This window comes from Lissotriton vulgaris, unplaced genomic scaffold (assembly GCF_964263255.1).
Source record: "Lissotriton vulgaris unplaced genomic scaffold, aLisVul1.2 SCAFFOLD_2108, whole genome shotgun sequence".
NCBI classification, from domain to species: Eukaryota; Metazoa; Chordata; class Amphibia; order Caudata; family Salamandridae; genus Lissotriton; species Lissotriton vulgaris.
In genome coordinates this window covers 24079-168257 of record NW_028241102.1, presented here as the reverse complement: position 1 = coordinate 168257, position 144179 = coordinate 24079, and the positions used below count along the sequence as shown (strand labels likewise).

General features: G+C 43.8%; 1 protein-coding gene across 1 annotated transcript; it reads right to left on the bottom strand.

Annotated features, from left to right (window-relative positions):
- Positions 1–39420: 39420 nt before the first annotated feature.
- On the bottom strand, positions 39421–139874 carry LOC147672110 (uncharacterized; the record flags this gene model as incomplete). Its single annotated transcript, XM_086948029.1, has 3 exons — positions 39421–43121; positions 44742–44886; positions 139596–139874. Coding segments are annotated over 2 exons (419 nt in total), but the record flags the coding sequence as incomplete, so codon positions are not given.
- Positions 139875–144179: the final 4305 nt, after the last annotated feature.

Genomic DNA, 144179 nt, shown 5'->3' with positions numbered 1-144179 from the left:
CTGGATCCCAGGACCGAGCATTCTGCCAACCACCAGCATTATTCTGGCTGGGATGAGATCAGATGGAGAGCCGCTCTTAATTTGGCTTAGTAGGTTTTCTACCTCTATTAAAGAAATTGGAGGGAACACGGTAAGAACCGCAGAATTAGCTTCTTCCACCACCTGAGGCAGTGCTGTGGGCCAACTTATAGATAAATTAGATTCGGTAATTTTCTCATAGATCCTATCTATCTTATTTGTGAAGAAATGGGAAATTTCGTCACATAGCTGCTGTGATGATAGGTCATTGCTCTCGCAAGCTACTGGTTTAATAAAGGTCTGCGGAATTTGATATAAGACCTTAGGAGCATTACCGGCTACCGAAAGTTGGGAAGCAATGTAATTCTTGCGAGCAACTCTGATAGCTTTATGGTAAACAGTTAGGGACCTCCCCTAGCAGTTCTTATCAGCATCTGAGTGGGAAGATCTCCACACCTTTTCAAACTTCCTAGAGGCTTGTTTTAGGGACCGTAGATGCTCAGAAAACCATACTTCCTGTTTATGTGCCGGACGTGGTTTGTACAATTTCATAGGAGCTGTGGTATCTACCGCTGTACAAATTGCATGTTTATATTTGGTTAGAGCCACCTCAATGCCCTCCCCAGGGGATATGGGGGGTTCTACAAACCTCTCCTTAAAAACCTCATGGGTTATTTTATACCATTGTCTCCGCCTGATGGGCAGTAGCGAAGGTTGAGGGGGTAGTTTACAAAGATTAGATGTGTAAAATTCCAAAATAAAATGGTCTGTCCAATTTACTTGCCTGGGTGGAAGGCAGTTGATTGTGGGAGAATTAGACAAAATTAGGTGTAAGGTATGTCCTGCCTGATGCGTAGGACCGATGTTAACCTGTCTTAGACCTAATAATGAGAGATCAGTCAATAGAGACTGAGCCTCCACACAGTCCTGCCGCTCGCTGTGAACATTAAAATCCCCAAGGAGTATAAAGTCGCTATCTGAGTTAACGTACGGGGCCAGCGCCTCCACTAGAGAAATAGAGAAATTTACATAAGAACCAGGGGGGCAGTAAACTAAAGCTCCTCTTCGGCTGACCTTGGCGGAAATATTAATTTTAAAGATCAGCAGATCTAGATCCGGGGTACAGCATTGATCTAAAATGGAGACCGCTATGCTGCTCCTGTATACTATAGCTATACCACCACCTGTCTTGATGGGGCGGTCTGCTCTAACTATTTTATAGCCATCAGGAATCCCTAAGGTGATGGCCGGGACCAAATGGGGTTTCAGCCATGTTTCTGTTAAGAAACATAAGTCAAGTTGTGATGAAGAAATGAGGTCCCAAACCTCTATATAATGCTTAGGCAATGATCTGATATTGCAAAGCAAGTTCTTGCATCCTAATTGCGTGTTCGGGCCCCCCCCACCCCCTTGCAAATGCTTGATGATTTAAAGCATGCTCATTGTGTTGTGCCTGAAAATGACAATTACGATAGGAAAACGGGCACTCCAGGAGAGAATCTACCTCCCTTAAACAACCCGACTGAAGAGTAATAGGCAAACCCAAGAGTACTTTGCATACATCGTGCGGAGTGAGAATTCGCCTCCCCTCCTGTGGATTTGAGAGAAAGACGTAACTAGTCTGGACATATTTTCAGGTATTTCTCTGTAGGGTTTGTTATTTACAAGGGCCCTAGTGGGAGAGTTACATTTCAAAATAATTCTCCCAATACTTGTTTCCATCTAGATTGGGTGTATTCCCTTCTTGCTTTTAACTATTTGCATAAGGAAGTGAACTTTTGGTAAAAAGAGCTTGTGTGCCATTTCAAAAAACGAGAGGGATTTTCTTTCTTCTAATAAGGTAAATGCCTAAGCAACATTAAGTAATGTAATATTAACACCTTAGCTGCGGCGCAAATATCCCTCCCCAGTGCTGCGCTGTCCATTGGAACTAGTGCTGAATGGACGTCCAATGGTCGTGCGCAGCACTGGGGAGGTAGCGCTCGTGACGACCGTTGGCCGTCGGCAGCGCTTAAGAGGTTAAGCTACTATGTATGATATTGAGATCCTTACTGTGCTCTATCTTTTGCGTATCTCTTACAGCAATTTATGGTGGGGATTTTAGTCTGCGTCTTTTTAGTACACCTGAGTCTGGGAGCACTTACATCTGGAGGTAAATCTGCCCCTTGCTGCTGAATAAATGAGTGAATAGAGTTCTGCTGAGACTGGAAATAGATCCAGTGGTTTGCTCGCGCTATCATTGGGGTATTTTGTCTCAATGTTTGGGAATTTGTTTGCGGAGTTTTATGTAGCCCGCATTCTTGAACTAAACCCTTATTGGGGAGTCATTGTACCTTGAGAGATCATGCTCCTTGGTGCCATACATATGAATGAATGAAGTATGAGTGCAACCAGTGACAGGTCCTAGAATATGTTTTTTGGTCTAATAGTGGGAGTGATTGAGAGGTACAAGAGGGTGTGTACTGTTTGAGGATGTTGCTGTGGGCTTTTTAATCAAATCAGTTCAAAAAGGTTTTTCTATATGTAAATATATGTTTTGTTCTATTTTAAATTTATTTATAATTATTGATACGAGGTTGGAAGCATTTTACTTTCCTGAAGAAGGTGGGGGAAATATTATTTTGGACCCACCAAAACACGTTAATGCTTTGTGTTGGAATACATCACAGATCCATGACAAATGCAACACTTGATGATTGATATCTAATAGTGTCACGCCTGCCAGTCTCTCGGAGAACGCACGATACAAATGAGACCAATCCAAGATAGCCTCACTTCATTACGCATGCGCGAGGAGACCGAGCAGGAGTCAAAGCCCGACCTGCCCGAGACTCAGCGCTTCGCGCTATAGTTCCTCGCTGTCCTTACAGCGCGTCAGTTTCGCCTCGCCCCTTTTTTGTTTCTTTGATTCTGATCTCCAGTCGCGGCTGTTTGTTCCGGAGCCGTGCTATCTGCCTTGTTTCCTGATTCACTAGAGCATAGCGTTTTGCTCGCTGTACAGAAGCTCTAATTTTTGTTGTCCGTTTCACGCCATACCAGTTTAGTGGCGTGTACTCGGTCTTCCGAGACTATCCCTGATTATCCCTTTGTTCGTGCAGGCTGCTCTCTCTCGCTGTTCCCTAAAGGCTTACCTGACCCGGGCTGCTGCTTAGTTTGTTTTTTGGCTGGATTTGTTTCCCGTCGGACGGCTGGCTGAGAGGAGGCGTGGGTGTAGATGCTCACTGGGGCATTTTGGGAGTTGTGGTCCACTGAACAATCCCTCCTTGTTATCCTTGCCCCGTTTGCCTTTAATTTTTCTGTTCTCTGGACTCCTTTGGATGCTGGCATTCGTCACAGTGCATGGGGCTCAAAGACCTGGTAAAGCGCTTGTAGCGCCCTATATTTTTACATAGTGTTCCCCGTTGAATGCAGCTAATATTCTTGTCTGTCTGTACTGTATTTTCAGTTGAGCTACTTCTGGAATATAATCCTTTCCATATTCATCACACAGCTCAAGCGATAGCCAATACAGGGTAAGACACCATTGATCTAGATTACAATTTCCTTAGATACTTCCGTTCCCAGGGGTAATCTTTCTTATTTACACCAGACTTTCAGTGGCTCTCCAGACACATTGAATACGTCTCTGATTCCAGAAACACTCCCCTTGATACCCTATGCACAGCCAGGTAAAGGTTGTTTAGGTATTGAAATTAATTGAATGTGTTTCGACTGTTGCTATATTACTTTAACCATTCCTTGCAGGGCCTACTTCCATGCAGAGGGAGAAGCGTCCAAGAAGTCCAGTGTCTCTTCCCCTACTTTCCTTGTTTTGTTCCCTCCTTTCCCTCCATATCACCCTCGCGTTCTAGTGTTTGATAGACGCAGGAGGTGTAGGGGGGAAGGGCTGGGCTATTCCTGGCACTCCTGCGGAAACTGCTCACGAATATTTACAAATAGGAATTTTGCTGTTTCAGTTGTGTGCATTTAAATTTTATTTATCTGATTGTCTGATTATCGTGATGTCTTCTTGATTTGAAATCATTTTTCCTGCTGCTTTTTTGTCCCACTTTTAGTTGTGTTTTTAACCTGTATTGATCATTGTGATCATTTGTTTTTTAAATCTGAATGATATATTTGAACATCAAATTTGTCTTTCAAATTCTGTGATTTGGTATTATATGTATAGTTGTTTTTAATAAATTGTAAGAATTAGTAATAATTGTTGCTATATATTTTTGTACTGATTTGATTCTTTAGTTCATGTAACATGCTTCCTTGGGTTGGTCCACCCTGGCTGAATGAGAATTATTGATGGTGTGTGTGATATACAGTGTTGGTGGCTATATACTTGCTCCCAAGGGAATCGCTTTCTGACTTTGGACTACATGCCCCAGAGCCTGTAAATTAAATGGTACTAGTGGGCCAGCAGCACTCATTGTGTTACCCACTGTAGTAGCCCTTTAAAACATGTGTCAGGCCTACCATTGCAGCTTGTAGTGCAGTTTTAAACTTCCAATTTGACCTCGCAAAATAAACCTCTGGCCAAGCCTAACCGTCCTTTTTATTTAATGCATATAAGTCACCCCTAGATAGCCCCTAAACATCCCACAGGGTAGGGTGCATTATATTCAAAAAGTAGGACCTGCATTTTCAAGTTTACTCCATCACACAAAAACAATTCTCTGAGGTGTTTTCCTCTTTAGGAGTGTGCTCCATTATGCAGCACACATAGAAAGAGAAAATAACAAGAAGATATTTCTAATTGTTACACCTCCCCTGGGAAGGCGTAGCATTCTGACACATTCCTAGGCCTTCCAGTGTTGGTAAATCTGGAAATGCTTCATAATTCATGGGTGGATGCGTGGGAACACCAACACTCACCCATGGAACGCCTCCCTCGGGCAGAGCAATGCAAGGCAGCAACTTGCACGGCTTGCAATACTCCAGATTTACCAAGCCACGCAGGGCCACTCATGGTGGCCTCGTGTGGGTTGGTAAATCTCAATATAAACTTTACGTTGCCTTATGCCCCTCTCTATTGCACAAGGGTGACATAAAACCCTTGATAAATATGCCCAACTGTGTGCTATTGATCTAAACATTCATACTGCCTGTCTCAGAGGCCATGTTTGGGGATCACTAGCCTATCAGACTACTGTTTGTGGTTTTCCCCTGTCGATTTATGGATCTGGAGGCGTCCCACAGAAACAACATTGAATACCTCCACGACTGCAGAATGACTTAGGGACCCCCACCTCCTAATAGGCAAGCTGCCCTACAAATTGTCAGCTAGACAAGAGGTACACCTTTCACCAACAGAAAAGCATGAACAACACATTAATCACATCTCTGATAGCCTGGTAGGGAACAGGCAGAGTTAGGTACATGTCAGATTCACATGTGAAAGATCAGTAGGGCTCGGGCAGTATCAAGCGCTTATCAGGTGCACCTCGGACAAGCCGGTAAAACTGAGGAAATGTCAAGCACATGGCAAGTACACCTCAGGCAGGCACCGAGGACTAGAGTAAAATTAGTTGCATGCCAGGAGTATCTTGAATGGGTGAGTAGGGCTGGGGAAGAGCTGATCACTGCATGTTAGGTGTGCTGTGCACATCGGAAATCTCCTGTGGTCCCTAAAGCCCTGTCTCTACTGTCATGTCTTAACGAGCATTGAGGTGTAATATACTTTGATTTATTTTGCAACAGATGATCAACGTAAATCTGGTACTTTTTTAATCGAAAAGAGTCAGCAATTGTTGATAACACCCTTTGGAGTTCGATTATCCTCAATTGGACGATAATAGTGCCCCACTGTTGTACACCTTATTAATGATTTGAACTCTAACATGCCACATGCGAACATGTATAACTTGGTACCAACACTCCACTGCTGAATTATTTATTTCATACAGAAAACATTAATAAAACATTTTTAGAAAAAGAACAGACGATCAACATACAGGCACCCATGCACTCAGTCAGCCAGGCACTCATGCCCACCTCTGTAAGTACAAAGGAAGCTTGCATTGCTATTGCAGATGTGGAGCATGTTCTATGTGTGCTTGTGTGGGAAATCTGTGCTGCTGCTGCATATACTATGGCTGCTTCGTTTTTGGGAAGGAAACCTTCATTGCTGATGTCCATGTGATACCTGAATTTTGTATGTTTGGAGGGTGAATGCACAGCTACTCCCTTTGCTGCACCTGTTCTTTGTGTGCACAGCCGCCCTCCACCTCCCTGCCCCCTACTCTCTTCTACCCCTTGCATCGGGGTTCTCCACTGGTCCTGCCCTCCGCACACACTTTTCCACAGTGCGCCCCCACCTTTTTAATACCACGAATGTACGTTTTTATTTAGTATCAACACATATAGAAACCCCTCTAACACAAAGAACAGGTGCGGAATGGACAGCAGCAGGGTTTGCTTTCTCACATGCAAATGACAAGCACACCATGTGTGGTAGCAGTGCAAGGTTTACTGTGTGGAGGAAAAAAGCATCGACTTCTTCAATGTACTAACATTAGCAAACATTTATCAATGCTTACCTCAATATCCTCTTGAAATTAACAAATGTATTTTTTCACATAGAATGGAACATGAATATTTTTTTAAAACATAATTATTAATGTAAACATTGCAATACTAATATAACGTATTTTCTGTTTACTCAAAATTGATGTAGATGTGCTACTTTTTCTGTAGATTTAAGGACATGTGACCTCCTACTTTAACAGTGTAAGCTTGCATGCTACCTTCTTCATCGTGCCTTTTAATGTAATTCTTCTTTAACAAACTATAAATCAAACCTATTGGCTTTATCAATGTTTGTATATAAGACGAGCACTCCTGTGGTTCTAACAGCTTCTGACAAGAAATCAGGTGCCAAGTAACATCAAAATACAAACAGCCACATGCATCAAGCGATTTTGGAGTCGCAAACGGTGTGAATCGGAAAATTCGGCCATTTGAGATTCCAAAATCACTTTTTTGGATGCATTAAATAATTTTTTAGAAATCGCAATTTTTTGTGATTTCTAAAAATGCGATTGCATTTAAGGAATCGCATTTTTGCAAATCCTTAAATTCAATGCATGAATGTTTAAAAAAATGCAAATTCGTAAATAGGGGGAGCAAATTAACACGAGGTTGAACCTCGTGTTAATTTGCGAAATCTTTCAAAAATGCTCAAAAAAGCATTTTTGAAAGTGTCATGTTACACACACACATGTCCTTTGGACATGTGTGTGCGAAACTTGCACTTAAAAAAACATTCCAAGGGTGCAGGGGAGGTCCTTTGGACCCCCCTCAGCACCCTTGAAATGCATTAACATATTGCGATTCGCAAAATGAAAATCGCAAAATGTTAATGCCTTCCCATTGATTCCTATGGGCCTTTTGGCCCATAGGAATCAATGGGAAGGTTTTCCTTAATTGCAATTCGCAAAATGTGAATCGCAATTAAGGAAAATTAAGAAATCGCAAAAATATTTGCGAATTATTCATGCATTGCCGTTTGCGATTTCAAAATTGCGATTCCTTAATTTTCGCAATTTAGGAATCGCAAACGGGTGCAATGATGCATGTGGCCGAAAGGCTGCTTGTCAACAAAGGTTGTACTATGGTACAATGAAAAAATGCTTGCTTCGTTCACTCGGTGTCTGCATTTCGGGGCAGGTATTATGCCCAATGTTTAATTTGTAAAATAATAATTGCTGCTGCTCAACTTTTTTCTTAGAACCCTGCTGCCAGTAATGATTAAAGGCAGGATTGTCAAATGCCAAGGCTGTGAAGCCTTGATTCCACCTCATGCATCTTCTTCCATCACCTTTATTACACACTTGCAGATTGTTTTCATTCCTGCTTTCTCCACTTGTCATTGTGGGCTCCGCTATTCTCTTTCTTCTTCTTTTGTGCTTTTCTCTCTCTTTCTTCGTGTAAAAATCTGCTGTGGAAAAGTAAGTGATGGTCTACAAAAATTAGTGCATTATCTCACCACTTTCAAAGATCAGCACCCATCAATGGTCACCTCCTAACCTTAATATCTGAATAGTAACATTTCTGACAGTTCCAGCTTCTGTCCTTTCTTACTTTGCCTTCCTCTAGTCATCCATATCAATGCCCCCCAGACATTGTTCTCTCTCCCCACTCTCTTAGCCCTCTTCTAAGTTCACCCACTAACCTTCAGTCCCTCACATCAGATGTCACATAGACTTGGACAAGCGTAATTTAGGCTGCACCTTCTTGATATCATGTACATGCATTTACATGTATATCATATATTCAACTTGTGTTTAGTGTCATAACCTGTGTGTTCCACTATAATAAAAATGGCACTAAATCGTAATTTCTTAGGATGTTGAGAAATCATGTGTAACTGTACTAAGTTGATTGATAATCTATGTACTGCATTTAATGAACGCACTTTCACCGTAATAATAATTGTTTGATTGCGAAGGATTAATAATACCATATTGTGCTTCCATTTTGAGTCTTGATTTAACTTGGCCTGAACCTGTGTCTTAGCTGAGTATTTCACACTTTAAGTTTGCTACTATGCTGTTTCTCTTTCCTCTGCAGGTGTGTTATCGGGTTCCTTGTTAGCTAGAGAAAAGTTTTATAGTCATTTATTAGACTGATAATGAGTCCTAGGAAGAGAACGCTGGAGGAAGAAGTGAAGGGGAGACAGTGAAGGAGCCTCCAGTACCGGAAGTACTAGGAAGATTCAACACTTGAGGACAAGGAGATGGACACCTAATTGTGTGAGAATTGGAATTTGGGGAGTTTACAAGTTATCGTCAGATGCTGCCATGGGATTGACCTTGGAATGTAGGAGTGAGATATATGTGTTCAGGAACCTTCGATTGTGCTTGTAATTAGTGTTCCATAGTTAGGGAGTTCAAACCCTACCTTGAATCAGAAGAGAGCAGATCTTTCTGTTGTTTTTTTTTCTTTGAGTGGAAAGCTTTAGTCTAGACACTCTTTTGTTTCCTCTGGCGCCTTCTTCCCTTCCTCTTTAGAGTTCCCTAAATCACTTTTATCTTTAATTAATACAGTGTGGGTTTCTTTATGGAACACATTATTTAGCTAGTTTGACTGCCTGCAGTGTGCCCTGCTTGCCGCTTTGTTAAAATTTCATTTGTAACGCGCCTGCTTGCCGCTTTGTTAAAATTTCATTTGTAACGCGCATTTGTCATTGTTTAAAGCATTTTCATTGTACCAGCGCATTTCGCCCCAAGCGCTCCGCTCCGCTGACCCCTCCGCTGCCATTTTAGCTGTTGTTGTCCTCCTTCGTGACCCGCCCCGCCTCCCAGCTGAGACGTCCTCGCCCCTCCCCCTTCACTATCCATATATGACAAATGTTCCCGCGCGCAGCGTCCACGCGCAGCGACCGCGCCCAATCCGCGCCGAAGGTGCGCCAAAGGTAAGCCCGTCTACGCCCGTCCGCGCCTGGACCGCGCCCAGCGCCAGACCCCCTGGCCCCCGTCCCTCCCAGCCCTCCCGCATTACCTACGATGCCGCCACCCTCCTAGCCCTTAACCCCGGCCGCGCTCCCAACTGCGTCCAAGCCGCCCCTGGACAAACGCATGGACCTTTCTCCTGCTTCTCCTGCAAATTCAGCGGCACCCTCAACATCTCCGCTACGACCACACCACAGATTCCCGGCCCCAACAACCTACAATGCATCCTTCTCAACACCCGATCAGTCCACAGGCACGCCATTGACCTATGGAACCTACTAGACACCATTTCGCCGGACATCGCCTTCCTTACGGAAACATGGATGAATGCTTCCTCCGCACCAGACATCACCATTGCCATCCCTGAAGACTATAAGATCACTCGCAAAGACCGTACCAGCCACACAGGAGGAGGAATCGATATCGTCCATAAGAAATCAATCCGCATCTCAACCAGCTCTGACGCCAACCTCGCCAACTCCGAACACCTTCACTTCCAGATCCACATCGACCCCAAGACCACACTCAGAGGCACCCTCCTCTACAGACCACCAGGACCCCGCGCAAAATTCAGTGAAGACATCACGGACTTCATCACCCCACACGCGCTCCCCTCCAAAGACTACATCCTTCTGGGAGACCTCAACTTTCACCTCGAAAAGATCAACGACCGCAACACCGCCATCCTCGTGGACAACCTCGCCAACCTCGGACTTAAACAACTAGTCACTTCCCCCACCCACATCGCAGGTCACACACTCGACCCCATCTTCACATCCAGCAACCATGTCTCCTTCAGCCACACCACTGACCTCCTCTGGACTGACCTCAGCTGCGTTCACTTCACCTACAACAAACCAAAACCCAGCATCCACCTCCAACCTACCCTGCAAAGAAACTGGAACAAAATCACCACGAACCAAATCTCCGCATCGCTCCTTCAAAACACCCCAGCCCTCTCTTCTAACGCTAACGAAGCCGCCACCAACCTCACCCTATGGTTATCCAACACCGCTGACACCTTAGCACCACTGAAAAAACGTCAAAACAAACCTGGCAGCAAGAAGGCCTCATGGTTCAACGATGATCTCAAGAAGTCCAAGAAACTCTGCCGCTCCCTTGAAAAGGCCTGGAAAAAAGACCCAACTACCAGCACCAAGGACGCCTTCAAAAACGCCACCCGCATTCACCACCAACTAATCCGAAAAGCCAAGAAAACAGCATTCAAGGATCGACTTGACAACAACGCTCACAACAGCAAGGAACTTTTCAACATCGTCAAGGAATTTTCCAATCCCTCGGCCAACTCCAACGACATCACCCCCTCTCAAACCCTCTGCGACTCCCTAGCCTCATTTTTCCACAACAAGATTGCAGACATCCACAACAGCTTTGACAACCAACCCGGGAACCAACCCACCCTACCATTTGCTGATCATCTTCCCCCCGTGAACACCCTTAACGACTGGAACCCTATCTCCACTGAGGACACCATCCGCCTGATGAATTCCATCCACTCAGGATCCCCCACAGACCCATGTCCTCACCACATCTTCAACAAAGCAGACTCCGTCATAGCACCGCACCTCTGAGACGTCATCAACTGCTCATTCAACTCCGCCACCTTCCCGGAAGACTGGAAACACGCTGAACTCACCGCCCTTCTGAAAAAACCCACAGCGGACCCCACCGAACTCAAAAATTACCGCCCCATCTCGCTTCTTCCATTCCCGGCCAAAGTCATCGAGAAAGCTGTCAACAACCAGCTCGCCGCCTTCCTCGAAGCCAACAAATCCCTCGACCCCTCACAATCTGGCTTCCGAGCAAAACACAGCACTGAGACCGCCCTCATCGCAGCAACAGACGACATTCGAACTCTACTGGACAATGGAGACACAGTCGCCATCATTCTCCTTGACCTCTCTGCAGCATTCGACACAGTCTGCCACAAAACCCTTTTACAACGCCTCAATAACATCGGAATCCAAGGAAAAGCACTTGAATGGATCACCTCGTTCCTCACCGGAAGAACCCAGAGAGTCCGCCTTCCACCATTCAAGTCCGAGGCCTCTGAAGTCATCTGCGGCGTACCACAAGGATCCTCACTCAGCCCCACCCTCTTCAACGTATACATGAGCCCCCTCGCGGCCATCGCACGCCAACACAACCTCAACATCATCTCTTACGCGGATGACACTCAACTGATCCTTTCTCTCACCAATGACCCCAGCACCGCCAAAACTAACCTACACGAAGGAATGAAAGAAGTTGCCGAATGGATGAAACAAAGCCGTCTGAAACTGAACTCAGACAAAACAGAAGTCCTCATCTTAGGTACATCCCCCTCTGCATGGGACGACTCCTGGTGGCCGGAAGCCCTCGGAAAAGCACCCATCCCGACAGACCACGCACGGAACCTAGGCGTCATCCTGGATTCTTCACTCTCAATGAACAGACAAGTCAGCGCCGTATCCTCTTCCTGCTTCAACATTCTTCGCATGCTCAGAAAAACATTTCGCTGGATCCCCTCCGACACAAGGAAAACAGTCACCCACGCTCTGGTCACAAGCCGACTGGACTACGGAAACACCCTCTACGCAGGCACTACCGCAAAACTCCAGAAGAAACTCCAACGAATCCAAAACGCCTCAGCCAGACTCATATTAGACATCCCACGCAACGAACACATCTCTGGTCACCTTAAAGACCTCCACTGGCTACCCGTCAATAAGAGGATCACTTTCCGACTGCTTACCCACGCACACAAATCACTCTACGACATCGGTCCAGAATGCCTCAACTCACGACTGTCATTCTACACCCCCTCCCGCCAACTACGTTCTTCCAGCCAAGCCCTCGCCACTGTACCTCGCATCAACAAGACCACCATGGGAGGCAGATCCTTTTCATACCTGGCTGCTAAAACATGGAACTCACTCCCCGCTTACCTTCGCCTTACCCAGAACCACCTAGCATTCAGAAAGCAACTCAAAACGTGGATATTTGACAAGTAATCCTCCTCCCCTTCCTAAGCGCCTTGAAACCTTCTGGGTATGTAGTGCGCTATACAAATTATATGACTTGACTTGACTTGACTTGACTTCTTTACATATTGTTTGTTACTATTTTAAATTTCATAATACTTATATTTAGAGTACTTGAGCACCTAAATATTCTGGCTGTATTAATTAGGTCTGGGTGGTAAACTCTGCTCCGCAGGTGGAGGTCGCTTGAAGCACATAGTTTGGCAAAAACAGAGCGGAGTTAATCGGAGCGCTAACCGCTAGCATTAATTCTTTGTGGATTCAGGCGGCAGCTCTGGTCTGTCGAGACCACCTGTTATGTCTTTATGGCTAGTGTCGCACCTGTGTGTCTTCTGCATTGTTGTAGACAAGTTAGCTATTTGTGGCTATTGCCTGTAATTACTTCATTGGCCACATTGACCTCCTCTTTGTCAATAAAATGGGCTATATCTTCTCACAGAGCTAGTCCTAGTCTGTTGATATTGGCAAATTCACTTTTCCTCTGCCTATATTGCCTCTGTCTTCTCTGTCATCTTGTCCAGCAAGGTCTTCCTTTTTCATATCTGTCAATATCAGCTGCTATGTCATCTTTGCTCATACCACTAAATATTACATGCTTGGTACTTTACATGTATCTCACCCATTTCTTTCTTGTGGATGACACCAGTTAATTCTTCTGTTTATATTATCCTTGTAGGTCTGTTCTTTCTCTCGTCGGTGTGCTCTCAGTCGATATTATCAAAATATGTGCCCTCTGTTGGTTTGAGATATGTTCTCTCTCCGTATTATCCAGTTGTGGGATATCTTCGGTATATCAAGCTATTTTCAGTTTATGAGTATTATCCATACAAGCGCTTGCTGTCAGTATTATCGATATATGTGCTCTCTATCGGTATTTCCCACTTAGTGCTCTTTGCTGATAATATCATCCTTCTATGTCTTCTCTGTCAATATAACCAGCTACATCTTGTCTGTCAATATAACTAGTTATATCTTCTGTGCATCTATCATCCTGACCGGTTTGTCGTTACACTCCTCTTTGTTCTATCAGGATATGTGCTCGCTGTGATGTCCAGTTCAGTGCCATCGATCAGTATAATTAGATAGGTTCTCTCTGTTGGTAAAGGCAGGTTTTCTACTTTCCATCACCAGAGATTCCGTCTACGTTTCACCTGCATTACTACATAATCTGCTGACACATTGGGAGATTTAAACATATGCAAGAATGAAGCCAGTGTCTGGGTTCAGGGACCTGTCTTGTGTGTGGGCTATCTACCAGCAGTGTGTAGGTGTAGCCGTTCAGAAAGAAAAGAATTTTTCTTTCTTGTTATCCCCTCACTCACCGGAGTTTCCTCACGGTGACATGCTTCATCATCGGGGTCATCCCAGTTCTCTACGAAAAGGGGCGTGCTGCGACTCTCGAGCTACGAAGGAGCACTGTGAAGTGAAGGACTATGTGTGGTGAGAGTAAGTGGAGTGGATGTGTGTGTGAGTGTTAAAAATACCGTGCTAGTGGGCCTCAATGTTTTATTCTGCTCCTAGACCGGTATGTTAAAAGTGGGGTTTGTACTGTGGACCAACCTGTGATGTGGGTTGGTTCAGTATCTGGTCAACATGTTTCACGCTACCCCTAGCGTTTCGTCAGGACCATACAGGGACCAGGCCTGTATAATACCACTCCTAAAAAACCTAGATTTAGGATTCAAATATTCAATTAGTGCGAAAAAATATATTTACAGTGATTGACGCTGTTCCAACTTGGTACACGCGTTGTTTTTGTTCATTGGTGAACCTGTAAAGGATATGAACAGAACAATGTTAGAAATTACTTTGCCCCTTTCTCAGCCGAGATCGGGGTCTTCTAGTCCTTCAGGACGTGCAATTGTCCATGCACGTTCGTTCATGCACGTGGTTTATATGGTGTGAGTTTTTCCATACAAAGACGTGCATGCTTAGGAATCTGCTGTCTGTCGGCGATTGACTTTTTCCATACAAAGACGTGCATGCTTAGGCCATACAAAGACGTGCATGCTTAGGAAGAGGCCAAACGACTCAGAGAGCGAAGAACAAAACCGGCTAGCAGGTACAATGGGCAGAGCCCGTGGAAGTTTCAAAACGCCACACACGGAGCAAGGGGCCACCAGAACCGTCAACGAGCAACCCCCAGATCTAGTAGTAAACCTATCAACTCTAGCATTGACGGAAATCCAGAAACAAGTACTAAATAAAGGACTAGGTTTCATACCAACACCTACTACGGACAAGTTCAGATTGTGTGCGGAGCTGAAAGAGTTTCTGAGAAAATTAAAATTACAGGTCTTTTTCAAAGACAACGAACAAACACAAACCTCGAGGTCGGACACTGGCCTGAAGAGGAAATGAAACGGCTACACCTACACACTGCTGGTAGATAGCCCACACACAAGACAGGTCCCTGAACCCAGACACTGGCTTCATTCTTGCATTTGTACCTTGGAGGACGACCTGGTCTTTAGTTAACCTCCTTTTCCCTCTACTCTGGTACGAGATTTAAACATACGCATTCCTCCCTTTCTCACAGCTTCGGGATCAACGTTCTAATCCAGCCGGCTGGCCAGCTGTTATATGGCAGACGGTCAGCTGTGTAGGTTATGCACCAACTGGATAGTTGTGTGTGTACCCCGCGGCCCTAGACGAGTCTTTGGTTCTATTCCCTTGGTGATGATAAGATCTGCACTCAAGGGCCACAAGACAATTGACCTTTCCAAAAGTGCTATGTAAACGCCAGTGATGTTATCAGTGAGCATTTGTGAAATCAATAAACTTAAGACAGAGCAGGCCACCCCTTCTTGAGGAACGTAAAGTAAGTTTTATTTATAATGCTCCCTCACTGAAGAGCATCTTGGTGCTGAACACATATTTATTATTGTCCAACTCAATGATCCTCAGTTTATCTCCCTCTGAAAGACTATGTAGACGCAGCAGGATTTGAACCCGGGACCATGCTGTCATCATCATAGAACCCCACCGTAGGTGCATTACACCACTGAGGTACGAGACCCATACACGGAAGTACTTAGAGGGGGACGGGAGAAAACATAGACAGTCTCTTAATATTATAATAAAGAAAAGATAACTTGTTCTTTAAACAGAACCTCGTGCCACATTTCTGCCACTTCTAAGATGTAGTTAAATGGGTTACTGGGTAATTCTTTACCAGCTCCCGCAACTTCAAGGGGCAAGATTGCGTAGGCTGGGGTAACTCATAGTGTTTAGGTACCCGTCGCACAAGTCTGTGGGTAATCTGTCAGAAGAATATTCCAATCCCATAAAAAAAGTGGAGGGGTTGGTGCAGCTACTGCAAACATCCTATCAAATAGATGCTTGAGCTACCCTTTGGAGACTCAGCTGCTCTTCCTTCGGAGGCTGACGAAATGTGGAGCACTGAATCTGATAATGAAAATTCCTGAGATGCGTGCAGCCTGAAGAGCCGTACCTGGCAGACTTCATAGAGCAGCTTGTAGCTCCCCTTGCACTACTGCAAGATGCACATGCGGCAGCCCATCTTCAGATGGTGTGCACGGGGCACCGGGTATGCATCTCAGCTTTCTGGCACAAGCCCCCTGGGTGCCACAGCGAGCCTGCGCAGTCCACCGCGTGTGTGTCCTCAGTGTCTCCCAGGTACCTCTTCCTCATGGATATAGATGCATTACTGCCTCCTTCATACCGCCAGGTATTTCTTCATCACTAAGGCATGTCCTGTTAGTGGATAGAGGCATGGGAGGCCAAAAACACGTTCTCTCATCCTTGATACAGCCAGGTATAGCTTCGCCACTACCATCGTCCAGGTATGCCTTCCTCATGGAGATAGGCAAGTTAGCTCTTCCTTGATCACGTCATGTATTTCTTCATCACTAAGACACATCCTGTTAGTAGATACAGACATGAGAGGGTATGAACACTTTATCTCACCCAGGTAGGCATTTGTCGCTAACATCGCCAGGTACGTCTTCCTCATGGATACAGACCACCTGGCGCCTTTCTAACATTGCTTGTTACGCCTTCATCTTCAAGCTTCCTTAGGTACGTCCTCTCCATGACATGGACACATTAGCAAGGCATGATTAGGGTTGGCAGAGCAATACTCCTCTGTAGCTTTGTGCTTGTTGTCTATGCATACAAGAAACCATACTGACATAAACCATTTTTCAAAGAAAGACATCCTGGAGAATGCACAGATGGGTGACTGTCATTGTCCCAAATAATGTAATTGTACAACCCACTAGGAAACGCAGTAATACTTGTAGTGCAGTGGACAAAAACAACTGAAATAAAGAAATACATGACTAACTAGAACTACAGATGTCTACTATTCACAGCTTGCCACGAATTTCAGGTTTAGTTACTGTGATGGCACAGAACTACAAAAGATTTGAGAGTAGGTGTAGTTTAAACAGAGCTTTTACTTTCTTACCTACTGCATGAATAAATATGTCACATTCAATTATTTTCTCTTTTCTTTGACAACTTGTACTTTTAACATCAACAGAAAAGAATATGTGACGAGCAGAATTGTTTTGCTTAGTAAGCAGCATTATTTGCAGCTGCTGCAGGTAAGAGCGGTGGGGTGGGGTGCCAGGTGGGGGTGGGGGGTATTTCGAGAGGCGACTGCAAGGGAAATTGAATTATGTATTTTAATTTTCCCTGGTGGTTGTCACTCAAAAGCCCCCTCCCCCCCACACACACACCCGGCCCCACCGCTATTACCCGCAGCGGCCGCAGCTTATTATTTGTGTGCCTCTTCCTCTTTGTTGTGTTTGCATTCTTAATATTCCTTCTTCTTCCTGTGTTCATGTGCTAGTTGTGCTTCTGGAATATGGAATGTTATGTATGTCATATTTCTGTGCATCATTTGTAAAGGACAGTTGTTCCTGGATGCAGAGATTACTGGATGATTATAATTGAGCTCTTTGTGTATTAAAGATTACTTAATACCTATTCCTGGATTTATCCTTCATTTCACTGGCGACGAGATTCGAAGAGCGGAACCCACGTGAGCAACTTGGATTGATTTTAATTTCACTTGGATTACAATATTTTAACTTAAAGAAAATTTTCACATTTCTAAAGATGAAGAATTTTGAAGAAATCCAGTAAGAAGAGGCTTTATTTTGAGTTCTCCACTTCGATTAATGGATTATTATGTGAGTGCTGGCAGTGTTTCTTGAACTTATTTCAATTTATTTTGATTTACTACGATTACTTTGGCAAACATCCAAGTTTAAAAGGAGTAATAAGATTGTGGTCCCATCTGTTTAAACTCGATTATTTGAAAACTTTTAATTGAATTTAAATTGGAGTTTATAAAAATCGACATCGTTGGGAACTGCATTATTTATTTATAACGCGCACCAGCACGCACCATCGATTTTAAAAGTAATTACCTCGTGCTTAATTTGGAATCAACTCTCGAGCCGACTTTGGAACTTTTAAGTGATCCGATCTGGAATTCGTCTTTCAGCCGATTTTGGAACCTTGGTGTGATCCGATCCGAGGAATCGTCTTCTTCAGAGACGCAATGCGTTATGGGTACGCTTGCGTGTGACGTCATACGTTGCACGTAATTGGTGGCCATATTGGTATAACTGAAGTCAACTTTCAGGACTTTGTTGACACCTTCATCATTGCGCATCTGTTTACCTTCAACAGTCTGTGTGGAAAATACATTGGTGATTCACACACCATTGCGCATCTGTTTACCTTCAACAATTCGTGTGGAAACTACATCGGTGATTCGCACACCTTTTCTTCATTCCTCATTAGTCATCTATGCGATACCGGCATCGGTGATTCGCACACCAAACCTTATTCCTGTATCATTTTTTTTTCCTTCTTTTCTTTCATTATATCACTATAGTGGACACAATTGTAATCCGAGGAGGTATTCATCCAGATATTGATCTGCATTCTGTTTTCCTTTAAAGGGGAATTTCGTTGTTTGCTAATATTATTTGCTGAATAATTTATTTGTATTTATTGTACTTTATTAAGATATTATTATTTTTATTTTTATTTTTTTAAATGACTCAACCTAATTATAACATCAGTGCTCCCCAAACATTTTGGATTTCTTGTACAGAACCTCCCCTTAAGTGGTTAGAATGGAAACCTTATTTCTGTAATTACATTGATGCTCTAGAAGAAGAAGGAAAAATGTCTCATGCTCAAAAGAAAAGACTTCTTTTACATTCTCTAGGTCCTGTTGGTTTAAAGGTTTATGAAACTATGACTAAACCTAGTTTTCCGGGGGATTTAAATGTTTATGCTTTGGCATTGCTTCATTTAGACACTTACTTTGCTCCTAAAGTTTGTATGGAGTAACTAGATACAAATTTTTTTCAAGGAAACAGACAAAGATGAAAATATTGATCGTTATTTGGCAGACCTTAAAAGACTATCTCTAGATTGTAAATTTGGTGTATTTAAGGGGGAACTTATTTGAGACCAAATTGTTATGCACTCTTACAACTCTTCCATACAAGATAGATTATTGATTAATGGAGATTCTCCATTAGATGATATTCTTGCGATTGCACGTAAAGCAGAAATGTCTGGTAGATGTGCTAATGTCATCAAACAGGATAATGGTCCTGTTAATAATGAAGAAGTTGGGAAAGGGAATTCAGTGGATAAAAAGAAATTTAATTATAATTCTAAGGCTGGTAGCAGTAAACCTTTTTTCAACAAAAATCCACAAAATTCATCGAATTTTAAACTTAAGTGTTACAGATGCAATGGTTTGGAGCATTTAGCAGACTTTAGGGGGTGTCCGGGTTTGAAAGCAAAATGTTCTAATTGTGGATTAAAGGGTCATTTGACTAAAGCGTGTAACAGGAAAAAAGGCAAAGTTAAGTTTGTGAATGACATGGAGGAGGATGAGGACCATGGAAATGAGAGTGAATTGGGTGATAATTTGGTCATGAATTTACATGATAAGTTGGTATTGAAAATTTGTGACGGAGATGTTATTAACAAGCCAATTTGTTTGATGGATATTGGTGGGGTGGATGTCAAAATTTATGCTGATTCTGGCTCACCTTATACAATTATCAATGAGGAGATGTGGGAATCTTGTTTTGCCCAACGTGTAGGTGGAAACTTACTGCCATCAGACATTCGTCCATAAGGTTACATGGGGGAACCTATTGCTATTCTTGGTTTCCGTTGGTTTGTTTTTAAATTCAAGGGAAGAGAGTGCAGAGGAAAGTTGTATATAGCTAAAAAGGGACCACCAGTTTTGGGGTGGTTCGACCAAAAGCAATTACATATCATTCTTGATCCGAATAGCCGTGAACAAGTCTTGGTGGTGGATGAAAGTACTTCTATCACTAAAGATATTTTGCATAAGTTTCCTAAAGTTTTTAGTAAAACATTAGGGAATCTGATTGGATTTGAGCACAAAATTGTAATTAATGAGGATGCGTCTCCAAAAATACATAAATGTAGGAATATTCCCATTTTAGTGAGGGATGAAGTGAGTAAAGAACTTGAAAAGTTGGTCTCTACTAATATTATTGAGCCAATTGAAGCGAGTGAATGGGTTTCTCCGATTGTCGTGGCAAGACGGAGCAATGGAAAAATAAGATTGTGTGTAGATTTAAGGTATTTGAATAACAACATTGTGGTGGACAAGTTTCCACTTCCAAAAATTAATGAAATGGTGTCTAGTTTAGGTAATGCACGGTGGTTCTCGACGATAGACCTATCGTCGGCGTATCACCAAATTTCCTTGTGTCCTGAGTCAATGAAATACACATCCTTTGTAACACCTTTTGGTTGCTTTTGTTATAAATGAATGCCTTTTGGCTTAGCTTCGGCAGCCGCTGTTTTTCAGCGATTAGTGTATCAACTTTTTAAGGGAGAAAAAGGAGTCAGATTTTTCCAAGATGACATCCTCGTTTTTGGTGATGATGAGGAGGAACATCGGTCAAGATTGGAAAGGGTCCTGAGTATTTTAGAAAGCAAGGGTCTTACTATTGAGCATTCGAAGTGCAAGTTTGCACAGAAGAGTGTAACGTACCTTGGTCATATTATTGATGAAGAAGGCGTTAGACCTAAACCATCCTTAGTTTCTTCTATCAGCATTTTAAATCTTTTGTTTGGGGAAAAATGTGTTTGGTACGCAGTGATCACAAACCCTTAGTGAAAGTTTTACCAATGGAGGGTGTGGTCAATGCATCAGCAAGATTAGCAAGGATTTCAATGAGATTACAACATTTTATTTACAAGATCTGTTATGTTCCAGGAAAAACCAATGTGGTTGCAGATTTTTGGTCAAGGATACCAGTCATGTTGGAAGAATGTGATGATAATGAATGGAATGAGTTACAAATTGCTTTTGTACACGATGAGGGTCTTTCTGCTTTCAGTAGAGAGGAATGGAGTAATGAGAATACCACAGACCTTGTTTTACAAAAGGTCATTTCTTTTACTGTTAATGGTTGGCCCAATAAAAAGGATTTATTGGAAGACACTATTAGGCCTTTTTGGGAGGTTAGGTCTGAACTTTCTGTGGCACATGATACACTTTTAAGAGGTGAAAGGATAATTCCTCCTATAGCATTACGTGAGGGTATGATAGAACTTTGTCATGAGGGCCATCCAGGAATTGTGAGGTCCAAGTCCTTGGTTAAAAATGTATTTTGATGGCCTGGTTGTGATTCTCAAACAGAGAAAGTGGTGAAGAATTGTGTTATTTGTGCATCTTCGGATAAGACTTTACGTACTTTTCGTCCTCCGATGTTAGAAAGTTCTTTTCCTGACAATCCTTGGGAATGCACAGCAGTTGACATAATGGGTCCTATTCAGGAACATGATGGATCGCATCGGTACCTAATTGTTATTAAGGACCTTTTCTCTAAATGGCCTGTTGTGAAAATTGTTGAGAAGGCAGATAGAGAGGCTGTTCTTTCTTTTCTTGATGAGACTTTTGTTGCTGAAGGAATTCCTTCTTGTATCCTCACTGATAATGGTGTTCAGTTTTTATCTTTAAGGGCGAAAGCGTATTTTAAGAAATTGGGAATTAATCACAGAACGACATCACTTTATAATCCTAGTGGTAATGGTGTAGTTGAAAGGTTTAATAGAGTTTTGAAGAATACCATTCAGTTATCTTTAAGCAACAATTTAGATTGGCCTACACAAGTTGGTAAGGTTGTTTGGAATTACCGTATTACTTGTAATGATTCCACTGGTGTTTCCCCTTTTGTTTTGATGAAAGGTAGGAATCCTCGTTCTAAGTCTATTCCTGCATGGTTATTTTCCAGTGATGTGGAGCCAAGGTCTAGAGAGTTGGTCAAAGCTCGCATGGAGCAGGTGCATGAGAAAAGTAAAAGATATCATGATATGAGACATGGTTCTAAGGAAGTTCAGATTGAAGTTGGAGATTGGATTCGTGTTAAGAAACCCTTTAAGGTACAAAATGGTAATTCCCAGTTTTCACAGCCTTTTCAGGTTGTTGAGGTTCTGAGGAACTCTGTGAAGCTTAGTAATGGGAAGGTATGGAATCTTAATAGGATTGCGAAATGTAAACCTAGCAGTTCTAATACAGTTTGGAAACCAGAGGATTTGGATGTGGATAGTTCTTCTAAGGAGGAAGAGTTTCAAATTAAATTTAAGGAAGTTAATTGTCCTTCTAGTGATAGTGAAGTGGAAGATGTTGTTCCTTTAACTTGTGGAGAGGTTGTTCCATCTGGTGATATTTCAGAAGAGTCTAATATTGTTCCACGTGAAGAGGTATCTGATTCTGAAAAGAATAACTCTTCTTGTGTCATCATTCCTCAGGGAAGAGGGTGGTGCCTTCTTGGCTCAAAGATTACGCTATCAATAATAGTTAATCAATAATAGTTATTTAGACTTTTAGACTTTGTTTTCCAGTTTTGTTTTTTCTTTTTCATTTCTTTTTCCTTTTTTGTGTTTTTAGGAAGAGGGGGATGTGTTGTGTTTGCATTCTTAATATTCCTTCTTCTTCCTGTGTTCATGTGCTAGTTGTGCTTCTGGAATATGGAATGTATGTATGTCATATTTCTGTGCATCATTTGTAAAGGACAGTTGTTCCTGGATGCAGAGCTTACAGGATGATTATAATTGAGCTCTTCGTGTATTAAAGATTACTTAATACCTATTCCTGGATTTATCCTTCATTTCACTCCTTCCCACCTAAGTAGTGACTAGTCAATAATGAATATGGATAAAACATTTGGCCTGAAATAAGTTATCTCTTTCACGGTTTTGTACTCACAGTTTCTTTAGTGTTCCACAAGACTGTTTATACTGTCTTGCTAACCCCAGGAAAACCCAGAAACACAATACATTGAAGAAATAAAGACTTGCTGTGAAATACACAGTAGGTCATTGCCCTAGAAAAGTGATTTACTCATAATTCAGTTGGAAAACTGGTAGTTCTTTGCTGCATACTCAGGGCCTGATGAAATACAACTACAATCTTGGGGTGGGAGAAGCCAAAACCTTTGCCATGAAATTATGCAAATTGAGGACGGCTGCATGTTAGCGTCTTCATTGCTGTTGGTGATACTCATGAACTGTATCTTTCAGAGGTACTTTTTGCAGTAGGCACTTTTTATCCTGGTTTAAATGCTGATGAACTGCAAAACAGAGTGGTATGTCGTTCCTACTGTGTGGTACAGGTAGATGTGTATGAAGAGAGCACTGATGTGCTCACTTAAAGCAGGAGAAAGATATCCCCCTTTCGGAAAGAGACCCTGGTTCTGCTCCTCATCGAGTCGGTGCTGCAATACCCGACCGGCCTCATGATGGGGACTTTTAGAGGAGATCTGTTATCCTGGCTGTTAGGTGCAGTGTTCTTAATTTTGGAAACACTGGTGAATCATTAGTCCATGGTCGATCAGAAGGAACCCTAGAGGTGGTGGATCATAGGGTAGAGAATGGATTGTTGTTCGAACAGCAGTTTCCTAGTAGCCCCAGGGCTCTGGAGGCGTCCACTTGAATGCGCCAGTGTTGAGTGGGGGTAGTAAAGTAATGTCAAATCTCATCCAATCCAATGGCACGCCGAACCGCTTCATGAGAGTGCAAAATCCCAGTAACGCCTGCTCACATTCAGTGTCACCGGCTGCCCCCAAGAACAAAAAATTATCTAGGTAGTGCATAACCTGGGTATAGCCTGTAGCTTTGGTGAACGCCCATTGCAGAAAACAACTGAATTTCTCAAAATAAGCACAAGAGATGGAGCAACCCATTGGCATACATCTATCCATGTAGTAGCATCCTTGGAACGCAAAACTTAACAGACGCTGATCCCGTGGGTGTACCGGGAGCAACCGGAACGCTGACTCGATATCTGACTTCGCCATCAGCGCTCCGGGCCCCAGGCGATTCAACATGGCGATGGCCTCATCGAAGGATGCGTACCGCACCGAACAAACTCCTGGGTCAATCGCATCGTTCACCGAAAGACCCCTAGGAGCCGACAAGTTATGAATCAACCGAAACTCACCTGGGTCCTTCTTGGGGACTACTCCCAACGGGGAACAAATGAAATTAGTGACTGGCGGGTGCCTATATGGGCCAGCGACCCGGCCACGGGCAACCTCCTTTGCAATCTTTCTTTCCACCACCGCCGGATTCTGCTGAACCGACAGTTGGTTTTTACACAGTGATTCCCCCCGAAAATCCCCCGCCGGGATGTGGAAACCATACGAGAAGCCGTCCCGCAACACCCCAGCGGAGACATGATCAGGGTATTCGTTTAGCCAGGGGATCATTGCCATGATATCTACGGGGGTAGGTAGTGGTACCACATGGTCGACCTTAGACCTGCTTGTCCCCTCCTCTACCCCCTGCATCACCATTCTTGGCTCTGCACAAACTCTCAGGGTGTGAGGAATGTCCGCACCCTGCACACTCATGCCTGAACTTACACGTCCCTTGTGGCCTCTTGCACTTGCCTCTGTTAAAGTTCCAGCAGACCCCTTTTCTACCCCCGTTCCCACCACCCCTCGGTTGGTGGTCACCAGCGGGGCCTGCTCGAAAGGGCGCCGCCGATTGATGGCGGGAGGGCACCGGCCCACTCCCGCCCAGCGAAGACGACTTCGTCGCGCCCGGCAGGAGCTGCTTCTGCCAAGAGATGGAGTCGAGACAATCCCACGTCAGAGATGAATTGTGCTCCTTGGCCTTATGAAACTTACTATCATAACCCATCCATTCATCGCCCTCATACATTTCATAGAAATCCATTATACGTGCCTCATAGCAGGCCAATTCGGTCAAAACCTCGGGCTTACGTTCCCCAACAATTGCAGTAAACATCGCAAAGGCCTTGGCCCAATTAGAGATCGTCTCCTCAACCCTGAATCCCGCCAGTTTTGCTCGCCACACACTCGGGTGCCACAAATCCTTCTGAGTTTTAACATACTCCATCTCGTGATGGTCAGTCAGGAGAGAAAACATATTCACGTACTTATCAGCCCAAATCAATTCTTTCGTGGCCAGCGGAATATGTTGGACCACCTTTTCCCTTCTTGAGGGTAAAGACCCCTCCCTTGCCATTGGCAATGGCTGCTTACCCGACTCCATAGCTGATCCCGCTGTTTTTCCAACGCCAACGATTCAGAAAAGGGGGTGGTGATGAACAGAGTGTCTGAATTAAGCAGACCACTCTTACCCAGTCCAAAGATCAGGGCTTGATCCATCACCGTTATTTATCTCACTACACCATCCCAGCTCAGAACCTGGCTATATGCAAATCAGTCTGTCCCTGGCCCAGTGCATCATGGGAACAGGGCAGACTAAACTACCAAGCCAATTCTTTACCAGAAAGGAGACAAGCTACCGGGGACCGGTTTCTGGCATTTCAGCCGTCTTCGGCCCGGCTTGCTTCAATCCTGATGGTGCAGTGAGAAAGGGAGTCATGTCTGAGTATACCCTGCCACACCTATAGTGGCCAAAAACGATTCAGAAAAGGGGGTGGTGATGAACAGAGTGTCTGAATTAAGCAGACCACTCTTACCCAGTCCAAAGATCAGGGCTTGATCCATCACCGTTATTTATCTCACTACACCATTCCAGCTCAGAACCTGGCTATATGCAAATCAGTCTGTCCCTGGCCCAGTGCATCATGGGAACAGGGCAGACTAAACTACCAAGCCAATTCTTTACCAGAAAGGAGACAAGCTACCGGGGACCGGTTTCTGGCATTTCAGCCGTCTTCGGCCCGGCTTGCTTGAATCCTGATGGTGCAGTGAGAAAGGGACTCATGTCTGAGTATACCCTGCCACACCTATAGTGGCCAAAAACGATTCAGAAAAGGGGGGTGGTGATGAACAGAGTGTCTGAATTAAGCAGACCACTCTTACCCAGTCCAAAGATCAGGGCTTGATCCATCACCGTTATTTATCTCACTACACCATCCCAGCTCAGAACCTGGCTATATGCAAATCAGTCTGTCCCTGGCCCAGTGCATCATGGGAACAGGGCAGACTAAACTACCAAGCCAATTCTTTACCAGAAAGGAGACAAGCTACCGGGGACCGGTTTCTGGCATTTCAGTCGTCTTCGGCCCGGCTTGCTTGAATCCTGATGGTGCAGTGAGAAAGGGACTCATGTCTGAGTATACCCTGCCACACCTATAGTGGCCAAAAACGATTCAGAAAAGGGGGTGGTGATGAACAGAGTGTCTGAATTAAGCAGACCACTCTTACCCAGTCCAAAGATCAGGGCTTGATCCATCACCGTTATTTATCTCACTACACCATCCCAGCTCAGAACCTGGCTATATGCAAATCAGTCTGTCCCTGGCCCAGTGCATCATGGGAACAGGGCAGACTAAACTACCAAGCCAATTCTTTACCAGAAAGGAGACAAGCTACCGGGGACCGGTTTCTGGCATTTTAGCCGTCTTCGGCCCGGCTTGCTTGAATCCTGATGGTGCAGTGAGAAAGGGACTCATGTCTGAGTATACCCTGCCACACCTATAGTGGCCAAAAACGATTCAGAAAAGGGGGTGGTGATGAACAGAGTGTCTGAATTAAGCAGACCACTCTTACCCAGTCCAAAGATCAGGGCTTGATCCATCACCGTTATTTATCTCACTACACCATCCCAGCTCAGAACCTGGCTATATGCAAATCAGTCTGTCCCTGGCCCAGTGCATCATGGGAACAGGGCAGACTAAACTACCAAGCCAATTCTTTACCAGAAAGGAGACAAGCTACAGGGGACCGGTTTCTGGCATTTCAGCCGTCTTCGGCCCGGCTTGCTTCAATCCTGATGGTGCAGTGAGAAAGGGACTCATGTCTGAGTATACCCTGCCACACCTATAGTGGCCAAAACCGATTCAGAAAAGGGGGTGGTGATGAACAGAGTGTCTGAATTAAGCAGACCACTCTTACCCAGTCCAAAGATCAGGGCTTGATCCATCACCGTTATTTATCTCACTACACCATCCCAGCTCAGAACCTGGCTATATGCAAATCAGTCTGTCCCTGGCCCAGTGCATCATGGGAACAGGGCAGACTAAACTACCAAGCCAATTCTTTACCAGAAAGGAGACAAGCTACCGGGGACCGGTTTCTGGCATTTCAGCCGTCTTCGGCCCGGCTTGCTTGAATCCTGATGGTGCAGTGAGAAAGGGACTCATGTCTGAGTATACCCTGCCACACCTATAATGGCCAAAAAAGATTCAGAAAAGGGGGTGGTGATGAACAGAGTGTCTGAATTAAGCAGACCACTCTTACCCAGTCCAAAGTTCAGGGCTTGATCCATCACCGTTATTTATCTCACTACACCATCCCAGCTCAGAACCTGGCTATATGCAAATCAGTCTGTCCCTGGCCCAGTGCATCATGGGAACAGGGCAGACTAAACTACCAAGCCAATTCTTTACCAGAAAGGAGACAAGCTACCGGGGACCGGTTTCTGGCATTTCAGCCGTCTTCGGCCCGGCTTGCTTCAATCCTGATGGTGCAGTGAGAAAGGGACTCATGTCTGAGTATACCCTGCCACACCTATAGTGGCCAAAAACGATTCAGAAAAGGGGGTGGTGATGAACAGAGTGTCTGAATTAAGCAGACCACTCTTACCCAGTCCAAAGATCAGGGCTTGATCCATCACCGTTATTTAACTCACTACACCATCCCAGCTTAGAACCTGGCTATATGCAAATCAGTCTGTCCCTGGCCCAGTGCATCATGGGAACAGGGCAGACTAAACTACCAAGCCAATTCTTTACCAGAAAGGAGACAAGCTACCGGGGACCGGTTTCTGGCATTTCAGCCGTCTTCGGCCCGGCTTGCTTGAATCCTGATGGTGCAGTGAGAAAGGGACTCATGTCTGAGTATACCCTGCCACACCTATAGTGGCCAAAAACGATTCAGAAAAGGGGGTGGTGATGAACAGAGTGTCTGAATTAAGCAGACCACTCTTACCCAGTCCAAAGATCAGGGCTTAATCCATCACCGTTATTTATCTCACTACACCATCCCAGCTCAGAACCTGGCTATATGCAAATCAGTCTGTCCCTGGCCCAGTGCATCATGGGAACAGGGCAGACTAAACTACCAAGCCAATTCTTTACCAGAAAGGAGACAAGCTACCGGGGACCGGTTTCTGGCATTTCAGCCGTCTTCGGCCCGGCTTGCTTGAATCCTGATGGTGCAGTGAGAAAGGGACTCATGTCTGAGTATACCCTGCCACACCTATAGTGGCCAAAAACGATTCAGAAAAGGGGGTGGTGATGAACAGAGTGTCTGAATTAAGCAGACCACTCTTACCCAGTCCAAAGATCAGGGCTTGATCCATCACCGTTATTTATCTCACTACACCATCCCAGCTCAGAACCTGGCTATATGCAAATCAGTCTGCCCCTGGCCCAGTGCATCATGGGAACAGGGCAGACTAAACTACCAAACCAATTCTTCACCAGAAAGGAGACAAGCTACCGGGGACCGGTTTCTGGCATTTCAGCCGTCTTCGGCCTGGCTTGCTTGAATCCTGATGGTGCAGTGAGAAAGGGACTCATGTCTGAGTATACCCTGCCACACCTATACTGGCCAAAAACGATTCAGAAAAGGGGGTGGTGATGAATAGAGTGTCTGAATTAAGCAGACCACTCTTACCCAGTCCAAAGATCAGGGCTTGATCCATCACCGTTATTTATCTCACTACACCATCCCAGCTCAGAACCTGGCTATATGCAAATCAGTCTGTCCCTGGCCCAGTGCATCATGGGAACAGGGCAGACTAAACTACCAAGCCTAATTTGCATATAGCCAAGTTCTGAGCTGGGATGGTGCAGTGAGCTAAAAACGGTGATGGATCAAGCCCTGATCTTTGGACTGGGTAAGAGTGGTCTGCTTAATTCAGACACTCTGTTCATCACCACCCTCTTTTCTGAATCATTTTTGTCCACCATAAGCGTGGAAGGGTATACTCAGATGTGAGTCCCTAGCTCATTGCACCATCAGGATTCAAGCAAGCCGGGCCGAAGACGGCTGAAATGCCAGAAACCGGTCCCCGGTAGCTTGTTTCCTTCCCAGTATAAGAATTGGCTTGGTAGTTTGGTCTGCCCTGTTCCCATGATGCACTGGGCCAGGGTCAGACTAATTTGCATATAGCCAAGTTCTGAGCTGGGATGGTGCAGTGAGCTAAAAAACGGTGATGGGTCAAGCCCTGATCTTTGGACTGGGTAAGAGTGGTCTGCTTAATTCAGACACTTTGTTCATCACCACCCCCTTTTCTGAATCGTTTTTCCAACGAAAGCTGCTGATCCTTCCGAGGGAACCTGTGGGGGGACAAGAGGGAGATTCGCCTTCGCGGCATCTCGCGATTGCCGCAACTGCTTTATTACCAACTTGGCCTCTTCGGCCGTGTCTACTGGTGCCGTAGCACCCCCTGTATTTTTGCCGAGCCAAGCGGCCAACTGGGCGGCCAGCTCCGGAGGCATATCCTCCTCGTTGGTGGGCGTAACTACAACCGGAATCGGTTGGCCCGCGTCCGGGATCGGTACCGGGGCCTCAACTGGACTAACCGGGCTTGCCGGGGGTGACTCGGGAACTGGGACCTCCCCCCCTGCCGCCCTATTCCTGGCCCTTTTACCTCTCCCCGCGGGGACGACTCCCGGCAATGCTGGTCCTATGACTTTCTTCGGTCTGCCCGTATTGTTCATTGCCGCCATCTACTTTTTCATGCTCGCCATATCTTTTATCAGCATGAGAAGCATCTGGTCAGTCCCTGACTTTTTTCCGGCCTTCTTGCCAGGCATCGTTGTTGGATGTTCGACCCTTGCTGCTCAACGCGGTCCTGGATCCGATGGTTCGGAGTCGCTGAAAGAGAAACACAAAAATCACAAGTTCTCAAAATTGCTCCTTGTTCCGTCGAGGGCTCACGTGCAACGAGAGGGTGCAGCTTCCAAGCACAGGACCAAGAGGATGCTTCTTCGGATTGCTGCTCCTTTGATTCCTCTTCGGGAGGGCGTGTACCCTCCTCCGGTACGCCTACAGGGCGTGGCCAATGGTGTAGGTGTCTAGGACGACCCTTCTTGGGCGGGACAAGGCGCGCCCCGGCTACGCCGCTTCGGGCATACCAGCCGAGACACGCCCCCCGCCCAAAATGGCTTCCCGGGGGGATCCGGGCCCCCTACCATACGTTCGGGGGGACCGAGTGGTCGCCCCTTTCCAAATGTGTTGTGAGATGTTCACCAGGTTCTGACAGTCAACAGTGTTGAAGGATGTAAAACAATCCTATAAAACCCAGAAGCAGGCATGATTATGGTTAGTGAAGATAGGAGCATTGCCCATGGCCTGGGTACTGCCTGTCTCTATGTTACATTGTAGTTTGAACACAAATTATAGTCATGCAGGAGAGAATTAATCTTGTTTTGTTTCTATATATACTTTTGGACTGCTTTCTAGATTAACTTTCAGTGGTAGAGAAGGTGTGTGATGGCCAGCATTTGGTAAAGTCGTCAGTATGAATGGGATAGTTCGTTCCAGAGCATTACTTGTGTGAGGCAAGGTTGAGAATATATTCAGGAGGAGATGAGAAGAGAGGGCTTCTACAGCGAGGGATTTCACAAAGGTGGTTGGAAGGATATTGTGCCCTGGTTGGTGGTATTAAAGGGACTTAGGTTGTAGGTTGAATTATCAGCTTACATTACATATAGGGCAGAGTGTCTCTGTTTGCACTGTGACACACCTTTAAATGGGTGTGGCGGTGCAGACTGAGACAGGGTGTCCTATTACAGTAAATGTGTTGCCCTCAGCACAGCCACAAACATGTGTCTGTTCTGGGAGCACCACAATAGTGAAAGCTGTACAGGCGTATTTACTCTAGTTTGTGTAGGTGAATTGATTTGGTGCCTTTATCTCAAAATGATGCCCAAAATGCGTTCAAAATGGAATACTCAATCCACATTACAAGTATTCTGTCTTTGTTGTACATCATATTCATTCTCCATTTTATCGCTGTAATGACTTTGTTTATTAAAAGGTTCAATTACAGTTCCACGGATGCCAGTCAGTAGGCGTCATGAAAAGGCCTATAATGGATGCATGACGTTTCCGAGGACTCTTTCACTAAAATGTACACGAGCTTACTTTTTCACCACACTAAAATCAACTGAAAGGGCCGAAATCATTGGGACAAACATGCAACAACCAGCAATGTATGTAATTTTGAAAAGACCTCTGTAAGGATAGTTTAAAATAAGCCATCATGGCAATTCGAGTTCAAAGACAGTTAAACAGTCAATTACATCCAACGAATTGCTTCCCAAACATAAATACAGGCACCCACAAAAACGTTTTCCATAAATTATTTGAAATCTGTTTATTCTGCAGACAAACAAAGCATTTTCAGAAAGGAAATATTTCATAACGCAGACTTGGATCCACTTTTTCCATGCGTGTATTCTACATATCACCACCCCCATAGTATACATGCAATAGCATATCCTTGGATGAAACGCAAAAAACGTGGCAGGAGCTCAAGCTAAGTGCAGCTGATGTAAACACTTTCATACGAGGCATGACAGGCTAATCAACACCCTCATGGAGGAAGTTGAATGTGTGGAAGGCGACAGGGGGCTTACGTCGGTCAATTAAATTCTTAATATTGGAGTTTACAATTTGTAATTAATATTCCAAGTTACAGCATAATACCAACAAACGAAATACACATTATTTGCTTCCTAGCTGGATTTAGGAAGACTATCTAGAAGAGCTTTCCTATAATCAATCCTGATTAGAACTAGAGCCTGAACTACTAGTTTTTTGCATTGAAAGTTTATTTTTGCTTATCCTCTTTAAAAGATTTTGAATAGAGATGGAGAGCTGATTGAAATAAGAAAATATTTAATTCCCCCAAAAGCCCCAGCATATAATCATGCATTTTGTGCCTGCACGTGTATGCCTTCAAACATAAACATAAATGGCATGTTTGCTAGCTCGCCATAATAAGCAAACATACTATTGAAAGAGAGGAAAGAGAGAAAGGACAAAAAAGAGATGAAGAGGGAAATAATAAAGAAATTAATATAAGTATAAAAGTAAAAGAGACATTACCACATATTTTATTTAGGTTAGGACTGAGGTGCACTGAGGGAGTTATGTGCAGCCCCATCAGGAGGCTCTCTATTGGATCAAGACAAGGTGCAACTGCAGACTGCATAAGCACGGAGAGCTCTGTGCAGGCTCAACATTAGAATAGCGGACAGTATTCTGGATCATGAGGCAGTATGTTGAGTTAAAACTTAGGTGTGAAAACTTGGGGTGCTTAAAATCTCGAAATTTCAATGTTTGGAGCTTAAGAATTGATATTTTCCTTAGGACAATTTAGGCCTTGTCGTCCATCTTTGTAACGAGTGTACTTTTACACCGCATGCCCCTTTGAATGCGCCATGGTGTTCCCGTGCAAGGTTGTCAATAAGGGCAGCTGAGTTGGGATCGTCCAGTCTTCAAGATGGAAATAGAGGTCTCCTAGGAGGAGGAAAGCGCTGGTGTAGAGGACTAGACGGGCGATGAAGTCTGTGATGTTGCTTCCAAGTTGCCATTAAGCAGGTTCCAGGAAGGGGGAGGAGATAAAGGTGGTGGTGGGCAGGGCTGAGGAGGAGTACGACTGCAGTGAAGTCGGGGTGCAGAGAGGGCCGGAGAGGGATGCAGAGAAGCTGGAGAAATGGTATAAGTCAGAAAAGGATAGCAAGAAATGGCACAAATAGGCAAGAAAAGGGAGAAATGGCACAGACAAGTTGCAGAGACAGTGAGAAAAGAGTGAGAGAAATGGCACTAAGAAGCAAAAAGAGCAAGAGAAATGGCACAGATATGTCACAGAAATGGCACAAAGAGGTAAAAAGAGCAAGAGAAATGGCACCGAAAAGTCACACAGAGAGTGAGAAAAGAGTTAGAGAAATGACACAAAGAGGCAAAAAGAGCAAGAAATGTGGCTGTAAGAGTGAAAGGTAAGGGCACAAAGAGTGAGTAAGAAGGCACAAAGAGCGTCTAAAAAAGCACAGAAAGTCAAACTAAGAGTGAGAGAAAAGGCAGAAAGAGTGTGAAAAGTGTCACAAAAGTCACTAGGAGAGAGTGAACACTGTGAGCAAGAGGGAGAGTGGTAAGGCAGGTGCCTTGGAGGCACTGGAGACAGGTCAGCAAGGGCTTTGACCAGTTTGAGGACTGGTCATAGGTAAGTCCAGGGGGGGCTGGGCATTTTTACCTGCTTAATATACTGCAACCCTTTTTTTAGGTTGAGCGAGGCATGCTGTATTCAGGTAGGACTTGAAATTTCGCTCACTCCCCGCTCATATTTTTCATTGGCTTGTGTCATTGTCCACTGTAAAATGTGACTGTTCATTGGTCAATGGGCTTAGTAGTCCATCCTTTAAACAGCCTTGTCTCATTTTGTAACCTCTCATGGTGACACGCCCTGTTACGTGTGTTGTTACTCTGTAGGCTTTCATTACAGCCTCCGAGCTCTATTTTCTCAAATAGCTTTGTCCTGCCTGCTTTCGTATGCAGGACACGCTCTCTCTTAATGCATTTTTTTCCATTTTTATACAACGGGCACCAAACGCATTTGCAATGGAATAGGTCTTGCATTTGCGAGAGTTTAGCTATTGGCATTGCAAATGACAATGTCTTTTATTTATCTGTTTTAAAAACAACACAAATAAAAGGCATTTTCATTTACAATGAAAATAGTTCAAACTCTCGTAAATGTGAGACCTATTGCATTGCAAATGCTTCTTTTAAATCTACATTTACCTTATCCACAAAAGCATTATATTTTCATGGAAAAGGTATTTCGTCATTTTGAGTTTTCTCTAAAACGAAGTTTCAGCAGCCTGTTTTCATTAGACTGACTTTCTTCATTTTAGAAGCTAGTCAAAATTATGGATTATCATGTAACACATAAAAAAGATCTTTATCTCAACCAAAACTATATTTATTACACATCAAATAAACCAAACAATTAATAAAGAAGACATTCGATGATAAATGCATATTCTAGAAATATACATCCAGAAGGATGTACAGATTAAGAAATTGCTATGAAACAATGCTATTTGTACAAGGCCCTCTACAAAGGTCCCGAAAACGTTGTGGTGCAATACCAACTGTAGCAGGCACAACAGAAATGCTGATAAGCTAACATATGTATAATCAATGTGGGTACTTGTTACTTAGTGAAAAGAGCTAAAGTGGATAGAAGAAGTAAATGGTTGGAATCTATGGTTCTGGGGGGGGGGGGGGGGGGGGGGGGGGGAGCCTTCCTTATTTGAAAGTGTTGCCCTGACACACCCATATGGGTGTCATGCTTCATCATTGGACCTTTTGCTCCTCGTGGGGTCAATGCCCCACGGGCCCTACTAGAAGGCTCTTTGTCGGTGTTTTCTTTTTGTATCAACTGTGATGGTGTATGCGGTTGTGCAGAGCTCAATATTAGGGATGGAGAGTGTGATCTACAATTACCTCAAGGAAATTAGTGCGCTCTGAGTTAGGAAGTGCCACTACTCAGTGAGTGTTACATACTGAACTGTCAAAGTTTCACTATTCAGGTCGACATGTTTCACGGTCTGTCAGTCTAATACATGTTTCTTAGTATTTTTTCAGGACCAAAAAATGTGTTCCTCTACCCTAGTTCAGGGTGGGTGTTACGAGTATCGTTTTATGTAATCCCTGGTTATGACGCATTAGATCCTTAGTATCTATATTATGCTCACCCCAATAGTTATCCATAAATCAACCTAGCAGAAAGGAAAAAAGAAGTGCAGAGAAAAAGAAACTTGAAACATCCAAACAATGTTTGTTTCTAAAATGAGTTCTTGTGGACAACACACATAATGCAAGCCTGATTTCTGCATATTGTCATATCATGCAGTGCCATGCTGTGTTCCCGCAGCCCCACGTTGGCTCTTCTGTTGGTTTGTGCCACCTGTGCCTAGATCACTCATTATTTCATTGTGTGAATGAAAAACATTCATAAAAATGACTACACATATAGAGCCACAAAACAAACATTGTCCTTGTTACAGAATAGAAACGTTGTTCCTATTCTTATTTAGATTTAGTATTGATATTTCTTACCCCTACTTATAGACCATAATGTGCCGTAGGACAAGGCAGGGGACTGCGAGATTATTGCAGTTGCTGCAAAACAAAAATGAGGAGTAGAGGTGCTAAATGCATCAGTTCACCTGCAAAGTACTCGCTCTCCTCTAGGCGGCAACTACCATACTTACAGTTTCATGCACGGTCCTGTAGATGAAGTGCTTGTAGAGTGGGATGCGGTTAAATACAGTGTGCCGTCATTGGTGTAACAAGTCTCACCTGTGCCATGACCCGGAAGTGGGTCCAACATCAGAACGTAGTGCCAGTATGTGTATGACCCCAGTCGTCGGGGCAAAGTGTGGCAGCCATTTTGGAATGGTTTACAATTTATTATGTCTACACCAGTCGCAGTAGTGATGGGACCTCAGTGTAGATTATGTGTGTAGTAAACAAATAGGTAATAGCGTGAAATCTGCTCTCTTTGGATCACGGTGTTGCATGATGATAGTAATCTTCCCATTGAGGTGTTTAGCATAATAGCCAAGCGGGTACAGCGGAATCAACTATCATGAGATTTTATTGTACAACCTGGTATAATGTGAAATAGAAATATAGTGGGTATGTACTCACAAAAAGGGTATGTACTCAAATAAAAACAGGCGACACTTGTTAAATATGTGGTGTATCATATGGTGGATCAGAGATACCCCTGGTCCTCCTTATCATTCATAAGTTACTCCTTGATTTCTCGAATCTGGGGGCAAAATATCCAAGGTGCTCAGATGTGTCATACCTAGAGAGATCATCCCTAGTACTGTCACCGGGACGACCCGCCAGTAGTATTCCTGAATCTCATGTAGGGAATGGGTGCACTTTTAAGGCATTAACATAGAAATGTTCTATGTATTTTCTTTTTGAACATTACATTCATGCCAGGGGGTTTCATCATTCAATTCATGCATGTGACTTTTCAGACGGAACACCCATCATTGTTCTCTTGTGAATAGCGACCACTGATCCCTGTGGTCATTGGCTTCTAATATCATCCATCTAATGTCATCTGGGGTGTGGTAGGTGTTTACAAAATGTGTTGACATTTTAGTTGTGATGCGTTTGCAGCGGATGTTGCTGCGATTTTGGTGTTTATGGGTCTGGTGGTCATGCCTGTATAGCGTAGATCACATGGATATGTTATAAGGTAAATACAATTTCTTGTGTTAAAATTGTTATGTCCTGTTTGTACCTATGGACCCATTTCTCCTAATGTTGATTTCTTTACTCATTTTGGGGATTTTGCATATTGCTCAGTTTTGCATGGATAGTGCCCTCCTATTGGAGGCATTCCCCAGAGGGTCAGTTGGTTGGTTTTCTTCATCTTAAGTGGACCTGTATTGACCAAGAGATCTCATAGACTTTGTGTTCATTTGAATGTGAACCTAGGGTCTGGAATGTTAAGGATTCCGCTCTTAAGAATCGATCACTGTCTTTTTATGATCTTCTGAATCTTGTTGGGTGAAGGTGTAAAGGTCATTACAAAGGTAAGTGGATTGTCTGTCTCCTTTTTTCTGGCCTTCTTGTAAGCTCGTTTGACTATTTTCTTTGGGTAATAACAGGTGGTCAGGTTAGTGCAAAGTTCTTTAGTTGGGGCATCGCATTCGCAAAGGTGTCACAGTTGAGTCTCAAGCGAAGAAATTGGCAATTGGAGGTTGTCCCTAAGTGCCTTGGGATGATGGTTAATGTAGAGTAGGAGACTGTTGCGGTCTGTAGCTTTTAAAAAAATGGTGGTTGGCAGTCCATCCTCACTTTGAGATATAAGTAGATCTTCAACATGGTACTAGTGAAATAAAAGTGTGGATTGAGACTGTTGATTCATGTACATAATGTTTTGCATGTCTCCAACTTGCCATGCCACGAGATCAGTATATTATCAATAAATTGTTTCCACATTCTGATGTTAGCACGGTAGGGGTTGCTCTCTCCAGTTATGTGTTTGTTTTCATAATCTGCCATATAAACGCAGGCTAGGCTCAGCGCAAAGGAGCTGCCCATAAAATACCCTGGACCTATTGGTATATTTGATCCTAGAATTCAAAGACATTTTCTTTCAAAGCTTTGGTGGCGCATTCTACAATGAAGTTGATTGGTGTTGCTAACTTCCAATGTTGTTCAGCCAGTAACTAGGTTTCCATCAACTCAATTGTTGCATCTAGAGGGATATTTGTATGAAGTGGCTCCACGTCTAATGTCACCAACAGGTCGATTTCTTGTTGACACTCCAGATTTTGGAGCAGATTAAGGACATCAGTAGTGTCTTTCAGATATGAGGCTGTTTTGGCAACCAAAGGTCTTCAAAAATTGTTGCAGAATTTGCTGATTGGTTCAAATACAGAGTTGTTGCCTGAGACGATGGGACGTCCTGGAGGTGATGTGGTCCCTTTATGTATCTTTGGCAGAATGTTAAAGTATGATATTTGGGATGTAGAGTTAATAAGAAACTCATACTTATGCCTGGTAATCCATCCCTCTATAGTTGCTTCAGTCACCAATTTGTTGATTTTGGGTGAGTCTGGTAGTTGGATCATTGGTAGGTGGGCAATAATATTACTCATTCGATAATTGTCCTAGACATTTCTCATCATATGAGGAAGTTGACATCAATACTATCGCTCCTCCCTTATCCGCTGGTTTAATGATGATGCTTGGGTCTTCTGTAAGACTTTGGACGGTGTTCCTTTCTTTTAGGGATAGGTTGTTGAATCCAGTGGGATGTTTTAGGGCCCCTACTTCCTTGAGGACAGCTTTTTCAAAGGTGATCACTTCACTAGGTACCATCGCCACAGTAGGTGTGAATCTAGATGGTTTGCTTAGTCCTGAGTACTCAGGATCGGTATGGGATTTGTCTTCGAAAAATGCTCGGAGGTGGATTTTTCTGAAGAATTGGGGTAGCTCTCCATGGAGGCGAAAGTTGTCCAAATGAGGGGTTGCGACAAAATCTAAACCTTTTTTCAGCGTTTCCTCCTCTTCTGTGGTTAATATCCTTTCTGATAGATTGACAACTAGTTTCATAATGTTATTGTTGTGTGACTATTCAACTGCATCTGTGATTTTTGTTGTTGCCACTGGACCATCTTGTTGTCTCTCCTTCCTCTGCCTCTTCCTCCACCCCATCCTCTTTTGAAAAAAGGAGGCTGAGGTAGGGGTTGTTGGTGCATCGGAATATGTGGTTGCATCAGATACATCTGAGGGGTACTGAAGGTTGGCCAGGAATGGGGTCATCTGTTGATGTCCATGTAAAGGTGCCATAGGGTAGCTGATTAGCGGCTTTCGATTCCTTTCCCGTCGGTTACGGATGGTCCCCCAGCTATCATCACTTGAGGTAATACTAAATGAGTAGTCATGGATTCTTCTTCTGAAGATGTGTCTGTTCCCGTGGCCTGATAGTCTTCCTTGGTGTATGGGTAGACTCTTTCTCTGTCTAATTTTTTAAAATATCTTTCTGTAGTTTCGAAATTCTTTGTTGAGCGAGATATTTTTTATGTACGTTCATCTCCCCATTTACGTCCGCCAGTCTTGAGTTAAGTGATGCGATGCTTATTCCTGTTTTAAGCGCATTCTCCACTGTGGTGATCTTAATTAGTAATGCATCTGATAGTCATTTGGCTGTACTAATTATTAGATCCTACCAGTCTCTGGTACATTTCCATGCAAATTTCGACAATTCTCGCCTGAAGGTGATATCTTCAAGGAAGATGCTTGGTGTTATGCTGACAAGGAGACCATTTGGAGAATGTTGGCCCTTAAATATTCCGTCATAATTGAGGCATGTAGAGCTATCTTAACCAGTTGCTTTTTCAATTTAGTGATTGTGTTTGAGTCATCTGTCTGACTACCTGTGGGTGTGAGGCCTTCAGCCCCTAGTAGGGATGGTGTTCTCAAAATTTCTGCAACTAGTTTGTCATTGTAGCTTAATCCCTGGTGATCTATCATGATGGTGGGTTATCGGTGCCTGTATATGTGTGGGAGGTAGTCGTCTAATTTGTGTAGTCACTTGTAAAGAGTTGAAATATTAAGAAAGTTACTATAATTTTCCCTCGGCTGGTCCGCTGTACTTAAGTCATTAATCACAGAGGGGAGGGCGACTGAGAGAAAGATAAAGGTTCAGTACCTGTGCTCCTAAATTAGAATAAAATAATATGTATAATCAATGTGGGTACTTGTTCCCCCAGTGAAAAGAGTTTGAACGGAGAGAAGAAGTAAATGGTTGGAATCTATGGTTCTGGGGGGAATCTTCCTTATTTGGAAGTGTTGCTCGCACACACCCATGTGGGTATAATCTAACATAACCATTAGCATTCCTTAGAAACACTCCTGGAAGAGTGAAGGTAGCATTTAAAATGTAGTATAATCCGGTTTATTCAAAATAACCCAAGCCATAAAAACAATGCAATATTCAAGTACACAACAAAATTAATTGTCTAAATTATGCAATCGTAAAAAACATAATACTTTATAAAAGTTGCAACATATATTGATATTCCAGTTTCAGTATCTGATACTTGTTTTTCAGGGGTACAAGAAAATTGTGCTAGAAACTTAGTGAAGAGACTATTCAAAGTAAACTGAACTGCAGACATCGAGTGATTGAGAAAATCAACAACCTATAAACGATTTGTTAGAAAAATATTGACAAATTATTTGCTATCAGGTAAATTCAAATTGATTAAAAACCAAACCAATAGTACCTTCGACAAGTTGCATGCACGCAGCAAATATCACACCAACTAGTACATTGAGATAGCCCCTCATATAAAAAATGCTGGCATGATGTATAGCCTGCTGCCTGAAAGTATGTTCTCTCCATCACCTATTAAGATAAAGGTTGGTGCTGTTACCTTAACAGCAGGGATATTGAGGGCAATTTCCCTGCAATAGAAGTCATCCAGTGGATTAAGACAATATGAGAACAAACTGCAGCTAGCACAGTACCTTGCATGTTTTAAAGAGTTAACAAGCTGGATAGTAGAGTGTGGACCAGAATGCATCTCACCTAACTAGTGATATTGGCAATTTGAATCTAAATGTTGGTGGTCCAGAACTGGTGTGAAGCAGACTGCTTCCACATTGTGATTGATGATTGCCGTTCATCTACGTTTGTTTACGAGTTGTTACACTAGCAGTGATAATTAATTGGTTATTGATACATTTGTAGAATGCTTTTCACAAGGGCAATGCCTGTCATTTGGACAGTGCAGTCTACACACATAAAAACTTTAAATTTGAGGCAAAATTTCCCATTTAAAATTTGAGATAAATGTATTGATACAAGGGTCTTAATGGGTTAGTGAAGTTGTGATGGCATTTTACATTCATTGGCTTTGGCTCTCAGGCATTCCTGTCACTTCTGAGCAGTCTTTGCATTGCCTATTATTTTTCTCACGTGAGAGGGGTTGGGAGAGAGAATTAGATCTACAGCGACAGGTGTAATGTCCCATTAATTGACTGATTGGTCATTTGGAAAGGGTGAAATTCATGTTCGCATTCAGTACTAAAATACCAATTTGGTTGCCATGCTCAGTGGTGTAGCTGGGGAGGGGCAGCGGTGAGGGCAAGGTAAGTTTTCTTTTTTCTCTTTTATTTTATTCTACCCCATCTGTCACCTAACCCCCCTGCCGCTCATTGTCATCTGTCGCCTCCACCCCCCCCCCTCCTCTTACCTGCACCAGCCGTCACTGGGCGACAAACTCAGGGATCGCTCCAGGTGACAAAATCTCTCGCCACATCACTACCCATGCTGCTTGAAGATCCAGGACTGCAACACTCATGGATATGCAGTGTAGGAATATATCCTATCCAGTGAAGGATTCACCCGAAATATTGAAAGCATTTCTAATCAACTAGATCAAAAAATCAGTTAAACAGTAATATCTTTCCTCCTTACTCAAGAGTATTCTATCATCCAAAATGTGAAGTTCCGAACATCAATGGGTACCCTTGGTCTTACATTAATCTATTGTGCATGCAGGAACTTAAAAGCAGTACTTAATTTGTAATATATTAATTGACATACCAAATGTTATGCTCAGAAGCTGTGGAGGATGCTATAATAGGTCGGGGTGCCGAATTCCAAGGCTGTGTAGTCTTGATTCCACCTCATCATGGCTCTTTCATCCACTGCCAAACACTCCCTGTCCCTTTATCTCACTCTTTCAGGTTCTTTTTTCCCCATGCACTCTTTCGTTTTTTTTGTTTCCTTCTTTCTCTCCCTCATTCTTTCCCTGTTTATATTTCTCTTTTTCTTGATCTAAGTAAAAGCCTGACGAGGAAAAATAAGTGTCGGGTCTAACAAATGAGTGCTATCGGTCCCTCCCACCTATAACACCGGCTCAAATAAAGTACTGCTCAGAAGTGGTCTGAGATGTCTTCAGCAGATAGACCAGGTTGTCGCTTATGCAGGAATGCACAACAGGAACATGCGCTGTGTGAAGTGCCTATAAGCTGGCAGCATTTGTTTACATGACAGACTGAGAAGAAGGTATTGCCACACAGAAGGTTTGAAATAGGTCTATTTATAGTGGTATCAAAAAGGAGGAATATAATTACATGTGGTGAAACTGTCCTAGCTAGCAGAAAATCGGCCACAAAGCATTTAACACCGTCAGCTGGCTGGGCATTGGCCTGGTTAAGTTAATGGCAGTTCGCCACAAGAGGGACCCGAAAATGATATGCAGCAAAGCTGTTTCTTCTTTCATATGTACCAGCATTCATTCACACAGGGTCAACACGGACTAGCATTTACCACCTACACTACTTGTTCTGATGAATATCAGAAATAATAAGCAAGTAATCAGCTTCACCGTACCCACAAACACAGGATTTAGGAAACATACAAAGCAGAATTGCTCCATTAAAAAAGTTATTCAAGAAAATACTAAATATGCACAGCCCTAGAATCCATATGATTTTTCGCTTACTTTAAAATCCATACAGTATATTATAGGTAAGAGGCTTGTAAATACATACAATAAATTTGTTGTAATATTGTGTAGTACACCCAGGAACTTAAATTAATGTCTAGTAGAAAGTAAATATTGAAGAAATCTAACTGACACTTTGGTTTCGATAACGGGTCTGATACATTTGGATAATCTCAAATATTTGTGTATTGTACCCATGTTTCGCCAATATAATGTGAGTACAAACACATGAATTTTGTCTGGAAGTGTTGCTTGATGTCTAATGATATTTATTGACTTATTTATCTGTTTCTTTATTTAGCTGAATCTTAATGAGGGATTGGGGAAATTTAATTTTACCTGCAAAGCTTCATGAAGCTTGTGAACTACATTAACTTTTACCTATGAATGAAAATTCACTCACATATTTATTGTGGAAGGATTTTCATACAAAATATTTCTACAAGAGATTTATTCTGCTTCTACATTTTGTAGCAAACCATATTTGGAGGATTTTCCTTCACGCAGATTGTTGTAAAGTTCACAGTCTCCACATTGGTTGAGAAGATAGCAAAGCTTTGAAAAAAAGTCACAAAGTTTGTCGAGTAAAAACGTTGAATCTTCTGGCTCAACAGAGTATGAACAAATTGTTAATAGGTACAGGTTTCCTATGGAGAAAAACAGAATTCAAGGAAATTATAGAATACTCTTAGGAAAGAGGGGCATCTTAGATCTTTTTTATGATAAATCTCAACCTGCATCGATTTTTAATTCAAGCAATAGTTATAAACTCCATTCTCTAGACAGACATTGGAGGATTTTCAGTACCATTATCCTATGTAAACATGTTTAGAACATGTGTTTCGTTTGTAAGGGAAAACCACTTGCAGTATGGAAGATACCATTTCAAAAGTTCATGGATTGCATTCATTTGGAATTAAAAGATTGGACATAGAGAGCTGAAAGTTTTACGTAGGTCTACCACATTTCTTTAAATGTTGACTGTCATCAAACTTTGAATGATCATAACAAGTGTGGTCTTCAACAATAGTTTGTTGGAAAAGGCGCAGGAAAGAGAGTGGAGCAAATGCAAGACTGAAGCTCATGTGGTTCTTCAAATCCATGGCTGACCTATTTAACGAAAAAAACATGTTATGAGTAATTTAAAGAATGTATAAATTGTTAACAGGCTGTTTGGCATTTCATGCAGCGTGTTACAGTTTAAGATAGTGTTAAACCAATCGAAAGGCTACCTTGATATAATCACTTAAATAAACTAAGCAATTCTAACATTTAGTTCTTTTATGCACAAGAAGGCCAAGTGTTAGATCTCCTGTCTGATTTACAGAATGGGCTATCAAAGGAGGCACCGAGGCTTAAATCCACTAGAGGAAGGAGGTGGGATACCTACCATATGGGTATAGTAGTAGCAGCCCACTGCCACCTAGCTCACTAAGGCCGGGAATCTTTGGCACTTTCAAATATGCTTTGAGAACGTGAATTCACCCAGATCTATGCCTTAAAACATATATGTTTACTATAAAAATGATGATGCTTATGTGTGCTTTCACATATGCCCTTGTGCTTTATTACTCATTTGCTATGGCATTTATATATCAGCTTCAACACTATCAAAATCTTAGGATTTCTGCACATCTACAAGCATTTTAAATGTACTGCAGTCCTGTAATTCTATGTTATACAATTGCCCATTTGCTGTACTGTGTTAGTAAAGCTTAGCCTCGTGATGAGGTTGGCACAACAAAGCCAGGATTCTAGAAAGTTATTGTGTGAGCTCCTTTTAGTACTTCTTGTATCAGTGTGCAAAGGCCTTCTGACATTCCTTCCCACAAAAAGAGATTGGCGACATCTCTTTAGTTGCTATCTTTAAGTTTCTATTTTATCATGTGTTCTTGCCACTTTTCTCTTGCATTGACAGAAACATTATAAAACTGTGTAGAAAGTGTAGAGATGTTAGTATTACATGCTCCGAATGATCAAGGGTGAAGCTCTGGTCTGTTAAAACAGCAATGTCTTTATATACTTTTTGATTGCCTTCTAGCATTTTTCATTAACTACATTACACTTTGTAGGCTATCCCAAGTATTCTGTTTTCCATTACAACTTATTGCGTATATATGACAGGGGAGAGAAAGTACTGAGGCTCCTAGTCCTAATGGGGGACCGCAGATGTTTTACCATCAGCTTTATGGCAAGAGGACAAACAGATTCACTACCACATTCCACGTCAACCCAACTTTAAATGATTGCATCCTGTAGTCTTACAGAGGAGGTACTAGTTGGAAGCAACCCTAGTTGGAAATGGGGAATGTTCCTCCTCCCTCTACATTTCGAGAAAGGCACCCACTCTGGATGGCTGATTGGGGGTGGGGGTATTTTCTACCAGCAACTTTAGAGTAAGGGACAAATATGTGGGGCCTGGCTCAAATGGAAAGCCACCAACCATGCCTCAACAAAGATTCATTATGTGGATGGGCACACAAGAAAGTTGGCCCTTTTTATTGAAAGTTTTGTTTGCTTATTAGTTATTTGACATAATGGATAATTACCCTGCACCTATCTTCTGTTGTCCCTCTACATGTGTAATCAAATAATGCATCTATTGTCAGTCCAAGCGTCATACTTATATAGTGCCATCGTGGCTTTTCCAAAGCCAGGGGTTTTTACCTGATATGCATTATGTTATAGATTTCCAAGTCAAACAGGATGAAGTGCAGGGAAGAAGTTTACCATAATTATGCCTTTGTTTCAAGGAGCTTGTCCTCGGCACTCCATGACTCGGGTCTCAGGGAGATATCAGAGAAGGAGCTCAGCTTGGCAATATCTGCTTGAAGGGCATCCGCTGACCACTTTCCTTCATTTCCTTCCCTATCAGCTGAAATTTAAAAAAAACAGACACGTTCATTCAGATGCAACTGAAATAGGTGAAAGCAACAGAAAGTGTTATACATCAATGCCTAGATGAAGAATCTATCCAAAGCATCATAGAGCGCTCGTAGGGTATCTTGGTGGGGAAATGAACTTTGAAGACACCGTTATGGCACATGTGCCAACAGTTTAGTCATATGAACAAAGAAAGATTTTTTTCAAAACTTTTGTTCGATTAATAATGTTGAGTAAGTAAAAGAGGATGTGACGTTATGGCCAGAGCTGGCAACTTTGGAGAAGGAGAACCAAATTCCAGTCTCACGTTTGCTCAAAATCCTGTAATTCTGGGCAAATAGTTCACCATCCCCATGCCTAATAAAATGACTGCAACCTGTGTAATTGGTGCTCATGTAAAGTGCTCCAAAACATTCGGGTCAAGTTCACACTACATAAAACTGAAAAAAATGAACCTGCAATCTGGAAAGCGCTTCCCGATCTAAAATCGGTGTTTGCTCCATAATGGCAATAACCATCTGTAGTGAAATGGGTTCTGCCCATTTAAACCAGCAGGATTTTTGCTTTTTGGAATACCCGTTTTTGAACTTTTTACTGTCAGTGAGCCTCACAACTGGTGTCTCACCCACAGTATTCACATGGTAAACAGACTGTGCACGTTTACCGCCAGCGACCGCTTTTTAAGATAAGGCTGCTGAGCGGCAGCAAGGGGCACTACGCTGATTACATTTGGGCATGTGTGCACATTTGTGAGGGCTGCGTGTATGAGACTACCATTGTGCACAGCCCAGTAACTGTGCACAGGTAGCCTGGAGCAGAGGGGACTCTGCAGGCTTAGATATTGGTGGAAAAGACAGTGGAAGTGATGCCAGCTAGGGACAGAGCTGAGGCTCCCACTGGAAATGTGAACAGTGGCTTCTTGATTGCACCATTTTGTATTGTCCCAGTATGCTGTGCAGGAAGGTTGGACTAGGGGTGGAGAGGTGATGTGGCACCCCAGGATTGTCTAGGGGTGCCTGGTTTCTATAATTTTCCACCCCAATTTCAAACCTCACGCACAAGGGAGAGAGGTTGTTGTTGGAGTTGGACACTGTGACTGGATGATGGCAACACCATGGAAGTACAAACCTCCTGATACCCTAATGAGCTAAGCACTCTGCCTAGAGTGGATCCCAGGACCAACGGGTCTCTCAAGGACCAGGGAAGCTGGTCCCTTACACCCCCTAAAGACCAGTTGGAGGAGGAACTGGACTTCTTGACCCAAACAAGAGGAGGGGAGCACCAGAGGAAAAGAAAAAGAAGAAAGGCTGGGGCAGGGAGCCAGTGGAACCAGCTCCCTGCACAGTGTGCTATCAAAAAGGCTAGGAAGCCTGTGGAACGGGCTGTATGTGTCTAGGGCTCACCACCAGGGGGAAATGAGGCCAAGAAGGGGGAGGGAACACCCATGATGGGCCAGTGCCAAGGGGTTGGCATGAGCTACAATACTAATTAATGAGCTCGGGAGGGAGCATGCATGGGCCACCCCCCACCCCAGATGATTCCAGCCCCTGAGCCGGTTCATGTACTGGGGGATACAGGACCCATTCTCTGGGACCCCGCTGAGACAGAAGACAGGGGGGTTTCATTGCACCCCCCTGAGAAGTGCTCGGGATCCTATTTCCAAGCCCTGATGTAGCAAGAGGGGGGGGCACAGTTGCACCTCCCCAACAAAGAGGAAATGGACCCACAACCCAATCTACAGGCACCCGGCATGGGATCTAACAGGAGAAGCACTGCCGCGCTATCCTCAACGGTGGTGGGCTTGCCCCTGCTCCCCGTGCCTGTGACTGCGGAGTACAGGATTGCCACCATACAAAGAAAACGCTGCCTTCATAGAGCTGGCATGGGAGAAGCAACCTGCTGGCTCCCGCACCCGCAGTAAAGACGGCCGGCCGGGCATGAGCTGACAAGACAGCTGGGATTGGGTTCCCCGAGCTACCCCCAGTGTAAAGGCAAGTTAAGGTGCCCAGACAGGACTGGGAACCCCCAAACAAATAAAAAAAAACAACACAAAGAAGTAGCGGGTGCAAATGCCCGCGCAAGAAAAACAGAGCAGAGGCCGCAGCTGCTCATTGTGTGGTCATGCTACCGCGAGGGAGTGTCCCATAATGACCTGCGGGCTGAAAAAGCCCAAAGTTGATTGGTTTTATGGCTGCAGATTTTGTGGCCTAAAGTGGTTAAAGAATGACACAGGCATGTCATGTTGTTTCATAATATTTTATTCCCAAATATTGTTGATAGTAATTTTTTCATGAATGGTACAATGCTTTATCACTAATAATAATTGCAGATGAAACATGGCTATCAATGTCAGTGAGCGCAGGAACTTTTTTTTAACATGTGAATCTGGTCTTTAAGGGCCATATTTACAAGCCCCTGTCACCACCCCGATGTCACTTTCAGTGACGATGTGATGACGATAGGGACCTTGGCTTATTTTCAAGGCAGTGTTAAGCTACTAAACGTTGCTTAACACTCTGCCTTGTAAATAAGACACCCTTTCAGCGTGAAAGGGGAGGGCAATGGTGTTGCGATGGGCGTTCCACCGCAACACCCATTGATTTTTACAGTGGCTCCTATTTACAAGGGCAGTGTAAATAGGAGGCAGCGCCAAAATTAAGACCAGGGACAACCTGGTCTTAAACAGTCCAAAGGAGGAGAAATGCTTTATTTCACCTCGTTTTTGCTGTTTCCATGTGTGCTGCCTTGTGCAGCACTCATGAAAACAGCAAATTGCCTATGATTCTTTATGTGCAGGATGGTCCCACTTCCTGCATGTATAAAATGATTTTTAAAAAAATGTGTTTTGCAACTTCTCAGTGTGCTGCATTAAGAAGCACACATAGAAGTTACAAAAAGGCATTTCAAGATTGTTTATGTGAAGGATTGAGGGCCTTCCTGCACATAAACAATCTTCCCCTCAACACAGGCACCCTTGCACTATGGTGCAAGGGTGCCAGCGTTGGCAGCTAAAGTTAGCATCAGTGCAGGGAAAAATGCAGGGCTGCACAATATTTTAGTAAATATGGTGCAGCCCTGCATTTCTAAAATGACGAAGCGTGTCATTAGCCTTCTTGGCTTAACAACACGCTTCGCTACTTTATTGTAAATATGCCCCTTAGTGTGGTAACATTGATAAAGCAAATAGGCCTGCTTGATTTAACGTGACACCCCGTTTATGGTTATGTGCTGTATTGTATGGGAGGGGATGCTGTGATTTATAGGATCATGACCCTTTAAGGGTCAAATGCAATGTTCGCCAAGGCATTTCCACCAGTTTTATGCATATTTGTAAATAACTGCATAGAATTAGGTAGTGTGTGTGTAATAAATGTTCTTTTCCTTCTCTAAAGTAAAAGCACAGACTGGGCAAACATTTATTGAGTGTTATTATTACACATCAGTGCATGGTGATTACTGGTCCACACCACCTCCCCTAAGTAGGCATTGGACTGCTCTGCTTCGCTACCCTAAGGTAGTCAAGTTCTACGATGGGGTGCTTGATTCCCAGCGAGAGGGTAATTGTGGACCTATTACTTGTGCAGGCCTCACATCCTGCACAACTAATAGCCTGGTTTCCTTATATCATCAGTCGAACATTTGTTGAAATTAATCGACTTTCACAGGCAATTTTCCACCCCGGTATGCTCTGAGAGTCACTCCAATTAAGAGCAATAGTACATGCCTATTCTTAGGAAGATGTGGAATGGAATCTCCTACACAATCGTGTGGATGTAGGGAACGGGATTCTGCATAGAAAAAAATCTTTCCCTGTGGAGAAACAAAAAAAAGGTTTTAACATGTGCATGCACTTCAGAGTATCAACTCCGCATACAGACGTGCACAATCAATGAATAAGCATGTGGATACTTCTGGGTGGGTCTGCAACTGTCACAGATTCTTAGTAGTGTGCCTGGAACTCTTTCTGTATTCCAAAAAAGATAGGAACGACACTCTGAATATTAGTATAAACATACAGAAGAAAGGGGTAGAAGTCCTAAGGGCAGCTCACAATCTAGCATATACAAGTTGGCGACTGGTTTGAGAGCTGCCCTTCATTTTGCGGTGCAACTGATATGCTGATCAGTCAAATTAAAAAATGAACAGCAGCAGGAGTTGGCAAAATTTCCTGTATAAAAAATATTCATAATGCACATGGGATTTTGCAACCCCTGTGAATGACTATGAATACAAGAATACAGGCTTTCAAGGGAAAACAGACAGACCTCCATCCCTGTGTTCATATTCTCTGTCCCTAATTTCTTTTTTTAACAGCTAGTGTCCCTTAAAGAGGCATGTTGTTCCAGGCAGGAAAGATTTCAGGTGCAGTGGTGTTGGAGCAATGTTCAGAGTGGAGGTGCTGCTGTCAATGGTATCTCAGTGAAGCCATAGGGGTTGTGAAAAGTCAAAGGGTTTCATGAAGTGAAGCAAATGACTTGCATCCATTTGGCCGAATAATTGTGGGTGAACCGTGTGCGTGTCCAGTGGTATATTTTGAGCACATTGCACTAAATAATTTAATAATGCATGGCGTACTAGGGTACTGCTTAATATATAAAGCACATTTTCCATTGAAATTGCCATTAAATGTGCATTCACCATGCAGCTTTACTGCTAAACCCAAGTTTTGCACAAACAAAAACATGCAGAAATAGTGTCGGTGCATTCTTATCATTTCTGCATTGCACAAGTAAAGTGTATTGGTTTGTTTTGATCTGATTAAAATCTTTGTTTCCATCACACCTCAGAATTACAAAATAAAGTTCCTCATTTGAAGGTTCCTCTTTCTTCTGATACATTTTGAAATAGTTGTAAAGTTCATTTACAAGTATTTACATTTTGTTGTGTGTCAGAAAATATTTAACATCCTGCAACCTTTCCTTTCATACTTCTTGTACCACAAAAGAGTTTGGTGTATGTAGGTCTAAATTTTAGTGTTTTACTCTAAAAAGCTATTTTGAATTGGATCCAACGCATCTCTTGGTCCGCACGCGAGTGAGCAGAAAGTAGATAGTGACCGCCTACTAGAAATATAAAATGGAGGCGAGAGAATGAACTATTAGTCGACAATTCACCCTGTGTGAATAAGGGCCAGGAGTGGGAAAATAAATCTGTGTGTTAAGGATATTAAACTCTGTCTTTAACCACTACACAAAGTAAAAATAGCTTTCAATGTAGGCTTCAGGGGTTGGTAATAATTTTAGAACGTTTGTAGATGGTGATCAGCATCAGGAAATCACAAAAGTAATTGAGCATTAAACTAACTTGCAGTAAAAAAGAAGTGGTAGCCTAGAGCAGCCCATCCACGGCATGGTGAATAGGCCCAGGCTTGCGCGAGTGAAGGAAACAATGAAGCTCACTCGAGCGAAGAGTGGTGACCAGGAAGTACTGTGATGAGAACTACCAGTGTTAGAAAAGGTTCTTTATCTGAGCTACATGGATCAATTTTTGCTCTGGGAGTTACATCAAACGATTTATGGCACTAATTTGTTATGTATTTATACTGGACAGATGAAAAAGCGGTTACTTGAGATATGTAATGGAGCTATTAAGCCATAAACTGTTTTATAAAAAGAACCTGTGGCACAACAATGATGAAACTTCTGTAGCACAACACAACATACAATGACATTACCTAACCTTACCGAACTAACATTCCAGGATATAGTGTACAGTATCATAAACTAACATAACATAACACATAACATAACATAACATGCAAACAGCATAATAAGTCAAGTAAAACCTGGACTGAGAATCCGGATTTTCCAGCACCTAGCCCTTGTCTTGTTCCTAAATTACTACCTTCATGAGAGAATAAAAAAACCTCACATCTGTTTCTTAAACCTGCTGAAGATAGTATCACGAGACGCTTCCAACCTGACCACCTGACCGTTGTCACTGTCTGCACCCCAAATCATGTCCTTTATTCTCACTGTTAGATCCTCGTTCAGAGAGCCAGGGGGCAAGCAGGAGGAACTGGGCCCAACCATGGGAGTTGAGGCCTTTAACTCCTGCTGTATTGGGGCCTGATCTACTATGGGGTCTGAGTAACTGGGCCAAGTATTCCAATGCCTCAGGGGAGATAGATACAGGTGGTCAAACACGAGTTCACAACTTGAAATATGCTCAATAGCAGCAATAAATGATTGCCCAATCAAACGCTTTCTGTTATGACAAAAATAGTATTTATATATGATCACAAAGTGAAACATGGCATACACATGTCCCCTAAGCAGTCCACTCAGTCCACTTCCATTTCACTAGTGGTAATGGTTATTCCCATTCCACTATAGGTGACATTCAGGTTAGAACCCACTAGCAGTCTGAGCCTCAGGAGTCCCACTCCAACGCTGTTAGAACAGTGAAACGTGTTCCAGTGTCGAAGCACTATCGGGCCCTTCACTCAATCTTACCAGCACTAGCAAGGATTGTCTGACCATAGTCTTGGAGACTATCTCTCGTAGGCATGGCGGCTGCATCATCTGCCACTGGTGAGTTGTATTCATGTACGCCTGCAGAGAACGCGGCTGGTCATGTTCGGCGCTCCTTCGATGCAACTGTAAGTTTCCTTTGGTGTTCCCCAAAGGTGGGATGGAGATTTCAGCTTCTTCTGTTTCTGGTCCATAGTCGGGCTCTAGCCTACGCAATCACTGCAGCAGCCTCTCCTTGTGATGATTGCTTTAAACAGGCTATGATCCTTGTCTCTTTCCAGTGGCCGCTATCTGGCATACAGGGTCACAATTCCTGCTCCTCACTCGGGCAACAGCCCGATCGGCACCACAGCAGGTTCCTCTTCATGGCAGCCCCCTCTGGCATAAGGGGGCACTGACTTACACAGCCCATCAGGCGATGGCCCAATGTGCAAGGCAAACTTCACGGCAGGCTGTTCTGGCATATGAGGTTGCCAAGTTACACTCCAAACATGGGCTTGGCTGGGATGATGATCATAGTTATCATTACAGTAGCCCACACAGGAATACATGATCACGACATGAAAATTAACATGGGCAATGACCCGATCGGTGGGGCGTAGGTTTCCTCACTACAGGGATCCACTTACCAGGATCCCCAAATGGACTTCGCTCCCTCTAGCTATCTGCCCTTCCTCACAGGGAACACAGATCTTAGCAAGCAGGCAGGTAGTGGTTCTCCAGCCTCCAGGGAAGGTGGTCTTGGATGTCCCTGTGTGATGTACGCTCACACAGATGGGAGACAGGCAGGCCTTAGCCTCCAGCCCTGGCCACAGGCAGACATCTTGCAGAACTGCCCCTCCACGCATAGTCGACCCAGTATCCAGCTACTTGACAGTTGACAATTTTGGGGGCCTTAAACTTCACTTTTTATAGTCCATTTCCAGACAACAGATGTGATTTCAGGTCTGAGTCTTTGAAGTTTCTGTTGGGTGTCAGATTCCTTTCGAAGAACCGTCTGTTTCCCTGACCATGCTTCCAGAAAACAATCTGTTACTGCTAGAGCAACTCCAAATCTGATATCCCCACAACATAGGTGATGGGAGTGACTAGAGGTTCTCAGCTGGCTGTCAGCCACTGTGATAGGTGCATCAGAAGGTTACCCCAGGGCCTCTGCCCTTCTCTTTATGATTCTCATGTCATCCCCATCTCCTTCCTGTGATGCGACCAGGAGCCTTTCAGTGACATCTCTCCGAATCACAGAGCACCCTTCGAAGCGTGCAGGAGAGCCTGGCTCTCCTTTCTCCAGTGTGTGCCACACCCAGCCCATAGGAATGCAGCAATCTGCAAATCCTCTACATCTTCATACTGCTCCAGTCAGCCCTGTATCTCCCAAAATGGAACCCAGAATCTTCAGGGTATTAGACCATTCACAGGCACACATACGCCCAGCACATGCATGCAACACATATGCACTGCACAGTGCTACGTACTACCTTGATGTCAGCCAAGGGTGAGTTATGCACACAGCAGTGGAACTTTACGTGAGTGAGCATATTTGCCTCACTCCAGTGACACAGGTAAAAAGGCCTATTCACTTCTAATGATCACTTCAGCGTATGCTGCCACCACCAGGCTCATGTTGATTAACTTCTGACAAAGACTGTAGCCTTTAACCACTATGAAGGTAGGGCTTTGGTCACCCCTTCCAGTCCAAAATGTCTAATGTGAGGCCTATGTCATGGAGCACACACATGATCCATGTTCAGCCTTGACAAGAAAAATCAACACTAGGGACCCAGACATTGCAGTTGAGGCACTAAAGGCAGGGCTACACATGTGTTGCCATGCCAGGGACTTTTTCCGTCCCAACGTTCACTTTAGCTTCTGTTATACTTAGCCTCCCTGAGAAGCCCTTATCACATGTGAGAGGTTGTGCTATACAAGCATTATTCATTATAAGAAAGGTCTCACTTTGCTGGATATACAAAAGATGTTTTAATATAAATAACCAAGAAAAGCTGGGAAAAATGTGTAGTTGGCGAGACTCAACAAAAGAAGACGCTAACACTGACGCTTTTAGGTTTAAAGTAGGTACACCCTTTAGAAAAAATAATTTTATTATTGGCCATAATGCAACGCATTAATGGCCTTCTATTAATGAAGTCTCCAAGGGGCTATTGAACCAATAGCCTTGTTATTGTAAACGAAAATAGCGAGGTACTGACACAATGCATGCAATTCTACTTCAATTTTTTCCATCCTAATTATCCCAGGCCAGCGACCGGCAAATTCTGCATTGATTTTTGCACTGACCAACAGGTGCAAAAGTATAATTGTCTTTGTGTTGAATTTACACACTGGGATGAGATACTGAAATTCTAAAAGTATACATTTGGTATTTTGGTACCCTTCTTTCTAGTCTACTAAATCTCAGATGTGGTAGGGGAAGTGATTCGCCTGTTAAGTCCGCTCCACATTCAAATGTCTTTTTTGGTGCTCCTATGTGGAAGAACGCTATGGTGGTCCATTGACGACCAGTCCTCACTCTACTTCGAGATAACTTGTATCACTCCCCCCCCCCCCTCCCCGACCCACAACAATCTTTAAAAACAGTCCATTAAATTAAAACTGCGCCTTATACTTAATTCAGTTAATTAGTCGTGTGTGGGTTTTATACTGGAGAAACAGAGACGAGTAGCTTTTGGTAATTTCACCTAAAAACAATGGCAGTCATCTGCTGGTCGACATGTTATTGTCCGATGACGCACGTCTTGGAAAGGTGTGCGTGTTGAGGGAAGCCTGGAGAGGGCAGATATCTGAGGCTGTCGGAATGATCGACAGCTTGACTCGCATCTGTGGAAATATTTGCCTTCATAACAAAAACAATGGAAAGGCCTCTTGGCGAACACGGACGTGAACAGAAGCGCTCGTCATCAAGGCTTCCAATGCCCTTACTGGGTTTCAGTCACGAAAGAGAATCACGCACAGTCAATGAAACACTCGGGTCTCTTTTTCTCTTTCATATGAATCAGATAAGCAGTCACTTACGCAGTTCAGCCTCTCAGTTTCGAATGCTAAATACAAAATATTTACAGAATAGGTAAAATAATACAGCTCTTTCTGTCACAACACGCACCACTAAAACTGCTGCTGGTCACGCGCAACACCTGTTGGCGTGCGGTCTGTGTTTACCTCATGCACACAGAAATGGAACACTCTTTCAAAGATTTTGCAATTAGGTAACACTGAATGAGAACCCTTTCGATGCTCATGACGGAACGGTTCCGTCATGAGCATCGGTCGAGCTGTGTTCATGACGGAAACGTTCCGTCATGACCAAGCCCGTTTTCATTAGGGCCCAGCACCGGTGGTATATCGGGGCCGCACGGATGAAGGTGTGGGCATCTCCTCTTAACTGACTTATACACTACGGGCCTGATGTATGAAAGAGTTGGGTTCACCCATTCAGTGTCAATAGGGAAAGCGTTTGCACCTTAGGGGCATATTTACAAGGGCTTTATCTCTGCTTTTTTGGCTTACAAAGCCAAAAAAGTGGAGATAAAACCAGCGTCCTATTTACAAGAGGGTGCTAACATGCATAATCGCATGTTAGCACCCTTTTCCCCAACGCCTCCCTTTGCATCTCCATTGAGATGCAAAGTGGGCGTTACTGGGCGTACCCCAGATGGACTACCTTGCAAATATCGCTGATGTTTACATTGCGATATTTACAAGGCATCCCACATGATTTTAGCACACATTAGATTTTGGCGAAAATGGCAGTTTTCGCCAAAATCTAACGTCTGCTAAAATCCTGATTTAGCAATCCCTAAAATAGGGGTGGATTATGCTGATATGACCCCCATGGGTCGTATCAGCAAGGTTATCGCCCTTTTGCAGAGAACATTGCTGGAAAACCAGAGATGTTCCCTGCAAAAGGGCGATGACCTCGCTATCTCTGGAATTTTTATCGCCCTGGAGTAACGCGTTATTAATTACACGCTACCAGGGCGATAAATACCAGAGATAGCCTGCACGGCCAGCGATAATTATCGCTGGCTGTTGTTAATATGCCCCTTAGTTCTTAATACAAACACAGCATGGCATTGGATGTGACTAGCAATAAACTCTTGAAATGCATGCAAAACTAAGCGTTGCGTTAATGACAGACCCCACTAAAGAGTATTGCATAGTTTTCCGGCAAGTTACATTCACAGAGTTACAGTGTCTATTTGTAAAACAGATACTAAGTGCATTAGATGCTGTAACAGATACTAAGTGCATTAGATGCTGTAACAAAGTCTCGCTGTTGTAACAGTGGGTAGCTGCTACTAGAGGCAGACAGGTTGATATCACAGTGCGTACTTAATGTAGCAATATTTGTTTTGCTGTAGCAGCGGCTTATTAATGTAAATGAAGGTAGGTGATGTGACAGCAGCTGGTGAGTGTAACAGTGTCTCGCTGTCTGAGCATTATTTCTATAACAGTGTTGAGGTGCTGCTACCGCTAATTGCTGTAATGCTGTCAACTTGTTAATGTAACAGTGTCTATATACTGTTGCAGTGGTAGTTTGTGGGAGAAGGGAGAGTTATTTATATGATAGTGGCTGGTTAGCATGACGTTTCAAATTGCTCAAATCTTAGGTACCTGGTGTCACAGTGGGCAGCTGCTGTGACTGTGTAGGGTCAAACGTCCCTGGTGCAGCTATCCTGCTGCACATTATGTCCTTCTGACAGACCTGTTATGTTTTTTGTACAATAGACTTGTGCCGTGCTTTGGGTATTACTCATCTGCCTTTTGCTGCATTCTGCTGAGGTATAGAGATGCACTTATATAGGTACTCCTTTTATCAAGCCCTTTATCACCACACTGGGCTGTGACGCAAATAATGTTTGGTGGCTGCTCATTAATAGCTGTGGGGTACAAGCACTTTTCCTGCACCCCATTTGTGAGAGCATCTATGGGCTCCTCCTATGTAAATCCATGTAGTCTGTCCTGTATGGACCGTGTGATGTCCCCTGATTGCACGTGGTCTGTGGAGAAGTGCTTAGCTATGTAAGGGTTTAGGTTACCCTTTGGTTGAGTGCGTCCATACATATAAGTAGCGCCCAAGGCTGTGAAGGGCTTGATATAGTTTATTGGTAGTCAGAGCTGCTGACTCCCCTCCGCCCTGTTTGACCCCGGGACTGCTCTTTCTTCTCCTGGCTCCCCTCTCAGAAACAACTGTAAAGGCAAGTACATGTGCCTGAGTTAAAATCACACAAACATAAAAGGAGCAGGAATGATCCATAGTATTTCCCTAGACCAAGCAAATTCCAGCCGATGAGACTGTGGCCTGAGAGATGTGTGGATGGTTAACAATCATGAAATTAACAACCAGTCACCACCTACAGTGGAATGAAATATAACCCCAGTATTATCTGGTATACTGACACCCACATTTTCGCCTTCACTCTACTTAACCAAGTATAATTTCCTATTAAATCACTTGCTGAAAATAAATCCATCACCTTTAATTGGGATTCACTTTTTCAGAAGGTATTTGTAGAAGTTGTTATAAAAAAAACATCTAAATTGCTTCTCTAGTTTCCCAATGGAACCCATTGACAGTTCCATTTGTGATAGCCATTTTGATTCCATGCAGTCTAGCCTTTACATCAGCGTGAGGACGCAACGGGTGAGAGTCTTTATTTCAACTTAACATGCCGACAGACGAGACGCCGACAACATGTGGTCTTCGGCGGCTCCCTAATAGGTAACCGGGCAGAGTGGAAGTCTTGACAAGGTAAACGCGGCGTATGCTGCCCTCATCTCCCACGGAAACATACTACAGAAAAGAACCTACAGAAGCTCTGTCTGGCAAATGCGTGACCTATTTTTAAGAATAACCTACCTTAAAATGCAATGCAAATGTGGCGGCAGCCTCACAGTACGTTTCCTCCCAGAGAGTGGGACTACAGACTTCACTCTCCACCAGAGGAACCATGAAGCAATAGTAGAAACTCATTAATGTATGTGGTGTTCCTTATACCATCTGTAATGTTTTTGTGTGTCTACTGAACAGATATGTTCCGATCATTTTGGAGATGTTTTCAATGGTAATACACTAGATGTGCCAATAGTAATTACACTATTTTAGATATAAGTCACGTTTTCTTCAGTCTGACGGTGCTCACTAAATATAACATTAGGCAGTCACAATAGTAGTGATTTCCCTAGGTCATGAAGAATAGCTAATAGGGGTATGGGAAGAAACATGTCGACCTTTTAGGAGGTAGGAACATTATCCCTTCTTTCCTAAAAGATCCCCCATTCTTTTAACCATACCGACTAGGGGTCAGAATAAGGAACAAAACCTACTAGCCAGGTATTTTTTAAAAGACTTCACTATCCACCCCCCCCCCCACTCCTCCCTCCAAATCTATCTCCTCTTTTGTCATTGTATAGTCACTCAAAGTGCTCCTGCGCAATCTGTAGGTCGCAGCTCGCCCCGTTTCTGCAGCGCAATGGGATGGACCCAATGATGCAGCATTCCACCAAGGGGTACCCTGGTGGGTGAGGGTTTTACAAAAAACTTTATGTTTTTTCCTACGGTAGAGTTAGACTTTTCAGAATTGCTGGGTACTTGTTTTGTGTTATAAGACAAGGTTCTCGACATCCTTGGTTTTCTGGAAATGATTTTTGATCAAATCGAGGAAGCATATGTTAAAGGTACAGAGGTGAATATTCACCTTCTAAGAAAATTGTGCCAATGGGCAATATGTTTTTTGGGTAATGCGAATGCAGGGCACTTAGCTGAGAGGAGAAAAAGCATCCTCATTTGCATTAATCCTAAACTGGCAGATTATTGTGTGAAAGAGTTTGGTGATGAGGCGAAGGGCCTTTTATTTGGAGACGGTATGATGAAGAACACCGCTAATAAAGTTCAAACCTTTACAAGCCTTGACAAGGCCCAGCACTCCATGAAGAGGGTGTTCTCCAGGAACAGTTTTTATGGACGGGCTAGGAGGATGGGGTCACCTCCCACCTGAGGGTTTTTTAAGGCCCATTATCCAGGAAACCAAGGCACTGAATATCAAGGGAGGACCTAGTAAAGGAAACCCTCTGGTTTCTATCCTTAGAGAGGAAGGAGTAGTAGACCTAGAGCATAAAGGGCCAAATTTTGGTTGTACCCAATAAAAGGTTGGGGGAAGACTGGAGTTGTTCGTAGAACAATGGGAACGAATAACGGACGATGCATCGGTCATTTCAACAGTACAAGAGTATTTGATATATTTGAATACAGAAACGTATCAAGAGATAGAACCAAGAGAGTTGAGTTTCCAGAAAGATTCAGGGGAAATTGTAATACAAGAAGTGCTTTAGATGTTAACAAAAAATGCAATAGTGGAAATAGAAGAAGACAGGATGGTTATATCAGTACCCTTTTTCTAGTGGAAAAAAGGACACATGATGAAGATCCATGATAAATTTGAGCGGGTTAAACCAATTTGTGACATACAGACATTTCAAGATGGAGGGTATCCATCTGTTAAGGGACATGTTATTGGAAAGAGAATGGGTGGTAAAATTACATCTTAAAGACACATACTTCACAGTTCCAATTGAAATTGAAATTAAAATATTTATAAAGCGCATGACTACCGAGCGGTTTCTTGGCGCTAAATTCATGTGGAGAGTCAGCAACTGCTACGTTGGAAACGATGATGTATTCAACCCAGATCTGTGTCTAGGGGTGAGTTTCTGAAAAGTTTCAGTGCTCCGTTCATCATCTCCTTGTGTTTGCTTTGTTCGCCTTAAGTTGGCAGGGTATGCCCAGACAAGGGCCCCATGCTCACTTTGCCACTGGATTCAAGCAAGCCTGGCTTATGAGGGGTGTTATGCCGAATCCAGTCCCAGGATGCTTGTTTCTGGTCCAGGGAAGAAGAGGCTTGGCAGTTTGGGCTGGGCTGTTTGCATGAGGGACAGAACCAAGACTGATTTGTAAATGACTGGATCTGAACTGGGGTAGCGAAGTGAGCTAAAGAACGATGATGAATTCAACCCAGATCTGTGACTGGGGGTGAGTGGCGGAAACGTATCAGCGCTCTGTCCATCATCTCCTTGTGTTTTCAATATTAGGCTTTAGGGCATTAGTAGGAAATACCACACGAGGGTGGGGAAGAGAGTGTGGATTTGAGTGTGAGAGTGTTTTTATTCTGTAAAGACACTCAAATATGAGTGTACCTAGATTGTGATAATGCATTTGCATGCTGATTTTGTTTCTGCACTTAAATATGTGTATTGCATTTCACTGACTGAAATTATTTGTCGGTGGTAGTTCATTTTCTTGTGAATGTGATAACAATAGTGCTAGATGTATGGTAGTACTAATGTATAATATTCTACTATGGATGTGTTTGTGGGCTTTGGGTTGTGGATGTACCTTAGTGTTGTTGTTTCTTGGACCCTATTATGTTTTTGAGAACTTCACTTGTCCTGTGTATGGACCTCTTTATTCATCTCTTTGTTTGCTTGACAGAGTGGGATATATTTCCTAATATTTTGCAGCAGGTGTGTTTCACAAATTGCCGCAAAATGCTTACTTGCTGGAAAGTGGTCCGAAAGTAACACTGCTTTACATTACTTAGCGTCAAGGGTCGTTTCATGGGTGGCCCATTGGTTTTCCCATGCAAAATCCCATGGTATTTGATGCAAAACCCTAACTACTAAGAAAAAGTAGACAGGGTTTTGCATCAAGAAATAATGCAGTTTTGACATGGTGTTATCGAGGAGAAATGCTTTTATTTCTCAAATCTTTTCAGACTTTCCATGCATCCTACACTGTACAGCACACATAAAAAGTGAGAAAACTTTAAACGTTAGTATAAGCATTGTATTTTGCACTAGAAGGGTATCCTTTCAGTGCAAAACCTATGCTAGACAACACACACACACACACACACTTGCTGCCTGATTATGCCCTAGTGCTGGGGAGAGAGTAGGAAAGTGTCATATCTCTGGACATATAACACTTTTTCTGCTCTCTCCATCTCACGTAACGCTGTACAGCAACTTTGGTTGCTGTACTGCGTTGCTATACATTATAGTAAATATACTCCAGTGTGCTTTTCTTCCTCTGAAAGCATATGGAAACGTTTATTTTTATGATTTCTTTATGGTTTCTGACAGTGTTACCCAGCTTCACTCAATCTATCAACTGTCTGTCTTCTACAAGATTAAGATCAGCATTCTACAGCGTAGTCCTGGTGTGATGCTGGTCTCCTCAAGGCAACAATGCATGACATATCTGATGATCAAAGCCCTGTGGGTTCCATGCATCACAAATATAATGATCCCACAACAAATATTGCCGATGGTAGTAAATATACCCCAAGGAACAAGGGAAGTCAATCTGGATCTCCCCTTACCATGAGAGCAGCAAAGATGGATTGCCCTAGGCTGTTCTAGCACCCCTTGGAAGGCTCAGTTTCCAGGAGGTATCATCCAAAATCAGTGTGCATATGTAGTGTCAACATACAGAAACAAAGATGTCACTGAAAAAGAATGCTAAAATATTTTAAAATTGTCGGACCTATACTATCTATATAAACAAACTCACTTGCACATTCACACATTTTTACATTTATATACATATTTTACAAGAAGGATGAATTCTTTATCAGATGAGTAAAATAATAAACCTTTTTGAGTATTACTGCCTCTGAGATTTGGTGCTTATTGGGTCAGCCATTTTTAGATACTGGATAACTATTGCCCTAAGAAAAATGGCGAACGAGTTGGGTGCTCATGGGTGCAAAAATCTTCACTAAATTGTTACACTCAAAAAGATACTTCAAAAGAATGGTTTTGAGCGGTTATAAGCTAGGTTAAACTTTAAGTTCTGTTACAGCCCTAAGAGCTTCTGCACGTTTTGTTTCTCATCAAGAATACACGATTGCAAATCCATAATTTTCATTGGTTTCAATTTCGCTTACATAATCAGAAATGCGAAGCCTCTTTGCAGTCTCAAAATTAAATCACTGTAAAAGTTGATTGTTTTAAAAATTCAAATTTTACAAAACGATGTACCAAAAGATACAGCACTTTACAATTTTTAGCTGCAAGCACAACAAAGCTTTTGTGATTTGCAGGTAGAAGAGGCCAGAAAGTTCAAAGGTATTGTGGCCACAACCCATGAACTGTTAAACTTTTTAAAATTTTCTGCAAACGTTGGTTCAGTATTAAAACAATTAGACTAGTTGATTTTCAGAGTCACATTTAAGTTCGGGACACAGTTACTTAAGCAGGGGAGGTCAAGTACTAAGGCAAAGGCATTTAAGTGGAGGAGTGGAGGAGGAACACATCATGAATTGCAAACAGGCATAGCAATGGTGTGCTTGTGAACAGAGGTGGTGTGAAGGGTGGCAGGGGAAGATGGACTAATTAAGGGTGGATGTGGTAGAGTCCATTGAAGGATTAATGGGTAAGACCTTCTCTTTCGCTCTGCTTCTGCAGCACTGCTTTATGTTATGTTATGTTATGTTAAAAGTTTTCTAGAGCGCACAGCTGCCCCAGCAAAGGGGCGTCCAGGCGCTATCAGATCTACAAGCACAGCAATCCAAAGAGGTAAAAACGCAGAGACCCTGTCCATAGCCTATGCAGAAGAAAAAAGAAAGGCTTTAATGGCTTTTCGGAAAGCAAGCAGGTCCTCTAAGCCCCGTATATGTATCGTCAGAGAATTCAAAAGCTTGGCGGCCAAAAGACGAAACGAACACTCCCCAGCCCGGCAGCGTTTGAACCGTGGACAGACGCCATGTGCTGTCCCAGGGAACGCAGCTGTCGATGAGGGACGTACGGACTTAAAAGATCACACAGGAGAGATGGGCTGCTGGATTTTAAGATCTTAAAAGATAAGCAAAGAGCTTTAAACTGGATCCGTTTGTCAATCGGAAGCCAATGCAGCCCTTGAATTGTAGCCCCAACCGGGCAGTGGCTGGGGAGACCTATCAGAGTTCTGGCTGCAGAGTTTTGAACTTGTTTTAGTCGCCGTAACTCTGCTTCATTGGCCCCTAAAAGCAGAGAGCTGGCGTAATCTAAGCAAGACAGTATAGTCGACTGCACAATAAACTGTCAAACTGCCGGATCTAAAAATTTCAGTAGGGGTTTAAGACCCCTTAACAATCCTATGCAGGTAGCAGCAACTTTATTAGTATGGGTCTGGAAGCTGAGCTTGGAATCCATCCAGACCCCAAGGTTCTTTACTACTGACTTAGGCAAGGGCATAGGACCGAGGGGCGCTGGCCACCAATGTTCATTCCAGAGGGCAGCATTCTTTCCTACCAGCAGAATCTCTGTTTTGCTCGGGTTAATTTGAAAGCAATTATCTGTCATCCCTTGAGCCACTGCTGTCCTCCCGTCTCTGAATCTGGTAGCTGCCACTGATGGTCCTTCAGCTAAGGTGATAACAAGCTGGGTATCGTCTGCGTAAGACACCATTTTAAGGTCCAATCTTTTAGCGACAACAGCCAGAGGCTGTACATACAAGTTAAACAGTGAAGGGCTCAGTGCTTAGCCCTGTGGGACCCCCTGTCCAATATAATGGGATTGAGAGAGGAACGGAGGGTCCGACACACGGAAGGATCTCTCTGTCAGAAATGACTTGAACCATTCTAAAGCGGTACGGGTGACCCCTGCTGCCTCCAAATGATGGAGAAGGATGCCATGTGACACCGTGTTAAAGGCAGCGCTGAGGTCCAGCATAATCAGCGCTGCACTTTGACCGGCATCCAGGACAGTCCGTAGATGTTCTATGGTGGCCAGCAGGGCCATTTCCGTGCTATGGCCTGGCCTAAAAACGTTCTGTGACGGGTCCAGAATGTTATGGGAACTCAGGAATTGGGATAGAGTGTTGTTAACATGGGCTTCAGCAATCTTAGCCAGCCAAGGAAGAAGGGAAAATGGTCTAAAATTCTCGGGTTTTGAGGGGTCTAGCGCGGGCTTCTTAATAATAGGAGACACCCAGGCCTCTTTCCAGGCATCTGGAACAATAGCCATGGAAAAGGACAGGTTCAGTATTTGACATAGCGGCTGCCGAAGAAGCGAAAGGGATTCAATAAATTATGCAATATCCAATACCTATTTTATACTTATACCTCACTGTAAATGCTGTTTGCGCAGTAAAAGGGGATGCGTTTTATGACGCTTTTTCCGTATACTACAATTAAAAAAAGTCAGAAACAGGCAATAAGACAGTCCTCAGTATGGCGTTCTACGAGTTTGCTGTGTCTGAAAAACACAAAACCAAATCTTTTTTGTCTAGTGGAGCTACCTTCCAGAAAATAATGATACTTGGTCTAGAGCAGCAGTAAAAAAAGACTCATTACACCATGTTAATGTCTTCATTAATGGACAGAGTAAGTGTAGCTGACAGGTGCCCGGCCCTTGTTACCCACAAGGGGCAGGGCAGTGCCCTGAAGACTGCTAGGGCCTAACAGCCACCAATGAAATCTCAGGTGGGGAATGATATGGGTTTTCATACTGACGGTAAACGTGAGAGCTCAAGACTACCTTGGGGAAAAAAGGTTCAGCCTAAACCGCCTGGGCCCTGAGACTGGACAAATAGAAAAGTAATTTCACAAGAAAAATAGGATCATATCGTGGATCTCGTGAAAGGCCACTCTTGGCAATAAGCCCCCAGAAGTACGACTGGCAAGAGTATGCAAACTAGCAGGTTTGTAGTGCTGATCACAATATGCACTTTACAAGATGTGTCTCCTGTTGTCCATATCCATTCGTTTCTGTGCCTTCCTCCTAGTTCAAAAAGAGCAAGGAGGAAGGAGGATGGTGCCACAGTGAAGGAATTGATTTTTTTTCAAAGGGTGTCTGCTTCAGTAGTCATTGCTGTTGCAAATGGTTGCTCTTCAGTGTTTCTAGAACATGTGGGTTGATTGACACATCCTTGATGCAAGCCCCTCAAATGCATTCTCGACAACGACGACGCAGGACTTCACATTCAAGCGCCGCAGGCTCCATCAGAACCTCCGCTGTGTGATGCATTTTCAACACCAGACTTTGCACCACAAACCCTCATCAATGACATCCTCGACGATGGCACAGGACTCCGAATCATAGCCCTGTAGTTTCCTCTGAACTGCTGCTGCACTGCGCATCCTCTACGCGGGATCTTTCAATGCTCCGCAAACAAGGATTTAAGGTACTTTGTTCAGTTGGCCTAACTGGGTCCCTGTATATGGCCCGTGCTCCGTCGGCCTGAACTTGTGACTTTGTCCCGGTCCTCTGTGACCAGATAACCCCAATTGGCACTTTGTGGTTCTAGGTACTATGTTCACTTAAAAAAGTGCCGATCTCTGGTTCTACTGATTGGATATTTGTTGTTTTGGTCTCAAGTAATTTACTAAATCTTACTCAATTTTTCTAAATTGGTTTGGGATTTTGCTTGTGTAGCGTTCTCACTTTATTACTGTTTGTAATGCTGCATAAATACTTTACACATTGCCTCTAAGATTAGCCTGACTGCTTTTGTGCCAAGCTACCAGAGGGTTAAGCACAAGTTAATATGGGGTTTGCTTGGGTTTCACCCTGACAGAGATTGTGTTTACTGTTTGAGTAGGGTTTCACCTAAGCATGAGCGGATTTTGCGGATTGGCAATCCGCGAATTTTGCGGATTTGCGGATTCGCAATCCGCAAAATCCGCGAATTCCCGCGAATTTGCGGATTTTTTTTTTTTTGTGTTCGCCCGTGTTTCTGCCAGTTCGCGAGGGTTTTTACAATTTCGCAATTTGCGAACTTACCTGTCGGGTCGCAAGTTTTGCGAACTTGTTGTTTCTACGTGTCCAGCCTGTTTGGGACACTCTTCTTCATCACTGCCACTCTCTGTCACCACTGCCACTCTCTGACTACTCATGCCACCCTCTGGCCCACCCATGCCACCCTCTGTTTCATCACTACACCCTCTGGTTGTCCAGTGTACATTATTTTCGGCAAAGCAAAGCACACCTTCCCTGCCTCAAGTGACCTGAATTAATTTGGGGCTGATTAATGTGTCACAGAATATTTTTTTAGCTGGCACCTGCTTCCTTAGTGCGCCCTGATTAGTGATCTTTTGCACTTGCTAAGTGCTTTCATTGTTGCAAAATTAGTTACAACACCTACCCTGCCCCAACTGACAATAATGAATTAGGGGCTGATTAATGGATTTTAACTTCCAGCCTGGCTCCTGCTTGTCTCCCTTAGCTGTAATTCAGGACCTTTGTGGCATATGTGTAACTATTCTGAGGTTCAGAGCAGGGTCACATAATAGTTTCAACTGGCAACTGAACTCTGGAGGGGCCCCTCAGGAAGCCCTACAGGAAATGGCTACTAATGATGTGCCTGAACTTTTGAACCTGGTAAGTAGTTACTTTCAGTTTTGCCAAGATCGTATTTCTGCAATTTCGCACTTATTCGCGGGGCGCGAACTCACGCTAACAGTGCGAGCAGTGCGAGCAAAATCCGCTGCTCGCGGATTTGCGGATTTTGCGGGAAATTCGCAAATCTCGCGGATTGCGGATTTCCCGAAAATCCGCAAAATCCGCGAGCGGAACGGATTTTCCGCCCACGCCTAGTTTCACCTCCCTCAACCAGTAGCCCAATTTCCAACATTTGTGTTTAGCGGAGAGACTAGGACTTGTGTTTGTGCAGTGCAATACATTGCCCTAAAATCCCAGCTAAATATTTAGAGGCTATTTCGAGTTTCTTTTAAATTCTCCTTGATATGATTAGATCATTTAGTTTGTCCTACCCTCATTCTACCTGACTGTCTGTGCCTGTAGCCACACCTGCAAGGATGGGGTTTGAGCTCACCAACATGGATGTCTACAATGTGGCTGAATTCAAGGAGTTCTTTAGGGAGACGGGGCATCCAATCAAGAGGAATACCAGTAAAGTGGAACTTCAGAAGGTTCTGAGGGCCTGGGCAGAGGCTCACCAAGTACTGGCAACAGTGGGTGGCAGGGTGATGAGGATAATGAAATGGAAGGGCAAGGAGAGGACCTGGGTATAGGTCCTGAAATGCAGCACACAGGGGTGGTTGATGTATTGCCTCCAGAAGTGAAGATCCCTCCCAGAGCAGAGAGCAGTGTGTCCTCCCAAGGTCTGTCCTGTAAGTAGCTGGATGACAAGAAGGCTGATAGGAAGTTTAGGCTGCAAATGGCCAAGCTTAAGAAGGAGGAAAAGCACCTGGCCATAGAAGTGGAAAAGGAGAAGTATGAGGCTGAGAGAGCCTTGAAAAGGGAAAAGGTTGAGGATGAGGAAGCCTTGGAGGAAAATAGACTATTAATGGAGGAGAGAAGAATGGCCCATGAACTGAGTCTCAGAGAGCTGGACATCAGAGTTAAACAAGTGAAGTCCGGCAATAAAGTTGGCAGCATACCTGTAATGCCCTCTAGAGACAAGAGGGTCCACATCCCAAAGGATCTGGTGCCTAAATTTGTTGTGGGAGATGACATTGACAAGTAGTTTGAAGTCTATGAGTTTGCTCTGGAGTTGAATAGGGTTCCTGAGGAAGATTGGGGCCCAGTCTCTGTAGGCTCATACCTAGGGAGGTGAGGCCTGTCCTGCTGGCCCTAGAAAAGTCTGACAGGATGAGGTATCCCTTCATGAAGGACACCCTTGTCAGGAATTATGGACGCACCTTAGAGAAGTACAGGCAGAAGTGTTGGGATAGTCACAAGCTTCTCCATCAGTATTGGGTGGACTGTGTGGTTTCCTTTTGCAAGACACAGGATTGTTGGGTGAAGGACAGTGTAGCGACAGATTACCATGGGCTGTACAATTCGATGGCAAGAGAGCACATGTTCAGTCCTTGTTTTGTAGAGCTGCACTGACACCTGATTGATAGTAAGCTCACTGATCCCAGGGAGCTTGCTAAGAAGTTGGACCTCTTGCTCAGCACCAGGGTGCATAAGAAGGCATCTGCCATGATCTCTCCTAGCTGGGAGACTGGTTCAGAGGGTGAGCTGGTGATTACCGAGGGTAGAAGTCGTCACTTCCACCAGATGAAGGTGAATGGGATCCCTGTCTGCTTTGAGGAACCCAGGGCTAGCCAAACTGGGGTAGTGGAAAGGTTGGTTTCCTCAGAGCAGTGCACCAGTCAGATGTTAAGGGTAACACAGGCCCAGGGGCAGGAATTCTAAGCCCAATCTATGGGTGTGTGGAGGTGGCCCAGAGGAGGGACATAGCTAGTTCCCAAGTGCCTAAAGACTGCATTCTGGGAAATGAGTTGTCCCCGTGTCAGGAGAGCTTGGAGGGACAGTTCCGTTTTCTGAGGGTATCACTCCTAAGCGGAGGATACAGGAGCCCAGATGGAGGGGAAGAATGAGGAAGGATTGACCTCTGTTACCTGTTCAGCCTCGGGGTACAGACCCTGGGCTGGAAAACCAGTCTCAGGATACCCCCCCCCCCTGAACTGGTGGGAAGGAGAGTGGGAAAAGAGTGCCTAACACCAGGGGCTGTGGCCCCCACTCTGAGAAAACTCAGAAGTAAGAGAACACTGGATGCCTGGGGCCTGGCTCTTGAAAGTAACAGGTATTAGTGGTCTCTATTGGTTGCTGTCCTTATGGGCAGAGTTTTCCTTGGGTTGGGAACAGACATCTGATCCAAGGGTCGGAAATGGCTAAATTACTTTGTTGGCGTTGATGGTACTGTCTGCCTACTGAGATGCATCTGTGAGCAAGTTACGGTTAGGTGCTGCATACAGGGTATCCACAAGTGAGGAAAAAGGCTCCTCATGGGTCAGTTGAGTGACTCAGGAGAGTGTAGACAGAGATATCCAACTAAGTTCAGAAGGGCATAGAACTGCCAAGTGCCAATGCATAAAAGGGCCTTCGTCCACGTCCTATCACCTAAGCAAGGAAGACCATTAAGGCATTGATTAGTCTACCCTGGCTTTTGGCTGGAGGGGGTCATGTTGGGCTTGACCTGTTTTGCAGGGTCATCCCCAAACTTTTTGTCTTCACCCTCCCTTTAGGACTCTGCACACTTTATCACTGCTAACCAGTGCTAAGGTGCCTGCGCTCCCTCCTTTAAGAATGGAAAATTTGGCTTACACCCACATGGCACATTCAGTTTACTTATAAATCTCTAGTACATTGGTACTGCATAAACCCACAGCCTGAAAATTAAATACTACTGGTGGGCCTTCAGCACTTATTGTTCCAACCACTTAAGTAGACTTTTAAACATGACTCAGACAGGTCATGGAGTTTGGTTCTTGCAGTTTGAAACTCAGATTTCGAACTTGCAAAATAAAGTTTCCTTTGGAATACATATAAGTCACCCCTAGGGTAGGCCTAAAACAACCCATAAAACAGGGTGCAGGGTAATTAAAAAGTTGGGCATGTATTTTTAACCTTTACATGTCCTGGTAGTAACACATCTTATTTTTTTTTCTGCTGCTGCAAGACCTGCCTTTCCCAAAGGCTAACACTGGGCTAACTTATTACATTTAATAAGTGATAACTTTCAATTGGGAGCGGGTAGGCAGTCACATTTGGGGTCTAAAGAATTGTAATCTAAAACCCTCTATATTGGTAAAGTCTGATTTTTAGACACAATTCAGAAAATTCCACTTTTAGAAAGTTGAAGGGGACAATGGGCAACGCAATATACCTTTGGAGGCTTGAGTAACACAAACTTAATATCAAGTAAATGTGCCTACAAGGGATTTAAAAATAAATGTTTTTAAATACTTCTCAAAAAAGTAATTACTTGAAGCCCTATTCAGTGGCTTGTAACTCAATTTCAAAATTGATTATTTGTTTGTACAGAGAATCTGTTACAGAACATGTGCACAACAAAAATGAACTAGACAAAACGGGTGTATACTTTCAAATTATAGATTTATGTAAAAAATGTTGTTTGAAAGGGTACAGAATCCAATTCACATATAGAAAAAAGCAACTGAGATAGACATTCTTCGCTTTAGCTTATTTGACTCATGAGCACTTTTAGTGTAACCCATTCCAGACATTAAAAAACAGGTAAATCATCATTGATTATACAATGAACAATTCCTGAGTTGATGGTTACAATGAAAATGGGTTAAATTGTTGATATTTAGGTCTTTGCTGTGAAACCATCTTCAGGACAAATTATTCTTATGTGGACTGAAGACCCTCGCGAACTGGGAGCTTAATTATATATTCAAGAAAATGAAGCAATTTAATGCAGGAATGGAGTATTAATTGTACTCCAACGATTAAATGGAAAGTGGTGGTGACAGTCTTGTTGCAAGCGCACACTTCAAGTCTAAAACGTCTGCTATTTGTAAATCCAGCAACGGATAATGTTACATATGAGCAGCTCATATATTATTCAAGAGCTGCTGTGGTCCACCTGGCTTCAAATACTCTACAAGTTCACATTCTTGAATATATATTTTCCACAGGGCTACCTTTTCACAGCCTTTAAATATGGGCCCACAAGTGCACATGTGTCACTTGCAATATATTCAGAGCCATTTACCGTAGCTGCAGTTGCGTCCGGCATTACTCGCGGGTGAGGGGGTGGGCGTGAGGGGTCACGGGTGGGTGGCTACGTGGGCGGTGTCGCAGGTTTGGGTCACGCGTAAATAAAAAAATTAAAAATTTAAATTAAACTTACCTTCCTTTCCACCGGGTCCCATGTCTTCTCGGCTCATGCTCCTGCTCTCCTGCCTCCAACAGGAGAAGGAAGCTGGCAGCCAGGCTCCCTCCGGACCCTCCTCAAAGCCAATCACAATGCTGCAAGCAGCTTTGTGATTGGAAGGGAAGCCGCCGAGCCAGAGGCTAATAGGGTGGCCATGTTCTCCATGTAGGCTGCTATGCAGCCTGCATGCAGAAAGGGCAAAGTGCGCATGACTGGTTTGGGCACCCCGATAGGGTTTACCAAACAGTCTTTATGCACTCAGGAGTGTTTAAACCACTTCTCCCCTGCCCTGCTCAAAGAGCAGAGCAGTCCCGCCTAACCGCCCTCCCGCAATGCACAAAGGAAACAAAAAATGGTAATAACTTTTAGTTATTACCATTTTATGTTTTGGCTTTCTCGCACTGCGAGAAAGCTGTGGGGTGACGCTCCTCTGCACTAGTGGAGGAGCCGCCCCTGCCTAGCTGTACACAGATAATGACCTGCTGAAGAGGGTTGCATGTTAAAACCATTTAAACACAGTGGGTGAGATTCCAGTAGGGAGACTTGCTCACAGCAAAAGACCAAAACACAAGCTATCAAAAAGATAGAAACACTAGGAGTTTTCACGGGCTAGAACCCAATTTCATCCAGGACTGAACCCTGTAAAGCAGGAGATCACAAACAGATGAGGCAGATTACCTTAACCTGGAATTACAGAATATCTTGTGAAGAATAATTAAGCAAGCAAAATGCTTGAAGATATTTACAATTCATTTTTGGTGTCGGGAATTACCTTTTTTTAACAATCATACAACCTATTCATCAAGCTGATTTGCGCTCGCAAAGGGCCAGATTCTGAGAATCTGCCCCTTTGCGAGTGCGATTTTTGGATTTGGGATTCATCATCCCAAATGCAAAAATCGCTAATAGCGTTTTCGCAAATTTGCGACGAATTACATTTAAGGAATCTCAATTTGAGATTCCTTAAATGCAATTCATCATCCATTTTAAAATTGCAATTTCGCAATTTCGGCCCGCTATTTACCGCGAGGTCAAACCTCGTGGTAAATAGCGAAAACTTCGAAAAATGCTTTTAAAAGCATTTTTCTAAGTTGCATGTTGCACACACACATGTCCTTTGGACATGTGTGTGCGCAACACCTGTTCAAATGTTCTTTTAAGGGGTGCTACAGGGTGTCCTTTGGACACCACTGGCACCCTTTAAATCGCTATCTTATTTGCGATTAGCTAATTGCTAATCGCAAATAAGGAATGCTCCCCATTCATCCCGATGGGCCTTTTGGCCCATAGGAATGAATGGGGAGTTATTCCTTATTTGCGATTAGCAATTTGCTAATCGCAAATAAGGAATATGTAGGAATCGCATTTTTTTTTGCGATTCCTACATGAATCCCGTTTTGCGAGCCTGTAATAGCGATTCCTTATGAATCGCTATTAAAGACTCGCAAAACGGGTCTTTCATGAATCAGGCTGATAGTGGTGCACACTCGCTGATGTTACAAAGTGACGTTTTTAATCACTCACTTGTTAAATTTCTTTATTTTTACTTTTTACATTCCTCAGTTGCCCAAGAGTCTCAGTGCCTCTTCCTGTTGATAAATATCAAAAAGCATGTGCTTCAATGTGCTGAAACTTTTTCTGAAAGGGCAAGGTCTGTGCTCTGTCCCTGTATATATTTCTGAAGTTTCTACAAGGCATTCAACTGTTATGTTGAATGTTAAAGGCTGTAGCCGAAGCCAGCACCCTTAATTGAACTGCTCTAGACTAGAATGAACTCAGGTTCCTAGAGCACCATACACATGCATGCATTCATGCCATAGGGTTCAGCCTCTTACTACCTCATTCTCATCTTACAAACTAGTCCGCTTCAGGTAGGGGCGTAACGCAAAATATTGGGGACCATTAAAATTGTTCAGTAACAGGTATATCACTAACTATTAAAATAATTTGAATGATAGTGGAATGCTGTCATGCTGGAGCCCTTCGTTTTAATTGCACCGGCATTTTGATCTGCTGCCATTGTCTTGGCCCTTGGTTTTAATGACATCAGAGTTTGAACTTGCTCCTAAAGTCTAGAGAGCCTGAATTTTAATGGCAGTGGTATATGGCCTGACATTAAAAATAAAACCTCGGTTTTAATGGCAGTGGCAGTCTTTCACGCACACAGTAGACCTTCAGTTTTCAAGACAGTATGGTTCTGGCATGCTGTGAACGTAAGAGCGCTCATTGATGAAAGATCGGTTTTAACATATAGAAAGTGTATTAGAACATTGGAATGTTGAGTGCCAAATCGTAGACAATGGAGTGCTCCGGCCTTCTAATGGCTGGTAGAAGCCCAGAGCATCACCATTCCAAAGCTTCTTTACAGCTGCTACTGTGAACAAAGGCCTCACGGAATCCGAGGGCATTTCACCCCCTTGGGCTCCTTGCGACCTTTAACACTGAAGCAGGCCTTTAATGGCCGGTAGAGTACACTTCCGTGGGTTCTAAGGCTATGTGAGACCCTCAATTTTAATGACAGTGGACTGTTACCTGCATCAAAGAGGTTTTGGGCAGGGCCTGCTCCCTACTGTTTAGTTGCTTATTTTTTTTAAAGTGAGCTTCTGCCTTGAGCCTATTGTTGTTGACCATTTGTTTTAATAACAGCAAAGTCTGTCCAACCTCCACTATCTGGAGTATTCAAGTTTAATGTAACAGGAGTTATGGTCTGCACCCAGTGTCTGGATGCATTAGTGAAAATTACTGGAATCTTGGACGGAGGACAGTGCCTCATTTTTAGGGATGGGGTTCCCATCTGAGTCACTTCCAAAATCTAAAACTCCAGCAAGCAACTACAGAGTTGAGGCAAGGGAGAAGTGTCACTGTCTGCACCACAAGGGCTGCAGGGATATATTAAACCAAGTGGAAGAATAAGGAACCATGAGGCCCTAACATGTTGCAACAGATTGCCTGAGACAACAAAATAAGTGCATACATTGGTGATTATTTTTAATCAGCAAATTATAACTACTGAAGCAGTTACAGTACCCAGAAAAGCTTGGAAACATCCAGGAGCATTTACAATGCAGAAGTGGGGTGAAACTATGGCTATTTCCAAGATAATTACACCATCTAATCACCCTGATATAGAACCTTATAGAATAATCATTCTTTCAAGATTTACAGTCCGCACATGTGGAACAGCCCACCCAGCACACTCACTTCATGTTGACAAACATTTTAACATCTTTGTATGTCCAAGTTACGAAGGGCTTCTCTGTGTATAGCCTGGGTAATTTAGAGTAGTGTGAACTCATATATAACCCTCCCAGCTCTCATTAATACTAATACTGTAATATTAGGCTGTCGTGCAGCTGTTTGTAGATCAAACATGCATCCCTTTTACTGTTTGGGTGTCTTACAGCCCCATAAGACAAAATTGTTACAGGTCTTGTCTGTCGTCCAGTACTGAACCAGCCCACAGCAGCAAATGAACCTCATTTGAGCTGACATGGAATAATGTAAGAGACCGCTTGGCCACCAAAGAACTCTGATTTAGTGACCCACCTAAGGTCTCAAATAACTATGACCACTTCTTGACATCTCAGAAAGGTATTCATTATTTAAGGGATGATTGTAACAAACTCCCTCCCAGCAGATCTCATGACCATCTCTTCTTCCAACCTATGCCTGCTCAGGATTACAAACATACACAAAAATCTCAGAATGGCCAACTCTGTTCAGTAACCATCATGGTGGACGGTGATCAGAAGAGATAACATAAAGGGACCTGGGGAGCTGTCCAAAGCTGCCAGTTTACCAAAACCAAAACCAATAAACTTTACACCTATCTCTAATACTTCTTAGCCGCTTCACTGCGGCAGGAATTCCCCCGCGGTGCTGAAGAATTCCACGCGTGCACGGTTCGGACGGCCCCTGGCCATCCTCTGCACACGCCCACCGTGATATCAGAAGGCAGGGGCCGTCTGACGCACGGAAGAGGCTAAACTAGGACTGTGTCCCTTAACATCATACCAGAGCACTGGTGGTCATCATGTGGGTTGGAAACACTTCCCACACAGGATCAAAACAAGACTTCATACTTCCAACCACGCACCCTAAATGGTGTAGTGTGCCACCCAAATATAGGCAAGCATTTCAGCGCTCCACATAGAAGTAGTAAGCACTATATGATACAATACACTCACAAAAAGAAAAAGAAACACGACTAGATGATGAACAGGCATCTCCAGAATATATACAGTGCTTGATAAAGACAACTGTACGTTAGAGAAGGGGAAATGTCAAAGTGAAGACAGGCGGCAGAAAAGTAAGGTGAAAACATTACCATGGTTGCAATCACATGAGGGAGAGCCCCACTACATTCCTTGGCCCCAGCTTTACAAAAAACTATGTCAACCCAAGAGGTGCCTGCTCAGCCTTGCTACTCAGGGTTCCGAAAACCATTTCACTCTACACAAGACAAAATGAATGTTAGATTTGTAAAAAAAAAAAAAAAATACAAAGTTATCAAAATGCTGCCCGCCGGAATTATGTAGCCTCCGCCAGTGACCCGGAGTCTAGATTCGAGCCAGTGCTCTCCGGTTCATGTGAATCATTCTCTGATCTTTTGAAACGTCACTGAGCCGTGAGGCCCCCATGTCTCGCCTCCTGCCCCCCACGTCACTCAGGACTCATCTCAACACGTCCGAGGTATTTTACCTTCGCTGAACTGGCACTGTACGTCGTTTGTCTTTTATCTGTTAATATACCAACATATCCTCTACGTAAAGGGAAGCCGACAAAAGCTTTCTTCGTGTAAGATAAGAAAAGGACATCCGGGGAAGATAAGATACATTGCTACCTGTATCCTAGGGAGCATGGTTGGGCAGCCGAGCTCGCACGCGGAATTTCCTATCGAGGTGTTTTTGAAACACACACGATGCGCGCGGCATGCCTGGCATACCAGTGGCAACAGAAGACAAAACAATTTTCTCTTCTTTCAACGCGCTGGGGAAATATGCCCTAATTTCCATCAAAAATGACAAACACTCAACTTTCCAAAAGAAAAAGGTTGCGAGATCAGGTTCTGGACTAGGACACGCAACCAGGCTCAATAAAAGAAGCTTGCTTGAGGGCTACAGTAAAGCATGTCCGAGCTGGGCTCACTTTCGATCCGAAGTAAATTAATATGATGTTCATCAAGGAAGTAAGATTTTAAAAACAATGGGGCATATTACCAACAGTTAGCGATATTTATCGCTAACTGAGCTTAGCATTAGTTTTTTTAACGCCGCGATTTCCCCAATATTATTGCTGAGATAACGTCCTATTACCAACGTTTTTCTCAAAAGCGATAATATTGCAGGCGTTAGCGTGAATATCGCTGGAAAACCAGCGGTGTTCACGCATTAGCGTGCAAATTGCTGTTAGCCATGTTATCCACCTCCCATTGGATAACATGGCTAAGAACTGGTATTTGTAGGCGTTAGCGTTTGGCGAATATTTCCATCGCTTCGCCTTTCCTGGTAATAGTCGAAAGCGATGTTAGCGACTGCTGTCAGTCGCTAACGGGTTGGATACGCCCACTTTGCATGTCATTAGCGATAAATATCGCTGACATGCAAAGCGGGCCCCAAACCGCTTGCTATCGCCTACAAGTTGTCGCTAACTGGTGTTAGCGACAGCTTGGTAATAGGGCGATGGAATTATCATCGCTTAGCAGCCGAAAACGGCCGCTAAAGCGGTGATAATTCAATATCGCCACCCTTGGTAATATGCCCCACTGTTTGTAAATACAATCTATCCACAAGAGGCCATGACCTCTGTCATCAAACAATAACAATGCAAATGCTCATGTTCTCGTGTTTTAGTGCCTCTGACAGATTACCATTGCTCATGCAGCCTGATTTAGAGTTGGCTAGTAAAGGAAAATCTGGAGTAAGTGTTAAATCTGAAGGATAGTGTACTGGTGGTCATCCAACATACTACCAGTAGGATGAAGAAAATAACAATGGCGTATTCTACTCCAGACTGAGGGCCTGGTTACGCTTTTGGTGATGTGGGAGTGGGCAGTCACACCAGCTCCCCGCTCCCACACTGCCACAGTCATCCGCTCACCGTCCACCAGATTAAAATTTCCTTCAGGTCTGACTGGCTGTGCTTTAGTAGTCCCATGGCAGTGCCTTGCTAAGGGTCATATGTGAGCGTTAGCAAGGTAGTGCCATGGCAGCGCCAAAGCCCGTTCCTGCATGGCATGGACTGGGGTAGTCCATGCCATGCAGGAACTGGAGTGTATGCACACAGGGGGGCACAATATGTGCCACCCTGCATGCACCCCATGGCTCTGAGGCCCCTGTATGGCCCCCTTAGTTTCTTCTCCACCACAGTTTTCATTGTGGTGAAGAAATTCAGAATATGCTTGGAGGTGCCGCAGTGGCACTGCCAGCATATTGCTGGCCCAGACCGCTTGGCCACTGCCGAGGTATCACAGATCCCCACCGTTTGCGGTAGTCCTCTGGTGGTGAGAATGCCCCACTCACAATGCAACTGTCAAACCGCTAATGCGGCGGTTCCCTCCATGACACACTGAGTTTGTCTGTTTGACCGGCGAACTGGTAATCAGCCCCTTGGTACCAGTGGCATAGCTAGGCCTTTTGCTGCCCGTGGCTGTTCCAGCCTTTGCCACCCAACGGCAGCTGCAAGAGCAGGGGGAGTGCTGGCAATTCTTTCCAGACATCGCCGCCCTGCATGGCCGTAGGTAAGAGCGGGCCAAAAATGTGGGCTGGCCGTGCAAAACTCTCCCCCCCCCCCCTCTTAATACACCACTGCTTGGTACTTCCTCAAACATTCAGAACACTTTTCATTTAAAGTCTAATCTACATCAAGTTGAATATATTTCAGGGAGAATTATGTGGATTGCTAATTTGACCCTGAGGAGAGCATTTTATATGCTGTGTAGAGGGAGGTGTGCAAAGTTAGAAGGTCTGCCAACTTGCAACTTTGTTTTTTTATTTTTATGTTTGAAAACTTTCAAAGTATATAAAAAAGAGCCGCAATTAGCATCATTGCGTTCAGCAGTGTACTGGCCTGTCGGGCACTCTGGCACTGCTAAAGGCTCTTGCTTGAAAGGACCGTTGTGTAGGCCGTCTTTTGGGGGTCAAGAAGGCGTGACAGGACCAAAAACAAGCGTTGGAAAAATCAATAGATCTCGCTTGCAATAGGAGAGCTATTGGTTTTGTCATTGTTTAACCTTGTTGTACAGTAGTGCAGCTGCCAAGCAGCATAGCTTAATAAAAGCATTGACAAAGCCAATAGGTCTCATCTAGAAGAGCTATTGGCTTTGTCAACGTTTTTATCCATGTTACCAGTTCGCCGGTCAAACAGGAAAACTCACGGTGGCAACATAGACAGAGGATGTGGAAAAAAGCACTCTGCTTATGCAAGGTCCTGTGCCAAGCACGGAATCTGCTTCTTAAAGAACCCTTCAGAAAGAAAGGCATTAGGACCAGGAGACAAGCGGTGATAGCATGCTTTAAACCAGGAAATACACAATTACATTGTAGATTGGTCAAATTCCTTATGCTGGCTGAACAAAAAATGCCCAAGATAGTGGAAGTTGAACATGGCCTGGGCCGCACAATGCTAAAAAGCATATGTTCCCAACTAGACCACAATAAGAACGCACTGCCAAAAGAAAAGGGTTAACCCTCACAACAAGCTGAGATTACGTGACCAAAACAATCATGCTGACCTGCAAAGAAACCAATGGATGTACTAATTCGTAATTCCGAGCAGCAAGACACTCAGAGTCCCTCATAATGCCTACAACCAACTCGGACTTTAGACTGGAAAAGTTGTTCCCAATATGGGGTTTTAAATTTTGTTTTAACTAGATACACACACTGATGAATTTGTTAATTTATTTTGGTCTGAATCTGAATCTGAATCACTAAGACATGGTTTGCTGCATCATAGCAATTTTTCTTTTGTTTATTGCAGGGTAGGACAGGAGGCAACAAGGAGGGAGAGGGGCAGAGGGGAGAGCAACAACATGGATACAGGTGGGGTGGGAGGGAAAGCAACAACAAAGACAGCTGGTAAGGTAGGAAGAAGTTAGAGGGAGAGCAACAACATGGACAGTGGGTAGGGTTGGAGTGGTGGGAGGGAGAGAAACAACATGGAAAGCAGGAGGGGCAAGCAACAAGAAGGACAGTGGGGGTCAAGTAATAATTATGGTGCAGCAACATGGAGGATGGTCGGGTGGGAACCTGAAGCAACTCCGGGGCACAATTAGACAAGGGAGAAGGCTGGAAAAGGCACACACTCTAGTTGAGTGCTTAGATAAAAAGAAAAAAGTAGTGCCCACTTGAGGAAGCAGTGGGACATGTAGTTGCCCTGTGATCCATAAGAACAATAAACTCAAGGAGCAGAAATGAATGCCAAACATGCCAACGTATGAAAAGCATGTATATGAGAGTGTCAATGAAGCAAACCAATGGTAAGCAATGGGCAGCCTCTAAGCCCCATGTAAATTAACAACATTTCTTGCAAGCGACAGTGAATATGCTTTCTCAGTCTAGACAAAAAACAGCTCATCTGGCAGTAGCAGAGTTCCCGACAACTTAATCTAACACTGCCTGTGTGTTAGTTGGATACTTTCCTGCTGCAATTCAGGCTCACAAGTGGCAAACCCAATGGAGCAGTTAGTCCAGCAAGAGGGAGTCAAAAGTGAGCTGCTGTCAAATGGTGACTTGACCCATACAGCTGCTCAGGACTAAGGGTAGCCTTGAGTTGTGCAAAACACACAAGATGATGGATGGAATGTTGCACATTGGTAAAACATAAACCCCCAGTCACAGATCTGGGTTTAATCCATCGCTATTTTGCTCACCACGCCACCCCAGTTCAGACATGGCTATATACCCATCAGTCTTAACCCTGCGCCTCATCGGAACAGTCCAGTCCGAACTGCCAAGCCATGTCTTCCCTGGACCGGAATCAAGCATCTTAGGACCGGTTTCTGGCTATCAGCCATCATCGGCCAGGATAGCTTGGCTCCAGTGGCGTAGTGAGCACGGGACCCAGGTCTGGGCATACCCTTCCCACATAGGGCAAACAGCAAGACACACAAGATGATGAACTGAATGTTGCACATTGGCAAAACATTCACCTCCAGTCACAGATCTGGGTTTAATCCATTGTTATTTTGCTCACCATGCCACCCCAGTTCAGACATGGCCATATGCAAATCAGTCTTGACCCTGTGCCTCATGGAACAGTCCAGCCCGTACTACTAAGCCATGTCTTCCCTGGGTCAGAATCAAGCATCCTAGGACCGGTTTCTGGCTATCAGCCGTCATCAGCCAGTATAGCTTGACTCCAGTGGCGTAGTGAGCACGGGACCCAAGTCTGGGCATACCCTTCCCACATAGAGGGAACAGCAAAACACACAAGATGATGGACTGAATGTTGCACATTGGCAAAACATTCACCCCCAGTCACAGATCTGGGTTTAATCCATCGTTATTTGGCTCACCACTCCACCCCACTTCAGACAAGGACATATGCAAATCAGTCTTGACCCTGTGCCTCATGGGAACAGTCCAGCCCGAACTGCCAAGCCATATCTTCCCTGGACTGGAATCAAGCAACCTAGGATCGGTTTCTGGCTATCAGCCATCATCAGCCAGGATAGCTTGACTCCAGTGGTGTAGTGAGCACGGACCAACGTCTGGGCATACCCTTCTCACATAGGGCAAACTGCAAAACACACAAGATGATGGATGGAATAATGCACATTGGCAAAAAAGTACCCCAGTCACAGATCTGGGTTTAATCCATCGTTATTTTCTCACCACGCCACCCCAGTTCAGACATGGCTATATGCCAATCAGTCTTAACCCTGTGCCTCATCGGAACAGTCCAGTCCGAACTGCCAAGCCATGTCTTCGCTGGACCGGAATCAAGCATCTTAGGACCGGTTTCTGGCTATCAGCCGTCATCGGCCAGGATAGCTTGGCTCCAGTGGCGTAGTGAGCACGGGACCCAGGTCTGGGCATACCCTTCCCCATAGGGCAAACAGCAAAACACACAAGAAGATGAACGGAATGTTGCACATTGGCAAAACATTCACCTCCAGTCACAGATCTGGGTTTAATCCATTGTTATTTTGCTCACCATGCCACCCCAGTTCAGACATGTCCATATGCAAATCAGTCTTGACCCTGTGCCTCATGGACCAGTCCAGCCCGTACTACTAAGCCATGTCTTCCCTGGGTCAGAATCAAGCATCCTAGGACCGGTTTCTGGCTATCAGCCGTCATCAGCCAGTATAGCTTGACTAAGTGGCGTAGTGAGCACGGGACCCAAGTCTGGGCATACCCTTCCCACATAGAGGGAACAGCAAAACACACAAGATGATGGACTGAATGTTGCACATTGGAAAAACATTCACCCCCAGTCACAGATCTGGGTTTAATCTATCGTTATTTGGCTCACCACGCCACCCCAGTTCAGACAAGGACATTTGCAAATCAGTCTTGACCCTGTGCCTCATGGGAACAGTCCAGCCCGAACTGCCAAGCCATGTCTTCCCTGGACTGGAATCAAGCAACCTAGGACCGGTTTCTGGCTATCAGCCATCATCAGCCAGGATAGCTTGACTCCAGTGGTGTAGTGAGCACGGACCAACATCTGGGCATACACTTCTCACATAGGGCGAACAGCAAAACACACAAGATGATGGACGGAATAATGCACATTGGCAAAAAATGTACCCCAGTCACAGATATGGGTTTAATCCATCGTTATTTTGCTCACCACGCCACCCCAGTTCAGACATGGCTATATGCCAATCAGTCTTAACCCTGTGCCTCATCGGAACATTCCAGTCCGAACTGCCAAGCCATGTCTTCGCTGGACCGGAATCAAGCATCTTAGGACCTGTTTCTGGCTATCAGCCGTCATCGGCCAGGATAGCTTGGCTCCAGTGGCGTAGTGAGCACGGGACCCAGGTCTGGGCATACCCTTCCCACATAGGGCAAACAGCAAAACACACAAGATGATGAACGGAATGTTGCACATTGGCAAAGCATTCACCTCCAGTCACAGATCTGGGTTTAATCCATTGTTATTTTGCTCACCATGCCACCCCAGTTCAGACATGGCCATATGCAAATCAGTCTTGACCCTGTGCCTCATGGAACAGTCCAGCCCATACTACTAAGCCATGTCTTCCCTGAGTCAGAATCAAGCATCCTAGGACCGGTTTCTGGCTATCAGCCGTCATCAGCCAGTATAGCTTGACTCCAGTGGCGTAGTGAGCACGGGACCCAAGTCTGGGCATACCCTTCCCACATAGAGGGAACAGCAAAACACACAAGATGATGGACTGAATGTTGCACATTGGCAAAACATTCACTCCCAGTCACAGATCTGGGTTTAATCCATCGTTATTTTTCTCACCACGCCGCCCCAGTTCAGACATGGCCATATGCAAATCAGTCTGGACCCTGTGCCTCATGGGAACAGTCCAGCCTGAATTGCAAAGCCATGTCTGTCCTGGACCGGAATCAAGCTTCCTATGACTTGTTTCTGGCTATTAGCCATCATCAGCCAGGATAGCTTGACACCAGTGGCGTAGTTGAGCACGGGACCCACGTCTTGGCATACCCTTCCCACTTAACGCGAACAGCAAAACACACAAGATGATGGACGGAATGTTGCAGATAGGCAAAACATTCACCCCAGTCACAGATCTGGGTTTAATTCATCGTTATTTTGCTCACCACGCAGCCCCAGTTCAGACATGGCCATATGCAAATCGGTTTTGACCCTGTCCCTGACCCTATGGACCCGAAACCCTCGATGTCCCTAATAGAGGTAGAAAAGCTAGAAATAGGAGCCTTACTAAGTTCACCCTGATCATACTGTCCGTTTGTAACCTGAAAACAGCTCAAAGTATCTTCCTTCGTGTTCTTGCAACATTAGAACATGCACTAGACAACCTGCCAACTCTTCCCATTTCCTGGATGACAGTCAATATGGGAATATAGTCGAAATGGTGACACAAACTAACTATAGACTTTCATAGTGCTGTAATGGTGATTTTTATTTGACTTGCAAAGACAGAATAGTACATTAGACATCGCGACCACATATTAAATACCATCCCTGTACAACTGACAGGCCTCAGTGACATACTGATGGCAGATGCAGAACTGTACAAATGCCAACAACATAACATATACACTTGTTGATGCAGCAGAGTAGTGATACGCCAGGCTAAGCTACTGATAAAACCCAACAGTTCATGGATGTTCTGGCCCTCGAAGGTCCTGGTTCTCCTAAGATGGAATAATATTACCTTTCTTGTTTGCTTTTCTTAAGTTTTGAAATACAATTGAACAGTTTATAGGGAGGTGGAGCTTTCCACTGGCAAGTTTGAGGTCCCATGTTGGCAGGTCTGATTGACATGGTACCACCTCGTATCTTAATGAGGTTGTAGAAACTTATTCTCACTTCACCAAGTCTTGGTGGAGGTGCTTTCTCGTTTTGCTGTAGTTCACCCGTATCTAGGAATCTGAACAATAACTAGGTCATGGATTAGGTGCCTGGTTTCCTCTCTCGGAACTGTAGAGTCAGTAAGCATTTGTTATTTTAATTTAAGGGAAGGGACTGGTAAACAGGAGAGGGGTTCACAGACCTTTCTTATAAAGTAGAGATTGTCCGTAACTGGTTGCAATAGGTACTAAAATTAGGGAGAGGCACATTATCATTAATTTTCAGCTATACTTGGGTATACTATTGCAGTAATCACCATTCTAACTCTAGAACAGCCCACTTAATGTCTAGAGGGCTAGGGCCGCTCCTCATTGGAGATTGGATCTTGAACCAAAAATTCTGGCTACATTTTTTTCTAAAAAGAGACCTGTATGTTTGCGTCACAATGATGCGATCAAGAGAGGAGATTACTTGTCAGGAAGGGATGCTGTTAGTCCCCCTAAAGAATGGGGATGAACAAGGAATGAATGATGCGCTCCCCAATTTTAATTCGGTCAAGTAAGTTTCCAAAAAGCCTGAAAGTGCCAGGAAACCCATATTAATTAATACCAGATATTTTAGTTCTCCCACTTAAGAGACATTATCACCCATTCGCTAGTAGTCTAAATGGAGAACTGAACTAAGAGTTAAGTGTGGGCACAGATTATGCACCTGTCATCCACTGTTACACCCACTCCAGTGATGCCATGGAACCCTATGGTGTGTGGCAGACTATCATGAAGGTGCACACAAGTTGAAACTGGCTCTGGGGTTATGGAGAGGCCCCAGGAAGACTAGTTTACACCACACGAATGACACTCAACAGTGGGCACTGTTTTAGGGAAGACCTCGACTTCAATTGCAGGAGAATGTTGGTCTGGTGGGGTGCAATGGTTTGGGAGAAGAGAACAGATGATCACCTATACATTATATTAAGCAGGAAGAAGACAGTGATGACATGAAAATGAAAAGGCAGGATCTGCTTTAGTTGGAGGGAGGCTGTGCAATACAATATTGGAGTTGGGGTTGGAAGAGTGTGATACTTTGTTTAACCCCTCCACAGTGGCCGGAATTCTGCGCCTGTGCGGCACATTCCGATCGCGGGTGTGGTCATGACGGCTCCCGGCCGTCATCCGCTCACGCCCACCGTAACTGATGATGACCGGGAGCCGCCATCAGCATCGAAGGGGTTAAATGTGTTTTTTCCGTTGCAATCCCAAGCTGACTAGGATGGGGTTACCTAGTGTTGTGGCGGATGGCAGCCGGGCGATTTCTCTTTCCTCAAGCTGCTCACGCGAAACAGTTCCCGGCTCACACTCTGTGTGGCTCGCTACATCAGCTTGATTGGATACGTAAGAACGGTTTGGGAAACAGCTGACGGAGTGAGGTGTCGGACAGCAGCTGGGGCAGAATATGAGTTAACTACTCTCCTCAGGGCTGTTTTCCCACCCATAAAAGCAATGTTTAGAGTTACCTACTTCCTGGGAAACTTGTCTGAGCAATTTTTTGCAGAGTATAGGACTCGAACCCACAAGTACGTATGTGTTTTCAATGTGAATCTACCCGTCATGAAAGTAACTTCAGGTTGTGTCCAGCAGTTACAAAAAAAATGCAGCTAGTGTGGTTCAATGGGACACTTTACAAAAGTATGCATGAAAAGAAGTCTTCCAGTAAATGAAATAGTTGACTATACAGAAGAGGATGCATTGCAAACAAGCTTGTCAGTGCTGGTGCTAAATATTACTTCTACACAATGATGCCTGTGAAAATCCCACTGCTGACATAGGAATTGGGAATACATCAGTTAGATTGTTAATGGATTCAGGAGCTAGAGTAACTATTACCACTTATGATATGTTTGAACGTCTATTGAAAGATGAGCCATTATAAGATAATGATAGCAAAACAGAATATTTTCAAGGATCGGCACTTGATCTTATTGGTTATGTGTCCACGATTTGTTTTCATAATGTGTGTTTCCCTGCTAAAATCTATGTAACCTTCAAAAGAAAGAATATTTTAGGTTGAGTACATCAAGAAATGCTAGATACTGCACTTTTGTCAGGCAAAGTAGAAAAGTAATGTCATTTTCTGAAGTCTCTCATGAAATATTACAGAAGCATGCCAATAGTAATGTTAATTCCAGGCATTTTACTAAAATTGATATTCATTTCTGTGCACAACTTCAACAGCTGCTTAAAAAATATGATTTTCTGTTTGAAAATAAACTAGCTGTACTAACACTTTTTGAATTGAATATTAAACTTAATGAAAATGTCACACCTGTTAGGCATAAGTTAAGGAGTGTTCCTTCAAGTGTTAGAAGTGAACTACTCAAGGGTTTAAAAGATTTGCAAGAGCAAGGTGTTATCGAACCAGTGGATAGTTCACCTTGGCTTTCACCCATTATCATTGCTAAAAAAAAGCAAAAAAGAGTTGCACATTTGTATTGCTCTTAGATCTTTAAATAAGAACATTTGGGTGGATGCACACACATTACCCAGGAATGAAGAGTTGATGGTAAAACTTGATGGTGTGAAAATATTCTCAAAGTTAGATTTAAAGTCTGCTTACCATCAGATTGCCTTAGCTGAGTCTTCTAAACACCTTACTGCTTAGTCACTCCAGATGGTGTCTTTAAATTCTGAAGGATGCCATTTGATTTGGCATCTGCTGCCTCAGTCTTTCAAATGGTTATAGAAATTTTAGGGGAAATTGAAGGTGCTCTTGTATTTAAAAATGTATTAGTAGCAAGAGCGAATCATTCAAGATGAACATATACACAATCTGAATGCAGAGTTTGAAAAAATCCAAGTCAATGGCTTGTGGTTAAGACAAGACAAATGTAGTTTTGCACAAGATCAGCTAGAGTATTTAGGGTAAATTATCAGTACAAATGGAATCAGTCCTAAACCAGGTTTAGTTAAAGCAATTGAAGATGCTCCTGAACCTGCTAACAGAGAGCAAGTTAGGTCCTTTATTGGACTATGTGAATTGTATGCCAAATTCATTCCAAATTTTGCATCGGTTTCTGGATCAATTACTAGACTTCTTAAAAAGAGGGTGGATTTTACATGGGAAGATGAACAAAAGGAGTCTTTTACTCAAATAAAGAATGATTTATTGCAAGTCCCTCTACTAAAACTCTATGTACCAGGTCTCCCTATAAGTGTAACTACTGATGCCAGTGACAGAGGTTTGGGAGCTGTTATTACGCAAAGATTCAAGAATGTAGATAGCAATGTGGCATTTACATCCAGAGTGTTTAAAGATATTGAAAAATCCTATTCTGTAATGAAGAAGGAAATGCTGGCTTGTACTTGGGCAATACAGAAGTTCAGAAATCTGTTATGGGGAACACATTTTTAACTTAGAATGGATCATAAACTTGCTACAAAGTTGTTATAATATGATTTTTCAATGGTTTATGTTCATGGTTTTTCTAACAAAATTACAGATTTATTTTCTCGGTTTCCCATTATTGAAGATAATGCAGAATGCGACGACAAATGGAACAGTGCATAGTAGCTTCAGTAGACTTTGAGACTCAATCATGTATTTCCAAATGTGATTGGCGTACTGCGTTCCCATTGGATTCTGTTATGTGTAGAGTATCGAAATTCATAACTGATTATTGACCAAAAGAAAGGAACCTTACAGGAGAATTGCGTTTATATATCACTTACGCCCCCCTGACGAGGCGTTGAAGCGTTTTTTCTGCAAGTAGCACGCTACTCCAGAACCCATAAAAGGATTAGTGGTGAATTAATATAGAGCGGAGGTTCCTTTGTTGAATGTGTCTGGTGATTTTATTCCTGATGAAGACTGGTCCTGTTCCATGTATCACTTTGTGAGTGATACAAAGCAGATTGAACGTGGATCTTCTGTCAACCGGTAATCAGGACTTTAAAGGCAGGGGAGATGTGGTCTCACGGTTTTATACAAAAGAGTAGTCTGGCAACCGAGTTCTGAATCAATTGTAGTCATCCATGGTCATTAAATGTGATCCATGGCAGAGGCTATTGGCGTAATCGAGTTTGGACAAAAAAAGGGAGATGGTAGCCTGGACCTTGTGTGGAAATCCCAAATGAGGGAAGATTCGTTGTAGAATGTTGTATAGTAACAAAGCTTGATCTTGCTAGTTTGTCCACTTGGGCATTCATCGATAGCTTGGAGTCCATGGTCATTTCGAGATTTCTTACTTCCTTCGATATTTTAGGCAGGGTTCCCAGATCATCAGGCCACATGGTGAGTGGGTCATAATGTTTCCAATTGTCCCACGTGAGAATTTCCATTTTGGAAGCATTCAATTTGAGATGGCCCATGTTATCCATTGATCCACAGCTCTGAGACAGCTGAAAATTGGTGAGTTTCCAATATCTTTCAGGAATTGCAATTGAAGGAGTGTGTGTGTGCCATCTGCATAGTTATAGCACGTTAGGTGAAATTGATTGATCAGTGCCTTTAATGACTTCATGTCGATGTTTAATAGCATGGGCGAGATAATAGAGCTTGAGGGACCCCTGCTTTTGTGAAGTACGGTTTGGACGAGAAAGGTGGGGTATGGATAAAATTAGTTCTGTTGCATAGGTAGGACGCAATCCAGTCTAGAGCAGTCCCCTCTATGCCGGCTTCGTGGTTGTCATTGTATCAGAGTGTCATGGTCAACCATGTCAAAGGCAGCTGAGAGGTCCAAGAGAAGTAGCGCAGCAACCCCGTTGCAGGTCATCTTAGAAGGCAAAGAGGGCAGACTCTGTGCCTCTTCCTGGGCGGAATCCAGTTTGGAAGACTGAAAGTATGGCATTCTCTACAATTAATAATGACATGTGGGCAAAATCTGCTCTTTCTATCAGTTTGTCCAGGAAAGGTCCATTTGAAATCGGTCTGTAGTTGGCAAGGGTCAGCTTGACTAAGTTTTGTTTTCTTCATTAATAGGCGTATGTATGACTTTTTGAGTTCTGGAAATATTCTAGTAGTTAAAGAGTTGTTGATGATGTTCCTTACTGGAGTGGCAGCAGATGTTGTTAGAAGAATTGTCTTGAAAGTTTGCAGAGGACACGGGTCAGAAGGGCAGCTGGCAGGCCTGCTTTCTTTGACCAGATCCATAAATTCATTGTGTGAAATATGTTGTAAGGAACGGACAGGCTGGGTTAGATAATTCTTGGATTATGACTTTGTAAAAGGGTTAGTGCTGATGCTTTGTCTCTGTGTTAAGTATGAGCCCAACGTGTCTGCTTTGTCCGCGTAATGATTTGCCAGTTTGTCAGTGAACTCTTGCATAACGAGATGAGCTGCTTCTAGGCAATTTGGTTTAAGAAATTCATTGAGAATTTTATAGAATTCTTTTTTTTGCATATTTAGCATTTTGAATTTTGTCTGAATAGTATTTTTTCTTCACTTTCTTGATAGCCGAATTGTACAGTCTGTTAATTTCCTGTAGGCGAAGTTTGTCTTGGTTGGCATTTGTTTTGAGCCAGGCACGTTGCAGCTTTCTAATTTGTTGGTTTATCTCTTTTATCTCAGTATTTAACCAAGGAGCTTGTTTTCTTTTGTTCTGTGGTGTGGTTTTTAGTGGTATCAGGATATCAACAGCTTCCTATAGCCACTCGTATAGTTTTTGAACAGAATTTATTGTTTCTAGATCTCTACTGGATGTTAGAGTTCCAAATTGAGGGGCATATTATCAAGAACAGGCAATAAAGTTATTGCCGCTTTATCGGCAGGAAACTGCCGCTAAAGCAGCGTAATGGGCCTGATAATATGTCCTTGTGAATTCTCATAGCAGCCCAGGTTAACACCAGAACCTGGGCTGCTATGGGAATTCACAAGGAGAAACATTGCTTCTTATAATTGTTAAAGGTGTAAAGCAAGGGACAATGAGGTGGTTAAATGTAAACAGATACAAATGTGTTCAAGATACAATTGATTGAATAGAGTTCAATGTTATGACTATCAAGTTGGTGACACTATTAGAATCAAAATTCACAGATTCATTTGGAACAGTCATTTAACATTTAGCAATCCCAAAAGGATAATTGCAGTTTCCAAATCTACTGTTTGTGTAGAAGGGGAAAAATGGTGGAACAAGTCCTCAGTTGCTCCTGTGATTTTCCGTAAACAAAGAGAATGAGGCAAAGAAAGATACTTTGAAAGGCGTTGTTAACTCAATTTATATATACAGTACAATGTATACAATTCCTAATACCAACTATTCCTAAATAGGAAGTCTTAAAGAAGCATTCTTTATCTGTGTAACAAATGAGCTGCCCAATACACAAATCTACATTTTAGAACAAAATTTCCCTTTTTTACCGCCTGCCAGGAATTCAGAAGAGGTTGATGTCAGGCATAAGCCCATTTACTTGTGGGGACAATTGTGCAGTTTTTCGTATCACCAAATCCCACTCGGGGGTGGGGAGGGGTGGGTGGATGGGTGTCCAAATGCTCGGTTAGCCTTAGAAATTTCTGAATGCTCACAAAAAAGTATGCCTGTAGACATTCACAAACTCGTCTTATTCCATTATCCCACACTGGAAATGGTTGGATTATTTCTTTGGCCAAAGGTTGACGTAAAGTTTCTTTCCAGAGGGGGAAGGGAAATGGATCACAATCAGATCTGCTGGGGGTGTAGGGAAAGGGATGTATTAGCAGATGCGATTCTGTTACCCCTGCACATAGTTTTCCACTATGTAGAACTCCATATAGGGAGAACAAGACTATGCATCGAAGGTCATGTGTGCTTCCCAAGAGTAAGCCTGGAAGCCTGTGCCTAGCAAAGCTTTTCCATGTGAATTCTGTGAATACCATAAAGTTTGAAAAATGCTGGCAGACGGAGGCGGTAATCTGCACCCATAGTTTTCCAGCTTTATTAGTGAAGAGACCCCTAACATTATATTTTTCACTGATCCTTTGCTTTAATTAGTAGAGACTACCATCTTTGTACTTTGCATACTCGCTATGTTAATGTCTTTGAAAAATCATAATATGTTATACATCTATCTATCCATTCTATCCATTTATATTCATTTAAAATTTCAGTCTGCTCATTTAATCATCATGACTTTCCTTACATATATCAGCCAAAATAGGTCAATTATATTATGTTTACAGAGTGTCTAGGACTGGTCAGAAAAAAAAAAACTGAATTGTTTATTCTATCTCCTCTATGGAAAGTCTGAACAGCCAATATTACTTTGGCACCACCGTCTAGGCTTTTGTCATATCCAGTGAGTACCTGGCCGGAGAAACAAAATGTTAACCTACAATTACGTTTCAGAGGTAGATATACATATGGTTTCATGTGCCAGGAGGAGCTATACATTTCACAACAGATCGTATACATTATATTCTAGTGAGATAAGCAAACTCAGTATACCTGCACTACACCCCGTTTCTGTGTCCTTTTAAATATCCCTCTTTGTGATTTAGAAACCCATATCTAGGCCTTGCTATCAACACAAAAAATGAGCAAGTAGTCTACTTTGATCCAAGTGACCTGCCCTGAGCTTCCCCCTTAACCAATAATAACAGGTTGCTATTTGGCACCTATAGCAAGTTATACAAAACATCAATGCCCCCAGTAGCTGAGACCCCAGTTTGATGGCAATTTCACCTCAGTTCTGAGAACTTCAATATGATTGGCCTTACATAACATAATATCTCCCTTCAGACAAGATTACTTCTTAATCATAAATCACCATGTCCTTTGGGAGCAACACAGCAGGTGAACATCTGTTTTGTATTGGGAGCTTCTACCAGAGCTGGGGCTGAAATCTCTTCTTATTTGCCATTATGTTGCTTAAAATCATTCATGAAAGATTTTGCCAAGATAATGATAGCCTTCAGAAATGGAAGCTAGGATAATTTTCAACAGAAACTACCACTCAATATTTCTATTTGGTTGTTACCCCTGCTTCATTCATACCAATATCAATTCTATACTTGTTTCTTCTCAAGTGTCGTAATAAAGTTTTTACAAAGAATGTGTTTCTATCTGATTTATATAGTTTGCTTATAATCTCGTTGAGCCACGTAGGCTCACTCTGGAAGATTATTTTACTCCAAAGGATCTTTCTTTCGACCCTGACAAATGAAGAGGAGAGGTTGATCAATGTGTGATGCACTGGCTGTGGCAAATTACATGTGCATTGTTACCACTGCAGTTTTAAATCCATTTGATGTATTAAGATAATTCTTGCTCTTTCAGTCCAATCCAGCAACAGTTCCCAGTTGCAGGATATATCAGAATTGCAGGAGAACATGGCGGACAGCTAGCGGCTGCCCACGCATACATCTTGAGGCAGGGAGGTTATCGGAGTCAACGAGAGGGAGGAGGAAGTAGAGCAAATGAAACGAATGGGTTTCGGGATCAGAATGACCCAGCTTCGGTAAACTTTATACGAATTTAGGACCTTTTTCTGGCAAAGCAGATACCTGTACTGTGTTTTGGCCGCTGTTTGGACGAGTGGTTCTTAGAGCGGAGTGAAGGTGTTGGGTGTGACAGGAGGACGCCACGGCTGATGGGCGGTTCCGCGCCGCCCCGGGTCCTGGAGAATTCTGGGTTCTGGAGGCGGGCAGTGCAGGAGACAAGAAGAATTTGTGACTTAACCTCTAGGATCACTGGGAGAGGCTGGAGTCACAGCATACTGTGCAGAGCGGAATTTCACAGAGCGGAATATCCAGCAGACCTGCTCGAGCAACCAGTGCAAAGGGTGAGTGTTGGTTTTGAACAGGCTAAATCTAGACCCAAGACCAAGGAGAGTGGAACAACAGAGGTCTGTCTACCGGCTGCAGTTGCCATCAAAAAGGTGAAAAGTGCTCTTCTGGCAGGCTGCTTCCCAGGTAGGGATGAGACAGGAGTGTGGTCAACGAGGGGGAAGGGATAGAAGGCTCAGAAGCCTAACAGATGCATGCTCAGGAGTGCAGGGGTTTTTGAAAGGGGAGAGAGAAACTACCCCTTCAGAAAAGGAGATGGAGATACCTCTAACAAAAGCGAAAGAATCTAACCTAAAAAAAGATACTCTTGTGGCGCTCCAGGGAGAAGCTGGGAATACACCCCAAAAAAAGAGGTACTAACATTATCTCGGTCTCCCCATACAAAAAGAGAGAGCGAGGGGCCCTACTTCCCAAACCTAGGAGCTTAAAGGTCACCCCCCTCTCTTAGATCTTATTTTAAGTTACAGGAAAAGGGCCAGAGATAAGCCAACCAGCAGCTATTGTCCATACCTCCCTTTTAGGCTCCTCAAGACCCATGTCGGCACCTGGAGTGACTCACACCATAGATAAAGAAGTCAGATATGAAATGATGTTGTAAGACCAGAATGGGGGGGAAGGGTGACAGAGATAGCTCAAATCAATGTGAACCCAAATAGACACCAAAGTCTAGCCGGAGATGACATGAACGAACAGGAACTAAGCTTTGTAGGGGAAAAGATTGGGTTGCACTGACGGAGCCATCTGAAGTAAGTTGTACTTGAGTTTATATGCCCCACATGAAAGAGAAAGGTCAATTAGGAGTAACAGCGCAATCTCCCTCTACATTTGAGTTCCCTGGAACAATTAATGAAATTACTCGCAGAGGAACTTAGAAGCGGGCTTGCTACTTCCCAAAGAAATCAGGAGGAGATCCAGGATGTTTCAGAAGGAAAAGCAGAAAAATTGGAATCCCTATCTCACAGAACGTAGGCATTAGAATCATCAGTTGTGGAATTACAGGAAGGCGCAACAAAGGATAGGAACAATCTGTCTGTTTTAAAGGTTAAACTCAAGGAGAGCCAAGATAAATTGGAAGTTCTCAATAATACCTTAAGGCGTAAAAATATCAGAATTCTAAACATGCCTGAAGGAAGTGAGAGGGGGATATAAAAACATTCAAAGCCAACCTGCTGAAATCTAGTGGATTTGGGAAGGGCCTGTCGAGATCCTACTGCAGGATATCCAAAGGATACATAGGGATCCTTTTAAGAAAGATACAGGCAAGACAAAGCCACACAGAATTTCAGTGAATTTTCTTACATTTTCCATCAAAGACAAACTTTTGAATACAACTCTAAAAGCAGGAGCTTTATCTGGAGAGGGATTGTCCTTCAACATCAGATCATATGTCTCCTTGACCTTGAACAGGCCGTTGGAGCTTGGGAAAAGAATGGACAACTTCAGGAGGAACGGAGGAACTGTTCAATTGAAGTTTCCGGCCACTCTGTAAGTGATGATTAATAATGAGATGTAAAACCTGAAGGACCCTGAAGGAGCTAATGCACTGCTGGAGAAACTCAAGATGAACTAAGACACTGTAAGATTTTGTAAATAAGGCTTAGGGGTGCGTTTATATTTCTTTCCCCCCTGGTTTAGAATTCAGGTTTCTTAGTTACATATAGAAGTGAGTCATTTCTGCCACGAATCCCACAATGCTGGTCGTTACTTTTTTTTCTTTTTTTCTCTTTTTTCTTTTTTATCTCGTTCCTTTTCTCTTTTGCATCTCTTTCTTTTTCTCCCTTAGTTTTTCTTCTAGATAAGTGATATTATTTAAACCTCCCTCCATGACAGGACTAAAATGGCTTGACTAGCTAAGAAAAAAGGGGGTAGGGTTCTCCAGCGAAGGGGGGAGGGGGGGGCGAAGGGAACACGGGGTGAGGAGCATCAATAGAAAACGCAAAACAAATGTCCCATTGCTAAATATGATATAAAAGGTAGGAAGTTTTATATAGGCCAAAGGATAAAATACAAAACGTAACAGTAATATACAGATCCTGTCCTGGAATATAAACAGATTACGGGTCGAAAGTAGGAGATGGAAAGTTTTCCAATACTTGAAGGATGCCCCAGCCCAAATAATAATCTTATAAGAGTCGCACCTGCCCAAGCGAAATGCTTAGAGATATGTAAAAATCTGAGGTGGGTTGGGCGGCTGGTCTGTAGTGAACAAAACAGCCACACGAAGGGAGTTATCATATTGACAAAAAAGCAAACAGAAATAACAATTGTGGAGTGGAAAGTGGATAAGAAGGGGAGGTGGGTCATTGTGGTCCTGAAAATATTTGATATGCGTCATTTATTGGTAAGGAATTATGGCCCAAATATCGATGATATAGAGCCCCTACAATCTTTGGCTTCAGAACTCTTTCAGTTCCAATTTTCTATCATATGGTATGACGATTTTAATGTAATAATGGATTACCGTCAGGACAGATCTAACAAAAGTCGATCAAGATTCATCCCAAAATGCAATCTTACATTAAATCTTTGAAGAGACAGCTTGGACAGTGCGGCGTTTGGCGAGATAGGCATAAGGATGAGCAGCAGTTTACTTTCCATAATCAAAAATATAAACATTGCTCAACATTTACTATTTTTTGATAGACAAATCCTTAAGAGTGGATGCTAGAAGTGTTAGACATCTTCCCGCTCATTGGTCTGATTATGCAGCAGTTGTACTAGAGATAAAGGTGGGAATGGGAAGACGAGATAGAAGATGGACACTAGATCGATCTCTATCGAATGATCAGGCTATAATAGATAAGTTAAAGGAAAAGACAATTGAGGTTTTTAAAATGAATAATACATCGGCACCCAAAGATGTCATATGGGATACATTTAAGGCATTTATAAGATCGATTATGATCAGTATCTCAGCTCAAAAGAGGAAGGAATATAGGATAAGATCACAGATTTGGAGCAAAAGAAAATGGCACTTGAGCTGAGGTGTAGAGAATTACTAGTGGATGAAGATCTTATTGAGAAGGGGCAGGAGGAAATTTCCGAGCATAAACATGCTCTTTTTGCCACACTAGATGGTAGGGTTTGTGCACGCTGGGAAGCCAGTAAACAAGCACATTTTGAATATGGCAAGAGTGCCAGGAAACGCCTGGCCTGGAAAATGAAAACGGATACAATAAAAAAATGGCCTAGATGAGATAATATGTAGGGAACAATGTGAAGGAGAGACAGGAGATCAAGCAAGCTTTTGTGGAATTTTATGGGAAGTTATACACAGAGGGCCTGCGTACCTCAGAGGTTCAGGTTAACAGGTGGCTTGAGAGTCACATAGTGAAAAAACTTTCAAGGGACGGAAAGGAATCTCTAGAAGAAGATATAAAACAGAATGAGCTCTCTCTGTAGTGATAAAAAAGGGAGAAAGAATAAAGCAGATGGTCCATATGGGCTTCCAAATGAATGGTATTTAAAGCTAAGCAATACCATTGGTCCAATATTGATTGAACGTTTTGCATGTATTTGGGCGAATGGAGCTCCTTTACAAAAATCTTGGGAGGAAGCAGTAGTTACTATAATTTTAAAACAGGGAAGGACCCAAAAACCTGCTAGGCTAATATAACTATTGGTCTAGAAGCCTAGCAGGTTTTTGGGTCCCCCTCTCTTGAATTGCGATTATAAATGTTATGTAGGTATCCTCGCCAATAGATTGAGTAAGGTGATTGGGAGTTTAATAGTAGAAGATCAGAAGGGGTACATGAAAGGAAGATATATGCATCAACGAAGTCACAAGCTTATAGGCGGCATCGATTTGGCCGTGGAGAAATATTTATCCCTTGCTGTTGTTACTCTTGACGCTACTAAAGCCTTTGACAGGGTGAACTGGCAATTCCAGTATACTAAGCTGAACCATTATAATATGGGTGACAAATTTTGCAGGGCCTTACGGGCAATATATAACGCCCGAGGCAAAGGTTTTGGTAAATGGGAACCTAATTTCAAGTTTTAAAATAACTAGGGGGAACATTTGGGTTGTCCCCTTTCTCCGCTCCCATTCAATCTATAATGAACCTTTTGTTGAAAAAATAAGGATGGAACAACAAATCACTTCCTTTTAGTTTGTCACTTAGTGTAAAAAAATCTCTTTGTACTTGGATGACGTAATGGTCTATACACAAAATCTAGCGCCATCCCTGGAGAGTATAGATCGATTGGTGGTGGAGTTTTGGGAGGTTGCAGGGTATGAGGCAAACTCATCCAAAACAGCGGTAATGGTATGGAACATGGAGAAGAAGTACAATCTGATTAAAGACAAAATAAAATATGTAGGATTAAAAGTGGGCCATTCACTAGGAAAATTAGAGCATTCACATTTTAAGAAAACAATGGCAGAAATTAATAGGTGGATACTAGGTGGCTGGTCACATCTACCGCTAACAATCTTTGGGAGAAGTAACATAGTTAAAATGTCAATTCTCCCCAAATTCCCTTTTTCATTTAATATGATACCCTTACATTTTAAGAATGAATGGTTTCAACAACTTCATAGTAGGGTAGATTCCTTTTGTGAACAGGTAAGGGAATTAAAATTGAAGGAGGAAGCTATGGAAAAAGTATGACAAAGGCAGTATTGTGCTACCAGACTTCCAATTATATGCCTGGGCTTGCCAGTTACATTTTGTTAGATTTCTCCTTTCAGACAAAGGTGGGGCAGGTAGTGCAAAGCTTTGGGAGACCCTGCTTAATAAGGTGGGAAATGGTGGGCCTACATTTATGTTTAAGTTTGGACACCAGAAATATTTTAAAAAGATCAACTTAAAGGTGTTGCAGGTGGCAGCACAATTATGGGCACAGAAAAGACGCATAACAAAGTTGCCATATTACAGCAAGTATGCCCCAACCTGGGACTCTACGGGCTCTCCAGGATTTCTGGAAGATAGGTTGGCAGTAAGAAGCTGGAATCACCGAGTGGGGCAAGAACTTTCAAGAGGAGCAATATTGTTCCTGGGACCTATTTCAACAAATCACTGAGATGATGGTTTCCAAGTTAAAAAAAAATACAAACACAGAACTGGGCCCAGTCAGTGGGAGAGTATAAAGGTGGAACTAATGATCTGGAAAAACACCTAATTAAAAACAAGCAACCAAAGAAGGTGGTGGCAACTTGGTATGAGCTGATCATGGACATTCAAGATGAAGGGGATAGTATACCAACTCAGCTTTGTGGTGGAGTAATTCCGCCTATAAACGCTGAACATCTGTGGCAAGTATCTTTTGAGTTACTATATAAATTAGTTAAACCGGCTTATCTAAAGCAAAATCATTTATTTACTCTTCATAGAGCTGTGTGGATGCTGAGAATGCCAGTGAAACTGAAGGGAACAAAGGATATGTATTGTAAGAAGTGCTGGCTCATGTTTGTCAGCTGCCCCTCCATTTGGTCCTTTTGGAGTGAGGTATGTAAGTTTGTGACAGATCTCCTACACATACAAACGGAGGTAAGCTTTGAAACAATTATCTTTAGGTTGCCGCCAGAGACAGGAGATAAATTGGATCTTGGCAATAAGCTGACCTTTCATCTAATAATATTGGAAAGGAGGCTGATTGCAAACATTGGATTTACGCGACATTTCCATATAAGGAAGAATTGTTAGTTTCAGTTCTCAATGTATATGAGACAGAGATAAATAGAACAGCATCCAAAAAGGTGTCTCAGCTATGGTCCCCTGCGAAATGCTGGCTGGAAAGCGCTGGTAATTCTACTGGAGTCCGATGATTGCAGCCACATAGGGCATTGGTGTGGCAGTCAATAAACCCCTTGCTTTGACCTGTATGCTGTTATTTCCGTCTCTACCTATCTGGGGAGGAGAGGGCTACTTGAATAAACAGTTAGTCTCAGAGGTCTCAGTAGGAACAAAAAAGGCATATGACGACAAAAAAATATCAGAACTTCAGAAGAACTCTACCACAGTTAATATTTTCAAGGATGCATTCCCAAACCATTTTTATGTTTTGGGATGAAGTAAGAGCCAATAAAGGTTTTATGGATTTCACACTTTTTAATATCCCAGAAAACAACTTGATTTAACCTTCTGTCACCCATATGTGGAGAACTCTCACAGAAGTACAGTAACATAGATACAGTTCTACATCTATTGACCTATTTGTTTGTACCCGGTTTTGGGTTGAAAAGTGGCATAATGGTTGAAAAAAGATGGACTTGCATGTAGCTCGAGCGATTGCCATAAGCTGAGATTAATTCAAGCATTCCTTCCTGCAGTATATGAAGGTAGTGCAATGGGTGAACCCATTTGTTGATCCTTTGCCCACTGTTCTTCGGGACTCAAGCTCCTCCTGAATGTCAAGGGTTAAATTGTCTGAAACCTATCTGGAGATGCTTGTGTTCCCGTCTGGGGAGCAAGCCTGCAAGCTTGAGCTGACTGTTTCAGTGAATGACAACCGATGATGAGAAAGGGGCTATAAATCGGTAACATCTGCCAATTGCCCCGAGGGTTGTTCGCCCATGAGGTGTCATACTTTTTCGCCACACATTTTTTGCATTTTTTCACTTATATATCAAGTGTGGGTGGATGTACTGTTTCAGTGGAGCAGACATCAGTTTATTCGTAATGGATTTGTCGAGTTGAATTCCGTCCGGAATCTCCCCTTTTACATGCAAACAATGGTTTGATTTGGACGGTATAGACATAGATATAGCATACCCGGCTACATATTGAGGGGATGTAAAACTGGATTCAGATATTGTACTGTTCCAGGCTATAGAAGTTTTACATTTATTAGAGGAGTGCTAGCCAACGTCCAGGGTAGAGGGGTTTCTTGATATTGATGTCTATTGAAGCAAGGCCAAGACTGTTTGCATATGATGGTTTTTGCCTAGATTGGCATCCTGGGTGAAACACAATAGACTGAGATGTGGCCATAAGCGATCCCCAGTAGCTGAGATGAATTCAAGCATTTTTATGTCACCTTGCTGCTTGAAGTGTTAATATATCACAGAAGTTAATAATTTCCACAAGACCTATGTACTGATACATTTCTGCAGGAGAGGCCTTGGTGCCATAATGCACAAGGGAACCATTTGAATCAGTACAGCAGAGAGGTTGGCTATATATTTCTCCTAAATTTCACTGGCGGCTGCTCCCGGGAAGCAGCAGTGGGGCGGGTTTTGGAATAGGGGGTTAAAAAAATAATTCACTTACCTACCAGACAGCAGGCTGGTCGGCCACCGCCCCTCCTCTGTCCTCTTCCTGGCTTCTTCTGTACAAACAGGAAGCAGGAAGCACCCGGGCTCCCAATAGCCTATTCCAATACTGCAATGCAGCGTTGTGATGGGTCTGATCACTGTAGTTTGGCGCTCATCCAGGGAATGGGGGCCTGGACATGTTCTACACCAAGGCTGTAATCCAGCCTGGGAAGAGAACATGCATGTCTGTGTGGCCGGCCCTTGAGGGCCGGCCAATCAGTCATTGCGCACTCACAGTGTGTCCACCACTTCTCTCCCCTGCTCTGAGAGCACAGCAGATTCACCGTGACACTACAAGAGGCCGCAGCAGGAACAAATAAAATTATAATAATGTCAAGTTATCATTTTATTTTTCCTTTTTTACATTGAGAAAAGAAGTGGGGCGACACTCCTCTGTCTTAAAGGGGGCACTGCCACAGCCATATTTCTTCAGTGTATAATGTTGCCTAAAGTTGTTTTTTGTCCCTTCTTCCCATCCCTGAGTTGGATATTATCAAAAAGCATCCTTTTCAGATACATAATGCTTGTAGAACTGAGTACATCATATTACTTTTCTCAGTCTTAACTTCCTGGAGTTAGTTCAAAGATTACAGGTCATTTTCCTTTTCAGATGGGCTTTAGCATCCAGCCAGATTGGGAATTTTCTCCATGGAAATGGCTCTTCAGTATTGATCCCCTACAACAGTCATCCTAGGACGAGGCTATCATATTCCCCCCTGATATATTAGTTTATATTAAAGTGCCCCATTTACCAAGCAACTTCTCACATTTGACCTTTTTCTCAAATTGTGCGAACATCTGAGAAGATCAACTAAAAGGAAAGCGTGCTTTCGAAATTATATTGCTAATGCCCATGCTTGCATCATCTTATAAATATATGGATTGCATAATTAAGGCTTAAGGGGTAATTTCGCTATTCACACACATTTGAATGGAAATGTACAGTACTAATAAACATATAGTGGATCACAGGTTGACGAGAACCCATTGCCTACTTGGCAATTTTCCTAGTAAAGGCTTTGTAATTATTTTCTTTCAGTTCCTGACTAATTATTTTCCTCTCCTGTCATCCAAATATCAATCAGCAGTGGAACTGGAATATTCCTTTTGGCAGCATAATATGCCAAATTAGCTACATGCCTTTGAGTTTTGCTACATGCTCTTGAAATCGTTCCTGATCACACAGCATCACTTTATTATAGTTCTACAACCAATCACTTAGGGCCTGATTTAGATTTTTGCGGATGAGTTACTCCGTCACAACGGTAATGGATATCCCGTCCAACAAGATCTATATCAAGCCCCTAATTACATAACCTATGCCAAAATATGATAGGTAAACACAGTAACAAGAAGGAAAATATAAACTACTTGGAAATTTGAGGAATTCAAGCAAGTACATACTTCAAGAAAGATCAGGGTTCCCCTAAGTGTCTTTCAAAATCTGTTGAATTCCAAAACTGTACCCATTTTACAGTTTTATTGAGCATCTTGCCATAGCCGTAACGAATGGTACGTTAGTTAAAACCCCTGTAGATAAAATCTCTAGTTTAGATATTTTTATATGATTGTCTAACATACAAATGTTATGACATACAAATGTTAATATAGATCTCTCTAAATCATTGTTCTCAAAATCCTCACAATACTGTCCATGCCCCTGGTCATTTGCCTACACTTGATAACCTTTAAATGAGAGATGCTTACCTGGTTAAAATATTATTTTCATGTTCCCTAAAATTATTCTTCCCTTTCTTTTTTTCTTTTTATAAATCTTGTCATTAAACAACAAAAAGACGACATTTCCATTCACAATTTGATGAGATAAGTCATGTTACAAGGTTATAATCACACTTGGCACTGTCATACAATATAGCATACAAAACAGGGTTGTAGCAATCTCTATGGCATCACAGGATCTTCCAGAGGGAGTACAACTGGGGGCACACATATATTATCAAGGTAGCTATTCCATTTGCTCCGTATGTCGAACCACTTTTTGGGACATCCCCTAGAAACATACACAGTTTTTTAGAGTAGCATACACCAATCCATGTCTACTTTCCACTCTTCAACTTTGGGCGATGTCCCAGCTACCCACAGTCTTGCCAGACTCCTTTTAGCGACCATCAATCCCAACGTGACCCATATTTGGTCTTTCCTGCCTAAATCTTTGGGCTCCCATACATTTAAAAGGCATCTCTTAGCCTTGATCCCCACCACAAGTCCAAGAATCTCACCTAGACAGGCGTGTATCCCCTTCCAATATTTCTGTATATATACACACAAGATATGCATAAACGTGCCCTCCTGACCACATTGCCTTCTGCACATGCCCTCATCCGCCCTTCCCATTCTGACGAGCTGAGACCCCGTGACATAGACTCTATAGAGGATTTTCAATTGAACCATACGTAGCCTGGAGGAGATTGCAACCTCCCACGGGGAGACCACTGCCTCTTGCCATTCCTCGTCATCAAGTTCCAACCCATCGTTCCCCCAGTGCTCCTGGATCACTTTGAGAGGGTCCGGCGCATTATTGATCAACTACTTATATGTCAAGGCCACTGCTTTCATTTGTAGACACCCATTGAGAAACCTGTCTTCCAGCAGAGCGGCATCAGGGGGATATTCCCTTCTGCAAGTGTGACGTTAGTGAATGTCTCACCTGTAAATACCTGAAGTTTTCTGTGCTGGTCAGTTTATATTCTTGCTGCAAAGCGGCGTAGGTGATCATTTCTCCCTTTTGACATAAGTGTCCTATTTTCATGATCCCTGTCAGGTCCCACTTATCAAACACCTTAGAACCTCTCAGAGTGCCTAACGGTTCCAAGTCCCAACAAAGGAGAAGCCATCATGAGCTTTTGTTCCCACCCTAGGCTTCTATTTACTGTGGGCCAGACATGAACTGAATTCCCGTTTGGTCCCATTAATGAAAATCTCTTGGGCCTAGAGTAGAGGGCCATATTATAGTTACCCCCCCCCCCGGCAATACACATTTATCCATTCTGTAACCTGGGTCATCCCACTGACGGTACATACATTGATTTATAGCTGCTAAGTGGGCTGCCCAGTAATACTTCCTAATGTCTGGTAGCCCTATCCTTCCGTCATACCAACTTAAAAATAGTTTGGGAAGGGCTATGCGGGGACGACCATCCCAAAGCAGCTTCCTCCGGAGACTTTCCACCTCTTTAAAATACTTCGGCAGGACCAGACCTGGGAAGTTCTGGAGTGCATATAGAAAACGCGGCAGAGACCTCCTTTTGAATAGCGCCACCCTACCCAATAAGGAGAGCGGTAGGGTCTTCCAATTGGCCACATCTTGCTTTAATCTCTGCAGCGGGAGGATAGGTTTAGATCGTAGCTAGTTTTAGGATCTGAGGTGATAAATATTCCCAAATATTAGAAGCCCTCTTTCGCTTCCTGCATGGGACACATTCTAGGCAGTGGAGGTGGCTCACCACAAAGGACATACATCAGGGATTTGCTCCAGTTGATCGTGTACCCAGAGTACCTCCCAAAGGTGGTGAATATATCCAGTACTCTGTAGAGTAATGGCTGGGGGATGCGAGAGAAAGTAGGATGTAGTCCACATACAGAGAAATGCGATCTTCCAACGTGTCAGCCCACTTCAGTCCCCGGATTACTGGATCCCCATGAATCCACGCCACCAGTGGCTCCAGGGCAAGAGCAAAGAGGAGGGGAGACAGCGGACACCCCTGTTGTGTCCCTCGGCTTAGTTCGAATACCCCTGATTTCTTATTATTAACGACCACTTGTGCCAAGGTCTCTGCACACAAAAGGTGTACCCAGCTGATAAAATTGGGCCCAAATCCCATCTTGGCCGAGACTGCAAACAAATATGGCCACTCTACTGTATCGAAGGCCATCGCGGCATCAAGCGAAACCACGATCGCAGCTTCCTGAATTGTGTCTCGGCGCCTCAACACACCATGCAGTCTCCTTAGGTTTAAAGCTGTATTACGGTGGGGCATAAAGCCGGACTGGTTGGGGTGTACTAGTTTGCCTATTACCTGGACCAGACGTTTGGCTATTATTTTTGAGAGTATTTTAGGCTCAGCATTTAATACTGAGATGGGTCTGTAAGAACAGCATGCACCTCTGGGCTTGCCAGTCTTATGTATGGTGACCAGTGGGGCAACCCATTGATCCAGAGGGGGCAGCCACATATCTCGGCTTTCTTCAAATATGGCTTGCATGTAGGAGGTGAGTAAATCCGACTTCAACTTGTAGAGCTCAATAGGCAGGCTGTTAGGGCCCAGAGCCTTACCAGATTGGAGGCTTCTAATCGCTTGGGCAACCTCGTCGTTTGTAAATCGCTGTCTAGCAGGTCTCTGTCATCAATATCTAGGGAGGGCAGTTTTATGTCTCTGATCAGAGCTTGCCAGTCCTCTTCTGTAAAGAAAGTGCTTGCTCTATATATGGAGCGATAGTGATCCGCAAACTCATTAGCGATCTCTTGCGGGTCCGTTATAACTTCCCCTGATTCCTTCAGCAGTTCCGGAACCAGTCTGCTCGCCTGTTCTTTTTTATCCAGCCATGCCAGTAGCTTTCCAGCTCAGTTGCTACAGATTTATATTCTGTTTGTTTAAGTTTCAGGGCATGAAGTCTGTTGTGCGTCAATGGTTCCCCACCATCTTCTTCCATGAGGAGGATTTCATCTTCCAAGCGAGTTAGTTCCTTTGACTTTTCTTTCCACACCCTGCTATTAGCAGGAGTGCCTGGTCACGCACTATGGTTTTGAAGGCTTCCCATAGGGTTTGGGATGAGCTCACTGATTCCTTATTCTCTAGAAAGTAGTTTCCTATAGCTGTTACTACCTTGTCTTTAACCACTGGATTTCTGAAGTACCACAGGTTAATAGTCGCCCCCCGTCCCACTCTCTTCTCATCAATGACCACTTCTGCCCACAATGAGAAGTGGACAGATATACCCCGGGCGAGGTGTCTGATTTCCCTAATGTTCCCCGCTTGGGGTGCTGAAGTAAGAAGGTAGTCTATATGGGATAAGCTATTGTGAGCCCAGGAATGGAAAGTGTGTTGGATGTGTTCTGGTTGGAACATTCTCCTCGCATCCACAAGGTCGATGGTTTCAAGGAAGTCTGGGAGCCAACTCTGCCAGGGGCTGATGGTACGGGGGACAGCGGTCCAGAGAGCCTACACCACTACTTCAACCAGATAGCTGTCTGGGAAAGACAACATAATTTTACCCGGGTCACTGAAGGATTGGCACTGTAGCCCCGGCGGGATGTACACTGATACTAGCGTGAGTGTCTTACCCTCCCATTGTCTGCAAAATTGCTGCATATCTACCCATCCCATCAGTTCATGTGTGTTGTATTGACATCGGAAAGGAATTTCTGATCAGGATACCCACTCCCCTGGTACCTGTGATAAAGCCAGCATGGGCCACCAGCTGGTAGCCCCATCTGCTCATGGCCTTGCAGGAGTTACCTACCAGGTGTGTCTCTTGGAGAAGCACCACCTCCGGAGCATGGCGCTTGATATACTGCAGTACAATACTATGCTTAACTTTGTCCCCGAGCCCGTTTACATTCCAGCTTAAGAGCTTAAAGGTCTTTTCCAAGTGCGTCCCCATGTGTAGGTTCAGAGATTGCGTGTCCCATCTCTCTTTTAGCAGTGTCCAATGTCGCTTTCTCTAACAGAAAACAATGTAACCCTTTTCCACCCCAACAACCCTGCTCCCTTGCACTCTGGGCCTAGAACTGCCCATGTTTCAACTATGCAGAGTGCCTGTCGCCCAAACTTAGAACTAAAAGTAGAATATAATAGGGGGTGTAAGCTCACCACCCCAACTACCTCCTTATGGTCATAAAAGCAATGTGCCCTGCTAGAGGGGCCCACCCAACACCAAAAACGATATATAGGACTATCAATCAATGCTGTCAATCCACTGTCTGGCACATAAGTTCAGCTACTGCATCAGTTCGTAGGCACTATCGGGTGAGGCGCCAAAAGCAGCCCCCAGCATTACACTCTCATCAGACTGAGCCACTAGATGAACCTGCCCGGTCTGCCACTCAGCGGGCCGTATGGTCTCTTGCGGCTCTCCAAACTTCAAGCCAGTCCACAGCTGCCTCAGTGGCATCAAAGAACCAGACTCTGCCATCTCCTATGATGCGGAGTTGGGCCGGAAATAACATGGCATACTTAAGTCCTTTGTCTCTAAGTCTCTTCTGCACCTCAAAAAGGATCGTTGTTGTCTCTGTACATTAAAGGTGATGCCTGGAAAAAAGGAGATTTCCAGATTCTCGTACTTCAAGGGGGGGCCCATACGCGAAGTCTGCAATATGACATCTCTGTTCCTGAAATTTAAAGTCTCGCCAACATAGGGCGGAGAGGCAAAGATTTTGGACAACCTCTTAGGCTGAAGATGCTTAAATATGAGTTCCTCCACGAATCAATCAATCAATCAATCAAAGCATTTATATAGCGCACTACTCACCCAGAGGGTCTCAAGGCGCTAGGGGGGGGGGTCCGCTACTGCTCGAACAGCCATGTCTTGAGCTGCTTCCTGAAGGCGAGGTGGTCCTGGGTCAGGCGGAGGTGGGTTGGGAGGGAGTTCCATGTCTTGGCGGCGAGGTAGGAGAAGGACCGACCCCCTGTTGTGGCTCTTCGGATTCGGGGGACGGCGGCGTGGGCGGTCGATCGAAGCTGACGTTTGGGAGCGTAGAAGTTGAGGCGGCTGTTGAGGTATCCTGGTCCTTGGTTGTGTAGGGCTTTGTGAGCGTGGGTGAAGTGCGGAAGGTGATTCTCTTGTTGACCGGGAGCCAGTGCAGGTCTCTCAGGTGTTCGGAGATGTGGCTGCGACGGGGGATGTCAAGGATGAGTCTTGCTGAGGCGTTCTGGATCCGCTGAAGTCTCTTCTGGAGTTTGGCGGTGGTTCCTGCGTAGAGGGAGTTGCCGTAGTCCAGACGGCTGGTGACGAGGGCCTGGGTGACCGTTTTCCTGGTCTCGGTGGGGATCCACCGGAAGATCTTGCGTAGCATGCGCAGGATGTTGAAGCACGACGAGGAGACGGCGTTGACTTGTCTGGTCATGGAGAGGGAGGAGTCCAAGATGAAGCTTAGGTTGCGTGCGTGGTCTGTTGGTTTGGGTGCGCTGCCTAGGGCGGGGGGCCACCAGGAGTCGTCCCAGGCGGAGGGTGAGGATCCCAGGATGAGGACTTCGGTCTTGTCCGAGTTCAGTTTCAGGCGGCTGTTCTTCATCAATTCGGCTACCTCTTTCATCCCTTCGTGGAGGTTGGCTCTGGCGGTGGCGGGGTCGTTGGTGAGGGAGAGGATCAGCTGGGTGTCGTCGGCGTAGGAGATGATGTTGAGGTTGTGCTGGCGTGCGATGTCTGCGAGGGGGCTCATGTAGACGTTGAAGAGGGTTGGACTGAGCGAGGAGCCTTGAGGAATGCCGCAGATGACTTCGGTGGCTTCAGATCTGAACGGGGGAGGCGAACTCTCTGTGTCCTTCCGGCGAGGAAGGAGATGATCCACTCCAGTGCCTTCTCCTGGATTCCGACGTTGCGGAGTCGCTGCACTAGTGTGCGGTGGCAGACCGTGTCGAAGGCCGCGGAGAGGTCTAGGAGGATGAGGGCTGCTGTTTCTCCGTTGTCAAGCAGGGCTCGGATGTCATCGGTGGCTGCGATCAGGGCGGTCTTGGTGCTGTGGTTGGCCCGGAAGCCAGACTGCGAGAGGTCTAGGGATCCGTTCGTCTCGAGGAAGGCGGCCAGCTGCTTGTTGACGGCCTTCTCGATGACTTTTGCAGGGAACGGGAGCAGCGAGATGGGGCGGTAGTTCTGAGGTCGGTGGGGTCAGCTGATGGCTTCTTTAGTAGAGCGCTGAGTTCGGCGTGCTTCCAGCTCTCCGGGAAGGTAGCGGTGTCGAAGGAGGTGTTGATGATGTCCCGCAGGTAGGGTGCGATGACAGCATCGGCCTTGTTGAAGACGTGGTGAGGGCATGGGTCGGTCGGAGATCCGGAGTGGATGGAGTTCATTGTGCGGACGGTGTCTTCGGTGCTGATCTGGGTCCAGGCGCGGAGGGTGGTGGTGGGGGGGCGCTGGTTCGGACGTGGCGAGCGTCGGTTGAGTGCTGAAGCTGTTGTGCATGTCCGCGATCTTGTTGTGGAAGTAGGAGGCGAGGGAGTTGCAGAGGTCTTGCGAGGGGTGATGTCGTTGTTTCCGGCGTTGGGGTTGGAGAGCTCTTTAACGATGTTGAAGAGTTCCTTGCTGTTGTGTGCGTTGTTGTCCAGTCGTTCCTTGAATGCAGTTTTCTTGGTTGCGTGGATGAGTTGGTGGTGTTTTCGGTGGCGAGCTTGAGGGCTGTCATGTTGTCCGGTGTTGGGTCTCTGCGCCAGGTTCTCTCGAGGGCTCGGCAGTTCTTCTTGGAGCTCTTGAGTTCTTCGGTGAACCATGGGGCTTTCTTGCTGCCGGGTCTGCTAGGCGGGGTCCTCAGGGGGGGCGAGGTCATCGGCGCAGTAGCTGATCCACTTCGTGAGGTTGGTGGACGCTTGGCTGGGGTTTGTTGTGCTGGTGGGTGGGTTCTTGCTCAGGGAAGTCGCGAGCTGGTCGGCTAAGTCAGCGGCAGGGCCCTCCGCCCTCTCTTGCAGACCTATAATCCTCACTTTATTTCTTCTGGTGCGTCCTTCATAGTCGTCCAACTTATCTTCTGCAAATTTATGAAAGGCCCGCAGGTCTTTGATATCTTGCTGCATTTGCGTCACATCTCCCATGAGGCTAGCAGTGACGATTTCCATCTGTTTCACTTTCTCTCCTGTTTAAGTTAGGTCAGCTCGGATCAGCATCACATCAGACATGATGGTGTCCATCCTCTGTTCAAGGTAGGAGCGTACACCTGAGCAGGCATCCATGACCTCTTTCAACGTCGGGTCCAGAAACTCCCCTTCAGATCCAATCATCTGTTATCCCTTGTCGCTGGGCTCGGGGTCAGCCTGCTTTGGCAGCGCATAGTTGTCTAATTTAGTCTGTTGCTTCCCTTTTGCACCCTTGGCAATCAACATTTTTGCACTGCCGCCACTAGGATCCGGCCTCATGTAGACTCCAGGTCTCCCACTCCTCAGCAGTAACCACCTCCACCCGCAACATCCAGCCATGCCTTGCAGTCCACTTGTGCAGTTTTTCTATCACCAGTACCGGCAGGGGGACCTTCACGCACCAAGTCGCTGCAGGTACTTGTTGCCGGTTGGTGGGGACTAATGCGTACTCTTTTCCTTCTCCACCACAACAACAGCAGGTATAGTATAGACTCTGTGTTCGTCAATTCAACTGGGCCACTTAGCCAGTCTTAGGCCTCCTCAGCATTTGAGAAGGCTTGGTCAGCTTTCTCCCTCAGGCAGTGCCCCAACTCGCCAGGGCCGGATCAAGTGCACAACAGCACCGACATCCATGCTGCCATCTCTATGCCGCTCAGCGCCTAGCAACATGCAGTGTCTCACCTTCCCAGCGGCTTGTCGGTCAGAACACTAATGCCCAGGATATCACAGGACGGGGAACTCCAGCAGGTGTTCCAGGCGGCACACCTCACTACAGCCCCCTCCGCAGGCTTAGATCACGCGATCACAGTGGGAGCACCCTCCCATTCAATCGCGGGTGATCGGGCCACGAGCACTTGTGTCAGGATTTTGGGACCCGGACTCCTCTTCTTCTGCCATGGTTCCGACAGCTGGTACACCTGAAGCCTCGCGCTCACGAGTGGTCGGACCAAACAAAGCGCCACGCCCAGCTCTCCAATGCTGCAGCTCCCGGCCTCCGGTCTCGCGAAAGCCACAGCTTACCCGTGGCTGTACAAGGTTGTTTTTTGGTGCTCCAGCCTCAGTGATGGTTCAGGTAGCCCCTCCACTGCATGGGTGACGGATTATTATGCAGATTTATAGAAGGCGGTCGGGTGAGTTACAGAGCTAGCTTAGTTGGTGGCCCATTGCATTCTGCGGCTATGCCACGCCCCCATTCTTCCCTTTCTTTAAAGCATTTTAATCTAGCAGCTCTCTGACAGTATACAAATTATTCTTTATATTTTGTTATGTCTATAGCATATTTTATTATTGAAGGCTGCTCCTCCAGGTTTTGAATAACGTCATATAGCCTACTTTTGATGTTTTCAGTATATACTGTAATCATATCACAAGTATGGGAAGATGTTAATTGTATCCTCATCACCTCAGTGCCATTTGACATGAAGAAGGATCCACATATGAGGTAAATTCAAAATCCTGACACTTTATTACCCGACACTGAGGAAATAGGTGTGGGACCAGAAGTACCCAACTCCAATGAAATAATGGTTCAATGTGTACAGTTAAAAACAAGGAACATGCACAGTGTCATGGTGTCATATTAGAGCTCTAATTTGGCCGCCCGACTACTCCTTTTTGTGTCTTTTTTATTTTCAGGATTTGCATTTAGTTTAACCTTCCTATTCTTATTGTTAGACATTGCATTGTGTTTTTTTGTGATAATGGGTTTGGGGATCAACTTTTTCATGAGTGATTTATAATATGTAAAATGTTGTACCATATAAGGAATCACTTTAGTACATTCCAGAAATAGAAAACATAAATGCACATCTTTTGTACGCATCTTAAGTATGTTTCTCCTAACAATTAGACTTCAGATAATCTAAATAATGTACATTTAATTTAAGATGACTGAAAGCTTTTTGTTATACACCGGTATTCTGTATGAATCTCCATTTGTAGTTCAAATCCCAGTTTAGATGTCTTTTGCCAAACATTTGATAGACATGGACATGAAGCTGCTTTTATGTTATTGATACTTTGATCTCTTTTGCATTGGTAGTAAGGACAATCTTGAATATGTGATATTTTCTGTAAGATGCTGTTGAAACCTGTATTTAGGATAATTTTTAAGTTTATAAAACGGTAGAATTTTTTTGCGAAGCACCCCCTCCTTTCACTCTCAGAAAGGTTTCCCTGTTGAGGTTATTCCTAACTTGTCAATTAAAAGTAGAATAGTCTTGCCCCAATATTGACAAAAGACACATTTTACAATTATTGTAATAACCACTACCTGCTCTGAAAATACATTGACACCGCTATTCACAAAGGGAAAGGGGTCTATTGGGGTCCCATCCCATTTGAGAATGGCCTACCACCAACTTGGAATTGGTGGTAATCTGCGCATGTTTTGCGACTGCATTCCCAGCCGCAAAACATTCATACACACCAGTGCAACTCGCTATTAGGAAGGGACGCCCTTTACACACTGCTTCCTAATAGCGGCTCTCAAACCCTATTTTGCCAGTTGGTGATAGGTTACTGACTCGCAAAATAAGGTTAGTAAATAGGGATATGCATTGTACCGGTCACAACCAGCTCAATAGAATTCATAAAGGCTGTGGTTGCATCACGCAGTGATGAGAAAGTTCTGGGAAAGTCTTGTCACTTTTATTGCAGTAGCTCTTCTACAATGCAAAATTGTATGCACAGTACAATTCTACTTGGCGAAAAAGTGCAACTGTGTAATAGCATTTTCCTTTTTTCCTTCACAGAGAAGTGCTTTTGCCAAGCAGAGAAACCACTTCCCATACATCCCAATGAAGTTTGTGAATGTTCCTTTCCAGCTCCATCCTGGAATGGGATTTACTCCAATCCTTGACTGGTTTAAATCTATGATCATCCCAAGGTAAGAAAGGGTCAGAGAATAGTCTGCGAATGCTCACTTACAGAAGTGTTTGTAGGTGTTCATACACTTAAGAAGTGAAGCGCATCCTGATCTGCCCATTGCAAAACCCATCCACGTGTTTAATGCCTGCACATTGGCATGCATTTTTCAATGGATCCTAGGTGCTGCAGGAACTGGCTGATAGACTTTGATTTTGTAATATATGGTATTTTCACGCGTACTTGTGCATTAATAGAATGACATGCACATTTTGAACAAGTCATACAAATCAAAAAAAAGAAACAGTTGATTGAGACACTGAAGATGTCACAGCTTCTAGTATACTGCATAAAGAATTTGCAACATCTCAATCAGTTGTATATTGGGTATTTATTTATCTGATTTATTACGTAGTGACAACAAAGGCAACATCTCAATCTAACTGTATTTATGTTATACGTATATGCTTTAAGTCACAAGACTATATTCACAACAGCCTCTCCGATGTTTATATCCATGGATTGTCCGTGTAGCGGCAGGTGGTTACATACACTTCTATAAGCGTGAAGATTCAGATAGTGCTATACCCGAAAAATTGAATTTCCTTGTCAACCAGCACGCTAGTCTATAAAGTTAACAGCCAGTCTAGCCTTAAAAAAACGATCAGCGCGTACCTTTCATACGTCACACGCAAACAAACGCATGCGCATGAAATTCCTTCACTATTAACATCCCGGAAATGCCAGCAGCGCGAACCCGCGGCAGCTTCTAAGAAACGCGAGCGAGGCCAGTGCAGGTAACAAAACAGAGAGCTAACTTAGGAACGTATGGAAATTTAAGAACGAAAACCCGCTAAGGGTTGTACAGAAGCAATAACGGTTAATATAAAGGGGGTCTTGGTTAACTACATTGCATAACTGCCAGGAGCGTATAACTTGATCGTAAAGGGCTCATAAGTTGTATGAAGCACATTTTTTTATAATGGTATTTTTACAGCATAGTGTATAAAAACATAAGCGTGTTTTGTAATGATCAGTTCATTGTGGAAAGCATAGTTTTCAATAACGAAATGTGTTATCATTGTCATGTTTTGACCACTTAACATGGGACATAGTGAGTTGATTGAGAACATAGCCGGGTCACAGTATGAAGTGTTGAAAACATTTAAATAAGACTGATAATTATGCATTGATAAATGTATGCTCAGAATGTAATGTTTGTTATTTGTAGATGGGTCCCTGATGAAGGTGGTTCCCCACCGAAATGCATTGGATACATATTATTTTCCATGGATGAAATTTGAATAACATTGATATGAACAAGTAGAGACTTATAAATTCAATGAAATAAAATTGAATGTTAACAATCAACGGAATGACATTATATAATTTATGAAAGAGCTGAATTTCTTGGTCAGCCAAACACCAGTGCCCAAGGGGACAGTTACACTTGTGTGTGTAACTGCTACTTACCAATCATTGACTACGCTCCAGGCGGGAAGCGATACCTTGGAGCACGGTTAAGACTCAATATTTGGATAAGTTTAAGAGGCAGTGCACAACCATAAACTAAAGTTCTGGGAAAGTCATGTCACTTTTATTGCAGTAGCTCTTCTACAATGCAAAATTGTATGCTCAGTACAATTCTACTTGGCGAAAAAGTGCAACTGTGTAATAGCATTTTCCTTTTTTTTTTCCTTCACAGAGAAGTGCTTTTGCCAAGCAGAGAAACCACTTCCAATACATCCCAATGAAGTTTGTGAATGTTCCTTTCCAGCTCCATCCTGGATTGGGATTTACTCCAGTCCTTGACTGGTTTAAATCTATGATCATCCTAAGGCAAGAAAGGGTCAGAGAATAGTCTGAGAATGCTCACTTACAGAAGTGTTTGTAGGTGTTCATACACTTAAGAAGTGAAGCGCATCCTGATCTGCCCATTGCAAAACCCATCCACGTGTTTAATGCCTGCACATTGGCATGCATTTTTCAATGGATCCTAGGTGCTGCAGGAACTGGCTGATAGACTTTGATTTTGTAATATATGGTATTTTCACGCTTACTTGTGCATTAATAGAATGGCATGCACATTTTGAACAAGTCATACAAATCAAAAAAAAGAAACAGTTGATTGAGACACTGAAGATGTCACAGCTTCTAGTATACTGCATAAAGAATTTGCAACGTCTCAATCAGCTGTATATTGGGTATTTATTTATCTGATTTATTACGTAGTGACAACAAAGGCAACATCTCAATCTAACTGTATAGTTAAATATTAATTTATCGGATTTGTTACTTAGTGCCAAAAACGAGATGATGGGTTTTCAAATTGGATATGAAAAACAATTAAAACAGGCATTTTTATGTGGGTGCAGGAAAAGAGATTTCTCCACCTGGAAAAAAATCAGGTACAGATGAAAACAACGAAAGTTATATCTTAAGCCTAACTGTAAAGCAGAAAATAAGCCAGTTTAATCTTAGACATAAGCAGAAAACTGTTTGTAGGTTTATATATAAAGATTTTGTGATGTTGTACTAAAACCTTGAGTGTGTGGCTGTAAATCATAAAGTTAGGCATTTTCTCTGAACCATTCCAGAAACCAATAGATTACATCTACTGCTCTGTAATATTTAATTACCTACCACCACTGGCTCAGTATGTTCTGGAGGTAACCTATATCTGAAAGGGGTTCTTCTTTGCAATATGTGGTGTACAAGTTAGCAATGTAATGTCAGTTATAAAGATACCACAGGAGTTCAGGGTGACAGAAATGCTAATGGCACGTAGTTCTGCCTTTCTTGATTTACACTACATGTTATAAATATTAGAAATACACCTTTAGATCAGTTGTAGCATTGGAGCCTGCTAAGGTGCTATGTGAATGTGCTTCAGTTTTGCCCCTGTTTAGCTTAACAAAACACACCATTGAGCCTAACCAGATGCTTATATGGTCTTGACTGACGTAAAGGTCAATTTCAATGTTTGAGATATTTGATTTTGAGAGATTCTTCCAGGAATAGCCAGGACTACATGGAAGGAATCCCTTCTCCATATTTTAACTGCCTCCCAAAAGGTATACAACCTTTAACACGCATCTTTTAGCACGCACTACCATTACCACGCATCTGTTACAACGCATACACGCATAGCGCTTTGAGGTGATCTGACTTAGGGAATGGCTAGTGAATAGGTTAATTTACTATCCAATAACCTTCCCTAGTGTCCACGGGGACTGGTGTTGGAATAGTAAATTAAACTATTCACTATCCAGCACCCAAAGCACTATGCATTGTAAAGGTATCGCGTTGTAAAAAATGCGTGGTAATGGTATGCGTGGTAAAAGTGTGCGTGCTAACATCATACATCCCTCCCAAAACAGCCATATGAACTGCTATAGTCTCAGAGTTCTTCGACTCCGCTACCTAAACTTTGGTTCATCTTCTGATTAAAACATTAATTCTGCCTTTCAATACTGCTAAAGATAATATTCACCTTAATAGTAATTTATTCCTTTACTCGATGGGCATTGTTCATGTTGAAGAGTAGCATTTGAGAGATGATGGGATGAATACATTTAAAGAGATCTCTTCTTTTTAGGTCTCGCCTAGACGAAGCAAAAGAGAAGCTTTTGCGTCTAGGGCGAGACAGCTTATGTTGTCACTTTTGGGGGAATGTGGGCAGAGGAGATTTCACCTCGGGACCGCGCACGTCGCCGTGCCTTTCATTCCCATTCGCAAACAAAGCCACACTCACGCATGCGCACATACACAGGCACACACACACACTGCATACACACACGCACCCCACCTTAAACAGACACACACATACAGACACGCACGCATACACACGCCGCTGCCCCCTACCCCCCCACAGACACACACCCCCGCCCCATGCATCGGGAGATCTGCCATACCTTCAGGGGACGAGATCCATGGTGCGCGCCACGCCTCCCTCGCTGCCTGGAACGTGTGCGCGTGCTCCCCAGCCTGTCGCGAGCACGCTTCCTTCTGATTTACCGTGGGCCGGGCGCTTGCTTCATAGTGAGTTTCGCTTTCAAGGGGCAGGCGTCAACGCGTCTGGCAGTTGTTGATGTGGAGTGCCGGGCGTTCCGACACCCCTGTAACACTGACGAAGCCCCCGGGCTCCCTAACGCTGCGCCTCCTGTACAGTTAGAGCTGCGCGCGCTCTGCACCCAGCGGGAGCTCGCCCAGCCTTCAGCAGTTCTTGCAGTCATGCGCCCTCTAGTGGCCCGGTGTGGTAGAAGAGCTCGCGCGAGGCTGACGTCAGCGGCGCGGCCGCCTGAGCTTGGAGGCTGCTGGAGCGTGAGACGGGCGCGCGGGCAAAGAGTTGCTGGCGGAGCAAGGAGTTGTGCGGGGGGGGCACGCGGGCAGCCGGAAGGGAGCAGGAGCATCGGGCGGACGCGCGGCTGGAACAACGGGGTGCAGGGGCACCTCCCGCCGCCGCCAGTCCGGCAGCAGCCATGGCGCGGGCGCTCGCTGCCATCCTCGGGACTTTGCTTGTGACTTGTGACTGCGGTGCGGGAAGGCGAGACTTACACAGGTAAGGAGAGCTGCGGATGGGACAGATCTGGGTGCTGGGGGGCGGGCAGCCCCCTTGTTGTGATTTTGGTTGATGCTCTGTTGCAGCAGAGAACCGGTGACATGGGACGTCGTCTACCCCTGTACTGCCAACAGTGCCCCTGCAGTGCTAACTGTGCCTCTGCAAAGCTAAGGGGTGCACGGGCACAGGATGCATCTGTAGTTTAAGGGTGAAAGTGTTCATGTAGAGGCCCGTGGCGTGGGTGAGCCCCTCCCTATCAGTGCATGCAACAGTGTGCGGACTTGGCAAACTCCTCACCTGTGACTCGAGAGCTCTCTGGCAGCAGGCGCCCTGGCACGGCACATGGTATCAGCAGAAACTTCAGGGTGGCGGCCAAGGCTGCCCCTTTCCTCGCCCGAAACTGCCCCCTGGTCTGTCTCAGGATTTCTATGCTTCCATTCCTGTGCCCTTTCAGCTTTTGTTGCAACTCCTGATGCTACCCTCTTCCTATACCATGAGGGTGCCCTCGCCACCATGCTGTATCACTCCCGTTGTATGTGCCCTCATGCCCAATGTGGCTGCCCTCCTTCTCTCTCTGTCGGCTCGCCGCAGTTGCCCTGTCCTGTGCATCTGACCTCAGGTCTGTCTCCTGTGGGCATATCTGCGGTGTCTTTACCCGAGATCTGTCCTTTCAGTTGTCCTATTCTCTGCTTCTCTTCATAGCTTAGGATCTGTGTATTTTTGCGGTCAGGGGGTGGGGGCACCAAAGTCTGCATGGTTCGCACGGGGTGCACCCCATGCAGCGGCTCCCGCTCGGAGCTGATGTGCACTTTAAATGGGCAGGTACAGTTGGATACAGAGTTTCTGCATTTTACTTATTAAGGGGAGCACCTGCCCTTCTCAGCAGAGATGCAGGGGAATATTACCGTCACTTCGCAGTATCCCGCGGGTATTCTGGGACAGTGAGTACCTAAACTTCTGTATTTCCATTTCAAATACTGGAACAGGAGCACACCCAAACCTAATGTCAAATCTGCTCCAAGCCCACTGACAGTCACTCCTTCTCGGGCAGTCTCCAGGGAATCTTGGCAAAGCTCGCCCGCGCCCTCCGCACCTCCTGTGAACTTCCTGTGCCGGTCGCTGAGCAGACACTGCCTGATAAACATACTTCCCATGGCGGGTCGACTGGGTGGGACAGGCCTTATGCCAGTCTCCTCAGCGGGGGATCGTCAGTAAACATTAAAGAAGAACGGGGGGTATTTCCCATTTCCTAGTTCCACCGCTTTCTTATCAACGTGAGGGCTGGGAGCACTTACGCTGAAGTCTGACGAGCCTTGCTAAAATTAAGTCAAGTTCACACTAAACTCTACGCCTAGCCGCAAATTGACCCCAAACTCTACTCAGCTCGGGTTCCGTTGCTGAATAGCATCCTAGCAGGGGCGTCTGTCAGTCATGATGGTTCTCCCCTTGAATAACCATAGTAGCCATAAATGTGGTTCCTTACTACCTTGTTACTTTAAACCTTCTCATGTAGCACTCCTCGCTCCAATGTAGAGTGCTCTGACGCCTCTGGTAGTGCAGGCGCTATATAAAATCGCATACATAAATCTGTAATATTGACTAGTGCGTGTTCTTGGAATTGTCCCAGTTGACTTGCTATGACTAATAAAGTACATTTGAATTGCATTTTGCTGAGGCCCTGTAATCTACCCTCCCCCCGGAGTGTTCTTTGGGGCTCGTTCAAAGCACACACTTGAAGCGAGCACCAGGCACACACACCACCAGCCGTCAGTGCACGCTTCCACCAGGCACACACACCACCAGCCGTCAGTGCACGCTTCCACCAAGCACACACACCACCAGCTGGCATTGCACACTTCCACCGGGCACACACACCACCAGGCATCAGTGCACGCATCAATTGTTAACGCATCCCCAATTTACTATTGTAGCAATCGCAGTATGGTGCACTTTACTTCTAAACATGTCAGTGCACACTTTTCCGCCAGGCACACACACCACCAGCCTTCAGTGCATGCTTCCAGACGCACACACCACCAGCCGTCAGTGCACGCTTTCACCAGGGATACACACCATTGGACGTCAGTGCACACTCACCAGGAACAGGCATAACCAGCCGTCCGTGCGCGCTTTCACCAGACACAAACACCACCAGCCGTCAGTGCACGCTTCCACCACACACACACCACCAGACGTCAGTGCATGATTTCACCTGGCACACACACACACACCACCAGCCGTCAGTGCACACTTTCACCGGGCACAAACAGCACCAGCCTTCAGTGCACGCTTCCACCAGGCACACACCATCAGCTGTCAGTGCACGCTTTCATCAAGCACACACACCACCAGCCGTCAGTGCACACTTTCACCAGGCACACACCACCAGCCGTCAGTGCACGCTTTCACCAGGCACACACCACCAGCCGTCACTGCACGCTTTCATCAGGCACACACCACAATCCGTCAGTGCACGCTTTCACCAAACACACACACCACCAGCCGTCAGTGCACGCTTTATCCAGGCACACACCATCAGCTGTCGGTGCACGCTTTCACCAAGCACACACAATACCAGCCGTCAGTGCACACTTCCACCAGGCACACACACCACCAGCCGTCAGTGCACGCTTCCACCACACACACACCACCAGACGTCAGTGCATGATTTCACCTGGCACAAACACACACACCACCAGCCGTCAGTGCACACTTTCACCGGGCACAAACAGCAGCAGCCTTCAGTGCACGCTTCCACCAGGCACACCCCACCAGCTGTCAGTGCACGCTTTCATCAAGCACACACACACACACCCCCAGCCATCAGTGCACGCTTTCACCAGGCACACACCACCAGCCGTCAGTGCACGCTTTCACCAGGCACACACCACCAGCCGACACTGCACGCTTCCATCAGGCACACACCACCATCCGTCAGTGCACGCTTTCACCAACACACACACCACCAGCCGTCAGTGCACGCTTTAGCCAGGCACACACCACCAGCTGTCAGTGCACGCTTTCACCAAGCACACACAATACCAGCCGTCAGTGCACACTTCCACCAGGCACACACACCACCAACCGTCAGTGCACACTTCCACCATGCACACACACCACCAGCCATCAGTGCTCCATTTCTACAGGCACACACACCACCAGTCATCAGTGCACACATCAATTGTTAACGCATCCACAATTAACTATTGTAGAAATCGCAGTATGGCACACTTTACTTTCCGCGCAACCACTGCATCACTCAGCGCAACCACTGCATCACTCAGCACCACCACAGCATCACTGGTTCAAATATGTTCTCTCAATGTTTCAAGCTTTATTACAAATGTCACAAAAAGATGTTAATATTTCACTTCTGTTCTTGGATTTTCGTCACAATAAAATACACTGAACATAATATTCACAAAAGTTATTTACAAAAGTTTAAGCTATTGCCATTATAAATTAGAATCACTTTTAAGTATTAATTATTAAAAAGAAATAAAAACAATTTTTATTTGTAATATCAACACATGTAAGTCACGTAAATACAAAACATGTTGCATTACCAATGCTATAGGTGTCACATTTGTGAAAGTTATAACTATTGGCATTGTAAATGACAAAGCTATTAATTACGTTATTTAAAAAAAAACACATAAATAAAAAATTTGTCACTTACCATACCAATAGCTCCAACTTTCCTAAGGCGAGACCTATTGCATTGCAAATGCTTGTTTACAAGAGAATCTGCAAAGAAAATGAATGGAGACTAAGGCCCTGATTATGAGCTGAGGTGCTATTCATCGCACCTGATAAATCATGATACCACGAAGTACCACGATGTAGTTATCAGGTACCTTAAATAGCACCTGTTGTGAGTGGAAGGAAATAACATGCAGATTATATTTTTCAAGCACCAAAAGTCACATGATTCGGTAAATACTGCATGCCTTTCACAGGTTTAAATTTAGGCAGGGTCAACCTGCCAATATTTAACTAAGGTTGAGGTATTTAACACATCTGATTAGTTATCAGATGTGCTAAATACCTACCAACTCATTATTACGACTCATGCGTCAACAGGGATTTACCCATGGATCAGAATATAATGACCCACTCGAAATCAGGCACGAGGTCTAATGCTTTGCAAGTATGCACTTGCAGGCTCTTCTAGGTATGCTAAAGCTAGTGTGACTAGGAGGTTCGAGGAATTCATTTTGCCAGGAAGAAAGGAAAAGGCAATTAGTTATGTCTGTGTTGGATCTGGAGAAACCGTGCCTGTATGTTTGGATGAGGGCCATCTGGAGATCATCTGAATGTGAGATAGATGAGCGTGTTTTGTCTCGAGTCATGAATATGGGAGCCTTATCACATCTTGAATGTGTGGGATAGGATGGAAATTGCACAGAGTCCAGTCATTTGTGCATATCTCTTGTAGGACGGATGGAACTACCTAGAATGAAGGGCTGGATTTTCTAGTGCTAGGCCATAATTGAGTGACTAGGAGGCAGATTCCCTTGGGTCATCATGTTTCACAACCACCTTCATGGGGCATGTAGGTGCAGAAAATGAAGTTCAATTGGAGTGGGGCCCAGACCCATTTACATTTGTGTGGCAGTAAGTAGTGAATGCTTTGCAGATTGCCACTTGCTAGGGCTATCAACCATGGCCGGTAAAATAGGCACAGGGTAAGATCTCACTTGATTATCCAGTTGGTGACCCTGCTTATCACTTGTCTATCACCAAAAAAAATAACCAGTGGTCTGCCAACCAGGGACGCCTGGTATACCTGTCTTGATGGGGACATTTAAGGATGCTGAAGCAAAAGCCTTCACATCAGGGCATATGTATCATTTCATCTTGATTGCTTATTGTTTTCTATCCATAGAGAAGGTACGGGACACTCCTAGGGTGCCACTGTGGAGCAAAGAATTAGCCCCAGTCACAAAACAAGGAAAATAAATATTAAAACGATACCTCCGTTTTCAACAGGGCCAGGGTGAGAGATTTGCTACACCTTTCCAGACTGGACAACTGTCTGTCTTATTTGTTGACCTGGTTTTCAAAAGAGTTGTGGTGTGTAATTCAATTGATGTACTATTCAGGTGCCTCACAAAATGCTTATTGACAAGAGGTCAAAACACCTCCTACCTCATGAACACTAATGAGGCAATTTGCAACCTCTTTCAGATTCCTGCAATCCAAGGGATGGATGCCTGCAAGGGACAGTGCACCTCCCTCTCTTTGTTCTGATTCCATGCCTGGATATTTGTTTATTAAAATCTGTGTCCCTTAAAGGAACAGTTGCTTCATTTAAAAAGCAATGGGCCCGATTACGATGTCAGGTGGACTGCAACATACCAAACTTCGGTTGCGGCCCGCTGAACATCTGCCCCTGTAGTGCACCCGCCGATGCGCTGGGTGGAGGCATCGGGTGGAAGGACCGTCCACTGTAGTTCTGAAAGACTCAAGAAGTCTGTCAGAGAGTCGAACAGACACACAATCCCATAATGATAGCAGAGTCAGCCTCCGCCCCGCCGTCGGGATTATGATTTCATTTTCTGACAGCCTCTCCATGTCGGCCTGTCCAACAAGGAAAGGATGTGGGAAAGTGACTTGGCCTCCGCTATGACACCTGAGGGGCACCATCCTTGCATCGTGTGGCAGGCACCAGATGGTGCCTGCCACACGGTGCAGGGATGTTTAAAAACATCCATTTACATATAGAGCAATTATACAGCAATACATAGAAAGCAGTTTCCAGAACACCCTTACTGACAATACACGGAACATGGTATGATGCTGGTCGAGCTTTTAGATTTTTGCCTCAGAAATAATATCTTTCTGTTCAAAATGACTTTTTTAGGCAAATCTCTGGGACTGCGATGGGAAGCTGCTTCGCCCCAGCTACGCAAATCTTTTCGTAGGCTGTTGGGAGGAGCAGGTGGACCTAGCGGGTAACAACTTGAAATGGGCTGAGTACATTGTAGTCTTGCGTCGATATATCGATGACCTCTTCATAGCATGGAGGGGCTCCACCACACAAGCGGAGGAATTCATTAAGGATCTCAACAATAACCAAATTAACTTGAAATTCACATCTGACATAAGTATGACTGAGGTACACTATCTTGACCTGAGGGTCTTTGTCAGTAAGGGTGTTCTGGAAACTGCTCTCTATAGGAAGCGACAGCCGGCAATAGCATTCCACATGCAGGAAGTAGCCATCCCCCAAGTCGGATCCGCAGTATTCCTTACAGGGAATTGTTGAGACTGAGACGCAACTGTTCTTTAGAAGCAGATTTTACTCTAGCAGCTAAAGACTGTATTGCCAGGTTTTTGATCAGGGGTTATGAACAATCACTTTTAGACAACATCCTCAAAAAGGTATTGAGAATCCCCAGAAAACATCTCCTTGAGCAAGCTCCCAAAAGAAGTGGGCAATCTGCGTTAACTAATAAATTTTGCATGATTACCACCTATTCAGATGAGGCGAATGTACTCAGAAAAATGCTCACTAAAAACTGCCATATATTGCGTACCAATCCTGTAATAGGAAACAACGTCCCAGCGAAACCTCTGATTACATTCAGGAAGCTTAAATCCATCAAAGACAGTCTTGTCCAGAGTCATCTAACGCCTATAAAACCCAAAATTAGCGGTACCCTGAAAGATATGAGGGGGTTTTTAACTTGTGGTAAATGTCGAGCATGCGAAAACAGCAGACGTATACTAACATATAAAATCCCAGGTCTAGTGAAACCCAAAACCATTAGTAAATTCATCACGTGTACGACAGCCTACGTAGTATATTGCTTAATCTGTCCATGCGGATTCAAGTACATTGGGAGCACCATCAACAATGTAAAACTGCGGATATTGAAACATCAACAAGCTATTGTCAATAAGGATATAACTTATCCTGTGGCACGACATTTTGCCAAAGTGCATGAAAGTAACAGGGAGCTGTTACAATACTTTGGTATTGATCACGTACCGCTAAACCCTAGAGGGGGGGACAGATTGTTAAGTCTCCGGAGATTAGAATCTCGCTATATCATCGACCTACAGACAAAGAGCCCCTTAGGGATGAATACTGGGTAGGAACTGACAGTCCATCTAGGTAAATGAATCTCCAGGGAAAGTCATCCTATGTTACCTGCAATATGTTGAATACGCAATATTTGGTTAAGGAAAATCCTGTTAATGGGAATAACGTGGTAAATTCGATTCATTATGTCTTCCTAAATTGCCATGAATTCATTTCCTCTTTGAGATTTTTCCTTAAGAGATTTTTTAATCATTTCACTGTTTGATCATGTCATTGTATGAGTCTAATGATTATCACTTTCCGATTTCTGCACTGAATTGCCAGTATAGTTTTATTACTACTGTAAGATTGTTATCTCCTGTTTTCTCTCTGGTTTGAATGTAGAATGGATGTATCCTATTACTGTCACAGTTATAGGATGTTTTCAATATATTTTTGGATATGGATGATATATATTTCTGATGAGTCCATTTTGAACTAAACCGGTGATATGCCGATACACGGCTAGATTTGGCATGACACCGGTAATGGTGGTTGTCTCATGTATTACTTACACACTTGCATATCTTTTTGAATTCTGATTGTGCGTAATGCGAAATGTACACGCGAGCCGGCCGCCAGGTTCAATTGCACTCCCCATTTTAGAATGTTGTATTATGCACTATAGACATGTTGGGTGTTCTTGAGCTCTTTTGTGGTTATTTATGCCAGTGATATGCCGATACACGGGGAGATCGTAGATTTGACTGGCAGTGGTAATCAGCCAACTGTGGGGGGGTGTTTTAATAGGGATCGAACCATATACACGATATCACATTTTCATGTACCTTACATTTTATAATAATGGCTGCCACGTTTTACCAGCGCTCTAATATGCACTAAGGACGCATCTAAAATTTGGTCCGTCTTCACTCAATGCTTTCGTGAAGACGCACACAAAAAGAGCCGCGCGCTGCATGCAAATTGACACTGAGGGAGGACTTGCTGTCTGAAACCCGTTTGTTGTCTGTATCACTGCTGCTGTTGCTGGCGAAATAAAAACTTTGCCACTTACCCGGAGTGCTTTGATCCTTTTCACGAAGGGAAATCGATTACTGAGCTGCCATTTGATGCGCGGATACCAGCGTGTCACAGCACCCGCCGACGAGTGCCCCGAGATTTCTGGTAGAACGGAGCTTGCATATATATATATATTTATATATATATATCCAACACAAAGTGGCTCCCTTTTTTTCACTGGGTAACAATGGCGCTTCTGTGGAAAGTTGACTAAAAACTCTCTTTTTCTTCCTGGTGTCCCATCATGCACCCTATCCACCCTAACATCGACCAGGCAAGCCGATTTTTCTACTTCAAGCACAAATCCTCTTATCCCCCTCTTTTCCCCGTTTTTTTCCTCATAATACTGGCACACGCAAAGAATGATGGCCAGCCATCATGTATCTTACGGGGTTCCATCCCGTTCGATATTTTCCCTTAAAGCAAGAACGGAATCAGTTAGATGGTTGCCTCGCCAAACCCCCCCCCCCCTCCCTAAATTCCATCACGGAACGAGCAGCTCTCGCTCATCAATGATCTCTCCGCTTGCGGGGGCAGCCCGGGTTGGGTCAACAATCGAGAGAAAACCTGATCAAGCACACGAGACAGCCATGAAGAAGAATAGTTAACCACGGCCCATTCTCCTTCTCCTCAGCTGCACACACATACCATTGTGAAACATCACCGCCCTTGTGTGGAAGCAAGGAGCACACAATGCCTCGCCCTCTTTACCTTTCCGACAGAAATGACCCTGTAACAATACCTCGATTCTCTGTCCCCAGACACTAGTAACTCTGTAACTTGTCACCACAATCACCCCGATGCAATGTGTATGTCTATGTCTAAATGTAATTCAAGTTATTCTTTAAATGAGAACAAGCATGCTATGTTTCCGTATGATTACATCATGAATGATTGAATCAAGTCCTGGGAACTCCTTCTTTTTGATTGTACTCATAATGTATATAAGTGCTGTTATGTTCCAAGTAAAGCAGACTACTCCTGAACCCGGTTGGTGAAGGAGCTCTCCCTTAACTCGAGTTCTGGAATAAAACCCTTCAAACTCGAAGACCACGGACTCTGCTCCTCATTTTATGTATTACCTTTCTTTGGTAACTATAGAAATTCCGACAGCGTAAATAATAAGTTTTTATTTACCACATTAATTGGCGCCTGAACAGGGACGCTCCCTCTTCCCTACGCGCCGGCGATGTAAGTCGGGTCCTTGTCCCTTCCATACTTTCGTCGGACTTCAAGTGCACAACGGCGGGGTGTTCCCGCTAAACTCCCTCGAGACGAGGAGGAGACAGACTGCGACTGATCATCCACACGAGGCGGTGAAGAAGATAGCGGAGCGTCCCAACCCAGAGCCCGAGCTGTGAGAGCGCCGAGTCCGAGGTCTTTGGAGCCCCGATATTCCTGCCCAAGCGTCAAGAGTCCGATAACCAGGTCTTCAAGTTTTGCTTCTTGGTGAGTACCACTGGGAAAGTATAAAGACGGGTTCCATTTTTGGAACACGGTAAAGACGAGTCTCATTCGTGGAACCGGTATGGTTGCACTATATTCTAGTGTATAAAGTGTTTTTGTATATTTCAAGTTTTTTAAACCATAATTGGTTGAGTTTAAAAATGCCTCTGTTTTCCAAGTTACGTACGATAGGCACCAAAAAGAATCTATTAGAGAAACCAGTTAAAGTCCCGCCTAGAGATACGCCTGGACATTTCATGTATAACAAACATGGACTGGGTGCCATATTGTTCTTAGACCTTTGGGTAGACTATACAGAGAAATTAGAAATGGTGTATGGATGGCCTGCCACAGGTACATGGGACATGGAATGTATTATGAGAGTGGAAGAAGAGTTATGGAAAAGAAAGGCGGGCCCTCATAGACAGAAGCCATTGAGTTATGGCGTAAGGAAGCACATAGGAGGGCCCAGAAAGAACTAGGGAAAGTCGAGAAAAGTAAGAGAATGTCGGAGCAGGCTAAAGAAAAGCAATTACAGGAAGAAGGCGAGAAGGTCTTAGCCGAACAGACAGATAGGGAGAGAAGCGCCCTTGTTACTGGCATTTATCCCGTTTTGTCAGAAGAAATTTTAGAAGAACATCCCAAATCATCAGTGAAAGTAATTCCCACTGTTCCCGACAATTTTCTCCCTGCCTATTTGTCCGAACCACCCCCGCTTATGTTAACATGCCTAGAGCACGCCCGTCTACACGTGCTCCTGAACTAGTAGCCGGTGGTTCCACCTCTGATTCAGGAGTGCCCGGGAACGGGGCTGAGGATAAAGACGATGTCCCACCTCTTGAGTGTCCTTATGACCTCGAACCCGGTAATGGTCCAATGGCCACGATATCAGAAAGATTAAGACGAGCCCTGAGTCAACTCCAAAAGGTTCCTGATATAACGAAGCATTTGGATAGAGTTTACGAATTCATACGAACAGGGGAAGGTCCGGATACTCTGGTCCAAGTCATGAAAAACAGGAAAGTTCCTGTCAGGGGACTGCTCCTGCGGTTCATCATAAATTGTTTGATCCGGGAACTAGACCCGGGTAATGGGAGCGTAGACTCTGAGTTAATAGACCTTAGTGATCAGGTACACAGAGGGGCACACGATCTGGGACATCAGATCGACAAAATAACTAAAAGACTGGTTAAGAAAATTGTCACTATTCACTCTGAAAAAGTTGCACAGGAGGACGACTCAGAGGAAGATGAGGGTCCGACACTAGGTAGAATGAATTTCCTGGGTGTAGCCCAACATTGTCATGGCTCCAAGTGGCGAACCCCGCGAGTGTCGCAGAAAGTTAAAAGATTAGATCCTTCTTCGGAGGACCTTTTTCAGTCCACCGAAAGAGCCCTAGATGAGTGGATTGACAATGAGCCTCCCCTTACCCAACAAGAAAAAGAATTGGCCCGGTCTGCCACCCATTGGATATCACAGCACCGGGTATATGGCCCAGATATAGTAGCGCAAATGATTCTGGCTCTTCCCCGAGCAGAACAACGGCTAGCAGGTATTTATATGGTCCAACACCTGGCTACATTATACGAGAATAACTTCCACCGACCAGATAAGCTATACAAATTGTTACAGGAAGTAGTGACAGATAGATGGAGGTCTCGGGGACCGGAATTGATCAATACCATTCTGGACTTGCGCTTCCGTTACCTACAACTTACCTTAGCTTCATCAGATCATGAACCTTACAGTATAGGCCAATACCCTTTACGAGAAGTCCACCCCATACAACAGCCAGATGGTACATTGCAACGAATACATGTGTACACGCCCCTCACCAAGTTAGAAATATTGGAAATGAAGAAAATGTTGCCCTCTCACGAAAAAGATCCTGGAGGATTTCATAGAGAGTTGAAGGATATCCTCCAAATGGGTAGTTTTACATATCCAGATATAATAATACTACTTAAAGTAATTCTACCTACAGGCATATTTGACAAATTGAAGGAAAAGGACTGGGAGGTGGGTGGTAAAAAGATTACGTGGACTGCCCTAGAAAAAGAAGAGACAGACAGAAAACCAGGTGAAGGTCTAGGTGAATGCGTAAAAGAATTGCCCAGTCTCCTCATACAGGTCTTGCCTCTATCATTGACAACGAAAAAGGAAGATTGGGATGCCATTTCTGCCTGTAAACAAAAGCCAGACGAGGATACGGGTGATTATTACACCAGGTTGGAGAAATGTTTCTCTATAAATAGTGGACTCGCACATAGTAGCAAGGCATAACCTCATCTTTTTGTATCCAAATTGGTGGGCAACGCCTTACCCCCCATCAGAAATAGAGTGTTAAAAATTGAGAGTACCTGGCAAGCAAATAGTGCTTCACAAATGCTACAAATGTTACAGTACCACCACAACAGAATAAGGGAAGAACAGGAACAAGAAAAGAAACGAGTAAAAGACACCAAAATGAAGGTACTGGTTGCACAGACGGCACCAGTAAACACGGGCCCCAAAGGTAACGTAGGGGCCAATAAAGGTACTTGCAACTACTGCAAGCAACAGGGCCATTTTGTGAGGGAATGTCCAGTCCTGAAACACAACATAGCGACAGGAAAGATGAAAGAACGCCCTCACACTCCAAGACCAGGTAACACTCAGCAGCCCCAGACTATTACACCTCCACAGGTTCGGACGCCTGCTGCCGCTGCCACACAGATGTACCAGTACGCACAGTCAGATTACCCCGAGTTTGAACCATATGCATGAGACAGCCTTGAGAGAGAAAGTGACTTGCCCCTTATCCCAGTTCCAGTGGATCAGAAAGGTCCATATGTACAAGCCCACTTACTGGGACAAGACAGACAATTCCTCATAGACACGGGGGCGAGTAGGACTACCATAAGTCATAAGGAAGTCCCAGAGGTTCCTCTCTCTGGCTCACATAATATATCTCTGGGCTTTTCAGGAAAACCGATCATAAATAAAGTATCTGAACAAGTCTCTTTAGGAGTGGGTCCTCTGACATGTACTACTGATCTAGTCCTTACAGAAACGTGCCCAGAGAATTTACTAGGAATTAAGACACTTAAAGAACAAGGAGCAGTAATATGCTGTTCACCGGAAGGAATAAAAGTGTTTCTACGAGATTTCAAAGGACATTTCACAGTCAAAGAATTCGACCCCAGACTAAATGACATCCCACAACATTTGTGGGCAAAAAGCTCGACTGATGTCGGATACATGGACATTACCCCACATCAAGTCACACTCAAGGAGGGAGTAGTCCTACCCCGTATACGACAGTATAAGATTCCACCCGAGGCTGAACAAGCCTTACTAAAAATAATTCAAGAACTCATAGAACATGGAGTGGTGATAGAGACGGATTCAAATGTTTGTAATTCTCCAGTTCTTCCAGTCCTCAAAAGGACTGACCCTCAGGCACCCCCGGTCTACCGACTGGTGGTTGATCTTCGAGAGCTGAACAAATGTGTGATCCCACAATGTCCAGTGGTCCCAGATATTTCCTCACTATTGACTGCCATAGACCCCGAAGCTGCATTTTTCACAGTCATCGACTTGAAGAATGCGTTTTTCAGCATTCCTATACATCCCGACAGTCAATATCTATTCGGATTCAGTTTAAAAGGACGGAGTTTCAGGTTCACTAGAGCTCCCCAAGGCTATACAGAAAGTCCAAGCATTTACAGCCAAACACTAAAAAGACAACTTGACAGTATCAATATGCCTACCAACACAGCATTGATACAGTATGTAGATGACATTCTCATCACAGCAAGGACAGAACAAGATTGTGAAAAGGCATCTCTCACAGCTCTACATTTCCTGACAGACAAAGGTCACAAGGTGTCTCCCTCAAAATTGCAGTTCTGAGCACAGCAAGTGGCTTACTTAGGACACTTGCTGTCCAAGGAGGCAGTGCTCTATATGGCACAATATGAGTCCATGTTTGTAGAGAATAATAACCCATATAAGAACAGTATCATACAATGGTGGCGGTACAAAGATGACGTCTGGCTCCTGTGGCAGGGGAGCCAGACCGAACTCTTGGCGTTCCTTGATTGGATCAACAATAGACATAGAGATATTAAATTCTCTATAGAGACTAGCACTACGTGTATGACATTTTTGGATGTTGAAGTCACCTGCGAAGAAGGCAAATTAAAAACATCCCTGTATAGAAAAACGACTGACAAGAACACGATTCTCCACCACAAAAGTTACCATCCCAGAAGTCCTAAGGCGAATTTGCCATATGGGCAAATGTTACGCATCCGGAGAAATTGCTCCGAGATAGGAGATTATGATCAGCATGCCCTGACATTCTGCAATGAGATGATCCACAGGGGATATCCACGGAAGCTTTTGAAGAATTCCTACAGGAGGGCTAGATTTACTCCTCGAGAAACTTTACTACAAGTTAAGGAGAAAAAGGAATTGGACCGATTGGTATGCGTCACCACCTTTGGCCCTGACACGCATAAGCTAAGACAAGCGGTTCTCAAAAACTGGCACTTGCTGGAAGAGCTGGAATGCCCTTTCCCGCACCCCATCTTCGCATACAAAAATAATCGTAGTGTGGGGCAACAAATTGTGAGAGCAGACCTTCCAAAGTCCCAACCAAAGCATGATCTCCGGGCGCTATGGGACATGAAACCAATAGAAGGACATCACAGATGCGGTAATTGTGTGTCATGTGGTAGCACTATTGAAGGGATTGAGTTCCAACATCAAGGAGTGAAATGGAAACATCTTGGTTTTTCAAATTGTAAAACGAAAAACGTAATTTATGTGATCATTTGCCCATGCCTCAAGATCTATATAGGCAAAACAAACCAACAGGTCAACCTTCGAATAGGACAACATAGGTCAAGGATTAAAAAGAAAATAATCACAGCCCCAATGGTTGAACATTTCGTGGAAATGTCCCACAATGAAAATGACTTCAGGTGGTCCGTTCTTCAAACAATGAGTCACCTACAGCGCCCTGCAGACATTGATAAGCTATTACTTGAGAAAGAAGCTTACCTCATTCTAAAATTTAATTGTATAATGACTGGCTTGAATAATATGTCAGAGTTGTCAAGAATCTGAGCCTTTACGCCATACTGCCTGGCTGTCACTGCAAACACGGCCCTTTGCCGCCAACAAGCAAATAGTACCAACCCTAATAAACTAATATCTAATTGTCTCCACAAAAACACTCCTGCAATCCCCAAGTGTCAATGTGATTCCTCCTTTTTTTAAGATTGAAGAGCAAGTTCCACACATTTTTAATCAAAACTTCAAATCCCAGAATGCAACAGCCCCTGCAATCGTTTGTTTTAAGTATAAGCAAGATGGCCGCGGGCCTCATATGCGAACAGGGAAGCGAGTGGGAAGCACCGTTTGTAAGCAAGAGAAACAGCCTGCTGCTACAGGTAATGCAACCGGCTGTAAATGCGGCGGTTTTGTACACCGCAAGTACCGCGAGGTAACTGATAATGGTTTCCTCCTTCTTTTCTATACAGTAAAATCCACTGAAGTGCAAAAATAGAAGGACGAAATATCTTGAAGCAATAGTGATTCCGTAATATCTACAGCCCCGGCTGGAGCAGTGGACAGGGGGCGAGAGGCGGCGCCTCGATTTGCGTCTTGACAGGTATGAGCGCTACTGCGTTCTGGGCTCAATGTTAGATGCATCGAGTGTAAAACTTCTTAATAAAGCATGTACTTATACGCATATTGCCCAAACAGGTAGACGCCATCAATTGAGAAGAGGAAGCGAGTTCCCGGTAACCTGTAGTTCAGGTAGGAAAGGCACATGATCTAGATCAGTCAACCTTTTTTAATTTTGACACAATGGGGTATTACAAGCAGGTATTGTGTTGTTTATATAGATCCAAAAGACAAAGAAAAAGATATCCCTCTGCACCCTCCTTTTTGCATCGCAAGACCGCTTAAATTAAGGTATGGGCTGTTCTTAAAGTTACCGAAGAATTTTCGTAAGATCTTGTAAAATTCTAGAACCATGATTAGTAAATATGAAAACCTTTCACTCAATCCCTAGATTGTTTTTGTGCAAAAGCGTTCCCAGATGAGACCCGAAGACAAGACTTGGGTCCATTATTAGAAGCCAAGCAAGCTCAACGACGTAGGAAGATACAGGTACTTCCATCATTTTTACCCAAACGGTGTGGTTACAAACAAAAAAAGAGGCAACTGGTTGTATTAAAACTTTGTTTTTCTACATCCCATTAGACAAATAACAGAGCCCTGATGATGGTTTGGACATTAATGGTCCGAACTTGAAACGCGTCGGCAACCCCTGCAAGAGCTAATCACAACATCCAGTTTGTTCTAGAATAAAACTGATACATGCGTTTTTCGCTCTTATAATGAACTGGCTCTTTTCATGAAAATAATTTTGATTATGAAATGAATTAATGTATTACAGATTTTGTTATACTGTAATGTGGATCGTTTGTTGGATGTAATGTTGATGTTTTTTTTCGAATATTTTTGTAAAGCATTTTTGTGTCAAGTATTATTGAATAAGATTGTTAATTGTCTTTTGTATTGTGTATCCTCTTTCTGCCATTTTTTTGAAAGTTGTTTTGTATAAAGAAAAAAAGTAAAAGGTATAAATAAATATACCGGACCAGATTTAATTAATTTGTTTATTTGGTCTACACTTAAATTTACTGAGAAAGGGGGCAATTTTCTTGTTGCTAGGTCCAAGGAGGGTAGGCAACTGACACAAGAACGAGTCCAATTGATTTCAACAATTTAACAGCCAAAGACACAAAAAGAAGTGCGTGCATTCATTGGTCTCACTTCATATTGCAGACAATGGATCCCTCAGTATGCCCACATAGTCAAGCCACTCATACAGCTAACTACAGTGGAAGCAGCCATTCCTACCACTCTCCCTTGGACATCAGAACACTCCCAAGCATTTGAAGCTCTAAAACTAGCTCTGTGTCAAGCACCAGTTTTGGCCACCCCGAATTACAGCAAGCATTTTACCTTGTTCGTGACAGAACGTGACGGAATAGCACTATCTGTCCTCACACAAGACCAAGCAGGAAGAAATAGACCCTGTGCTTATTTTTCTAGCACATTGGACCCCGTAGCACAAGCTTTGCCTGCATGTCTGAAATCCGTTGTGGCTACAGCCCTGGCCATAAGACAAAGTGATTCAATAGTGTTGGGACACCCCCTGATAGTACAAGTGCCACATGCTGTGGAAGTCCTTCTAAACAGAACTCAGACACAACACCTGACTGTAGCAAGACTGACAGGATACGAACTAACGCTCTTCCAGCCACACATAGAGATAAGACGATGCAACATATTGAACCCTGCTACCCTTTTGCCCTCAAGCTCAGATGGCACGACACAACTTGACTGTGTGGAGATGATCGATGTAGTGACAAAACCAAGACAAGACCTAACAGATGTTGCACTCCCAGATCCTGATGTAACACTTTATGTGGATGGATCGTGCATGAGAACAAGCGCTGGAGAGTTAGTGGCAGCCTATGCAGTAACAACGGACTGTAAGATTATAGAGACACAAAGAATAGACATCCTGTCAGCCCAAGCAGCAGAGCTCATAGCTCTGACACAGGCCTGCATATGGGCAAAACAATTGAAAGTTAACATCTATACCGATTCCAAATATGCATTTGGTGTAGTTCATAATTTTGGAGAGTTGTGGCGAGAAAGAGGTTTTCTTACCTCACATGGGGCCAAAATACAACATGGTCCCCTGATTCAAGCCCTACTAGATGCCATACACCTACCTACAGACATAGCTATTCTGAAGTGCAAAGCACATACCAAAGCTACAGACACCATATCTAAAGGAAATGACTTAGCGGACCGGACTGCTAAACAGACAGCCCAGAGTCCAGCGAACACAACAGACTCTCAGTTACCAACACAGACTGTCAGTATGGTAATAAGAGACCCCTTGAAAGATGTGCAAGACATACAGACACATGCCACCGCAGATGAAATAAAGAAATGGACTGAACAAGGAGGGGTACAGACTGATCAGGGTTGGATGACCAAGGACCAAGCAGTATGGTTCCTTCCTGACTCTATGGTACAAGTCATAATTGACACGGTCCATAGCCCCGCTCACCTAGGCGAAAAAGGTATGCTAGACAGTTTACGGAACATCTGGTTTAACAAACATCTAAGAGCTGCAGCCAAACAAAAAGTAAAAACTTGTATGATATGTTGCCAATTCAATCCTGGTAAAGGAGTACCAGTAGAACAGGGTGGATTCCAGCCCCCTGATCATCCTTTCGAAGTCCTCCAAATGGATTATATCCAAATGGACAGATGTAGAGGATACAAATATGTACTAGTGGTAGTGTGTACACTGACACGATGGACTGAAGCATACCCCGTCCCAGACTATGTTGTCCAGACAACTGCTAAGCAATTAGTGAGAGAATTTTTCCCCAGGTATGGGTTACCAAGGGTCATCTATTCAGACAATGGACAGCCTTTCTCTTCCAAACTAATGGAGGCTGTTTTTCTTCTATTGGGATATTTCTGGAGATTTCATTGTGTCCGACACCCTCAAGCAGCTGGCCTGGTAGAGCGACACAACCAAACCTTGAAAACGAAACTAGCCAAAGTATGTGCAGAAAAAGGGATAGACTGGGTCACTGCCCTCCCGGTCGCTCTCATTTACATGCGGATGGTGGCACATTCCCGGACGGGCCTGTCCCCTTTCGAAATAACATTCGGGAGACCTCCTAACATTTGGGGTGTCCTTTCTCCTAGGAAACTAACTGAAATTGACTCTAACATGTTGACAGATTACCTGGCTTCCTTGATGTCTGCACTCCACTCTTGTCGTTCACAGGTTACAGCAGCATTTCCAGATCACACCACACCTGAGGAACACACCATCAAGCCCAGTGATTGGATACTTGTACGGAACTTCGATCGTACCAGCCCCCTGGAGAAAAGGTGGACGGCTCCCAAATTAGTTCTCCTGACCACGAGGACGGCCGTCAAAGTAGAAGGACGTAAAGGGTGGCTCCACGCTAGCCCCTGCAACAAATTTTTTTGACCAACACCAACAGACACTGTGCCCTGTTCAACGGCTATAAACGCCCCGGATATAAATAACATTTCGCCACTTCCAGAACCCACTCCTCAACAGGAATACAGATCGCGGCTGCGATCTCCCCAAAAATAGACTAAAAACATTACACCTGATCGTAACGAACCGGTGGCTAATTAAGCCCAGGAACAAGCTCTTGGTGAAGCGGCTGCTGGGAAGCGTTTTGATCTCGTGTACAGATACATTTTGATATTAAATTAATAGACAATATGAGGAGAAATGACATGATGCGCAAATTGAAAAGGACTAATTATGTAAAATTACTGCATAGCAAGTTCTCGATTTTTCTAATAATAATGCTACTTGTTTGCTGTGTAGCAGCCTTTCTGGGTTGGATTTTATATACAGTTTTCCCTCCACATTCTTCCACACTTGTAAAGAATACCACTATGCATTCCCATGTTGATCTTCCCCTACACCTCGAGGACAGAAGAAAGGAATTTATAAATAAAACACATTCATTTCCACTCTCCATAAACACCAGCTCATAGTCAACAAGACAAACTGTTGGGTTTGTGGCTTGATGCCACATTCCGTACATAAGGGAATGCCCTTTTTCTCCCTCCCGTTCGGTTATTCAGGGTCCGCCTATATGCACTAGCTATGATATTTTCTGCCTCAGTCAGAAACATTCCCCCGACAAAATTGAAAAACGAGAGTAATTGGAACGAAGTAAAGACAAAAATAGTAAAGGCTGTTTCTAAAATGGTGGATCTTACTGTGACCTGGGGAAGGGCCGAAGATCACGAAAATATCAGTTACTCTCAGTTCCATGACATCGCTTCCTTCAGGGAAATGTTTTCTGTCAATCAAAGACAGACAGATCAAGGAGGTTGGGTAGTACCGCAAAACGGCCTGTTTTCTATAAGAGGAAAGGGAAAGGGGGAAGTAATGGGGAACAGCGAGTGTGATAGGACACGCTCCCGATTTTCCGACCATAGTAACTTCCCCAAACACCTATTTCATCTGTGGACCCCATGCACGCACTTGGTTGCCTCAAGGCTGGTCTGGAAAGTGCTACATCGCATTCCTTTTACCACCAACTTACACAGCCCCTGCCAATTACCACCTGGTTGACCCTCTGACCTAAGTTAAAAGACAACGAATGGGGGTCATAGATGCAGAAGATACTGCAGGACAAGAAGTTGGAGACTTCTTTAAAGGTTTTCTCCCTTTCTGGGGACCTATGACAAATAGTCGCCACATCCGGCAACTGACTCGTGTAGTTCAGGCCGCCATAGACGAAACAACTGGTGCCTTAAATAACATTACAGCTGAGGTAGCTGCAGACAGACTCATGACACTGCAGCACCGTATAGTTTTAGATGTCCTGTTAGCCGACCGTGGTGGTGTGTGTAAGGTGATAGGGTCCAGTTGCTGTGTATTTATTCCAGACAACGCCCCATCAGTTTACTCTGCTATATCCCACCTCCATGTACTATCCGACAAATTGGATATGGACACTGGTACATGGTCCCTGACCGGCTGGTTGTGGGACCTCCTGTCCACCTGGGGGTGGAAGGCACTAACAGTCCTGGGCCTCGCTTTGGCCACTATTTTCACCTGTTGCCTCTGTGTCCAGTGTGGCCCCGCCCTTTGTGGACTGTGTGCCACTACCTGTACTCCTCGTCCACGAAACAGAGGAAAGAAAAATGAAATGATTATGTTGCAAGAACAAGTGTACGACCTAATGAATATAGAAATTGATTAAGAATTTCTGTAATAGGGTTTCTATGGGACAAGGAGGGAATGTGGAAAGTTGACTAAAAACTCCCTTTTTCTCCCTGGTGTCCCATCATGCACCCTATCCACCCTAACATCGACCAGGCAAGCCGATTTTTCTACTTCAAGCACAAATCCTGTTATACCCCTCTCTTGCCTGTTTTTTTCCTCATAATAATGGCACACGCAAAGAATGATGGCCAGCCATCATGTATCTTACGGGTTTCCGTCCCGTTCGATATTTTCCCTTAAAGCAAGAACGGAATCAGTTAGATGGTTGCCTCGCCAAAACCCCCCCTCCCTAATTTCTATCACGGAACGAGCAGCTTTCGCTCATCAATGATCTATCAGCTTGCGGGGGCAGCCATGGGTTGGGTCCACAATCAAGAGAAAACCTGATCAAGCACATGAGACAGCCACGAAGAAGAATAGTTAACCACGGCCCATTCTCCTTCTCCTCAGCTGCACACACATACCATTGTGAAACATCACCGCCCTTGTGTGGAAGCAAGGAGCACACAATGCCTCGCCCTCTTTACCTTTCCGACAGAAATGACCCTGTAACAATACCTCGATTCTCTGTCCCCAGACACTAGTAACTCTGTAACTTGTCACCACAATCACCCCGCTGCAATGTGTTTGTCTATGTCTAAATGTAATTCAAATTATTCTTTAAATGAGAACAAGCATGCTATGTCTTCCGTATGATTACATCATGAATGATTGAATCAAGTCCGGGGAACTCCTTCTTTTTGATTGTACTCATAATGTATATAAGTGCTGTTATGTTCCAAGTAAAGCAGACTACTCCTGAACCCGCTTGGTGAAGGAGCTCTCCCTTAACTCGAATTCTGGAATAAAACCCTTAAAACTCGAAGACCACGGACTCTGCTCCTCATTTTATGTATTACCTTTCTTTGGTAACTATAGAAATTCCGACAGCGTAAATAATACGTTTTTATTTACCACATTAACCACACTTCTATGGCGGTGCAGTTCCGCTGTATTCACATCAACCACAACCTTCTGAAAGAAGGCGGATTGCACTCACGGGTCAGGTAAATAGTTTCCTTTATTTCATCTTACAGAGACCAACAGATCCCTACTCGTTTCGGTCTAGCTAAGACCTTGATCACGGGTATATAATGGGTGTGTTAATATAGATAAGCATTTTAATAAAATTACATAACTAAGTGGCAGCTTGCTTTAAAGCATATTGTCCTGACGTGTTTTGGTTATATGTTGAAGGAGGGAATTAAAACCATAAACAAATGCTATAAAAATTAAAATTATAAACACATATTTAAAAGTATATATTTGACGAATATTAGGAAATGTATTGGAGTCTAGGAATTATAGATTTACTATTCCCACTCCAGTTTATAAAACAGTAGAAAAATTTTAGGGCTTTAAAGTGGCGAAATATATTTCTACCACTCTAAACAGCACAACAATTGGGAAAGGTTGGACTTCAGAGGGGTTAAATTTACTATTCCAAATCCAATCTGTGCAACAGTAGGGAATGCACTGAACTTCGAAGGGGTTAATTTTACTATTCCCACTACAGTCTGTGCAATAGTAGGGAAAGTGTTAGACTTCGGAGGGGTTAAATTTAATATTCCCACTCCAGACTGTGAAACAGTAGGGAAAGCATTGAACTTCAGAGGGATAAGATTTCCTATTCCCAATCCAGTCTTTGCAACAGTAGGGAAAGCACTGGACATCAGAGGGGTAGGATTTACTATTCCCTCTTCAGTCTGTGCAACAGTAGGGAAAGTGTTGGACTTTAGAGGAGTTACATTTACTATTCCTACTCCAGCATAAGCAACAGCAGGGATAGCACCTGACTTCAAATAATTTAAATCTACAATTCCCACTCCAGTCTGTGCAACAGGAGGGAAAGCTTTGGCCTTCGGAAGGGTAAGATTTACTATTCCCATACAAATCTGTGCAACATTGGGGAAAGCGTTGGGTTAAATTTACTATTTACACTCCAGTCTATGCAACAGTAGGGAAAGTGTTAGACTTCGGAGGATAAGATTTACTATTCACACTCCAGTCTGTGCAACAGTAGAGAAAGCATTAGACTTAGTAAGGTTTACATTTACTATAAACACTCCAGTCTGTGCAACAATATGAAAAGCGTAGGACTTTGGAGGGGTTAAATTTACTATTCCCACTCCAGTCAGTACAACAGTAGGAAAAGCGTTAGACCTCAGAAGGGTCAGATTTACTATTCCCGCTCCAGTCTGTGAAGGCCATCAAAGACTTCTTTCAACTCTTCAACAGCACTGGGACTCTGCCATCTGTGAGTCCTGTCCTGCCAAGAGGTGCCAATCCAGTTCTGAGCCCCTGAAAGGTGATATCTGCTGTCCAGAATCATCAAAATGTATGCAGGGACGACATTGCACCTATCAAAACCCAAACATTGCCTTTTGATGCCGACAAAGGAGCCAATCAAAGACATCACCCCGATGGACTGCGCAGGCTCAAGGATGATGGACAGCGTGGCTCAACGATGACGCCGCTCCTTCATCGTAAAGATGTTCGATGCCGAAGCCTTCACCGACTGCGCAGATTGCTGCTTACTGTTTGCCTCTATCAACGGGATCTATGACGATTTGGAAAGCGTTGGACTTCGAAGGGATAACATTTACTATTTCCAGTCCAGTCTGTGGAACAGTAGGGAAAGCATTGGACTTCAGAGGGTTTACATTTCCTATTCCCACTCCAGTCTGTGCAAGAGTAGGGAAAGCATTGGACTTCGGACCGGTAAGATTTATTATACACACTCCAATCTAAGCAATAGTAGGTAAACTAATTCACTCCAAACACATTATATACTTGAATACCCCTAATGATTTAGAAAGAATATAAAACTCTAAATATAAATATAGTTCTTTAACATAAAATACATATGAATTACAAAAATAAATAACAATTATTCAATCTACAAAATTCATAAACAATTACATAATTAATTTTCGATTAAAAAATACTGCTTATTTAATTATTACTTAAGTAATTTTCCATCCTATACCCTTACAAACCTAGCTACCAACAGCTAAAATATAATGAAAATAAATAACACAACTTACATAATTGAAAAACAATTACATAATTACCTAACTATGTATAATTGTTAATTATTACTTAATTTATTTCCCACCTCACAAGCTTACAAACCTAGCAGCCCACACTTCAAATATAAATACATCATAAAATTAATACACAATGTACATAAATATGTAATCAATTACATATTTAATTATACATTACTAATTATTATTTTTTAATTATGATTTAAATAACTTCCCACCATATACTCCTACAAACCAAACAACCCACAACTAAAAGATAACTAAAATAAATCAATGCTACATAATGTACATAATTAATAATCAATGCAATAATTAATAATAAATTAGTAATCAATTGTTAATTATTACTTAATTACCTTCCACCCTATACCCCAACAAACCTAGCAGCGGCACAAAAAATATACCCAAAATATATGATCATTACACAATTTACATAATTAATAATAAATTAAGTAATTAATAATAAATTATGCATTAATTGTTATTTAATATATAATAAACATCCCTCCCTTTATCTCTACTAACTTAACAACCCACACCTAAAATATAAGTATAATAAATTAATATTACATAATAAACATAATGAACTTACTTAAAAAATATGAAATGCTTAATAATTAATTATTAATTAATTGACTTCCCAACGTGCTTCCCTACACACCCACCAACTTGATACATTGCTACAAATGACTAATAACAATTAAAAATTCTAACTCACTCAAAATTACAAATTATATAAAACAAAATTATAACAATTATACAAAATTAATATATAAACTAAAACACGTTAAAATAATTAAAAAACAATATTCTTTACAACCATATTATTGAAAACAATAGTTACAACTATAATATTCTTAACAACTATTTTAATTATCTGAGAAAATTATTATTGACAACGATATTTCTGCATCACATTTTTGCATCACAATATTTTTTTTCGAAACTTCTGGCTCCTGATATTCACAACTCAATATTTTGTGCAAATACCACATTAATGTCAATAAATGGTGAAAATATTTCATTAGCTTTTAGATCAACCACTTGGTTTTGATACCAGTGATAGCATAGTGAAGAAAAACCAAAAGGGCAACAAAATTCATTGCCGATACCTGCTTTCATTTTTAATGAAATGATGAAAGTCACATGATAAAGAGATAGACCTTGCTCAAATGATTGCAATGTGGCTTCACATAATTCCAAATAACCATTATATAAGGATTTGTACAACAAAGAACATAGAAAAGCCTATCATGAACTAGGTCATAACAAGATTATGCTTTTTGTGTAAAGTTACTATAAAATATGTGCTATTTTACATCACCCCTCATAAATGTCTCTCTCTCGTCCTTCTTCAGCTGATGAATGGTCCACTTGTTGCTATTGTTGTTGTTCTCATTTGGTGGTCTACTGGGGTTCTCCACAGATGATCCAGAGGATGGACTATGACTACTATCCTCAGCCTGGTCTGTCTCTTGTGTCTTTAGGTTTCCAGTCCCAGGTGGAAGCAAAGATGCTTGAGAGGAGTCCAGGCTCAATCTATCAGGCTCATCATCCTTGGGAACTGTGCTGGCTGTACTGTTCAAGTCACCTTCATGTGCATCTAATAGAATAAAATAAATATGAATGAAATGTCCAGAAAGCCTCTATCTTTCTTAAATTGACAAAACATATACTGTAGCAAAGTCCATGGAAAAGAATTTGAAACCTATAGATAGATGAAACTTTTACTAGAAAATGCCTCAATAACTTCCTTAGGTCATTCATCATGGATGTCCTCCACATATTCAAGTCACGAGAATAATAAGTAGCAGTGCAAAAATTCACTGATGAATGCTGGTGTTTCAGCCTTATTGGCCCCTCATAGCATGATCTTTCTCAAGGGATGCTAACGTACCAGAGTGAAATCATAAAACAGAGTGAGATACATGAATTATTAACAAATATTAGGGTTAAGTGTAGCTCCCCATGAACATTTACATTTGTGCTAGATTTGTGTTTGCAAAACAGAGGTTGAATGGTGTTCCCAGAGGTCAACCCCATCCCTCACTTCTTCTTTCTCTGCTATTCTTTCATTTCTAATCCTGTCTGAAGCATACACACACATGTATCTGCCAAAGTAACCCTATGGAGTGTGTACCTGGGCTTGCTTCTGCATGAAAGCGCAGCTCCCCTTGTTACATTGAGTTCAGAGGATCTTCCTAGACCAGTGTTGGAAAATGGTCACCCCAAACTTTTTGCCTCCCTTCTCCTATTTTCTGACTTTTTTGTTGGCTTAAGACTCTGAGCACGTTACCGCTGCTGACCAGTGCTAAAGTGCATGTACTTCTCCCCTAAACATGGTAACATTGGTGTATATACAATTGACATATTTAGTTTACTTGCAAGTCCATTGTAAAGGGGTATACCATACATCCAGGTCCTATAATCTAAATACTAGATGGTCTGCAGCTCTGGTTGTGCCACCTGCACAAGTAGCCTTTCAAACCTGTGTCAGGCATGCCATTGCAGTGCCTGAGTGTGCATTTTACTGCCACTTCGACTTGGAATTTTTGCCATACCTTAAACTTCCCATTTATTACACATAGCGTAACTATTAGGAAGGTCCTAGGTAGCACCAAGGACAGGGTGCTGTGTAATTAAAAGGTAGGACATGTACTTTTAGGTTTTGCATGTCCTGGTAGTGAAAAACACCTAAATTGGTTTTTCACTGCTGTGAGGCCTACTCCTCTCGTAGGGGAAAAGGGGGTGGTGATGAACAGAGTGTCTGAATTAAGCAGACCACTCTTACCCAGTCCAAAGATCAGGGCTTGATCCATCACCGTTATTTATCTCACTGCACCATCCCAGCTCAGAACCTGGCTATATGCAAATCAGTCTGTCCCTGGCCCAGTGCATCATGGGAACAGGGCAGACTAAACTACCAAGCCAATTCTTCACCAGAAAGGAAACAAGCTACCGGGGACCGGTTTCTGGCATTTCAGCCTTCTTCGGCCCGGCTTGCTTGAATCCTGATGGTGCAGTGAGAAAGGGACTCATGTCTGAGTATACCCTGCCACACCTATAGTGGCCAAAAACGATTCAGAAAAGGGGGTGGTGATGAACAGAGTGTCTGAATTAAGCAGACCACTCTTACCCAGTCCAAAGATCAGGGCTTGATCCATCACCGTTATTTATCTCACTGCACCATCCCAGCTCAGAACCTGGCTATATGCAAATCAGTCTGTCCCTGGCCCAGTGCATCATGGGAACAGGGCAGACTAAACTACCAAGCCAATTCTTCACCAGAAAGGAAACAAGCTACCGGGGACCGGTTTCTGGCATTTCAGCCTTCTTCGGCCCAGCTTGCTTGAATCCTGATGGTGCAGTGAGAAAGGGACTCATGTCTGAGTATACCCTGCCACACCTATAGTGGCCAAAAACGATTCAGAAAAGGGGGTGGTGATGAACAGAGTGTCTGAATTAAGCAGACCACTCTTACCCAGTCCAAAGATCAGGGCTTGATCCATCACCTTGCTCATTGCACCATCAGGATTCAAGCAAACCGGGCCGAAGACGGCTGTAATGCCAGGAACCGGTCCCCGGGAGCTTGTTTCCTTCCCAGTGTAAGAATTGGCTTTTGTAGTTTGGTTTGCCCTGTTCCCATCATGCACTGGGACAGGAACAGACTAATTTGCATACAGCCAGGTTCTGAAACTGGGATGGTGCAGTGAGCTAAAAAACGGTGTTGGATCTAGCCCTGATCTCTTGACTGGGTGAGAGCTTTCTGCTTAATTCAGAGACTCTGTCCCTCACCACCCCTTGTTGTAAATACTCCTCTCGTAGGCTAGAATTGGGAATTCAGTAATACACTTTTAAGATGTAATTCCTGACTAGAAAGGAGTATCTGCATCATATTTCATATCTTTGGAAAGGTAATGATAAATCTTCTTTACTGGTGAAGTTGGATTTAAGATTACGGTTTACAAAAGCCACTTTTAGCTTTTCCTGGTCAGGAAAAGGGAGAGGGATCTCGCACGTACAACTGAATAGGCAGTGTCCTTGGCCCCAAACCACAAAAACCCTGGCAGATGGAGCTGGGATAAAAGGGGACCTGTGCACTTCAAGGTCCTGCTTTGAAGTCACCCTGACTTCAAAGGCATATTTGGGTGTATGTAGTGGGGCTCTGACAGTACACTACTGGACCTGTGAAGAACTCTGCCAGGAATTAAGACGGCTGTGATACAAGGATTACTATTTTACCTGACTGCTGCTCTTAAGGAACTGATTTCTGCTTTGCTGAGCTGCCCTACTGCCTGCTGATCTCTGCCCTGCTGACGACAAGGACTGGACCCATCTCACTTGAATCCAAAGTGACTCCAAGAGCTTGCTGGCTAGCCCCCCTGTTCTAAAGTCTCAGCGCCATCAAAGACTTCCTTCAACTTTTCAACAGCACTGGGACTCCGCCATCTGTGAGTCCTGCCTGTCAAGTGGTGCCAATCCAGTCCTGGGACCCTAAAGGTGATTTATGCTGTCCAGAATTATCAAAATCTACACAGTGACGATTTTGCACCTATCGGAACCCATGCATTGCCTCAGTGGATTACGGGGCCCAACGATGAAGGACAGCTCTTCTCAATGACAACAAAGCACCTGCACCGTAACAGGGTTTGACGCTGAAGCCTTCATTGACTGTGCAGATCGGCACCAATGCTTTGCCTCCATCCAGGGGATCGACAATGATGCAGAATCCTCTGAATCACGGAATTGAGTTTTTCTTCATCGCCGCTTACTCCATTCTAGGTGTTTTATCAGCGGGACCTGAGTGAGCCCTGGAGCCAGCCTGCCCTTCATTGCAGTCGACCTGAACTTTCCATAGCAACCAATCTATTTTGATGAGATGTTTAAGAATGTTAAATCCATCATGCACAACCAGATGTTATCCATATTTCGGATCACAATGTAACTGAGTTTGTTAAGGAAGTGTGTAGTTTCTTGCACAGATATCTGTGTGGCTTTCACAATCTTCTGAATATTTTTTTTTGCGTACTGTCCAAGTGTTTCTTGCAGTTAACTTATTACTTTAGGTAACATATATCATTAGTATTCTGGACAATGCTTGTAGGAGAAACTGTTTTACATTATCTGTAATCCAATACTAGGAAAGTGCTTATTCCAGACTATCTTTTGGAATCTGTGTATATTCCAATTTAGGATCTGTAACCACCCTTGGAATAACTGTGATGTCTACAGACTCTCACAAACATCTGTTCAACTCATCCAATGCTTCACCATTAATGGTGACGGGTTGCTAAGAGATTTGCTATAAGAGAATGCAGGTGAGAGGAGGTGGTAGCTCTGTTTGGTAGACAAACTCCTGTAATGACATTTCCTGGTTTTGCTGTACATTAATCCTGCTGTATGGAATGGTTCAGCATCTGTTTGGCTAACCAGCTAGCGGGATCCAATGAGACCCTCATGGTCTGTTGTGACCCATGTGATACTGTGGGTCTGATTGTTCGAAACCAGAATGTGTCATCCTCCATGTTTCATTTTTCTTCGAATGCCAACATTAATGCAGAGACTCTGTTTCCTTACTTTGTAGCTTCATTTTAATTCTAATGTTAGTGCTTTTGCTTGTTTATGTACTCTAATAGATGTTTACAAATCTTTATGGATGCAGACATTCATTTTACTGAATGCTATACGTTAACTATTTTGATGGGATGTTTGTGTTCTCTCCTTTGCTACAGAGTCCTGTGTGTTTCAAACATTGTTTGCAAACATTAACATATGTGAACATGTTTGTAACTGTTAGTATTTTCAGCACTGATTTCCTATGATTCTTTCTCTTTCTGTTGCAGGTACTTTGATTACAAATATAAGAACTTTGGGCCTGATTACGAGTTTGACAGTCCTCCTGTTGGCC